This window comes from Rhinolophus ferrumequinum, chromosome 21 (genome assembly GCF_004115265.2).
Source record: "Rhinolophus ferrumequinum isolate MPI-CBG mRhiFer1 chromosome 21, mRhiFer1_v1.p, whole genome shotgun sequence".
Taxonomy (NCBI): Eukaryota; Metazoa; Chordata; class Mammalia; order Chiroptera; family Rhinolophidae; genus Rhinolophus; species Rhinolophus ferrumequinum.
In genome coordinates this window covers 22520684-22662728 of record NC_046304.1, presented here as the reverse complement: position 1 = coordinate 22662728, position 142045 = coordinate 22520684, and the positions used below count along the sequence as shown (strand labels likewise).

At 52.7% G+C, this 142045-nt stretch overlaps 1 protein-coding gene across 1 annotated transcript; it reads right to left on the bottom strand.

The window, feature by feature from the left end:
• Positions 1–38167: 38167 nt before the first annotated feature.
• On the bottom strand, positions 38168–91777 carry TMEM132E (transmembrane protein 132E). The gene is made up of 9 exons (XM_033091648.1): positions 90327–91777; positions 50125–51055; positions 48485–48631; positions 48030–48222; positions 47018–47161; positions 44351–44556; positions 42269–42557; positions 41196–41387; positions 38168–40288 (listed from the first exon to the last, which is right to left on the bottom strand). Exons 1-9 carry the CDS (start codon positions 90391–90393, stop codon positions 39239–39241), a joined length of 3219 nt encoding a protein of 1072 aa, XP_032947539.1. The 5' UTR covers positions 90394–91777; the 3' UTR covers positions 38168–39238.
• Positions 91778–142045: the final 50268 nt, after the last annotated feature.

Here is a 142045-nt window from a genome sequence, read left to right as displayed (position 1 = left end):
TAGGTTGTGGGCACAGTACCTAAAGAGTGGTCCCTTTGGGGAACAAGGCCAGAGGAATAAGGAGTGGTTGGGGCAGGAGGCAGAGTCAGAGCTGAGAAGGAGGCAGTAGAAGGTGACATTTGGGAGACCATTCTACTTCCTTCCCGCCCATCTTAAATTCTGTCCCTCACTCCTGTTCTTCCAATTAGGCTGAGAAGCCCAGAGCAGTAATGGACGAGCTTCCTAGCCCTCAAACTGAGCTGACTGCCATTGGGTGGATGGATCCCTGGATTTCCTGCCTTAGCTGGGACCTTGCTTTCTACCATAAGAGGCAGTGGTTTAGCCAATCAGTGCAGGTATGCAAATGAGAGGATCCTGAGTAGATTTTTCCCTGGCTAGTTGGCAGCAGAGGTTTAACCTTGGCTGTCTGATTGGTCCATCACAAAACTGAGCTTGGGAGTTCAGGCTCAGTGATGTTCTTTAATGGGTCAGTGGGCTGGGGAGGGAGCAAAAGAGTTGATAGTTAGAAGAACACACACATGGACTTTCAGCTCACTTTGGAATGTATTATATCAAAATTTTACATCATGTTTGACTTCAAATAATACAACAATTGACTTTTGCTAGTCAGCTGGCATAGGGCATGGGGGACTGGGACAGATATGAGAAGGGCAACCCAGGACAAACATGGGTTTCTCTACCCCGCCCCCCGGTTACACTTTCCCATGTTGTATCTTGTCTCCTTTTTGATTGGTGTCAGACCCCTCTCCGCTGTCCTCTCCCTCAGATCCGTTCACTGAGACCTCTCCAACATGTCGCGCCGAGGGCTCTGGGTGTGCCCGGAGCAAGGTTCTGTGTGCACAAACCAGACATAAAGATGGATTGTTCCCTGCAATAAATATCGACTGATTCATAAATCTGGTTGCCAGATTCGATCAGTCGCAGCCTGCATAATCCAGGAGCAGGAAGACGCCAGCTAATTCTGTGCTGGGCCGGCTGATTCCCAGCGGAAGATGTATAAATGTCAGTGTCTCTTAGCTTCATGCAACTTGGGCGCTGTGTGAGAGCATTGGGGAGAACAAGTCCTCCCTGCCGAGGGGCAGTTCTGTGAATGGTAGTGAAGACGAGGGTGAGCCAACGGACAGAGAGAAGTTGCACAGGGCGGGAATGCCGTCCCTTCTCCCTCACCATCCCCTGGCCTCTGCAGCGTGGAGCTGTCTCTACAGCAACCACTGAACCTGGGTAATGCTGAACATCTGGACGAAAAGCTGAATCTGCCAGCCCATCACCAGATGTTTCTGAATACCTAGACCTTTGTACAGAGAACATAAAACACTCTGACAATGGTGAGTTTTCTCTTTTCATCCAGATGTTGGATGTCAGGTAACTACAGCGTTGGAGTCTTTAATTGCTCTCTTCTAGAACCCCCTCTTCTTGACTTGTGTTTGCAACAGCCCCTATTAGGAATTGAACAGAAGGGAGAAGGCAGTTGTTCTTGCTGGCACGTTCCCTTTGGGTGCTTTGCCTTTCATCTTATATTGCAGCCGGCTGCATGGCTGGTGTAGTTGGCATTCGTTTGAGGAGGGAGAGAGAAGGGACCTGCCCCTCCCTGCTCATCACCTCCCGTCCTTAATCCCTCCACACTTGGACTCAATACCCCATTCACCTTTGCTTTCACTCAGTTGTCCTTTCATTTTCCTTACAAATACCTGCTGAGAATCCGCTCTGTGCAAGCCTTCTGCCTGGTTCTGTTCACGGGTTCAAGATCAACAATACAAATTTCCCTCTTCGCCCTGCTCAACCCTGGAAGGGGAGCAGGGTGCCCTGTGCTTCCTGACTAAGGAGAGATGGGGCAAGGAGGGCACAGAAGCTGGGATTGGTCAGGCCAGGAGCTTGGGGAGGGCCTGCAGTAGATGTGTCAGCTAAGGACGTGGGCTCTGTTGCCAGGAAAGGCCTAACCCCAGCTTTGCTACCAGCTGTGTGGCCTCAGGCAGGTCCCTGAGCCTCAGTATCCTTATCTGTAAAACGGGTCGTAATAGGACCTGCCTCGTGGGATCTTTGTGGGATGAAATCAGTTGATGCACATGAGAGCTAGACCAGGGTCTGGAGGGAGCATGCATTCCAAGGCTGGGTGCTTTGCATCCCGTTCTACCAGGTGTATAGAGCTCCTCGTGTGTGCAGGTCCCTGGCTGGTGTATGGAGGCTGCAAAGATCAGTCAGAGAGAGTCCCTGACGTGCCCCTGTATGATGCCCACAGACCAGGGGCAGTGGTGGGGCTGGATCAATCTTCCAGCGGTTTGGGGAGGCAGGGAAGGTCTAATGGAGAGAGGACGTGGGCTTTGACTGGGTCAGTGGGGGACGAGGAGAATTGTTACTGGGACAGCGAGGGCATTCTGAGAGGGAGAACTAGCATGAGCAAAGGCGTGGAGGTGGGAAAGCACAGAGTCTGCAGAACAGAGGCCAGAAAGAGAGCTGGAGCTGGAAGAAGGGAGGTTGGTGCCATGCTGTGGAGGGCGTTGAATGCTGGGTGGGAGACTGTGCCTAATTCTGTCGGCCCTGGGGAGCCATAGAGGGATCTGCAGGAGAGGTAACGAGAGCTGAGTGTTTATGAGGTTTCTCTGGCAGTGGTGTGACAGAAGAGCGATGAGACCGCAGAAGAGGCCTGGGGTAGTCCTGGGTCTGAGCAAAGCCATGCGGAATGAACAGTGACCTCATGTAAGGCCAAGGCTGGGTGCCAGAGAGCTGGTTACCAACCGGGACAAGACAGCCCAGGCAATGAGGCCAGGTACCATGTCTCTTCTGGCAGGTCCTCCGTTTCCCTCTGGGTAAAGGGAATAGCTGCCTCCACGCAAAAAGTAGATTGTGACATTTGGAATAAAATCCTCATCAATCCATAGAATGTTTGAGTTGCACACAGTCTGAGAGATCATCTAGTACAGCCCTTCATTTCATGAACGCCCAAATGAGGTCTGAGAAGGCAAGGAGTCTGGGCAAGCCCCCCAGTGATCCTGGGAGCCCTCAGACACACCCCTCTCCGAGCCCGGCCAATTCAGTTAAAACCAAGACAGTTTATCAAAGATGGACTGAGCGTGTACTGCACATGAGGCATCAGGTAGGCACCCAGGAAGTAAGGGTGCTATTTCTGCCTGCAGAAAGCAGGAGAGAAAGAGACAAATGCACCCACCCCACATGTGATGTGCTACGGGCATCAGAAATTCCAACAGCGTGAGGGGCATATTCACATGATTGCAAGATATCCTTTCTAGGCAGCTCTGGCTCTGCTTCTTACCCCCTCTCATTTTCCACGGGGCTGTGGCTGCCTGTTGACTCTGCATATCTTTTCCTAAAATCTCCCCTCTCTTCTCTCTCTCTCCCTCTCCCTGTCTCTGTCTCTCTCACACACACACTCATACACACACCCCTCAGTGTTAGTCTAGACCAGGGGTGTCCAAACTTTTTTCAACATTTTTCACCAAGGGCCATGTGCGGTAAAATATACAAACAGCCGGGCCACTCACTCGAGGGGAAGTACGTATTGCCTCACCTGGTTTATTTAAGTAAACTAAATATATTTTTGGAATTTGCTGCAGGCCAATTAACAATGGATCTTGGGCCGCAGTTGGCCCGTGGGCCGTAGTTTGGACACTCCTGGTCTAGACCCTCCTGATTAAATAGCAGCATATGCTGCGATGGAGAGAAATGCATGGCTGTCATTACCGTGATAATTGGGACCACCGCGTGGAAGTCACCTCCTTGGCCTGGCCTGGCTCCCACTACCTTCACTCACACACGCATTCACAGTTGGGTGGTTCTGCAGGTGCCTGGATGTGACATCTTCTTGTTCCTTCCAAACACCAACCAGACTGTGGCCCAGGTGGTGTGGGCTCCTGCCTCCAGGAAGCTAAAGACCTCAGTCAGGGGTGATCCATGTGAGTGCCACGCACTGTTAGAAACTCCGGGACACGGGGAAAAAGAATGGCTGCCCTCACAGGGCTTCTGTGGGACAAACAAACCCACGCATACATCAGGACAAAACACATTCCGCTAGATAGCCAGAGGTATGAAGGAGAAAAGGCAAGAAAGTGGGGGTTAGGCAGTGGTGGGCCGGATGTGCAATTCTAATTGTGGCTGGGGTGGCCTCTCTGAAGAGATGATATTGGAGTCAAGACCAAAGAAAGTGATGTCGGGCGGAGGTACAGACAGAAGGAACTGCAATTGCAAAGGCCCAGAGGCAGGACTGGGCCTGTGGCGTTTGAGGCATGGAGAAGTCCTACTTCTGTCCTCATGGCTTCCTCCTCCCCAGGTCGTACGGGGCCCTGACCGTCATCGCAAGACTGGGCCTTTACTCTGGGTGCACGTCAGTCCCACAGAGAATCCTCCTAAGACCCCAACTCTGAGGACAGAGCGGCTTCATTTCTCTACCTGCCAGAGACTCCTCCCCCTCCTGTCCTCCTCCATCCATTCAGGGCTTTGTGGAATGGGAACAGGTCCTTTCATGGTCCCGGCACAGGCTGCTTCCATCTCGTGCTACATTGAAGCCGTCCAGCCCCGTGGCCCAGGGCCACCCCCCTGTCCGGGGGTCATGCAGGTGTCTTGGCCTTAGAATGTCTGGCCTGTGCACATGGGTCAGGGCCAGCCTTGGGGAGAACAGGAGAAAGACCTGACTCCAGGTAAGCATCTGAGCTGCTTGCCCCACCAGCTGGGGTCCACTCTGGTTGGCAATGAGATCAGCTGCCTGCTGACTTGCACAGCCCCAGGCACCCCTGACAGACAGCATTGTGTTTTGGTGGATGATCTGATCCCACAATTCTGCTCTGAGGGCTCCCCATCTACCTGGCTCCTTCCCAGCCTGTGGAATTTTTTAAAAAATCTAATCTGAAGGTAGTATTGGAAGAGTGTGGGCTCAAGTCAGACAGCTTCCAATCCTAGATCTGCCATATACCCGCTGTGTGATCTTGAACAAGTTGCTGAGTTCCTCTGAGCCTCAGTTTCCTCATCTGTTGAGTGGGCCCAGTGGCATGGTGCGCACCTCATGGGGTTGTTGGGAAGGCTGGATGTGACAATGCCTGCAAAGGACCTGGCGCATAGCACACCCTCAGTGAACCGTGGCTTCTGGAATGGCAGCAGCCAGAACCACCGCTGGATCCTGGGAGCCCGGCCGTACCTGGAGCGCCAGGAGGAGATGTACCAGAGCCACATTTCTCAGTGTTCAAAGCCTGCTCCGGACCAGGGGGCTCTGCAGGTGGCTGTGGTTCTAGCACTGCTCCCCAGACCCCGCTGCCAGCTCTGCAGGTCACATGGAGACTGTTCTTCTAATTGTGTCGGTCTGTGTTGGAGCTGGTTTGCCTTCTGCTTCTCTCAGGTGATGCTTGTTGGTCCAGTTACCTCCTGTTTTTCTCTTTAAGTGCATAGTGTCTGCACTTTATTAAAAAAAAGAAAAGAAAAAGACCATCTGCAGCAGAGTAAGGAGAGAGAAGTCCAGATGAGGGGCTCGTCCCACCTGTGTGTGCCACCTGGGGCATGTCACCTTGAGCCATCATTTCTGTAAAAGCTCGAGCTCAGCCCAGAGGATCAGGGGGTCCCTCTGGCTGGGAAAAATCTATTTTGAGGATCAAAAATATAAATCAAAACCAAGTTCTAATGCCAAAGTTGAAAGCCTCTCATCTGTGAAAAGAGGGTTTAAATTAGCCTGTGTTTAAAAAAGAAGAGAGGGAAAAAAATAATGGGGCTTAGAAAGGAAAGTCCTAGTGAGATCGTGCTGGGCAGGCAGGCAGAGGGGCTGAAGGAAGGTGGGATTGTTATCTTCAGCATCTGAGCATTTGGGTCTGTTATCTCTGATTTGAAAGGTTTTGCAGGTGTGGGGCAGGGGTGAAGGAGGGGCAGGGGTGAAGGAGTACCCCCCCACACACATGGGAATTTTAGGTTAGGTGTTAGGCAGGGAAGGAGGTGGGCCCCAGAATGGGAAACTGGGGAAGATGGGTGAGGGGGGCGCCCTGGAAGAATCTGACAAAATATGTCTGTTCTGAGGCTGAGGGTTAGCTTGGAGGATGGGCTGGGGAGGAGAAATTTTCTGAATCTATAATAAGAAGGGAGTCAGCTTTGCTGCAGAAAAGCCTGGCGAATGGTTTTTCCCACTGAGGTAGCCTCACGGGCCTGACTGGGCCTTCAGAATTTCTATTTGCTTCTCCCTGTTCAGTTTGTTTGATCATCAGGGCTGGGGACTGCGTCGGGGGGTGAGGGGAAGACAGACTGGGGTGAAGGGTGTTGTGCCCAATGCGAACCGGGGCTGGGCAGGACCAAATCGGTGTGTGTGGGGGGAAGGGCCTGGGCAGGCTGGGAGTGAACCACTGGACGAGGCCACATGCCAGAAATGGGGTGTTGGGAGTGGGGGTCGTTACCCAAGTAAACGACTGGAGGAATCAAATAACTTGATCTGGACCACAAAGGACAGAGCTCTGCGGGCAGGGTGTTCCAGGTGGAGGGACCAGCATGAGTCAAGGCTCAGAGGTCGGCAAGTATCGATGTGTCTGAGGAACAGGAGGTGGCCCGATGTCAATCATTGTTTCTAGGCCCACTGCCCATTCTTAGAGACCCAGGGCCCTTAGGGCAGTCCTCTGTCCAAGGAATTCCGTTTCTTGTTGGCACAGCTGGGTGGGCCAGGGGGGGACCCTCGACCTGCGCTGAGCCCATCAGAGTCCCCGCGCCTGGGAATTTGGAATTTGAACCCTGAGAACTAGTTGGATGGTGGTGAGCAGGTGAGCTGACAGGAAGCTCATCACGGGAGTAGGAACTGGCATCAGACAGGGTGAAGCCACCTGCCGGCCCAGGTTATGGGGCTGTGAGTAAGCAGAGAAAGCTGGCTTGCAGTGAGGAGCAGGAGAAGGGAGGGGGGAACAGAGAGAAGCCACATAGCGACCCTATGTGCACAAGGAGGTGTCCTGTTGTGCTTCCATTAAACTACCTTGAGTTATTCGGAGTGGGTTTGTGTGTCTGGCCGCCAATGACCCCTGGGCTAAGACCCCTGGCTGGACGATGTGTGTTGGGGAGGTGCCAAGTGTCAGAAATGAGCCTGAGGAGTTTGGGGCCAGGTTGGGCAGGACTTTGCCTAACAGGCTGCAAGATCACATGTACATGTATAGGTAGTGTGTGGGGGGCGGGCGGGGAGGGGCAGCGAGAGGGGTGTCACTGGAGTGTTTGAGTAGTAAAAAGGAAGGGGGCTAAGCCTGAAATTTAGGCTCCAAGTGTACAGAGAGACAGAGCCTCGGGAGCCAGGGGCAGCTCAGAGAGTCTTGCCGGGTGCTCCTTGTAAGGTACGGGCCCAGATCCCCCTGCATGAAGGACGTACCTTCTGTCAGCTTCCCTAGCATACCCTCTCCCTACAGCATCATCAGTCTTGGGTAACCCGGCCTTAAAAGCCACATACCCTGTGATCACCAGCCACCCACAAGTTCATCCCTGCCCAGACCAGCCCACGAAAACAAGACCCCTCTACAGTTCCCAGCACGGTGGCAGCAAAAGTGCCCAGGATTTGTCTTATGACAGATCGGCATTCAAATTCTGACTCACATTTATAGCTGTGTGACTTTGAGCAACTCCCTTAACCTCTCTGGGCCCTAGCATCCTGATCTATATCAATCCTGTTTGATAATCATCTCCCCTAGAGTTGTCATGAGGAATAAATGATATGGTGAGTGTCAGAGGCCCAGCACATGCCTGGTACCTTGTCCATAACCAGAGAATTGACATCGGTCGCTCCGCCTTCCTCCCCACAAGGAGGCAGGGCTCGTCAAGCCTCTACTTCTCTAATTACTGTGCTGTAGGCTTCCAGAGTGCAGGGTCCAGGTCAGTCATGTTCACTCTCCCATTGCCAATGACAAGGGCACGCCTGGCCCTTGGCGAGTGTTTAATACATGCTCATGGAACAAATGAATTCGCGTAGAAATGGTTCCCGGAGACTCAGCTTGGGAACCCCGAGGCTGCTGCCTCTTCACCTAACTCTTCCCTCTCCCCACCGTGGGCGTCCAGTCTGCAGAGCTGGCTTGCTGCGTATGTCCCCGGAGTCCAGTTCCTTGTCCGCCCTACCCTGGCAGGGTCCCCTGGGGCTGGGTATAGCTTCCAGCTACTTCTCATTCCCCTGTCCAGTGGCCTCTTCCACTGGTGTCTGGATAACCCGTCCGCCTGTCCCCACCCCAGACCTCTGGCTGCAGCCTCCTGCCTTCCTGGTGCTAGGGTCCTCCAAGCCGGTGAGTGGCCCCAAGTTTGCCTCCTCCCCTATGACTTGACATTAGTTTCGCTGCCTCTGTTACCCCTTCCTTTCCTCTTCGGCCCCGCAACCCACTCTCCTCAGTGATAACCACTCCTCCGAGCATCACAGCTGTACTTTCAGACCTTTCTCTATATATAGCTTAAAATCCTTCCGTAGCATCCCAGTAACATAAAACCCAAACTCCATACCGCGGCCAACAAAGCTTTTACTGATCTGGCTCAAGCTTTCCTTTCTGACCTCATCCACCCCCGTCCCCACCACCTTCCCACGCACCAGGTTTTTTTGTCTGGTCGTCAAACTCAGCAAGCTCATTCCCACCTCAGGGCCTTGGCACAGGCCATTATTTTTGTCTGGAACAACCGCGCCCGACTGGTCACATGACTGGCTCCTCACCACTCAGGTTTCAATGAGACGCCGCCTCAGTGGAGAGCTCTTCCCCAGCCATGCCATGTAATATTGCTCCCGGTTTTTTTTCACAGCATGGGTTATTATTTGAAATTTCAAATTGCTGATTCACTCCTTTATGATCCGTTTCTTCCTCTGGAATGTACGTTCTGTGAGGGCAGGGCCTTAACTTTTCCACCACTCTGTAGTCCCTAGTAACGTGCGAAACAGGCACACAAAGCTCTCCTAAAATCTGTTGAAAGAGTGAATATATATAGTGTTTATATATAGTGTTTCCATATACAAAGGGTGCCCAAAAAACGTATACACATTTTAAGAAAGGAAAAACTATAGAAATTATGCTGATGGTAACCACTTTGAGCACCTCTTATAATTGCAGAAGTCAAACGTGACTGGTATTCATCTTTTGTTATCGGTATATATTGAGTATTACAATGTGAATAGTTTTTTCCTTTCTTAAAATGTGTATACATTTTTTTGGGCATCCTCTGTACATTTAGTGTTCATTTCACCAAAGTGGGACCATACTATCATTTTTTCTTTTTCAACTTGCTTTTTTCAAATGGCCCTGTGTGGCAGGGCCATTTTCTACCTTCGGTGTTCACAATTGGCTCATTTGTCTGTCATGGGTCTAGTGTGAGAGCTCCTAGAGGCAGGGCTCACCTTTGGAAAAGAGGGAAGGGGTCTGCCTTTGCAACAGACAGATCTGGTTTCCTGTCCTGACTCAAGGCGGCCTTGTGGCCCCAGGCAAGTTCCCTGGGAGCCTCTGCTGCCTCCGCTGGGATATTAATGACTGTACTTACCGGCTGCTGAGAGAGGGACAGTGTGCATGCAAGGGCCGGCCAGCCACTCAGGAGACATGCAGTACAGAAGAGGGATTTGACCGCATGGGTAGCTGCAGACCCTGGCTGTAAACACGGAGGGGGGCCCACCCCTCCCCTACAGCCCTGGCCGGCAGCTTAGAGCTGTGGCAAACTCCCACCTCTGGCCCTTATAGGGGGCCTTGAGGGCCCAGGCAGAAGTGGAAAGGCTGCCCCAGAGGAGACCAGACAGCCCTGAGCAGCCCGCCTGGCCCCTCTCCAGCATGTGCCCCTCTTCTGGGAAGGAAAAGAACAAAAATAAACCCTGCTGTCATCCAGCAATTAAGTGGAAATCAAATAATCCCAAGGACAGAAAAACTAATTAATAAAGGAGCAAGGAAAACTAACAGCAGAGCGGGGGCTGTGAGGAAGTGCTAAGCAAACACGAGCAGGGAGGCCGGCAGGAGAGGGTGGGGCTCTGCGCTGCAGCGTCTGAGCAGGGAGAAGGCCCCTGCAGGCCCAGGGCCCCCCAATCTGAAGAGGCTTTGCCCTGGGGGACCCCTAGTCTGATGGGGCAGACGCAGCCGAGCCTGGGGAAGCTCCCAGACTCGCTGAGGAGACTTGTCTCTGCCCAGGAGGTGGGGGATATAGGTTTATTAAGCCGATGTTATATGTCAGACCCTGCAAGTTTTTACACAACATTAATTCCTGAAAAGTTATTGCTCTCAACTTGGTCGTATTGTTTGGCATAACACCCAAAGTGCCCCCATGGCTCACCAGGCCCTACTTACTGTGGGCCTTATTGCTTCTCCAAAGTCTCTGCCAACAATTTGCTTCCTTCCACCACCCAGGTCTCTCCCCGGGCTTCGCCAGCACGCCCGCACAGTCCTGCCTCAGGGCCTTTGCATGCACCACTCCTGCCTGCCTGCAACATTCTTTCCCTAGATATTCACAGGCCTCAACCACTCACTTCGTTTTGCTCAAACATCATCTCTTCAGAGAGGCTTTTCTTCACCACTTTAACTAAAATATCATCCCACCCTACCCTTCAATCCTCAAACCCTTCCCCTGCTTATTTTCTTCCATAACAATTATCCCCACCACCTGACATTTGATCTGTTGATTTGGTTCTTTTCCATCTCTCTTCTAGTAGGAGGCAATGTCCTTGGGAGGAAGTGTCCTTGCTTTATTCCCTGCCCTTCGACCCAGCCTCTAGCAGGTACGTGATGCACAGTTTTCTTTTTGAATGAATGAGACAAGTGGAGCACAGGGAGGTTAAGTCACTTGCCTACGGTCACCTAACATTAAGTGGCAAAACAAGTGGTGAGCTCAGACCTTGGACCATGAGACATGGGCTGGAAAGAGAGGTCAAACAGGAAGGGAGGTGGGGAGCAGGAAGGGCGCACCCTGTGTACCTGCAAACAGATGTCGGTCCCGGTCTGGGACTTCATGCTTCGTTCATAGACATCAAGCCTTTCCCATGTGCCCCTCAGAGGTTAGCAGGATGGAAGGGGAGACCCGACATGAAAGCACTGGGTAGGAAGCCAGAGGCAGAATCATGTGCTGATGCCGCCAGAGGTGAGGTGGCTGAGGAAGCGCTCACTCGGGCTCTGGATGCACAGACCTCAGCCCACCTCTGGCCCTGCTCGCACTCGCGGGGCGTCCTGGGGCGCGTTGCCTGAGCACGCTCGGCTGCCGGACAGTAACTCAGGACCTCATTTCTTACCTGCAATTCAGGAAGCCATCAATCCCCAACCCCAAACTATTTTCAAAACTCATTTGGTGACATGACTTGAATTGGTTACGGCCTCATGGCCGTAAACATACAGTTTATTCACTTTGTTTTATGTAAATAGTCACATGTTTCACTGTGGATACATTAAATGTATTTGATTCCCAATAAACCCCAGGAGGCGTTACGAAATAAACACTGAATTACTTTTCAAAAATCTGGTTCCAAGGGTCTTTGAAAATGGATTTGGACCTAGACCATCTACTCTGTGGAGCTGACATGAAGCATTCCTCCCGTGGCTCTTTGGGCACTGTGAGCACTCAATAAATGCCCAGATGGCCCCTGTCAGGAGGAGGTAGTGTTTTCATTTTCAACATTAGAAAACAGAGGCTCAGAAAGATTAAGTAACTTACCCGCGGTCACCCACCAGCGAAGTGGTAGAGCTGCATTTAAACACAAAATTCACAATCCCTAATTTAGGCGCAACACAAGTCCCTAAATTAGGATGTCCATTGTCAGGTGGTTCGTTCTTTCCAGAGTCAATCCAGGATGAATTCTATCCAGTGCCCTGCACACCCCACCTTGGTCTTTGGACCTAGGACTCAGGGAAAGGCTGGCTGGCGTGCTGGGCTCCTCCTCCCTGGTTTGATGCAGGTGGAGTTCGGGACACCACAACTAGCACATCCCGGGACGGCCTGTGGCCCGGTGCAGAGAGCTGTTAAATAATAGCACCGTGAAATCCATCTGTCACTCACATCCCTTCCGTCCCTCAGCTGTTCTTACCAAGGCCCCCTGGCCTCTGGGCAGGTTCTTGCTTAATCACAGCTGTAGCTGAGGAGGAAGGATGCAGGCCCCCGTTTGCTAGTGGGAGCCTGTGTGGGTTCTAAGTTCATGTGGGCTGCTTGGGGGTCCAGGAGGGCTGGCTGGAAGTGCCTGGGCACCATGGGACCGCCTTGGGCCATGTGGGGGCACGTCCCATGAAGCCAGGGGCCCCATGGCTGGGTGACTACATGCAGCATGAATGAGGGTTGGATGGCAGTGGGCGGGCAGTTCAGGGAGCCAGAGCAGCCCGCACATGGATCAGCCCTGGAGAGCAAAAGGAGACATGGGTGCCCTGTGCCCAGCACCACCCCGAGTATCCCCAGTGCTCCAGAGCCCAGCCCCCAGAGGCTGAATAGAGGCCAGAGGGATTGGGAGTCGGCTGGGTGATAGAATCAGGATCCAAGGCCGATCTTAGTGGATCGGAGTGAAGACCGGCATCTGACAAGCTGAAGCTTAGTAGGGACGTAAGGGACATCATGCTTTGCGGGTACTAAGAGCCAAACCTGGGCCCAGCAGGAATGATGGTAACCTGAGGGCTTTAGCAAGGAGTCGGCTGATGTCCGGCAGCAGGGACGCTTTGTGGGGCAGGTGTGGGGACCCCGGCAGCCAAGGCTCTCCTGGGCTCTGTTAATACCAGAGCAGCCGCCAAAATAAGGGGCAAGTCCGATTCCCAGTGTCAGATTTACGAAGGCTACTGACAAAGTGGGATGGCAATACCCAGAGCTGGACCCAGAGAAGCCTTGAAAACTATTTGGGAGGAGGGCCTGTGGTGGATACGAAACACTGGGGTTTAGAGTCAGGGGTAAGAAGCTCCCTATGTGAGCCGACGCCCAATCTAAAGGCTGGAGGGCATGGAAAAGCAGGAGGGACTCAGGCGAGAGACGAAGAAGGACTTTCTGAACCTTTAGGCATACCAGTGCCAAGAAGGTTTCCCCTCCTTCGGGCTTCGGTTAAGAATACGACGCCCTCCGTGTGCGGGTGTGCTGACTCAGGGCTGGGCAATGGCTGAGGTGCCCACGCGGTGTCCCTCCCAGCCCCAGGGCTGGTCTGGGGAGGGGTGAAAAGCCAGGGGACCTGCACTCATCTGAGCTAGACTGGCAGCCTCAGCTGGCTCTAGGCCTTGGGAGGGAGGGAGGCGGGCAGGGGGCTGGCTGGCACACTGCCTTCTAAATTACGCCCTCGGCCTAATTGGTCTTCCAGCCTTCCCTCCCCGCTGTTAGGAAGAGGCCTTTGTTTGCTGCCTGCATGTTTACCAAGCAAATGGTTTTTAAAAGCTTTCATAGACACAGAGAAGCCATTTAGGAGGCTCAGTGGATAAAATTATTTATAGAGATTAATGGTTCTCGTTCTCATGCCTTTAGGAAATCAAGAGCCGTATGTGAAGGGTGGAGTTGGCAGGACTGGGGGTACCCACCTCTGCTGGCTCCCCACCTGCTGCGCCTTCTCCTGAGCCCCCACCTCTCCTCCCTCCCTTTCTTCCAGACAGTCCTCTGGCCTCAGTCTTTTCCCTTCTCTGCTGCCTCTTGTCTGTTTTCCTTCTGGAATTTCCCTTTTGCTTTCCCTGCCTCTCCCCTCCCCGTTCCGTTCCTCCTCTCTTCCTGTATCTGTTAGTTTCCCTGTTTTCTCACTGCCTGTCTTCCTCAAGGTCTATATTTGGATTTGTAAGTGCATGTCTCTGTGTTTTGTCTTGGCGAATCTCTCTGGCTCTCTCTCTCTTTTTCTCTGCTTCTGTCTTCGGTAGTCTCCCTCCATGTGGCTCTGTCTCTCTGTCATTTATCTCTCCCATCTCTAGGTCTCTGACCCCCTCTACCTTTGCTGTTCTCCCTCCCTCTCTCCTGCCTTGTCCTGCGTGCTTTGTATGCTTTGTCCGGACAACCTCATTAGGCTGCAGGCAGCCCCTCTCCATAAGGGCCTTTCACACACGTCTCCTACTCCAGTGGAGGCCGTACGAGTGGCCAGTGGGGTGGGTTCCTGAATGTCCTGGGCCTGGCTGTCTCCACCGGGGTGGGGTGGATACTCTAAGGTTCGAGATGTGTGGGGCCTTGAGGGCGGGACCCTCTGCTTCCCCTGGGGAAGGAGGGCCAGATTGGAAGAGCCCGCTGCCCAAGCTCACCCAGTGAGGAGGAGGGGAGAAGGAAAAGGCGAGACTGGGAGCCAGTGCCCCCCCCCACCAAATCTCTTGCTCACCTTCAAGCTGAGACATACAGGGACAGAGGGCAGGACCTATGGGGGCATGAGGGGCTCCCCAAGGTCAAGGAATCCAGGGGAAGCTCTTGGGAAGAGATCAGGTCCACCGAGGCCCTCCCCAACAGGCCCCCACCTACCCAATAAGCCCACCAAGTGCCGCCCCTCCCTTGCCTCTAGTCTCTGACTTCGACCTTCAGGGACTGGAAACTCCCCACAGGGAGCCCACCCAGTCTGGTTTAGACTTCAGTGCCTGAGGGAGCATCACCTCGACACTCAGCCACTCTCGGCTGGAGGGAGACTGTGAGGAAGGTCAGAGGTAGAAAGGTCAGAGGTAGAAAGGTCAGAGGTAGAAAGGTAGAAAGGTATCCCCTGATTCCGGGAGAGCCCCGTGTGGGGGAGAACTTAGCTTCCACAAGTGCAGGAGTGCGCAGTGTCCTGGAAAACAGTCTTTGGAGTGTGGAGACAGGTAGACTGGGCTCCAGTCCTGGTTAACATATTACTAGCCACGTGCCCTGGGCCAGTCACTTCACCCCTGGAGCCTGGTTTCTTCCTCTGGAAAATGAGATTGGTGATAATACACATACATCTCAGGGTTGATGGCAATATGACATGGTCATCAAGAGCCCAACATTGGGGTGGGGAGGGATGGCTAAAAAAAACCCTCTGGGTCCTAATTCATATTCCCCTACTTCTGTGCTGTTACTTAACCTCTCTGAGCCACAGTTTCTTTCTCTATAATACGGTGATTAAAATGGCCCCTTCACCACAGAGTTGTTGAGAGAACAATTCAATGAGATCTTGCATGCACCGTGCTTAGCTTGGACGTTACTTCACCTCTCTGTGCCTCAGTTTCCTCATCTATAAAATGGGGATAATAACAGCACTCACTTCCAATGGTGGTTGTGAGGACTAAATGAGATAACACATGTAAAGCATTTGGACCGCTGCCTGGTAAGGAGTAAGTAACACATGGCGGTCACCTATTGTTACCAGCACAATGCCTGGCCCATAACAGGATGTGAACCCATCTATGGCTCGTCCTCCATGGACGCTGACCCCCTCCTCCTACACCCCTCCTTTGGGAGTCCTTCACCGTGATCCCTGTCATGTCCACTATGACTGAAGGGAAAGGATGAGGGTAGGGTTGGGGGAGGTGGGCCTTGGTCTTTTGGGAAGATCTCCTCCCACTCTCTTGTCCATCCGTCCTTCCATCTATCCATCCATCTATCCATCCATCCATCCACCCACCCACCCACCCATCCGGCTGTGGGCTAGCGGTGGGAACCTTCAAAAGCTCTTTCATTAGTTTCCATGGAGGCTTTCAGATCACCTGTTTCCCAGGAGACCTGCTTGCTGTTCCCTGCAGGCTGGTGTACCCAGAGGGGGCTGGGGTGGGGATGGAGTGGATGGGGCCCCATGCTCCCTGGCAGGGGTGCCTGGAGCTCCAAACTGCAGTGCCAGGAGCCGTGTGCTACCCATGTGGCCCCTTAACTACACCCAGGTGGACATAGCAAACTGGGCGCAGGACTTCTGGGATTGTGGGCTGGGCCTTTGCAGCCACCCTCATCTTTCTGCTCCATTTGCTCATTCCGTGGTCCTGTCCTTTTTCCTTCCCAGGGAATTGAGGAGAGGAACTCAAATCAGGGGTGGGGAGCCCCCAGTGCTTGTTTTCTGGCTTTGTACTTGAGCTTACATTTAGAGACATTTTGAATCTCCTTATCATCTGGACCTCAATTTGCCGGTTTATAGGATGGCATTAACAACCCTGACCCCACTTAAAATTTCATGGGAGAGATTAATAATTAATAACCACAGCAATACCAGTCAGCATTTATTCAGGACTTACTGTGTGGAGTGTGGTGGTAAGACTTCTTAGCGTGGTCCTATTGAATGCTCACGAGCTCAGGAGGGACGGGCTGTCATGGTGCTCACCAGCCGAGTGGGAAAACGGACAGGTGAGGTCATGGCACAAGGACACACAGAAAGGAATTAGCAGAAGAGCCGGGATACCTTCGTTTTGCCTGACATGCTGTCTGCACTGAACCCCACTGGGGCTCTAGAGACGCAGCAGCTTGGGTCGGGAAAGGGCTGATTCCTCTGCAGGTAGGAGGCCCTACTGCGGGAAGTCTTTCCCAGGGGTGGGAGTGGCCATCAAGGCAGGTCAACTGCTGTGGGGTCTAGCGAGCCCTGCTTCCCATAGGGGGATTTTTCGCCGGGCTTGCTGGGTAGGGCAGGGGTAGGAACATAGGGCCTCCTTGGTTCCTTAAGAACCCACCTGAAGCCAGGGCCAGTTGGAACCTGAGTGACAGCAGGGAAGGTGAGAGAGACTAGAACGGGGAGCCCTGATTGGCTCTTCTCTCAGAGTACTTGGTAGTACATAGTAGGTGCTCAGTTAATGCCACTCGAATGACTGACTGAGGAGAAAGGCCAACAAAAGATCCAGAACTCCCTGTTTTCCAGAGCTGTCCTCTGTGAGACCCAGGGGCTGGAAAGAGGAAAACCCCTTTCTGCTCAGAATGTGGGACTGGGGAGTCCCTTCAGGAGGGAATGCTGAAGTCTTCCTGTGCTTCTGTCAGCAAACATGTAGTGGAACAGCTGTTGGGGGACATCACTAGAAGCCCCTAGCCCCTTGGCCATGCCCCGTGGCAAGGGAATAACTAGTCGGGAGCAGGGGCCAGTCAGACATTTGGGGTGCACACTCCTGATCCTGAGGGCACCTTGCCCTTAACTGCACCCCCATCCTAGTTTCCAGATGAGAAATTGGCAGCTACCTTGGGAGTATTCAAGGATAATTTATTTTGAAAAAGTACCATCATGACTCTCATCCAGAAATAAAATGAACATGTGTCAAAGATTGTATTTAACTCAGTAATGAGGGAGGGACCCCAGGAGATGTTACACCCTGTTCAAAGGAGAATTCACAGAACCTGAAATTCAAAGTATATGTCAAATAAGGTAGGCTGAAATGACTGTACCAAGAGATGCCCAAACTGGCAAATCTAGTCCGTACCCACAGAATGACAATGAATTTCATTTCTCTGGACAGTAATTTGTACTATTACCGGTTGGGATGTGAACGACAGCAGGGCCAGGGTCGATGGAAAGGATCAGGAGGCCCTGCATTTTCATGTCTGCTCTGGGCAGTCTCCATCCCGGCTTGGCTGGTCCACTCCACGGACAGGACAACCTGGAGGCAGCCTGAATCGAGCAGCCTATGTGGGACCTGCGTTTTACCTGTTGGGGAGTAGTTTGTGGCTTGCGCCTCTACATGGAATAGTAAAATGATCCCTGAGAACTCACCCCTGATGGAAGACAGTGCCAAAGCACACTAAGGGTGATGACGGAAATGGGGGTGTGTGAAGGTTTGCTGGGAGTGAGGGAGGAGAGAAAAGGAGGAAAGATGTGAAAAACAGAGGTAGCTTGATATGGGAGCAAAAGTCCCAGCCTGGAAACCTGGGCCTGGGGTGCCACACTCAGCTCTGGCTGCCTGGTCATAGAGGGTGGAGCCCTTCTGGGCCTCAGCCTCTTACTGGTTACGAGGAGGTGACACACGAGGACCTACATGTCCCCCTAATACTGTGGGTCTGGCCATGCTTCAGAGCTTGGTATTCCTGAATCTGTCATGCACTTTGTGCCTCTGGGCCTTTGTCCATGCTGTTCCCTTTGTCTGGAATGCCTTTTCTTCCTTGTCTGCCTGGCAAAGTCTTATTCATCTACCAAGGCCCGTCGTTGTCTGAGAGTCACCCCCTTCTGCCATACCTGGACCCTCCTAGGTATAATCGATGGCTCCTCGTCGCTCAGCTGTGGTTGTTACATGCAGTAGGTGAGGAGCAAGGGACTGAAAGTTGGACAGACCGGGTCTCCACTCTGGCTCTGAGGTTCGTAGCCATGCTGCCATGGGCAAGGATAGCCTCTCTGAGCCTCAGTGTTCCTATCTCTAAAATAGTAATGGGACCATTTCATTCTAGTCGTGGCACCCACCTCACAGTGCTCTGATGCTTCTAGGGAATAATGCTTGTCAGCCCCTCAGCCCTGCCTCTGGGATACACTCAAGAGTGGTATTATAGCTGTTATTATATGCCTGTAAGATAGCACCTGGTCCTCGGGTCACTGGGGCCAGTTTTGTCTATATGCCTCCTGAGCAGGGCTGTGTCTCACTTACTTGTGTGTTCCCTTGCCTGGTCGAGTGCTGGGACCTTAGCAGTCTCAGGGTGAATCCCTATTGGATGTGATGATTTTGGAAAAAGAGGACAGAAGTGGAGGGACACGGAAGGACTGATAGGAGAAGGAGACGCCCGCTATACAAGGTGTGGAGGTCTGAGCTGCCAAGAGGAGTTGCCAGGGACAGTGATAATTAGCTTGGAAGGGACAGAAGGGCCCAGCTAAGGCTGGCTGCTGCTAAGAGAGCTGGCATCTGGTTGGGGACTTATCTCTCAGGACAGGAGCCCTCTGGACTTCCTCCAAGATACAGGAATTCCCCCCTGGACATCTCTGAAGATGGATGGAGATGGGGACGGGGGTATGTGTGAGAATCAAGCCTTGGCTTTCTTGAAGGGAAAAAAAAGGGAAAACTGACATTCACCCCAGGCAGCTCCAGCTATAAGATGCTCTCTCCTTTCTCCCTGAGAGGGGGATGGGTGGGGAGGGGGCCAGCACTATTCTAGCTTCTGCTCTAGTGCTGCCTCATATAAACTGAGGCACAGAGAAGGGCAGCACCTTGGTTAAGATCACACCACGAGTGGGCCGACATGTAACATGTATTCTCTTTCATGGTCTCATTTTACAATCTCAGGGAGGTAGGGAGGACAGAGCTTATTCTTTTAATGTTATAGATGAGAAAATGGACACTTGGAGAAGGGAAGCCCAAGCACAGGTCAAAGAATGAGTCAGCAGTGGAGTTCAAGATCCACACTCTGGCCTTCTCGGTCTGTAGTGGGGTGCTGTCCCTGGGCCTGGGGTGGGGTTTTGTTCCAGGACAGCTGGTATGCACGTGCTGGAGCCCAGAGCTTAGTGATGGAGTCGATAAGGGCTTTACTCTCGGGGCTCAGGCAGGACACCTCAGCCTGAAAGTGGCTGGCTTGGCCAAGTCCCAGGCTGCTCTGGAAACGGAGGTGTCGGGTGGCCAGGCTTGTTGGCAGTGTGGCTGCCACATTCTGGGAATGGGGAGAAGATGAGATTTGGGAAGCGGCGTGGGGCAATGCTCCAGCATCCTCGGCCTGCTCCGGCAGTGCCCACCTGGATCCCAGCTGCTCTGGGCCTCCACGCTGGCAGCTGACTCCAAGCCTGCATGCTGCCTAGAGAAGCTATCTCTTCCCTCCCCGCAACCACATTACAGATGGGAGCCAGTCCCAGTTGTTCTGCGGGCCAGGGAACTCAGGATCCCTGAGCGTCCAGCCCGTCTCTGTCTGTGTCACTCCCTATTCTAGTTGCTTATCTGCTCTGCCAGGCCTGGATGGAGAGGCCAGATGTCAACTCCCCTTTCCGGGGGTCCTGGGCCTCCTGAACAAAGTTAGGGGGTGTGTGGGAAGACTAACACTTACTCAAGGTCTACTCATATGTGCCCTAAACATACCTAATCTTCACAAAGATTATATGAAGTAACTATCATTGTTCCCATTATGCAGATGAGGAAACTGAGGAGACTCGGAGACAATAATCCACCTGGGTAACGTCATAGCGCTTCTAGGTGGTGGAACCAGGACTCAAATGCAGGCCTCAAGCACATTACTTCTTCTACCCCCTGCCCCCAACCACAGAACTCTCAGTGATGGGAGGTACAGATGCAGTGACAAGTGAACCCCACCCAACACGATATATGCGATAACAGAAGTGAGAGGAAGGTGCCCTGGGAACTCAAGGGAAGGCACTGAAAATTCAGATGGGAGAAAGTTTTCTCAGAAAGGAATCCTTTGGAGCCAAATAATAAAATAAAAACATGTAAAAGAAGCCAGATGCAAAAGAATAGAGAATGCCTGATTCTGTTTATGTGAAGTTCAAGAACAGGCAAAATTAATCTATGGTGATAGAAGTCAGAAAATCAGTTCCCCTGGGAGGTGGGTTTAACTGAAAAGGAATGTAAAGGTCCTGTCTGGGGCGATGGAGTTGTCACGTATCTAGATTGGGGTGTTGGTAGAATGGGTGTATACACCCACCCAAACTTATCCAACTGTACACTTACAATGAGGACGTTTCACTCTATGAAGATTATACCTCAAATAAGACAACAAAACAAAATAACATCAGAGTCATGAGAAATTTAGAACAAAGCAGTGTTAAAGATCACACAAAATAGGTGCACATAATGCTTAAATTATCACAAATTTACTCCATAAAAATCACCAATTTTGTTATTATAGTCAGAATTTTCATATAATGTGTGTTCTACTGACAGTAATGAACTAAAACTGCCCTGTCCAAAGTACGTAAGCCACAAATATGAGTCATATATATGATTTTCCAGTAGCCACATTTTAGAAAGGAAAAATAAACAGATGAAGTTAATTTGGATCATATTTTATTAAATCCAAGATGTCCAAAATGTTATTTTAACAAGGAGCCAATATAAAAAAGTATTAACGACATAATTTAATTTCTTTTTCCATACTAGGGCTCCGGAATCCCGTGCGTATTTTACACTTAACAGGACATCTCAATTCAAACTGGTCACATTTCAAATTGTCATATGTAGCAGCTATTCTGTTGAACAGCTCAGCTAATGGATTAAAAATAAAATGCAATTTTACTTAAAGTGTACAAAATTTGAATATACTTTCATTAAACATTTAAGTTCAAGTGCTAGGGAAAAATTTAAAAATGAAACCGTTTCATGTTTTCAAAAAAGTGTCCAAAATGATCTATTAAAAATAAAATGTGTAATTCACATTATAATGAAGGAATATCAAAAATTTAAATAAAAATTATTTAAATAAAGCTGAGATTTTATTTTACTTTTTTGAAAAGCTATGTTAAGTATCATTAAATATTTTTATAAAAAAAATATAATGGTGACACAACTCCCGCATTAAATGTCCAATATTTTTGTTAATGTCATGAATCAGTGACCTGCTTTTTACATCTAGACCTACTTATATACCATATGATTAAAAAGAATAGTTTAATGTAGCAAAATGTCCCGTGGCTGCCTGCATCCACTGTAGCAAACGCTACAAATAATAACTTGGTGATTGTTGAATACTTCCAGAACCATTCATTGGAACAGTAAGACAGCTAGGAAATGGACACTTGGCCTTACTGAGAAATGACACTTTGTTTTTCAAGAATCTTTTGCATTTCTGCTATCTAAGAGCAAGGATTTGCAAAGCTAATTAGTTCATCTTCTTTCTTACCTAAATAAGGGCTCCTGCTGCTCCAACGCTCTCCATGTTCTCCATTCCATCAAGTGGAGCATGACAGCAGCAGATCCGAGAAACCTTCTAGGCATTCTGACTCTGTTGTCTTTTATTTTGCAAACCTAGAACAAAAGATGTGGAGACGTGTTTCCCTGGGGCTGGAGCAGTTAATTACGAAGCAGATGTTTAAGATTACGGGCTGTACCACGCCAGGGCTGAGCATAATAATCCTGCGTGACAAGAGGTGCCCATGTGTTCTTTAAGGTGTGTATGTATGTGTGTGGGCATGTGTGAGGATGCTATTTGAGTTCCAGCAGACAGCTGCCTGGGTTTGTAAATAAAGTTGTATTGTACCATAGCCACCCCCATTTGCTCAGGTATTGTCTATGGCTGCTTTTCAGCTACAAGAGCAGAGTAATTTTGTCAGAGACCTGACCACATGGTCTGTAAGCCTGAAATGTTTGCTATCTGGTGCTTTAAGAAAATTTGCTGACCGAGGGCAGAGCCCGCTCTTGCCTTGGTCTGAGTGGTTCTCCTCCATGGAGCTCCTTGAACCAAGATCTCACATGCAATGGAGATTCGGTCCAGACTTCTGCTCTAGTTGCAAGCCCCTTCAAGGAGGATATCTAGAAAGTCCCCAAGAGCAGTTCCCCCAAGTCCAATTCTGAGGGCTTCAATTGTTTTCTGCAGTGAGTTTGCCATCTCCCTGGCATTTGGGATAATATTCTCTCACCAGTGAAGCCAAAGTAAGCATGGTTGGGGCAGAAAAAGAAAATGGTCCTGTTTCCTTCCCTGTTTCTGCCAGTCCCTCCTTATTCTTTATGAGAACAGTCATCAGGAAATTTCCCACAATCCTCCACTCTTCTCTCAAGGAGCAGAGCTGGCACTAAGCTCTCCTGGCCCCAGTGGCCTAGTGATGGCCAAGGGATCTTGGTGAGCTGGGCATCTTTTCTGCCTGAAGGCGCCTGATTCTGCTCCAGAGGGTGTGCCCGTGTGGTGAGAGATGTGGGGTGAATAGATAAAGGGCATAGTTTTGGGGGGGGCCTGCTCACCCCTACTGCAACACTGGTCCCAGTAGCACTGTTTGATTCTGCACCTGTCTCCTTTACCAGCTGCATCATTCTTGGTCAGCCCGTTGGGGTCCATGCGGTGCTCCGCACGTGGTGGACCTACGATCGGTAGATATAGTCAGCCATCTTGGCATGTGCTCTCTGCCAGGCACAGGTAAGGGTCACAAGGATGAATCCAAACGGTCGTGCCCGCAGCTCATTGCCCCAGTGGGAGAGACCAAGAGGCTGGCAGCTTGAGCCCTTACCTGAGGACAGAAGCCTCCAGGAGGTGCTCACTCTGAGAACAGCACTCATAATTCAGCTTGAAGGGTAGGAAGGCTTCAGCAAAGAGGTAACAAATTAAACCACTTGTTGAATGAAAACACGAACAAATGAGCGATGAGGGTATAATGCTGGAAATTGTAAAAATGTGGAAATGGATTGCTTCTGGAGTTTTAAAGTGACTCTGGTTAAACTGTTCCTTGGCTGAAAGTGAAACAGGAGGAGAGGGCTGGAGGGGGGATCTGAGCAGGGAGGGGGCTGCTGAGAGCAGGGGAACCTGAGGCCAAGGAGATGGGCTCTCGGGCCTCCTGCCCAGGCTCGCCTGGCAATCAGGGCTGGAGCACAGCCACCAGCCCAGGACAATTGTTGCTGCTGGTGCAAGAGAGATGAGCTGTGGCAACTCGAGGACAAATCTCTTTTAATTTTGTTCTTCGGAAGAGGGGATGGGTTCAAGCCAGCGCTGGAGTGAGAGATTGGCTCAGTGAGTAATGGCTGTGCTGGTTCCACTAACACCCCAGGTGAGGGATGAGGGGAGAAATGTCCCCTCCCCTCACTTTTTCTGGAGCTGCCTGCCAGGGGACGGGGAGTGGCTGCTCTCCGCCTGGTCTTTGCCTGGACAGGCAGAAGAAGTGCGGCTCAGAGAGCTGATGCCGGAAACATCCTTAGGAGCCATCTCACAAGGAAGGGCTTCTGAAGTGGCTTCCATGGCGTTTTAAGGGGGAGTCCCTGGGTCCTCAGGGGTCCACACTCCTACTGAGTAGCATGTGAAATTGGGTATAAGTAAGACGTTTTTAGAAAGGTGGGGTGGGGGAGGGTTCGTGGTTTCCATCAGCTTCTCTAAAGGGTCCATGCTCCTCCACCCCAAGTTAGGGGTGTCAAATACTAGATTCTGCCCTCTTGCTTGACCTATGGGGAGGGGAAGGGGCGCGTCCAGTGGCATGGGACAGGCGTGTGGAGCTTGGGGCTGGGCTGGGTGGTGACTGTCCTCATCCCCCCACGGTCTCTGCAGCCTAACACCTGGCTGAATAGGGCACGGGATGAGAGAACCTGGTCTCCTGACCCTCCCCAAGTGCTCTTTCTCCTTGTGAGCCATAGGGCGGAAGGGCTGGGGCGAAACCAGGGTGTTCAACGTCTGGTGTGTGAAGCCATGTAGATAAGCTGCCCTCCTCTCTTCCCCAGAGGGTCCCAGGGGTGGGGAGGGGCTCTGGTGCTCAAAGCACCTGCAAGGACCCCTCCCCTGGGGCAGCATAAACCCTATCTGTGCACTCCCCCAAAGGACACCTGCACGGGACGGGGCGGGGAGTAGGGCAGTCTCCCTGAGGGGTGACACGGTCAAGTACAGCTTAGAAAGGTGATTGTGAGGCCAAAGGCTGCAGTGGGGGGAACTGGGCAGGGGGCCCGGTCGGAGGGTGTTGGGGTATCCTGGTGAGAACGAGGGGTGGGAGGACAGACAGTAAGAGCACTGGAGTGGGCCCTGTCCCTGCTGGTGACAGAGGAGCCAGAAGGGCCTTCACACTGGTGCTGGGAACTTAAAAAATGTGGAAAGGGATTGCTTCTGAAGGTTCAGAGTAAATCTAGCACTAGTCCCTGCTTGGACTTCGTGTCACTCTGGGCAAGACTTGTCTGCATTGGCCTCAGTTTCCCCATCTGTTAAATGGGAAATAATCATAGTAGCAACCCTTCTTAGCACATGAGGCCCGAAGACAGGAGGGTGGACATGAAAGCACTTGGATGCTTGTAGGGAACAGATGTACCGTGTGTCCCCGAAAATAAGGCCTAGCCGGACAGTCAGCTCTATCGCATCTTTTGGAGCAAAAATTAATATAAGACCCTGTATTATATTATGTTATGTTGTATTGTATAAGATCCGGTCTTATAGGAAAATAAGACCGGGTTTTATATTAATTTTTGCTCCGAAAGATGCATTAGAGCTGATTGTCCGGCTAGGTCTTGTTTTCGGGGAAACACGGTAGGGATTGTTCACAGGACTCAAGAAAGGTTGTATGGGAGGAAATGATGGGGGCACGGGGGGAGGAGGGATGACAGAGTGGAACCTCATTCAAAGTGCCTAGTTGTTTTCCTGGAAGCACAATGGACTTGATGAGCGCATTTGACAGGGGCCGCCAGGAAGTGGCCTCGGACCCGGGAGGGAAACGGACTTGGATTTTCTGCGTGTGTCCGAGCCCGGGCTTGATCGCCTTGGAACGTAGATAACTCAATCCAGGGGCAGCTGAGAGGAATGAGGTTCAAAACCGATGTGGCTTTGGGGGGCGGATGTGGGATAAACACTATCAACCACCTAAAGTCACATATGATCGTAAGAGACCTACTAAGAGCACTGGGAGATGAGGCTGGGAGGATCTGGGAAGGCTCCTTGGAGGCAACTTGTGTGCTGGCCGTGGGTAGGATCCCGAGAGGGACATGGAGAGAGAAACAGCCCAATTCGGGGACAGCATGAAAGGCAGGGCTTCGGGGGTACGGGGGAGCCCAGACATTTTACTCTTGGATCCATCCAGAGGTGAGAATGACGATGACGTGGAATCATGGTCCATCTGACTTCCTACCTTTTGGTTCTTGAAGGTGTGCGTGATTTCACTGAGGGTCCCACCCCCTGGGATCCCATCAAGGAGCCCTCCCAGCCGTGGGTACCCAAGGAAACAAATCCCAGCCTCCCAGCCCCTGCGGGAAGCCCGCTGAGCTGGGCTCCGCTCCAGGCTCTTCTCCGAGCAGCTCGCCTGTTTACCACTTCGCTGCAGAGCAGATGGATGACACAGCGGCCACATTTTTCTCCCTTAGCAGCGGGAAAATGAATCTCACCAAGTGTTGCCGACACCATCCTACCAGGTTCCACATCCATCGTGGACCGGGCCGCTGACAGAACACAGGCCCATCCCTCAGCCCTGCGCTGGGGCCCAGGGGAGAGAGTGGAGACAAGATGAACATTTTGCATCCTCGCATCCTCGCTGCGGCTCCTTCTCTTCCGCCCAGATCCACCCAGTCCCCTGGGAAGCCGGTGGGGTGCCTTCTTGCCCGGACTGTGACAGCACTTGGAAACAGATCTCCACGAGGGAGAGAGGCTGAGGCTGTGGTCAGGGGAGAGGTGAAGAGAATGCATCGATTCCGACCTGAGAACCTCACACAATCTTAGCACTGCGTGAAGGGCAGTCATTTCACTGAAACGCCCGAAGGCCAGGTCCTCCGGGGAGGGAGGCATCTGGGAAGGTGGGAGGTGGAACAGTGGTCCCGAAATCCAGATTTGAATCTCTGCGTCTTTAACAATGAAACTCTAGGACTTTGGGCAAATCATTCCACTTACTTCCAAAATTGGAATGGATACCTTCTGGGGCTGGTGATTGGCGATGTGCCAGGAATTTCAAGATGCCATACTTATGTTTCACCATTTGCTGAGCACTTACTATGTGACTTAGACCCTCTGGAAAAGATCACTGGTCTTCACAAGACCCTTGGAAAGAAGCCAACTTCAGACCCATTTCATAGATTGGGTCATTGAGACACTGATTTGAAGTGAATCACAAGAAGTCAATGGCAGAACCAAGATTTAAATCCAGCCCTGTTACCCAAAGTCCTCTCTTTACTAGATGATGTGACTCTCCCAGGGCACAGAGACTCATGGGGGCCTGGACCTTAGGGAAACTTACAGAGAAATACATAATTGAAAGGAGGGATTTGGGGACCTGTAAAGCGCCGTTTGGGAAAGCATTTCCATTCCTGAACCCAGTTAACACCTAGCATAGCTCTATCTCTCACCAGGTCTCAATCTTTCCTCATGCCTCAGCCTCATAGCCATCTTTCTAAAACCTATCTCAGGCCACTCTGCCACACTAGGTTTCCACTCATGCTCTCTGGCCTCAGGGGCCACTCTAAATTCCTAATGTGGCCTTGCTTGCCTTTCCAGCGTGCTCACTGAGCTCAGTGGGACAACCCCCACAAATTCCCAAAGTCCCTCGGTCCTCTCTTGCTTCTAGGTCTTTGCTGGAGTCTGGGTTTGCCAGCATGAGTTCTTATGCTATTTCCAGAAGAAAGTTCTGACCTCCCTAATGCCTTTTCTATCTATTTAACCATTGGAGGTCTTTCCCACACCCCCACCCCTGGAAAAGCTGTTCAGGTAAGAAAGCTGAGTCTTTTTTTAACAGGAGACAGAGGCACAGGCAGGGGTGAGCCTGAGGGATTGAAGATAGGTTCTTCCAACCTGGTCTCTGAGCACAGCTCCTGCCATGCCTGCCAAGAGACTACAAGTTGTAGGTGGACCCAGAAATGCGGAAGTTGTCCACTGTGTCTCTTGGGGACCAGCTGGGCTTCCTCCCAGCCTTCATGGGCTCCTAGTGGATGAGAAACAAAGTTGCTGCACATTTATCCCCTTCAAGCAAAGGGACCCGGATTATGGAGTACCCCAAATAACATCACTCTCCGACTCACATCCATTCAGCCCGGGAATGCACTGTAGGTTCATCGGGGCTGCAGATTTTGTCTTATTTCATTCTGCTTGTGATTTTATGCTCTGCTCAGGTGAGTGGCCTCACTGACGGCTGAAATGAGCCCCCTTCAGGTGTGACCTGGAGAGGGGGTTCCACGGGGGCCCTGGAGGGTGAGCATGACCTGGAGTGATGACTTAAATTCTCTCCCATACCCTAACTCAAGTTCTTAGTCTTTTTACAGTCAAGGCCACTTTGAGAATCTAGTGAAATCCAGAAAAACAGCTGTGCACGTGTGCACACACACATTCAATTTCTGCCCATTTCAGGAGGTCACGGACTCCCTAGAGCCCTTCCTCAAACCCCCAGCTGAGAAGCCCTGCTCTCGGGCTGGAATTCAGACCCCATACCTGGTCCACCTCCCCTCAGCCATGCCCTCCCTTCCCAGAGCTGCTTCTCCCCGTCAGTCTCCGTCCTGCATGCCCTACCCCTGCCACGGCTGAACCCACGAGGATCCCCGTGGTGGTGGTGGGCACATACCACATTCCTCCCATAGCCGGGGCTGCCCTTGGGTGAAGCTGCCCCCTGGGTAAGCCGGGATGCTGGACTGGATGCTGTGAGGACCCCCAGAACTCATTCTATGTTGGGTTCCCTTTCCACCCTGAGAGGGAGATACTTCCTGATGGTGGATACCCGCCCGAGACAGAGCCTCATCGAACGGTCTCCTTCACTCTGGCTCAGTGGGACACCACAGCCAGCTCAGTGTGGGCCTCGCTCCAAATGCTCATGAAGCCCCTCCCGTGGTCCAGGCCCTGCTCCAGCTGTGAGAGATTACAGTGCTGAGTACAATGTGCCTCGTGGAGACTTCAGTCTCGTGGGCGGACAGACGGGGCGCTACCTGTACACGGGGCAGGTGGGACAGACGGGGCACTACCTGTACACGGGCCAGGTGGGACAGACGGGGCGTTACCTGTACACGGGCCAGGTGGGACAGACGGAGCGCTACCTGTACACGGGCCAGGTGGGACAGACGGAGCGCTACCTGTACACGGGCCAGGTGGGACAGACGGGGCGCTACCTGTACACGGGCCAGGTGGGACAGACGGGACGCTACCTGTACACGGGCCAGGTGGGACAGACGGGGCGCTACCTGTACATGGGCCAGGTGGGACAGACGGGGCGCTACCTGTACACGGGCCAGGTGGGACAGACGGAGCGCTACCTGTACACGGGCCAGGTGCTGTGAAGAATGCTGAGGCCAGCCAGCAGGGCAGAGAGTGACTAAGGTTTGCTGTTCCGGGTGGGGGGGGGGTCTCAAAGGCCCCTCTGAGGAGGTGGTGACAGCTGAGCAGAGGTTGGATCGGTGCTTTTCCCACTGGGCCTAAGGTCATGGAATCATTTTTCAGGAGGTGTTTCCACAAAATTGGTTTCAGGGGCCAATGGTGTTATCTGGGCCTGGGAGGGGACAAGCAGAAGACAGTTTCTTAGACCTGCCTTGGGATCTGGTGGCCTGGCCCAAAGTCTGAGCATCTCCATGGACATATGGGTGAACACCCTCAAGACCAGGGCCACGACCCAGCCAGCAGGCTCATCGTGAGGAGAGAGCAATTGTGGGGGAGTCAGGGCCATGCTGAGCAGGACATGCTGGACCGTGTCCTGCCCTGGAAAGGGAGCTTCCGCCATCAGAGACACTGGAGGATGCTGGAGTGTCCTGGTTCTTACCATGGGCATGTCACCCCTCGCTTGCCTGGTCACCCCAACAGCAGAAGGGCGTCTGTCCTGAGTGGCCCAGGCTGCTGTGCCTGGAACGCCCTTATCCCAGAGCACAGCCCCATGAGGGGGACGGAGAAGCCTTGGGAGAGGAGAGGAATGGGAGGGTAGAGTGGGGCATGGTGGCAGCCAGCCAGCCAGGCCTGTCCTCACCAGCCTGTGAACAGAGCCCAGAGAAAGACCAGTCGGAGACCTGCTCCCTGTGCTAGGCTGGGCCTTGTCTCCCTGCTATACATACACTTCTCTGCCTGCTGCATGCTGGTGGCCCACAGGGGTCCTCTGAGCTCAGTGCCAGGTGGAGGACTGGGCACAGGGCTCTGTGTGGCCTGGCAAACTGCTCCCTGGCCTGCCTTAGCTGCAGGCCTGCTTCTGTGAGCTTAGTGTCCCTGGCCTCAGCTCTAGGGGCCTGCCCTCTCGCAGCTCTCCTACCCCCTGTGATGTCACCTGGACCAAGAAGATCGATTTACTGCCTCCCTCCCCATCCAACATGCACAAAAGCTTCTGTTTGGGCCTTCCAGTTTTAGGACAGTTCCAAGGACTCAGTAAAGGGTCTGTCTTGAAGAATGTCTTAAATGTAGGTATCATGACACCAACTTGGAGTCAGATCTCTATGGGGTTGTCAAACGAATTGCTTGAACCTCTCCTGCCCCAAATTAGCAAAACATCAATATCTTTATTTTGGGGACCTCCAATCTCTCCTCCAAATTGTTAAAGGAACCCAGAGAGATGACTCCCTCTAAGAGGGAAGTCCTAAACCCCAAGCTGAAAAAAAAAAGAGCAGTGCCACATGGAGAATCAGACCACATATCTATGTCACCATCACTTTAGAAAATTCATCTGTCCTTGGAAAGATGTTTGCTTTGGAAAACAGTAAAATAATAACTAGCATTTATTAGGGTGAGTTGTGGGCTGGACATTTTCAGTTATTCACATGCAGTAACTCATTTAATCCTCACACGCACCGTATGAAGTAGATGCTGTTGTACACCCATTTCAGGGAACAGAGCTCATGGAGAAATCAGTTCTGCTGCCTTCCCCAGGTAAGCCAGATTGAGCCTGTGTCACCCGGGGTGCCCTTTCCTTCCAGCCAAACTCAGCTGGGGCTCTCTCCATCCATAGGAGAGGTTTTATGCATCTCTCCAGGATCTCTGTCCCTTTCCTCCCAGAAGTCTTCTGGCTTCCAGGCAAAGAGTGTCAGCCCAAGAACCAGGGCACACGCCCAGAATGAGGGCATCTGGCCCCAGGTTCTACCTCACCAGGCACGGGTCCAAAATAAATCATTTCATTAGTGTTAATAACATAGTCCCTTTAACTGCAAAGTGTTTCCAAACAGAGGATCATCCAGTCTGTTTTAATGAACAGATAAGAATCTGTGTAATTAACTCAGTGATGGCTTGCATGCAAATGGGTATTTTCGGAGTGCAGTGAGGCTACTTATTTATTGTTTTAAGTATGGAGTAAATACGCTCCTGACCTCACTCTCCAGCAAGCTCCTGTCCAGTCACCCACCCCTGAAGGTGATTTGTGCAGCCGGGCAGCAGCCCCCTCGTTAGGGACCCATGAGTACACGAGAGCCAGAGAGCCGCCTGGCTCTCCTCCTGCCCCTCTCCGTTGGGCCCACCCATCCATCCTTCACTCGCAACTCTGGGCCTGGCCGCCAGCACTGCAACCTCCGTGTTCCCTCTGGGTGGGGTGGGCAGGCTGTGAGGGCTGTGCCTTATAATGTGATCAAGCGTTAGCTATTTCTGGTTATTGCCGTAATGGAGCTGTAGGGCTCCAACCGCGGGTGTGCATGCGTGCGTGTGTGTGCATATACGGAGAGTATATGTGCGTGCACGATGTGTGCATGCGTGTGCGTGTGCGTGTATGCGTGTGCGTGTGTGTGTATAGGAGGGACATGTGCCTGCAGGGGTGAAGGAGTGGGGCTGCTCGGAGACTGTGCCGTTGTGAGGTGTGCCCTGTGTGTGTCAGGAAGGTGTCACGCATGCTCTGCTTGCCCGGCCGCCCACCACAGTCCGGGTCCTCAGCATCTGATCAAGGCGGCACTTTAATCACTGGATGCATCTGGTGCTTTATTGTGTCTGCTCCTGGAGCAGGGTTTGCTGGGGTGGAGGGTTAGGTTATCCCGTGGCTCTGGCATCTCCGGAGCTGTCCTGGAGGAGCTGCAGCTGTTGTCGTGTTCTGTGCTCCCGCCGCCTCTCTTCCCTCCCTGAGGGCTGTGGTCCCTGCCCAGTGGGCTAACTCTGCCCCTCTCTCCGCTCCACCAGGGTTAGACAGCCATCCCGCAGGGCGTCTGGAATCTGAAGAGAGCCTGGAGGGGGAGGGGAACAGACTGGAAGGAGGACCCTGTGGGCAAGTGTGTGAGAGGGAGGAGGCCCCCATAGGGTCCCGGCTCCCATCAACACTGATGAATTGCCTCCCACCAGGGGAGGGGCGGGCTCCACTGTCTCTGCCTCTTGGAGGGCTGGAGTGTATGTGTCCAGATGGAAGTAAAGGGTACATGATAAGGACAGGCAGAGAGACTAGCGGCAAGAGGGTTCCTTCACTTACCACCTCTCACCATCTACAACCCTCTACCGGCCCTCCTCCCTGACAGGTCCAGGTGGGGTCTGCAAGTGGAGTCCACATTCAAGGCCAGGGCCGGGCTGCAGAGCTGCACTGCAGATGGGGCACAGAGGTCCACTGCAGGGCCCTGCTCGATTTCCCTTTGCTTCCTGTCAACTCTCCTAGTTGCAGGGCCCCTCCTTTTGGGAGAAGCTACAGGGAGCGGCCCCTGGGCCCCTGCCTCTGCATCACAGGAAGTCCTGTTGGGAACTTTCATACTGGAGGAGAAAGTCATTCTGGAATCACAGAAGGTTGGGGGAAAGGGTACTGACAATCTCCAAGGAGGGCTGGGGGGCTGTCTGAGCTCACACAGGAAGGAGGAAGGCAGCGGCAGAACTGGGGCTGAAACCCTGATGGCCTGGCTCCTCAGGGGGCCCTACAGCTGCCCGCTCAGGGGGCTGGGGGCTACATCCGGCGTTGAGACCTACTCTGCTCCAGCTCCGCTCAGCACCCAGGAAGGGTTATCAGGAACCATGACTCCTATGCTCGGATCCACCCGGAGGAAGGGGCATGGCTAGGCTCCCACCTGGGACTGAGAGTCAGCCTGGGGAGGGCCCTCATGTAATATCTCGTCCAGATCCCTTGTCTCACAGAGGAGGACCACAGACTCATGCCAGGTCACACTGCAAGGCGGGGGGATGCCCAGGGGACGGGAAGCCAAGCCCTTGGCCCTCATTTGGATGTCTTCCCTGTGTGCCAGGCTCCTGTCCCTTCCCAAGAAGTGACAAGGCTTGTGACTCTCTCCTGGGCTTCTCCAGGAGAGCCCTCTCTCCAGCAGCCCGGGGCTTCTCCAGGGTCACCTGAGGGAGTGTCACTTCCTCCTCCCTGTACCCACTCCTCTCCTCTAGGCCTCTGCAGCTTCCATCCCTCCAGCCAGGATAAATCCATCCCACCTCTTATCCTTAAGTAGTTTTTTCTGACTTCCCAGCCATCTGGTAGACTCTTCCGAATCCCTCCCCGCAACGTAACCTACAACCCGGCTGCAGGCTGCCTTTCATTTGCCTGGCTTCCACATTTACTTTATTTCCTCTGCTCTGTGAGCTAAGTGCATGCATAGATTACTGTGCACATATGTGCCCCTGTGTGAATGTTTCTCTGAATGCATGATGTCGTTTCTTCAGGGGGTGGTCAGGCTCCCCCATCAGACTAGTACTTGTCACGGGCAGGTAAATTGTTTCCCCCCTCAAACTGAGAGCTGTTGTGGGTGAGGGCCTGTTCCTCTTCCATCAGACTGGGAGCTCCCCTGGAACAGAATGTGGGTCTCCTCCATCAGACTGGGAGCTCCCAGTGGGCAGGGGATCGACGGCTTGGGCTTTCAAGCTCTGTCTTAGCCCCGAGACTCACTGCTGCTCTGGTACAACAAGGGTAGTCATCATTCTCAGCCTTGCTTTGCTCCTTCACTAAGCGCCCCCCCACGCCACAACATGGGGAATCCTAAACCGCTGGGAGCAGCTGCCAATGGCAGCATCAAGAAAAGGATGGTAGGGCGGCCCGGTGGCTCAGGCGGTTAGAGCGTGAGCTCTGGACAGCAGGGTTACTGGTTTGAGTCCCACATGGGCCAGTGAGCTGCACCCTCCACAACTAGATTGAAGACAATGAGCTGCCACTGAGTTTCCGGAAGGGCACCCGGATGGCTCAGTTGGTTAGAGCACGAGCTCTCAACAACAAGGTTGCTGGTTCAATTCCCCACATGGGATGGTGGGCTGCGCCCCCTGCAACTGAAGATTGAAAACGGCGACTGGACTTGGAGCTGCGCTGCGCCCTCCACAACTGGATTGAAGGACAACGACTTGGAGCTGATGGGCCCTGGAAAAACACACTGTTCCCCAATATTCCCCCAATAAAATAAAATAAAAAACGGATGGCTGAGATGGCGAAGCTTGGACAGCCGAGGGCCACGGACGCTGTGATCCCTGCCTCGTACCCCACAGCAGACCCATAAGGGTGGGGAGTGAGGGGGTGTGAACTGGCAGGGCGGGGTCGTGCCCAGGCCTGCACACCTCAACACCCAGGAACCATCAGGACTGAAGGCGCTAGAGGGACTATCTGGCCCCTGGAATCTAGCTGGGAGTCCTGGCTTGTTGCAGAAATGGGCAGTGCCAGGCTCATGGCCACATGACTAGTCAATAGCAGAGTGAGAACTCCCACCAAGCCCCTGGACTCCCAGCCTGGTGCTCTTGCCACTGCATCAGAAGGATTCTCTGAACTCCAGATCCCCGCTGAGGAGAGCTGTAGGAACCTAGTGTTTGAATCCTGGCTCTGCTTTCCCCGAAAATAAGACCGGGTCTTATATTAATTTTTGCTCCAAAAGATGCATTAGGGCTTATGCTCAGGGGGTGTCATCCTGAAAAATCATGCTAGGGCTTATTTTCCTGTTAGGTCTTATTTTTGGGGAATCACGGTATTTGCTGTGTGGCATGAAACAAGTCATATAACTTCTCTGAGGCCCAGTTTTGTCATCTGTAAAATGGGTATAATAGCACCTACGCTACTTGGTTATTGTGAAGAGTCAGTGAAATGATGGCTCTAAAGTGGTCAGCATGTAGTGAGCTCTCAGTAAATGTTAGTGATTTAATTATCTTCCTTCCCCTGTGCTTGCCACTGTCAGATCTGTGGCAAGGATTTAATCAGCACTCACTGTGCTACCATGGCAGGGGTCAGGGTAGAGGGGATGGCCTTAGCTTCTCAGTTTCTCTTCCTTAGGCCCCAGAGGCTAAAAGGACAGCCAGTATCCCAAGGGAAAGGGCAGGTATGCCGACGCACACCCACTTCCCTATGCTGGGTATCTCTGCGTGTGCTGCCAGCTCTCCTTACTAGCCCAGCTCAGCACCTTGCTCAGGAAAAGGCCCTGCTGGTTCTCTGCTCAAAGGGTGACGAAGAGAGGATCGGATGGTTGTCTGTTGTGACAGTCAGCTGGGGATGGAATTCCCGGTAGGGGAGGGAGTACGGTCCCTCTAACAATGGCAGGGAGGCTAGAATGCTCCCTGTTCCATCTGCCTCAAACACTATGATCTAAGCCTGAAATGGGGACCCCACAGCTCACCTCCATCATTGAACACATCTCATCTTTGGAGGCCCCTCCCGATCCCCTTTACACCTCCGAAAGTCTCCAACCTCATTCCCCTTCCTTTGCCACTGTTGCTTCAGGATGTAACAGAAAGGGAGTAGGTTTATAGCTGCCCGCCAGGTCACGTCAAAGCTGGAGACCGTGGGCAAGTTATTTGCCCTCTCTGTCTTCCTGTCTTCTTATCTATAAAACGGGAGTGGTGATTTCTCTGTCTCTAGATGTTTGTTAGCAATACAGGCATTGAAACAGTGAGGCCTCTACGGGGAGGTCAGCGGATACTACCTAGTAGTGGTGAATTCTGTTTGTACAAATGGGGAAGCAAGGGTCCAGAGCTCGTGCTGCACTGGCTGAAGATCACACAGCAAATGATCTTCCTGGGGTACAGTCAGACCCCAGGAAGCCCTGCTCACCTGTCTCGGGAAGTTTCATCCCTTCAAATGCGAGTTTCCTTTTCCGGCCCATTTATTGTATTTTTCCATTTTTTTCTCAGTTTGGCTCCCAGACGTCTCCCCCTCTCCCCAAAGCCTCCTCGTAGGGGGTGAGGCACAGTGACTGTCATATTGGAGGTGCCTGTCAGTATTTGTCCAAGATAGGCATGGAGGCGTGTCCAGGGCTGGTGCGGAGAGGGGAGCTGGCAGTGTGGACGTGGGGCAGGGAAGCGAGCACCTGTGTGCGGACAGGCTCCAGGCGGTTTCTGGTTTCTCCACATCTCTGCCTCTGCCTTCACTGGCCCTGGCTGTCTGAGAAATCTCATTTTGCTCGCAAGCTGATTCATGGGCCTGGTTCCCCGTGCTCCCAGAGCAACTCTCTGTCAATAACTATTCTTTACAAGGTCCCTCGATTCATTTTTTCGGGGTTGAAGACACATTTTTAAAGAGGAGTTCAGGGCCAGGGCCATTCCAGAGTGGCTGTTAACTTAATGTCCCGCCTCATTCCTCCAAGCCTGCTCCCTCTTGAACTCCACGGGGGTCAGGACTTGCCATTTCTAGCAATTGCCTCTGAAGTCTCATATTTGGACAGGGGGGTGAGGAATGAAGAGAAAGGGACACAAATGACAGGACGGGGAGGCAAGGCAGGGTGCTGTCTCTGTCATTAGTTGGCTGTGTGACTTTGGGCCAATGGCTCCCCTCTCTGGGTCCTCATTGCCCTGTTTGTGAAAGTCTGGATGCTGACACACACTGTTAGCATAGCATCTACTGTTTCCCCCGGAGTGGCCTGGTCTCTGAGGTTTGTTTGAAAGGAGGTCTTGGCGTCAAGCAGCAGCTCGTGTCCTCTCCACCCCCTCCCATGTGGGGTAATGCAGTTGGCAAAGTCTGCAGCTGAAAACTGCAGCTCTCTTGTTCCCACCGTGCTGGCCCTCATCCTTGCTGCTGCAGCCTCTTCCTAATGGGTCTCCTTGCCCCTCCAATTCTTCTTTCTTTCACCCAGGGAGAGGGAAACGAGCTGGACCTCTGAGAAGTCTGAGCCTGACTCCCAAATGCATGCTGAGCCCCTCCCCCACTCCCTCTGGCCTCCATATCTTTGCATATATGTGTTTGTGTTTCCCTATCACCAGGGACTCCTACTCCAGGCATGGGGAAAGCAAGTGCAGAGACATGGCGTGAAGAGGAAGCATGGCAGGCGAGCAGCCTCCAGGCCGTCACACCCACCATCCTCCCTCCCTGGAATGTCTCTGACCCCACCCTCAGGACATTCAGTTTGAGACTGTCTCCGCACTTCCTTTGTGCCCCACCAACCCAGGGCAAAACTATCATGGATAGCATCCATCATCGCAGATGACCGTGGCCAGCTGACTGGTCCATCTTCTCTGTGGGACTGGTGCTCCTTGGGGACAGGCCCAGGGTTTTGCCTCCATACTCCCCGTCAGGGCTTAGCACATAATAGGAGCTTTGTGTGTTGAATAAACTAATGGATCCATGTTTCAACAGGCCCTCCCAGGCACCCCTTCCCACACACACACATCCAAGTTGGAATATTCGTTCTGCCTTGACTCACACCTATGTCCTCTGCATCTGTCTGGAACTTGTGATTTGCCACACTGATCAAGTGGTGAGGCGGCAGAGAATAGAAAATCCCCAAATGTGGAATCGTGCGAAAGCCATTTTTAGTTTGTTTGGACGTTAGTCAGCAAACATTTGTTGAGCACTTGCCGATTCTAGTCACGTGCATCAAGAAAGAGAACTGAGACCTCCCTCTGGGAGGTCACTGGCAGGGCTTATTTGAATACGTGTCCTGGAGAGCTGGCAGGCAGAACCCCCACTGGTTCTGCCCTGGGCACTGCTTCCCTGTAGCTCCCTCCTTGCTGCTGAGCCATACCCATTCGTTGTTGCTAGCACATCTTGGGCAGAGCTGGCCAATCTCTAGTCTTCCTTTCAGGCCCACACTTTACCTGAAAATGAAGGCTGGATGTGGGAAACTCCATAGTGGAGAACCGCTATGTGCCAGGGTCTGTCTTAGGAGTTGTGTCTGCAGTTGGACACCGTGCAGAGAGCTTTACACACCTGATATCATTGAATCCTTACACGCCCCCAGCTAGATGAGTTGAGCAGCTAGGACTATGGAAGGCAGGTGTCCTTGCGTGATGGCAAGAGCATGTTGGGCCAGGTGCCAGTGCAGCTGGTCCTGCCCCTGGTCCATTCTGCAATAGATGCCGGTTGCTGTGCCTTCTCCTCTCCCCTTTCCCGGGTGGTTGCTGTAGCCACCTGTGCAGGGCACTGGAGGCCGGTCAGGCAGCCTTGGCTGGGTTTCCCCTTGGGCCAGGCGCTTCTGTGCTCCCAGGGGCTGCCTATACCTGGGAGTGTCTCCCAGGGCCAGGAGAGGCCATGTGCATACACAGGCCAGGTGTGCCTGTGAAGGGCTATGGCCCAGCCCACGGCCCTCTGGGGGGGAGGGGCACACCCCACAGCCTTCGATCTCTACTGCCTGGCTCCTGCCATGGAGACCACCAGCCTTTCCCCATCAATCCATGGAGAAAGGAGGCCTTCCTGAGAGGAAGCTCCTCTGAGAGGAGGGCTGAAGGCAGTGAAGGAAACAAGTGAGCTCAGGCGTGCTCAGCATCCTCTCTCACCTCTCTTCTTATTTTTCTGTTCCCTCTCCCCGCGCACCCCTCCCTCCTCGCATTTCTCTGGAGGCCCTGAGGCTGGCCCCTCCTTCCTGAGCCAATCACGGCAGACTCCCAGAGGAGGCACCTCTTTGTAAGGGCACATTTCTGGGTCAGCAAAGCCTTCATGCTTTGATGTGGGCATCTCCACAGCACCAGCCGTCTAAGGGGCCTGGATGTTGGAGGAGGAAGAGAAGGGCTGCAGTTGGGCTCAGTGATGTTTCCATCTCATGTCATTTAGTGCACGTGTGTGTACACGTGTGTGTGTGTGTGTGCTCATGCACGCCAGGAAGAGACAGAGTAGCCACCGTGTTGTCTGTTCTCCGGGAGCCCCCACCTCCAGTCTGGTCGCCTCCATTTATTTAAGAAAAATCCAACACAGTGGTGGGTAAAACCCGAGAGAAAAGTGGCTGTGGGATGGGGGAGGGAGACGCTCCGCTCCCTTCTTCCTTGCCCATCCCAAGGTTCTTCACAGCATTCCCTGGTGCCCTCTCTCCCCTTCCCATTGGATCCGTTTCCTGGGGGGGTCAGGGGGGAATGGGTGGCTGTCCCTGAAGAGAGGGAAGGAGTGGTCAGCAGAGCAGGAGCGGCTAAGGCGAAGTGTGGACTTTGCTATGTGGTGGGTGGGAAGCACGCAGGCCTCCCGGGACCCACGCTGACCATGGCGCTGTGGGCGTGGCCTGGCTGGGGGTGTACGGAGGACTCCGCCCCCTTTAGGTTCCTGCCCGCAGTCCTTGAGGGCAGAAGAGGAAGTCCTGAACTCTCAGGAAGGTGCCCGGCTTGGCCCCAGACCCCTCTGGGGTCGGCTCCCAGGTCGTGAGAAGGGACTGGGGAGGACCCCCAAAACCAGAAGATGCTACAAGTGTCCCCCCACATCCCAAATATTTTGTCCACAGCAAGATCCTTAGCAGGGCAGGCAGCCACCACCTCCCCACCCTACAGGATGGAAATCCCTGAATAGTGGTTTAAGAAAAGTCTTTGTGCAGCTAGTGACACAAAACCCCCCAGAACCCCCCCACATAGTGGGACCACAGAGGACATGGGAGACAGGGGCGGGGCACAGTGTGAGCCCACCTGGCCCCAAGCTTGGCCTCCGTGCCTCACTCTTGGGGCAGGCAGTTCGTCTAAGAGGGGACGTTTGGAAAAGGTGGAATCAGGGCTGGAATTGCTTCCTCCTAGCAAGCTCCGGAGGCAGGAGCCCTCGACCTGCTGCGGCAGAAGAGGGTAAGAGTGTGAGGCCGTGAGAAAGACCAGATGAGGGAGGCGGCCACCCGCACAGAGCAAAGCTGCAGGGGGCCGGGCATATAAAATCCAAGCCAGCCGCCCTGGGTCAGTGTGAGCCGGAGTCCTGGCTGTGCCCCACACAGAGCCTTCCCCGTGGGGGGATGACGCCTTACGCAACCTCTTTAATTCTGCGCATGTAATTGTGCAGATCTTGGGGTGCAGCGGGCCGCGTGGTGCCAGCCACATCCCGGCAGCCCCAACCCAGGTCCTCTTCGTCCTCCTCGTCCTCTTCACCGGCGGGCACCGAGTCATAGGCCAGCTCCTCTGTGGGCAGCGTGGTGAAGGTGGTAAACTTGACCCGTTTGCGCTTGGAGGTGGGTGAGCTGGCAGGGTCCTCCGCCTGGTCCCGGGCGGAGCCACCGGAGGAACCGTCGCCCCGCCCATGCACCTGGCTCTGGACACTGGTCTGCGAACTGCCGCTGCTGTGGTGGTCGCCGTGGCAGCAGGCGGGCACGGTCTCCAGCGGGTTGCCAGTGGGCGGCGACAGCTCCCCCTGCACCCGCAGAGGCTGCCCGTTGCCCAGGAACACCCAGTGGTGAGAGTGGTCCATGCTGGTCTGGCCCTCGGGCGGGATGCGCTTGTGCCGGTAGCGCAGCACGAAGACGAAGCAGTTGATGAGGAAGACGAGGATGGCGAGGCAGAAGACGCCCAGCAGGGCGTACATGCCGATCTCCAGGTCCGTCAGCCCGCGTGGCATCTGCTGGAAGCCCGTGGGCAGTGGCAGGAAGTCTTCTGTGGGCAGCACGGCTGGACTGGCAGTGCCCGGGGCCTTGGGTGGGGGCACCGCCGTGCCTGGTGGGCCAGCTCCTCGGGCCTCGTCCTCGCCCCCACCCGGCCCTGGCTGGCTAGGTCCCGGGTAGTCGTACGTGGGGTCCTCTTCCTCCCGCCCGAAGTGCACCCGCAGGCCCACGGGAGTCGTAGCCAGAACACTCTTGCGCTTGGTTTTCTGGCAACTCTCTGAGATGGTGAGCTCGGCGCGGAGCAGTTCCCCTGCTCCCTCGGCTTCTGCCACCACCAGCGGGAAGGCCCGATCCTGGGTCACAGTAGCCACCCGCTCGTCCAGACTGCTCACCAGCAGCCCATAGTCCCGGGGGCTGTAGAGGGAGAGTGGGGCCATGGTGCCATCACTGTAGGACAGCCAGAGGCTCAGGAAGGCTTCCTGGAGGAGGAGGAGAAGGGGACAGGAGTCAGAGAGCTAGTCCTGGCTGGCTTCCTTGCTGGAGAGTGAGGTCTGTGAGGGCAGAGACCAAGGCGTCCTGGCGCCCTACAGCATTCCCAGTGCTGAAACCGTGCCTGGCAGGTGGCAGGTACTCAGGGAAAATTGTTTGAGCGGGAGTCCTCCTCTGGAGATTGTGAGGAGCGTACAAGGCACGTGAGAGCCTCCTACTGCTTCAAGAATTTCCTTGCCCACTTCCCCCTTCTCCCCTGGATGAGCTAAAGGTAAGTTCTGCCTTGGGTCTAACTCAGGTCCCTTTTGCTGCAAGCGTAACCCACATCTCTATGCCTGACCTCGGTATCCTCCCCATCAGGCACTTGGAGACTGAGAACACGTGCCTAACCCTAGTCTTCTGTGTCTGTTAATACCTTCTGAGAATCGCCCTCCCTGCAGATGAGGAAGTAGGGCCCAGAGACAAGCCTGGGTCACAGCACAAGTCCCGACTCCTGCTTTGGTGCTCAACGCCCACCTTCTCACTCCGCGTGCTCCCACTTGTCACCTTTCCACCATTGCCTGTAGCTAGTGCCCTGGTATGTCTGTGGGGGGCTGAGATGGGTGAGGGTAATTCCTGGGGGTGGAGGCAGAGGTGATGGGCCCTCTGAGAATCGGGGAGGGGGAACCCTCAGTCAGAATGTCTCAGGGCGGCAGGTGCAGAAGCGAGACCTTGGCCAGACGCCCTGTGCAGATGGCAGGGGGATGGGGTGGGGCAGGTATGCAGGGCATGGGGGTAGCTAGATCTTCCGTTACCTAAAGCTCTAATTTGGGGGACTCATGGCACAAGGGCAGGCCAGAGCCTGAAAGTCCTTCCACACCCCAAGCCCCAGGGCTGGCAGACTGGGCATCCAGTTACCTGCTTGAGGAAGCTGAGGGTCTGCTGGGCGGCCGTGGTGGCGAGGATGGTATGGCTGCTCCCTGGGCTGGGCCGTAAGGAGAGGGCAAGGCTGGCCACCACCTGGGCCTGCAGCTGTGTAATGCTGACCTTCTCCTCTGTCACCGTCAGCAGTGTTTCCCCGAGCACAGACTCCGTCAGTGGGGACACCACCTGAGGCAGAGCAGGGCAGGGGTGGGTGAGGGCCAGGAAAGCAGCACCCCAGGATCACCAACAAGGGAGGAATCCCAGTGCTGCTGGAAGACAGGCCCAGGGAATGGGGCAGGCTGGGAGGCTCTGCCTTAGGTCTGCAACTGGGAACCAGGGGCCAGGGGACAAGCAAGGGTCAGGGGCTCATAGGAGCACGGATGAGAAGGATGGGCCGAGTTTTAAGGAAAACAATAGCCCTGCACAGTGATAAATAGCAATCGATATTCCAACCTCAATGTCAGCGAGACAAAAGGGAGTGGTGGCGACTGTGGAAATGCACTAGTATTGACTCTCGCAGCTTCTTGCCAGGTGGGAAAGCAGGCCCAGTGTTGTCAGATTCATAGTTTGTAAAACCAGAAATCTGTATTTCTAAAAAATGAAAACCTTCCCAATTTTTAAATGTTGGATCAATTGTTTTGCAAACAAATAGGTCTGCAGGCAGCTTCCAGCCCATGGAGTCACTATTTACCATCTATTAGGTAAAGGATTTCTAGCCAGGCACCCAGTTGTCAAGGAGGAAGGTCAGAGTTGCGTTCCTAGACGCGGAACTCCCTCTCCTGGCCCCTTGGCTGCCGGCGCCCTCTCACCTGCTCCCCCTCATCTGCTCTCAGGGACCACACTGAGCAATGCAAGGTTCAGACGGCCGGTAATGCTTAGAGGGAGAGCCAAGGGGGAAGCCGAAGGACCTGGAACTCTGAAGGTGGAAGTTCAGGCAGAGGGGCAGGTAGGAAAGAGCCTGGCTGGCATTGCTCCCAGAGGCTGAAGCCCTGGAAATCCTGTCCTGGGAACGTCTGTGTCCTCCACCCACAGGTAAACAAGGCTCCCGGCATTGCCCTTGTGCCTACCTTGAAGGGGGTGGTGCCTGGCTCCAGGCCTGCCAGCGTGCTGCTGTCTACCATGCGTGCCACTCGGGGGTCACCCACCCGCATGAAGTTGCTGACCAGTTTGGTGACCTCCACGAGCCAGTCCGGGCCCAGCATGGTGACCACCTGGTCGGTGCCCTCGGATGACATCGTGTGGAACTGAGTGAAGACCTGCAGAGTGGCATGCTGGTACTGCAGGGTGCAGCCACGGCTGGCGCTCTGACGCCGCTCCTCTTCCTCCTCGTCCTCGTCCTCGCTATCCCGGGCTGACCTGGGTGGGGGCAGGGGTCAGGGCACCTCACCTTGCACAAGCCCCTCCCTCCCGTCCTCTCACTCTGCTGGCTGCTCCCCAGCTCCTGTGGGTGGAAGCTGTGCAAATGGCAAGCCTTCTCCCTGGCTCACTCTTTCTGTCCCTGACAAATGTAGAGGCAGGAGTCCCAGACTTTTCTCTCCTAGAAAGCACCTTTGTCTCCTAGAAACCCCCCACCCCCACCCCGGTCCCTCACGGCCTCTGTTTGGCTTCACCCATGCCTGCAAAAAGCTGGCGTCAAATCCTGACGAGTGCTGCCACACTTTTAGCGCTAAGCGTGCCCCAGGCCCTTTTCTCAGCTCTAAGCTGGAGCAAAGGGGATCCCTGTTACACAGTGCCAGAAAGCTGGGCTGAATTGTGTCCTACACTGTGTGGCAAGCAGAACTGTAAGTGACCAACCTGGGTATTTATTTAGCTGAGATTTCCAAGCAGAATGTCAGCCTGGGTCTCTCTTACTTTTTACATTATAGTAAAATGCAAGAGGAGAGAGATAAATTGAGGGAAGAACCGGTGAGCAAAAGGGAACCAGGATGGGATGATTTGGGGAATTCTCAGCCTATCCAGATTGCCAAAAATGAGAAAACCAGGTTAACTGTCAGGAAAGACTGCTCTGGAGAGAGAGAGTAAAGGGTGTAACAACTGCTTTTCTAGTGCTTAGGAGAATCAAGCCATCAGAATATTCATTCACACAGAGGGTTCTTTTAATCCTCATAACAATTTATGAGGGAACTAATTTAATCCTCATAACAATCCCTTGAAGAAGTGTTACTGTGCCCATTTTACAGATGAGGAAACTGGGGGCACAGAGAGGTTATGTAAGTAGCCCAAGGTTACCCAGCTAGTAAATAGCAGAATCAGGATTTAAACCCAGGCTGACGGGCTTCAGAGTTTACTACGTCCTCACTACTCAAAGTAGCATCAGCATCACACAGAATCTGTATTTTGACAGGCTAGGCAGGTAAATTGTGTGCCCAGTAAAGTTTGAGAGGCTCTGGTCTACACTGCCTTGTTTTTCCGAATCTCTGCAGAGTTAAACCAAGCCCAACTCTCATTTGGCTACTTGCTTCTCTCCCTAGCCCCACCCCTCCCACTCTTCCCTGCTGGCTTTTCTCTCCAGCAGTGATGAGTGGGTGAGTGGGGTGCACTGAGTTCACATGTACAGGCCTCAAAGATGGGCACTCAGGTGTGTGAAGCTGCCCCCCCACCCCAGAGAGGGGGCCCACTGGCTGATTAGTTCACAAATGTGCCCCTGGTGTGCGCAGGCTGGGGCATGTGTATACAGGCGTTGCTGCGTTGCTGTGTCTGCTCCATTTTGTCTGCTGCTTGACTGGTCTCACCCTGCTCCCCAGTCAACTCCTTTCCACTCGTCCTCTAAGACTTAGCTCAAGGGTCACCTCTTCCAGGAAGTATGCCTTGTCTTCTCCTGCAGGAAGAGGTGGTTCTCTCCTTTTTGCCAATCAATTCCCTGTACATAGGGCTTCCTGTGTCCACTATGCTCTGTGGCATATATATGATGGCTTCCTTGATAGACCCAGAGCTTGGATGAGTCAGGCACTGGCCACACTCCCCCATATCTCAAGCACCTGTCAATGCCTGGCATACAGTAGTTGCTCAATAAAAGTTTGATGATTGCACAACTGACCTGCAGACTGTGTACATCTAGCGCCTTATATACACATGCAGATCAGACTCTGTACTAGGGCTGTGTCACCCACGAGTGTTTCAAGTATCTGCCATGTGTGGAAGGGCTGTACCTCCGGCCGGGGAGGATAGGTACCCTCCAGCCCTTCACTTGGCTGAGGCGGGCGTCCGAGAGCTCGATGTGCAGGGGCAGCTTGGGGACCCAGACTGTCATTTCCAGGGGGGCACTGAGGACGTCGTAGCGGAAGGTGACCCTGGCGTTCATGGACCCGCGAGACTCCTTTCCGCTAACAAACACGTAGTCACAGCTGCTGGATACCTGGAGGAGGAGGGAGGTTGATTGGCATGTCTTGCCCTACAGGTCTTCCTGTGGGGCAGTGCAGGGGACTGCAGTCTGACAAGCAGGGCCAGAAGGCTGTTGGAGAGAGAGAGTGCCAGTCACATGAGGCTGAAGGGGAGGGGCGAGGTGGGAGAAGGCATCTAATTTAATTCCTCTGAGAGGTGTGGGCTTAGGGTGTCCCCGCCTCCATTCTCGTTTTCCAGAGATCCTCTCTTAGGGGCCACTGTGGGAGGTGTTTGCTCCCTGACAAGGAGTCAACATGCACATGTTTTTGTAAAGGGGCTGCTTCCGACGTGGCAGACCACACCTAAAGGAGCCTTCAGGCTGCAGGTCCTCAGGACTGGCTCCCCCCACCCCATGACTGCCTGGGCTCTCGAGCAGGTGTCTAGTGGGTAAAATCGTCCACAGTAGAGAAGAGCAGCCTGTGTTGAGTAGGACACGGGTGCTCGACTGTGCAGGGAGGACATCAGGTGGAGGGGCGGGGGGCTGAGTGGCAGGTCCACGGCTCCTCCCGGGGCCCCTCTGGCCCCGTGGCCCCAGGAAAATGGGCAGTAGTTAATTTCTGTCAAGGGGGCTGCTTTAGCCAGGGGTAGAAGGAGGGGAAGGGGAGAGGAAAAATCAGGACCGGAGAACCCCAAGCACACTGGATGGTTGCCACCAATGGCTGCAGCTTTTGCAAATGCAGCCTGGATACCAACTTGCGCCTTAACGGTTTCCGGGCTGAGCATATGCCCACTAAACACATCTGGGTGGATACCTGTGCCCACTCACAGAAGTGTCGCTGCCAGTACTTCAGAGCAGATGCAGATGGGTGTGCGTGTCAAATGTGCCCACGTGCATACCTGGCACACCCTGGAGGGAACACTGTGTGCAATGCATTTAGGTGCTCTTGCTGGTACATGCCCGTGGGGGATGCCCTCATGTTTGGATGCAGCCTGTGCACTGCAGATACCCTGCAGACTGTGGGGGTGGGGTGGGGAGGGTCCGGGGGCTACGGTTCATCTATGGAGACGAGCCCCTGGACTGGCCCAAACTCCTGCTAGCTCTCTTAATCATCTCAGAGGGGTGGGTGAAATGGGACGGCAGCCCTGCCAGAAATGCTCGTTTCCCACGTCAGGAGGCAAAGCATTCCATCAGAAGCCTGGCAAGTTCCATTTAGAATATTGGCAAACTCCATAAAGAACCTGAGTGTATTTCATTGAGAACAAAAACAAATTCCATGTAGAATCTTTGCTAATTCCCTTTGGTATCGAGGCCATCCCGACTTTGCTCTGGTCCCTCTGGGGCTAGGGTGGGAGGGGGCAGCATGCGCAGCGCAGGAAGGTGTTGGGTTCTTGGGAGCAGGCCCATTTCTTCCCGTGCCAGTGGAGGGCCCCGGGGGCCTGGAGAAGGTTTCCACTCCCAGGAGGTGATGAGGGTGTGGCACCAAGGCATTTGCTCCGGCTCATTTGGAAGGTGCCCTTCCTAGACGGGGGGAAGGATGAGGGGAGCCGCAGGCTCCCCAGACCTGGAGAGATCCAGGGCAGAGCATGGGGAGAGAGAGAGCATGCACCCCAGGGAACTGGAGGGGGAGGACACCCACACCCCCTCCTCCCGTTCTCCTTCAAGCTGAAGAATTCACAGGAACCGGGAACAGATTCCAGTGTCAAATCATTTGATTTGCCACCTGCTGGAGGCTGGCACAGCAAACAACCCAGCCACCCCCAGGTACCAGGCCTGGACACCTTCCCGCGTTTCTGCCTGCTCCCACTACCTCTGACCACTGTCCAAAGCCAGGGGAAGGGGCAAATCTGGAGGCCCCCCTGGGGAGGTGGCAAACTGGGCCATTTGAGTCAGATCAATGCCCTGTTTGCTGGGCTGTGGAGGACCCGGAGCCCAGAGTCCTCTGGGGAAGAGCTCAGGGAGGACTTTCGGGAGTTGGAGGAGGTGGGCTGTGTGTGCCCAGAGTGGATCCTTCCTTACACAGCTTTACTCCTGGCCTAACTCACATGCTTCTGGCAGCTTCCTCCCTGTGCTGGATTTCCTCCACTTGGGAACCAGTACTTTGGCTCAGGGAATGTGTCTGAGGGGTCCACCCCCTGGCCCCCATTGTCCTGCCTAGTGTCCGTTGCACAGCAAGGACTCAATAACGACATGCCAGATTGGACTGAGTTCAAGCTGTCAACGCCGCCTTCTCCCCTCGGCCTACCAACCGGTCTCTTTTCCATTCCTGCAGGCAGTCCTCCAGGACTGGTGGAGCAGCACCCAGGGCTTTTCCTCACCCCACACAGCATAGACGTGGGATACCTGCAGCTCGTCCCCACTCCCGTCCCCGCCTTCCTGTCTTCTTGCCTACCCAGAAGCACCTGCCTGGGATGTGAATTCCTCTCTGGCTTGGGGCTCTGCTCCCCTCAAAGGTCTGAGGGCTTCGTGCCAGGGGCCCCACCTCCAGAAAGCTCACCTTGATGATGTCCTCACTGTCAGACTCGCATTCCACCAGGGCGGAGACGTCGAGGACGAGGCCAGTCACTTCGATGGCGATGACCTTGACAGGGATGGCCACCGTCCGGCCAGTCAGGATGGCTGTGTTGATGATCTCCGTGTCCTGTAGGGAGCAGAGGAAAGCGGGGCTGCTCGCCGACCACTGCTCTCCCAGGACCACCAGTCAAGGCCCCAACACTCCTCAGCTGTGCATCCTCCCCATGGGGCCACCTGGACACACGTGCAGAGTGGTGCATCCACCCAGCTACACACCTTCTCAGCTGCTCTGCTCGCTTGGACTCCTGCAGCAGCTTTCCCGGTTTAATTCACTCTGCTGCCAGAAAACAACCCTTCCCCCGTTCCCTCCCACCTTTTCTCAACCACTTCCATGATCCTCAGGACTCACAGAGTCAAGTCCAACACATTTGCCTGGCCATTCCAGATGTCCCTGCGCTTGCCCCATGTCCCCCTGGCTATCCTGGGCTGGCCCCAGACGAGTATTCCAGCCTTATCACCCCAAGGCACTCTTCCCAAATCCACTGCTCCTTTAAACAAACTACTCACATTCCCATTGCCACACGTGTGTCCTCATGATCTCCTGTCTAGAACACCCTCTCATCTTCTCTGATTGTATGAGCCCTTCCTCCCATGTGAACTTCAAGGTTTAACTGCATGGCCACCTCCTCCAGGAAGCCTCTCCTGAGTGGCCCCTCCATGGGTGTCTTCTCCTGCCTCTGTCCCCCTCAGCATCTGCTGTCTTACTCCAGCAGCAGGCACAGAGGCCCGCCTGCCTCCTGCGAGTGCACACGCACACACATACTCACTCACCTTTATATGGGCATACCTGGGTTCAGGAGGCAGTCACACACTCAGGCACTGGCTCACACACACGCGTGCTTCCATCTATGTGCACCCTCAGCCATGCACACTCCTGTCACACATGCACCCATGACAGACTGTGCATCGCTGGCCCGGTCACCTGGCCTGCTCACCATGGCCAGGGGCAGGATGGCTTGCACATCCCGCTGGATGACTGTCAGCTCGGTGACCGCCCGCTCCAGGTCAGGCAGGGCGCCGTGGCCGCGGTAGTCAATGTGCCACATGATTCTCCGCTTAACCGACTGGCTGGTGAAGTTCTCCATCTCAAAGTCCAGCTGCAGGATCTCCAGGGGCCCCTGGCCCTCCCTGCCAGGGGGAGGAAGGAAGCAGAGCTGGGGAGGAAGGGCTGGGAGCAGCCAGTGAGCTCTGAATCCCCTGTGGAGACCCGAGTCCTCATTGGTAGCCTGACTGCTGGGGTCCGCTGAGCCTTTTCCAGCTACCCAAGGTGTCCCGCCTGGACTCAGAGTCCCCATAAACTAAGCTCCAGCCTGGCCTCATTCACCAAGAATTCCCCCATCCCAGGTGCCTGTCCAGCGAAAAGGTGGGCAGAGGCGCCACCTTGGCTCACCACGGGGGCAGGGGCGTGCCCTGGGCCCAGGCCACATCCACGGTGGCTGTTGAGTGCTTTGCCCCAGTCAGCAGCTCTGAGGTCACGTGCCACTGGCCACTCCGTGACTTGGTGCCTAGAAGAGTCACTCCCTTCTTGGCCTTCACCCTGGGACAGAGGGGGAGAAGGAAGAGGGAGAGGGTCAGCCTACGGCCCAATGGTTGTCCCCCTGGCCACCATCTAGGCTGGGCCTGGCAGTAGGAGAAGCAGGGGAGTAAGTTAGCCTGGGCACTAGACTCAAAACTCGAGACTACTCTGGGGAGTCTGCTGTCACATAGCTACAACGTCTGGCCCTCGGTGGAAGCTGTAATCACTTCCACCATATCTCTGCCGAGTCTTTCCCGAACCTTGACTTGCATACCTTAGGGATAAGGGACTCACTGCTTCTGCACACATCCCATTCCATTTTCCGAAAGCCCCTAAGGACTAGAACCTCTTCCCTCGATTGAGTTGAAATATAATAGCCGTGGGCTCTGCTGGGGCAAGAGAGAACAAGTCTCCTCAATCTTAATTGGAGCAGTTCTTCAGAAAGCTGGGAAGGGGAGCAGGTTTCTCTGAGTCTTCTTTTCTCCAGGCCTACAATCTCCAGTTCCTCCAATGGTTGCTTTTTGCCATCGTTTCAAGTCACTCATACCCTAGTCACCCTCCTCTGGACCCTCTGAGCACATGAGGTGTAGTGTCCTATACTAAAGACAACAACACTTCAGCTGGGCTCTAATTAACATGGACTAAAGCAGTATGATTCTCACCTCCCTAATTCTACATGCCCTATTTCTATTAATGCAGCCCAAGAGCTCTGACGACTGATTAAACTCCTATTCGCATTCAGGTGTCAATCACTGAATCAGGCCTGACCCTTTGCAGGAGGACTTGAGCTGTAAGGTAGTACACTCAGGAGAGAAGGCACTACTTAAAGAAGATGGAGGCGAATGGTGATGTTTCAGGTCCTCTTACATAGTGCTTGGGGTCGGAGGGGGCATTTTAGTGGGGCCTTTCCTATGACTCACCCAACATGACTCGAACCACAGATTCCTACCGTGAGACATCATTATCTTTTATGGGGATGTGATACAATTTAAGGCATTTCTGAATTTGTGAAGTGTATCTTTCTCAGGGTATAGAAAGAGCTGGGACTCCCGCAAGCTTTTCTCCCAACTCCAGGATTGGGCAAATGTCCCAACACATGCACACACTCCTGTTCATCTTTTGGCTCTCAGGAAGGAGCGGCTCTCTGATCTCCATTCCTCCTCTTTGGCCTTAGTCTCTTCATCTATAAAATGGGACGGTTGCACCAGCTAATGTCTAAGGCCCTTCCAGCTCCAATTTTATCCTTCTGGACACCCATGCTTGTGAAAACTGATACTGCTCCTTTACCAAGATGTCATTTCTGTGGGATATGAAGGTAGAGATTTCTGTTGCCATTAGATAGATGAGAACCCTGAAGCTCAATAAGTGAGGTGTCTCCTTGAGATATGGTCAAGTGATAAATGGAAGAGCTAGGATTAGGATTCTGGACAGGCAGACGGGGTGAGCCCCTCCAAAGGGTCAGCTATGCCTTTGACCTTGGAAGGGAAGGCAGACCCCGACCCCTAACCCCCTACCTGAGTGTGAAATGCTCCACACTGGGGCTGGAGGGAGAGGAGGAGTTGGGGGCCAGGTAGAGAAGGATGCTGAGCACTTCCCCTGGCTTGAGGGGCCGATCGGGGAGGCGGATCATCAGGTTGCTGTCCAGCCTGTGCTCCTGCAGGGTCCTCCTGGGGGGTGGGCGGAACAGGCTGATGCTCCCGATGCGCAGAAGGGGGTGCTGGGTGGGGCTCTCTGCCCGGGCCCCCACTCCAACCCCAGGCCCCCTGCGGGCGCCCCCACAGCCTCCAGACGCATCTGGGGCATGGAGAGTGTAGTACAGCTCGGCCTGCTGGCTCTCCCCTGCTGCCTCGGGCTCCAGCCCATCTGGAGACTTGCGCCGGGCGGTGGGCGGTGCTGCGGGGTCAGGGGGCCCGAACCAGGCCAGGGGCAGCTCCGCCCGCACGAGACAGGTGGCCAGGCCCCCGCTGAGGCGGCAGGAGCTCTTGACCTCCCGGGCATCTCGGAAGGCATGCAGGCGGACACAGGGCAGCCGCTCGGTGACGCCAAAGTCATCCCAATCCCGGCCGGCCACGTAGAACAGCACCTGGGCCACGGGCTGCGAGGCGGGCACACGGGCACGGACAATGAAGGCCCGCACCTTCCAGTTGACCGTCAGGCGCTCGGGGATGTCCAGGGTGCTGGACGGCTGCAGCAGCTCCCGGGCCACCACCTGGCTGGTGCTGAAGGGCCCCAGGGAGATGTTGAGGACAGGCAACTCCTTCGTCTGGAACACCACGAAAGGCTTGGAGCGCTGCAGGGAGCTGTTGGCGGCTGCAGCTGGTGGGGGCCGTGCCTCCCTCAGGAAGAAGGACAGCCCCTTGTGTGACAGGTGGTAGCTGATCGGCAGCACCGGGCTGGCCTGGGGCCCCGGTGGGCTGGGGCTGGCCGGGTGGGAACGGCTGGCGGCTGAGGACAGACAGAAGCAAGACCCCAGAGTGGTCAGGAGAGGCTGCACTCAGACCCCAGGGTGTCCCAGCCTCCCACCCTCACACCAGGCCATCCACTCCAAACGGAGCAGCGCTCAGCCTGGCTCTGTGTCTTGCGGTGGCCCAGGGCCAGGCTGCCTGGGCTCTAAGCCTGGCCCCACCTTTGCAGATGTGTTCATTCCCTCTCGCCACTGTTTCATCTCTTTGTCTGGAACGTAGGGGTAAAGTTAAGTTGCAGAGGTGTTTTATCTCCCCCACATGATCCTCGGTGAAATGAGTATGAAAATTCTTTCTGCCTTAAGGTGCCATGGTGAGGACTTACCAAAGTCTTGTGCGTGAGGGCTGAGAGCGGGTGGTGCTGAGGAATGCTTACCATTATCACTGCGCTCGGCGCTCGACAAGCATTAGCTTATTTGATCCTCAGGTCAACCCTTTAAGCCAAATATGATTAGGATCTGCATTGATTCAACCAGTTTTCTATCAATAACTTCTCTTTTTTGAGAGCCTGTTCTTACATCTTACAGATAAAGGTGAAAGGCGCTTAAGTAACTTACCCAAGTGGCGGGCAAAAGGGCCAGCAGGATTCGAACCTGGGGCCACCTGACTCTCAAACCCAAGCCCTTTACTGTTCCAGCTGCCTCAGATGATGCAGAGTCCCCAGGGACCCCAAATCTTCCCCCTACTACCTCTATATACCTCACACACTACATATACAGGGAATTTGCTCCTCAGTTACCCAAACCCAAATGTGGTCTTTGGGTTTGACTTCTTCCTCCTCTCTGTCCCCTTCCCCCATCCTTACAGGAGGATCCTACCACGTCCTAGCAATTCCACCTCTTGACTCACTGGTATGTCCCAGGGTGACTCCTGTCCTCCATCCCCAGGCCCCTGCCCCAGTTCTGGCCTTACTCCTGTTGCTATGACAACGTAACTGCCTGAGTCTCCCCAGCTCACCCCCCTCCCTGGCATCCCCCTCCCACACATAGCAGCCAGAGTGATTTGTTTCTCCCAGACGCAAATCAGGCCTTGTTTGGCCCCTCGTTTCCAGCTCAACACCTGTTGGATACTGTCACAGAACAGGAAGCACCAAGATGTGGAGGTTTGAGGTTTGAGAACCAGTTCTGGATCTTCCTATGGACTCCTGAGTTGTAGTTCTCTCCTTTGAAATCAGGGAAATAATAATAATGCATGTCTTCCAGGATGTCGTATTGTCATTTGTTTTGTTTTTGAGAATCAAATAAGAAAGCAATCGGGTAGCACTATGCAGATGTGTGTAACTTGTTAAAGAATCTCTCCCTTCTGCTTATAAAATAATACCAAACTTACCTTGTGCCTGAGCATGGCATTCAGGGCCCTTTCGAATGGAGCTCCAAGCTCCTCTTTCTCCAGGAATCCTCTTGCCAAGACCCCTCTGCCAGCATAACTGGACAACTTCTGGCTTTAGTGCTCTCTGATGCCACCTTATCTCCCCTCCTTGGCTCATGCCGTGCCCTCTGTGTCAAATTCTCTCCTTTCCTATCTGCACACATCCACATCTGAATCTTCCTCCAAGATCCAGCTTGAATGTCACCTCCTCCATGAAGCTCTCCAAGATGTGACCTCAACTTTTGGAACCTTCCTCAGAGCTTTGCCCTTTCTGAGGGACTCTCATCCTGCCGTGCAGGAGAGTTAGTTATCTACAAGGCCTTGCATGGAACAAGCCTTCAACAAATCATGGTTGGTCTACACTGAGTGAGATCTGTGTTCCAAGGAGGAGTCTCCGAATCAGTGCTGTGGTGGGTACTTGCAGTTTCTGTACATTTTTCGTTTTACCACTGTCAACTAAACCTTGACAATTCCACAAACATTCACACCCAATTCCTCATAAAGGCCACGAGCTAAAAATTCCCTGCCTTTGAGGCTCTGGTGTCTACATCCTATTTTATAAATCTGTAGTTTAATTTTCTCATTTAAAAATAAGGTGATTGGTTTGGGGCAGGGCAAAGGGCCTGGGGTCAGTTGTTCTAAGAAGAGTGGCCCCTGTTCTCAGCATGCCTCCTTGGGGCTCCTCCTGAGCAGCCCTTGGGACCAGCTGGGGAAACCATTGGTCCCTGGACCTCTGGGCAGCCCTGCTTTTACCACTAGATTGCTCCCAGGCCATCTTTCCCCACTAGACGCTCTGCCGTCCTGCAAGGTATGCTGCTGCTGATGGTGGGATGCAGGTGGGCAGCTGAGTCCCAGATGAGGACAGGAAGATGTCTGGAGGGACAGGAGAGCTTCCTGGCTGGTGCTTGGAAGCTTGGAATCCCTGCTCCCTCGTTATCCGCTAGAGTCTCTGAAAAGGTCCTTCTGACCCCTGGGGCGAGGCTGGCCCCAAGGTGTGCTGCTTTGAAAGCAGCAAGAGGCAGACAAACAGGGGCTTTGGGAGTCAAGTTCAAGGCTTCTCCCAGCCATACTCATTGGGCAAGTTGCTTCCGTTTTGAGCCTCAGTTTCCACCTCTAAAATTGAGATGGTGACATCAGGCCCCTCACAGTGATGTTTAGAGTTGCTAAAAGACCAAAGCAGAGAGGGGGCACTGCTGGATGTAGCGGGAGGTCCAGGGCCGAGATGGAGAGGGGCCACCATGCTTGTCCCCCTGGGGCTGGAGAAGGGCAGCTGTGGTCAAGGACCTGTAAGTGCTCACTTTCCAGGCTGAGGTGGACAAGGTGGGGACGCAGAAGTCAGAACCACTGTTCTGCCTCATTTACCATCCCCAGGAGACCCCGGAGGCTGCAAAGTGCCACTTGGTCTTTGACCCTCTCCCCATCCCACCCTCACGGCTGGCCATCTGGATCGCTTGCAGGCACAGTGGGGGCAGGGGCCTCCAGATGGGCAGTGGACTCAGAGGGGCGGAGAGGAAGGGGCTGCAGAAATGTGTCTGCGTGCACCCCTCACCCTCAATAGATTTTGGTTGAATAAGTGGGATTCTCTGAATGAGCTGCCCAGCGCTGACGGGGAGGTTGTGGACTGACGAACGCCTCCTCACTGCGGCACCAGAGAGGAGTCGGGATGGCCGCTGAGGGGAGAGGCTCCTGGCACAGGGCTCTTGACCCCTTGCAGATAAGGAGACTGAAGGGGAAGTCCTCCTGGAAGGGGAAACAACTTGTATTGAGAAAACAACTAGTTTTCAGAAACGGGGGCCAGACAAGATGATATCGGGGTCCTACCATTTTAGTAATTATGTCGTCGTGACGCATAGAACTCTGTGCTGTCACCACCGTGAATCATTCTGTCCTCTGGGCCTGGAGGCCTCCTCTGTAGTGGAGTGGGGGGGGCGGTCCCTGAGACCCCAGCACTAATTTCTGCTCTCCCCCTCACTTACTGTGGTGCCTAAAGGAAGTTGTTTGACCTCTCTGGGACTCAGTTTCCCCAGGGAGATGGGGGGGCCTAGAAGCATTCTGGTGTGGTGAGGCTGGGAGGAGGAAGGTGTGAGTGGTGGAGTTGTCAGCAGATCATTAGGTCATGTGTTCAGAGACATCATGTGTGAACGTGCGTGCATACGCTTGTGTGTGCCCACACGCACGCTGGCCTACCTCTCACAGGCAGCTCGAACCTCCACACATCATGGAGCATGGCATGGGCTTGGGAAGGAAAAGCTGCCAGAAGGTTCCCCGAAGGACCACAAGTGGGGGAGAGGAGGACCAACACAGCTGAGGTCAGGCCAGGCCCAGGGGTTGGGGAGAGGTGCTTCAGGGGTGTGACTCGGGTGGACGTGACAGGCTGGACCTGCCTCCACAGAACAGGGGGCGTCACACCATCCAGACTGACCGGGACGCACAGGCGCACCTCATGATTACACACAGGTGGGCACGTGCCCGTCCCTCAGGCCCCACAGCCCTTCCTTGGGCTTGGTTCTGAACAAACCTCAGCCTCTCCCCAGACTCCACTGTGTTCTCCTACCGACTGCACCTGTGCTCTGGCCCAGCTCGCCCTGCGGACCAGACTTAACACTGTCTTCCTATCAGCGGCCTCGGCTCTCCCAGGAGCAGCAGTTGGATTTCTCTCTGTCTACACAGCCTGGGGCCTCAGGAATCACCTAGGTCCAGCTCGCCCTGGGATTCTCTCCCTTGCTGCCATCTCCCTGTAGAAGGGGCTTCTCCATGTCTTCTGAGGTTCATGATGCATGTTCTGACTGAGTTGTGACCCCGCCTCCCAAATTCATATGTGGCAGTCCTAACCCCCAGTATCTCAAAATGGGACTGTTGTTTGGAGATAGGGTCTTTAGGGGGTGACGAAGTTAAAAGGAGGTCACTGGGGTGGGCCCTAATCCAATCTGATGGTGTCCTTATAAGAAGAGGAGACTGGGACACACACACATAGACGGAAGACCACGTGAAGACACAGACAGGTGCCATCTATCTAAAGGCCAAGCGGAGAGGCCTCAGGAGAAACCAGCCCTGCTGACATCTTGATTTGGGACTTGTAGCCACCAGAACTGTGAGAACGTACATTTCTCTTGGTTTAGACAACCAGTTTCTGGTGCTTTGTTATGGCAGCCCTCACAGCCTCAGTTTCCACAGTAAGATATATAGACACAATAGGGGGCAGGGGAGGAAGACAGCTTCATGCCCAGGGATAATGATGGCAGCTGAGCCATTATTCCCAGCCCCCGCCCTTGACTGTGCCTGGCATGTGACACTTCCCAGCTGAGCTGAGCCAGCTCCTTCCTCCCACAACCCTGGGAGGGCATATCCAGCTCTTCATAGCTGGGAACTAAGGACGGGGTGTCTGTGGATGCAATAGGCCTGAACTCCCATCCCCCCAAGTCCCCTCTCCCACCAGCTCCCGGGGCCACTTCAGGGCCATGCTCAGTTGAGTGGCGGAGCTTTCATCCTTCCCTTCTTATTTCAGAAAGACACTAAGGTGTGAATAGAGGCTTCACAGAAGGGTAGCAGACTCACTAGCACCCAAGAGAAGACATGCACAGGGGGTAGGGTATGGGGGTCCCTTCATCCTTCCATGCCCAGTCCAGGCATTGCCTCCTCCCTGGAGCCTTCTCTGGTACCTCTCACTGCTACCACTTGGGTACTGCATTGCTGCTGCTTTGCACTGTCCAGCTCTGGCTCTGACTGACCAGGAGCTTGGCTCTGGTATGAGTGTGAGATACAAATTATCAATGAGCTAGCTGTCTCATTAACCACTGAATGTTCCCTGGGGACAGGATGCTGGCCCATGTGCCTTCGCCTGTGCAGAGGTCTCTCCAGCCACATCCACCTCCAGACGGCACATACACTTTTGCCTTTCCAACTTAGGGAAGACACTGGGTCTGGACCAGCATTGCATAGTGCAAGGTGTGGCACACAGTAGGTGCTTAACAAACATCAATTCTTCTCATAAGGGGGAGAGTGGCTGGGCAGACGCTCTCCCTTTTCATCTCAGGCTGGCCCTAGGAGTCTGGGAGCACAGCAGAGGCCTCTGGCCACCCCCAGGTTCACAGCTTCTCCCCAGGCACTAAGGCCAGCATTTCCCCCTCCCCTGTTGAATATATAAATTAATCTGTGTGGAGGCTAGGACCAGGCAGACTGGGGGTGGGGGGCGCCTCTGGCCATCTCCCTGCTTCTAATCAAGATCAGATGCCTCCTGCTTCTACTTCTAATTGTCCCCAAATTAAAACTAATCGCTTGCAAATAAGAAAAAAAACGATTGTCATTAGCTTTGGTGAATTTGAGACTGAGGGGCACAGCAGGGCATGCCAGCAGGGCCTGGGGGTGCTGAGCTGTGTGTGTGTGTGTGTGTGTGTGTTTGTAAGCACCACACCAGATGTCAGTGCTTGGGGATCCTTCAGCACTTGCTCCTGAACTTGCCTGAACGTAAGAATCAGCTGGAACAAACAAAACAACAGCAGCAAACGAATTCTAGGGCCAGACCCCAGGCTGACACAGTCGGAATTTCCAGGAGACAGACCTGGTCATCTGTATGTTCCTCAAGCACCCCAGGCCCTGTGATCATCACAGAAGTTTGGACAACACAGGGTTGAGCAGGGAGGATTGGGAGATACTAAAGGGATTGTGACTCGCATAGCATAGTTTGGGGATGCTAACAGTGAGTGAGAGCCTAGAACAGTGCCTGGCACACACAGGTGCCAAGACGACAAATGGATGAATGAATGAACGAGAGGGAGCAAGAGCCATGGTTGGTGCAGGTGGTGAGGATTCTAGGGGCCATACGTTCCATGTTCAAGAGGCCAGGGACGGACTCTGCCCAGTAACCCTTCCCAACAGACCTCCAGGCCCATGGGATGAGTATGACTTAGAGGGGACCCTTGCTAGCCCAGGAGAGCTGCAATGGAGGCAGCTCTCCACTGAGGGTGCGTGGCAGAATCTCTGGCTAAGAGGAGGGCTGCCTGGGTTCTAGTCCTGCTCTTCCCTGGCTAGTGGTTAGATGTGACCTGGGACAAGCAAGTCATTTCTGCACTTTGGAGCCCTATTTCCCCACTGGCGAAATGGGAAATTATCAACCAATATTCTAATTACTGCAGAGCAGGGTGTTGAAGTGGGAAAAACGCATGGCTTGAGAAAGGTTCTTGTTTTTGTGTTTTTAATTAGCAATACCTGGTGTTAGAAACAGTTTCAAGAAATGAGGCATTCACATGCCCCACTGTCAGAGGGTAAACTGGGTAAGCTTTCTAGAATGCAATTTCAAAATATGTGTTAAGAGCCTTGAAAATCTTCTTGCTTCGTGCCCCAGTAACTCCCCCTCGGGGAATCATTAATAAGCAGAAATCGGCTCAGATTTATGTAAAAAGATATTCACCACAATGTTATGTTTGTTTGTAAAAAATTAGAAACAACCTAAGTGTTCAAAAGCAGGGTACGGTCAAATAAAAGCAAAAGCCTGAGAATGGATATACGCAGCGATGATAGGTCAAGGTTTTGTTTTTTTTTTAAATATTTACTGGGAACGGCAAATACTCACAAAATAGTTCGAACTGAATAAAGCAGGGTGAAAAACTGGCAGTACTGCTTGCTACCAATTTTATATAAAAAATATGTAGACTCTGGGAGGAAATACATCAAAATGCTAATGATGGTTACCTCTGGGGGGGCGTTGAGGATTATGGATGATTGTTATTTTTTACTTTATGCTTTTATGTATTTTCCAGTTGTCTGCAGTGAACATGTATTGCTTATAAAATTAGAAAGAAAACAATAAATGTCATTAAAAATAAAGGAAAGTGTTTAAAGCCGTTCCAAGAATTTAAAAAAAACCTACAAGAATATATATATTAAAAAAGAAAAGAAAAGAAAAGAAAGGAAGAACCTGTGTGGTTTGGGAGCCACACAAACTCGCATTCAAATGCCAGCTCTGACACTTCCTAGCTGTGTAACTTTGGGCAACTTGCTTAACCTCTCTGAGCCCCGATGGCCACACCTGTCAAATGAGGATAATGGAACCTATCTCATAGAGTTGTCATGACTAAATAAGCAAATTGCTTGGTGTAGTTCCTGAAACAGCAGTCCTCGTGTTCATTCATTAATTCAGTCAACACTTATTGGGTATTTCGTCCTGAGAGGAGGGAAGTGCTGGCCTGTTTTTCTCAGGCATTTGATGTGCTGTTTCGCTCGTGGCAGGTCCTCTGTCCATGTCTGTTAAGTGAAATGGGACAAATACAGAGATGACAGGCACACGAAGCAGAGTGTCCCGAGCACCTTGAATGTGGCACTGAGGCTGGAAGGAGTACTAGTTGTTGGGGGCCCTGGAATCTAGCCCAGGAAGCCCTGCCACTGACCTGCTATGTGACCTTGGGCAGTTTCCTCCCATCTCTGGGCCTCAGTTCCCTCATCTGGGAGAGAAGCGGATAGTCCTTGCCCTACCTGCCGTATGGGCGACCTAGAGGTGAGAAGGGGACCTGTGTGCAGAGAGTCCTGTTGGGTTCTGGACCACACCGGGGTCAGCTGGATAAAGGGGAGGTGACAGCTGGGTGTGGTGGGCCTGGACATTGCCTCCCCACACTCATCAGGACAGGGCCTCCCAAACATCCCAGGTGCCATTATCATCACAGAACCATTCAGCAGTATGGGTCTTGCACAAAGAGGTCGGGCCAGGGAGCGAGCGGGGGCCATAACCCAGCCTCAGCTCTGCTCACCAAACCTGGTGCCTAGCGTGGGGCTGCTTCTGTCTTTTTCTAAGTTGACAAATTTGCCATATACATTGGTGCATATAGACATGTCCCCACCCGAGGCTGGAGCTACGGTAAGCCACCTCTCGGAGCAGGAGCCCAGCACAGGAATGGGGGCCTCCCTGATGCCCACCCCCACCAGAGCCCCTCCATAGTTCCTTCCTCCACCTTGCTACCCCTTTCCAAAGCAGCTCCCCTGGGGCATGCTGTGTCTCCCCCATCCACCTGGAGGCTCCGCTTTCCTCTGGCCCTGTGTCCTCAACACGGAGGGACCCCCTGTGCCTGCAGCCTGGGCTGGGCTGGGGGCAGCAGAAGCTCCAGGGCTAGGACTTACAGCCAGTGCATATGTAATAAGTAACCATTCCGGTGGTGGATGCACGTAGGGTATAGAGGGGCAGCTGAAGCCCCCAGAGGCTGTGAATCCTGGAGAGGCAGCTTTCCAGTACCATCACCCCCCTCCCCCAGAACACCAAGTTGGAAAAGTAAATGGGGGGAGGGGCTTTGCGGGGGGGAGGGGCTTGCAGGAGGGGGAGGGGCTTGCAGGAGGGGGAGACCCCTCCCCCACTTTGCCCTACATCCCCTCCCAGGAAACCTCCTGCCCCTTATTCCCAGCAGCAGTCGTTATTGGCCTGGCTGGGTCATTTCCTGCCATCTGCCTGGGAACTCCCTCTCTTTTAGCTGAAGGGATGTCAGGGTTCCTTCCCCACATTTTACAGATGAAGAAACTGAGGGTCAAAAGGCTCCCATCAGACGGGCTCTGCCATTTACTAGCTGTGTGATCTTGGGCAAGTGGTTTAGCATGCCACTTGCAGCCATGCCTGGCACACAGTTACCCCTCTTTAAATGTGAGCTGCTGTTTGGGCGTTACTATCGTCATCATCATTAAATAAATTAAATTATCATCATCATCGGGGCCCAGAGAGCCTCTGAGACCCAGTGACTGGCTCCCACCCCCACCACGGATGAACCCCAACCCTAATTCTCTGGAGGGTGATTTGCCTGCCACTAAGGGCAGGAGCCCTGTGGCTTTCTTTTCTCCTGGCATCCAGCATAGAGTCCTGTAAACAAATGAAAGGATGACTGGGATGGCCCTGGGAGGTTGTGCCTGTACACACACACACACACATGCGTGCATGCATGTACGCACACACACATACACGCACATGCAATCTGTACCAGTCTTTCTCTACAGACACCCTGCTATCCTGGGACAGCTATCCTAACCGTGGCCACTCCTTTTGCTCTAAAATCCTTCTCTCCACCAGAATGGATGCTGCTGCTGAGCTCTGACCTCTCACCTTTGAGAATAAGGAAGGAAATCAGAGAGACACGGAGGAGTCACACAGGAGGGGAGGGAAGGAGGGGAGGGAAGGAGGGGAGGGCTAGGAAGGCTTCCCCGGAGCCCCAAGGAGGTCCAACGACCACAGGACCCTAACAAGCCGCTGCTAGAACAGCCCCTGGGAGCTGGACCTGGCCATCTAGTCCTGCTGCTGAGGCTCAGGAAGGGAAACCCTACTCAGTACACAGCAAGGTGGACCGGGGACCCATGGGTACCAGGCCTCTTGTTTCCTGGCTCCCTGCTACCCACAGGGACACTTTCTTGCCAGCTGTGTAGCCTTGCCACCAGAGTGAAGCGATCCCAAGGGAAGACCGAGGAAAGGTTTCCTGGTCCTGAGAGACTGGCTGGGCCAGGGGTCACCCCTTCCCCTCCAGCCTCTGCTCTTGTGAGATACAGAAAGCTACACAGGGCACTGGGGTGCAGAGCCTTGGGGCCCATGACAGAGGGGGAGGGCGAGAAGGGGAAGCTGAGGGGGTGGTGTAGACCCCCTGGGGGCAAAGACCTCAAGATGTAAAACTCAGGATGGTGGCCCTGGACTGGAGGCGGCCCTGGGCTGGTGGAGCCTGGGGCACGGAGGCAGGGTTTGTCTGGGGAGGCGTCCAGGAGAAAGCCCCTTCCCCTCCGAGTGCACATGACCCTGGTCCCCTCCTGGTGCTGCTCTGGGAGCCTTCCCTTGTGAGTTGTGAGCGTGTGTCTGTCTGTTGGTCTGTCTGCATCTGTGATCTCAGGAGCGGGACCAGAGGCTCAAACAGGCTTGTGAAGACAAAGAGGCCTTGTATTTTCAGGCGAGCATCCCTCACCCCTGGGAACGGCTCTTTGATTTATTTCTGAAAGTCGGAAGAGGGCCCCATCCTCACCCCTGCCTCCAGCAACAACCCTTTGGCCCTAGACCGCAGTCCGCCCAGCTGTAATAGGCCTGATGTGAGCTCGCTTTTGTGATGGAAAGGGTAGGGTGGGGGCTCAGGGATGGAGGAAGAGGGGTCAGGAGGTTCATTTGCCCACAGGTCTGGAGTCTGCCAGTGGCTATGGGATGGGGGACAAAAGGATACTGTTGGAGGTGCCCCTTGTTCCTGGTGGACTAATAATGCTACTCCGCCCTGCTGCCCCCTGCCCAACTCAGGCCATGGGAGGCAGGACTTCCTGCTTCAGCCAGCCCTGTGGGAGCCCCCACCTTCATCCCCAAAGCACACTCGCTTCCTGCGGGGCCCAGTGTCTTGGATTTCAGGAAGACCATGAGCAAACCGGGCAGTGAGGCCACACGGATGGCCTCGTGAGAAAGGCCACTGGAGACAAATGCCCGCCTTTGCCCGTCCAGTCCTCTGCAAACACACGCTAGGGCCCTTGGGGCAGGGAAGAGGGAAGCAGCCAGGAAGCCACCCTCCAAGGGAGCAGGCCTGGGGGAGGCCCCTACCCCCAGGGCCTAGAAACCAGGCTCGACCTACTCTGCTGACCTACCTAACCAGACTTCCCGTTCACGCTACCAGGGAGGCCTTGGGGGAGAGGGAGAGGAAATAAGGCAAGGAGGCAGAAGCTGGGGGTGGGGGTGCTGAGAAAAGGAGAGAGAGAAAGCTAGTCAAGAAAGGAGAAGGGAAGGGAGAGGTAGAGAAAGACGAGACAAAGAAAAGGAAAACAGGAGGTGAGAATGGAGGGTGAGAGAGAGAGAGAGAAGAGGAGGTAGAAAAACCCCAGCTGGTCGGGTGGCCAGTGGGATACAAGACGGAAGTGATGGGGCAGGGGGTGGGGGTGAGGGTAGGAGGGAGGCTGGAGGGGTGGCCCAGGCCCCCTGGGGCCCTGTGCAAACCCGTGCAGCCTGGTCTGGGAGCCCAGGGAGCGGCAGCCGGAGCCGAGGGGGAGGGGGCGGGGGACGGGGCTGCTCTCAGAGTTACCCTAAATGACTAATGTGCATTATCCTAATTATAGCGGAACAAGCGGAGCCTTCCCACTGGTGCAGCCGCCTGCCTGCATCTCCTAATAAACAATTAGCTGCAAACAACGAAAAAAGAGAGAGAGAGAGAGAAACGTGCATGCTAGAGTGAGTGCCTGTGCTGGGTGGGGGTGGGTTTGGAGCTGGGCCTTGAGAGGGCCGGGCCTGGGGAGAGCTGCGGAAGCACACTACCCTCCAGCCCATTCTGCCCCATCCAGGGTCTCGGCTGTAACAAACAGCAGGGCCCTACAGGTGTAGGGTAGGCCAACAGGGACCCAGTTCATATTTAGAGGCTGCTCATGGAGTGCTGGCACTGGGCGAAATGTGTCCCACATCCTCACAATAATCCTAGGAAATAACATTCCTGTTTTTGCCAATGAAGGAACCAAAGCTCAGAGAGGCTAAGAGGCTTGCCCAAGGACACACAGCTGGGGTTAAGCCCCATCGGCCCTCCTGATTTCCCTTGCTCAAGGTTCATTTCCTAGGAGCACTGGAGCCTGGAAGTTGGGGACCAGGTGTATCAATCCATCAAACTATCTTCTTAGACCTGCCCTGGAGGTGAGCAAGATCATGTGGTCCTTCTCGCTGGACCACAGTGCATTTATGCAAACCATCGCCGATGTTTTGACGACAGTACTGAGAGGTGAGCCTTCTTCGATCCTCATTTTCGTGGAGGTCCACAGGAAGATATTTGTCGGAGGTCCTGGAGGTTTAGTGGCAGAGCAGGGTTTAGAACTCAGACTGCTAATCCCCGGGGTGAGGCTGGGGGTTCTGCTCCGGCTGCATAGTTGGGTCATGGGAGCCAAGGCGCAGTTCAGGGAGTTTCTGGCTGGGGAGGAGAGAGTGAAACAACCCACAAAGAAAGGAGCAGGGCACATTCCAAGAAGTCAGGGCATCCCCGTGTGGAGGAGGGGCCCACAACTGGCCTCTTGCTGTGCTTTGAGGCTTAGTGCCTTTCCGGGCCTCAGTTACAAGCTCTCTAGTATCTTCACCAGAGTCTTCCGTGGCCCCCGCTCAGGCCAGAGAAAAGGAAGTCTTGAGAACTGGATGGTTGGGTAGTGAAGCCCGCTTCCTGAGCTGGACCCTAGGCTGGGATGTGTGTGCACTGGGGGTGGGGCAAACTCAGGGACCACGGCACTGCCACCTGCAAGGAATGACTTGGGCCTCAACTCATCACCTGTAGAATAAGAAGGGTGACCAACTTGTCTTGGCTTGCTCGGGCCTGTCACAAATTTAATACTGAAAGTCCCTCAGTCCTGGGCAAACTGGCACAGTTAGTCACGCTAAGAAGGAGTCTAACCCTCCCTCTCTCTCGGCCCCACAGGGTGGGCACAGGGCCTAAAAGAGAGAGCTGCAAGGTGTGCAGGGGTGACCATGAGGCCTGGGCCAGTTTCCCATATAGGGGGTGGGGGATGGGAGTCCTGGAAGATGAGCTCTGCCTGCCAGCTGGGGAGAGACTCAGAGGATCAAAACCACAGCCTTGGATTGTCACTTCATCTTTAAGCCTCAACTTCCTCATCTACAAAATAGGGCTAACGAAACCTACCTACCTGCGCACAGCGGTTATGAAGAGAAAGTACGGGGCCCCATTCAGAGTACTCACCGAGCCTGGCTCACGGGTTTCTCCCGCTCTCCCTGCACCTCCCCCACAGGGGGCCCTCCCTGATCAGCTCTGCCCTACCTTCGCTGCCACTCAGAGCCTAGCCCCATTGTACCTGGCTTTTCTTGGCATCACATTGATTGATTGGCAGTCATCTAGCTGATGCTCCTTTGGCATTTCTAACTCAGTGCTGGGCAGGGGTCTTCAATACTCTGGTTCAAACCACTCACTTTACAGATGAGAAGACTGAAGTTCAGCGAGGAGAAAAACCCTGCCCAAGGTCTCACAGCTGCCTCCTGCCCCAGGTACTACTCTGCCTCATTGCAGTTCAGAAGGGCTGTGGGATGCTTCTCTTCCTGCTCCCCAGTCCTATATTTCCATGAGTGTTTCCTTCTTCCCACAATGCTCTGCATTATCTGCCCCTACCTGCTTCCGAGTCATCTTCCACTTCCTAATCAACAGGCCTGGGTCTGGGCAGCTCCAGCCATGCTCTCTCTGCTTTCTGTGCCTTTGCACATGCTGTTCCCTCTGCCTGCTATGCTGTTCCCCACACGCTCATCCTTTGACTTCTCGCAGGTGTCGCCTCCTCTATGAAACCTTCCTTGACCACTGCTTGGCTGGGTTAGGCTGATTTCTGAGCTGCCTACTTCCGTCATTCTACACTTTTCTCTCTACTACAGTTGTGGGTTTGCAGGTTTGCTTTCTCTTAGGTGGAGCCTTGCTGAGGGCAGGGACCATGCCTTTCACCAGGCAGCCTGACAGCCTAGGGCTTGTAACCAACACTCAATAAAGATATTCAACAAATAAATATTTATTCAGCCCCTTTTCTGCTCAAGAACCTGCTGGGCACTGCCAGGGAGACAGAGATAAAGAAGATAGTTTCTGCCCTTAAGGAATTTGCCAGCTAACCGGGAGACCAGATGAGTACACAAATAACCACACTAAAAGGTGGGAAGTGCTGCAAGGCTTTGGAGAAGTACAGAACTCCGGGGTGTTCTAAGAAGAGCCAGATGCCAACACAAGAAATGCTGGAAGGAGGAGGAGTGATTAGAGTCGTCGGGTCTTGAAAAGTGGGTGGAAATTCAACAACTGACTAGGTGTGATGAGACTTAGGCAGGTGTCAGGGACGTTTCAGGTGGAGAGAACAGTGTGGTACATGGGCCAGGGATTAAAGGAAGTGTTGGACTGACGGGGTGGGGAGGGTGGCACCAGGGGGCAAAGGGCTTCGAATGCCAGGTGAAGGAGTGTGTGGATTTTGTCACAGGGGTTTCCAAACTGTATTCCTTGGAGCTCTGGGGTTCTGTGGAGCTGTCCCAGGCCCCCCACGGGATCCTGAGCAGCTTTCGTAGTCATAGATTTTCACATAGGCTTCTACATGAATAACAGCTCCTCTGCCTTTAAAAGTTTACCCATGATGCCACAGGCAAGGGAGCCACCAGGGTTCTGGAGCAGGGGGGTCACACCATGAGGTGCTGCCTGGCCTGTCTCCCTGTCTCCGTCACACACACACACACACACACACACACACACACACACACACACTCAGAGAGTTGGGGACTGTCTGAGGGCAAGAGCAGGGGAGATGGATGAAGCTGCCATTCTGAGTGGCTGATATGTAGCACTAGAAACAAGTGCTATAATTAATTCCTGAGCTGATGTGATCTCAACAACCTGGCAGGTCATTGGCCCAGCTGGGAAGGAAAGGGCTCCCTGTGCCACCAGGCTCAGCTCCCAGCATCCTGAGGTGAAGGGGCACCTCGTCCCAACGTCCACCTCCCCTGGTGACCCTTCTGCTTGTAGTGACCGTCTTCCTCACCTCCCATCTCCATTCCGCTCCACTCCAGTCCGTCTCATTTTCTTTCTCACATTCCTTCCTCCTTCTGGCTTTCCCCAGGCTCCGGCTAAGAGGGGGCCGAGAGCAGAGCAGATGGGGTGGCTTCTCCTGCAGCCCCTGTGCAGAACTGAGCAGAGGCCTCTCCCGACACCCCACACTCCACATGTGGACCATGCCTTCCCCACGGCTGCTCACTACAGTCCACCCACCATTTAACAAGATCCTGAAATTCTGCCTCCTCCAGGAAGCCTGTCAGGGCTGCTCTAAAGGAAAGCTGGTCAAGAGATTCTTATTTCTCATGCTAAGGCGTGTGAGATGAGAATGATTCTGAGTGAGTCCACACTCGGGGAAGAAGAGAGCCGTAACTGATGAATGACGTCTGCTGTGAGTGTGGACGGGGAACCGGTAGCTTCTGTGTCACGTCCTTGCCGTCCTTACCCTCCTGACTCCAAGCGTCAGATGGGGTAATCAACTAGATATCAGATTCTGATAGAGGCTGCACAAGAGCAGATGATACCCTCTTCAACGCTAAGGCGGCCCACTTCCCCGTCTCTGCTCAAGAGATCAGCTCTAACTCGCCCGTGGTCTGAACGCCCACCACTGGGTCTCATTGCCGGGCACCTCCGGTCCTCCTTTCTGAGAGGAAGTGACAAGAAGACAGATAACAGAGTCCCATTCCCAACCGTTCTTTGCTCACTCCAACAGGGGAGCGGGGCGGGGGGGGGGTGGGGGGGGGCAAGTGTAAAGTCCCTTTCTGAAGGTCAGAGTTTCAACTTCCTGCGTGCAGATGTGCTAAATGCTAATTCCGTCTTGGGGCACACAGTTAACAATAATGATGACAGTACCATCCCTTGAGCTCTTCCAGGTGCCAAGTGCTTTATGTGCTCTAGCCTGCCTTCTCCCACGAGAGCATATATCCATTATCCCAATCTTATACAGAAGGACGCTGCAGCCTAGTCATGTCCAAGGTCACAGCTAATAGATGACAGATCTGGAATTCAAATCCAGATCTGACTAGCACCAAAGCTTTTGCAAGAAGAGATCTGTCTGTTGTCCCAGGAAAGTTATGTGTCCCCCCCAGGTCCCCTACCGGGTCCTCCTACCGGGGCGTCTGCTACCTCACACACTTCTCCATCTCCCTGTGGTCTGCGGCCCCTTGAGCCTGTGGACAGTGATTCTCATATCTGTGTCCCCAGTCGCCAGCTGACATAGAGTAAGTTGTCTTTAAATATCGGTTGAACTAAGATCAGTGAATGGAATTTTGGGGGCGGCAGACTTAGAAGTAAAAATGAGTTGGTGATTTCTTGGGGTCAGGGCAGCCCAGCAATGGAAGGGCTGCCTCGTGGGGGTAGTGAGCTCCCCATCCCTGGAAGCATCCCAGCCACTTGAGACTGATGATCTCCATTAGCAACGCTGCACAGAGGCTTCTAAACAGGCAGAGAGTTGGCCTGGATGACCTTCCAACTGTGAGACTCTGTGAGGCAGCCTCACCCTTGCCATGGCCTTGTGGCGAGTGGGATATACTTCTCCACCTCCTCATTTGAGGCTTGGCCATGGGACTGGCTTTAGCTAGTGACTGGGACACACAGAGAGGCTTGAAATGTGCTTGCACGATTGGGCCTTTTCACCACAAGAAGCCTCAAGCGGCACCTGGTCCAAAGAGGATGCAAGAGTTATGGACAGACCAAGACCCAGCCAGCAGCTTGGAGCCCAGCCAGCCAAGCCCAGTCTAGAACAGCCACGTCTCAGACACCCGTGGGCTCACAAGAAAGCAATGCACATTGTTTTATACCACGGACTTTTGGGAGCGGTTTGTTATACGGCATTACCATGGCAATAGCTGGCTAATAAATCTTTCTTGGATGCATGGAATCCTGGTGCTGCTGAGGGCTTGGAAGGAGTGTCTCAGCCTCTCTTCTGCCTGTAGACAAGCCCACAGCTTCTTGGAGGCTCAGGACAGTCCCCTGTCTGTCTATGGCCCAAATGGGACAGCAGGACGCGGTAAGGCTACTCCATTGCCAGGGGTGTATTTGGGGGAGGCTGGCTCACTGAGGCCTGTTCTGGATGGTGAGGGAAGGACCCCCATAAGAGCTGGCCTAGAAAGGGCTGCCCTTCCTCCTGCCTGAGCCCACCAACTGAGAAGAGGGTGCTGAGTACCCCTGACCCCCTTATTCCAAAAGGAGACACTTGCTGCGCCCAGCTTTGAAGGGCCACGTGGTTCTGGAGCTGGCTGAGTCTCACTCATCATTTGGTTCATGCTCTGAGGGCCCCAATTGCCCGTGTGACAGTCGGGGATGAGGGACCTGAGTCTGCTCACTTAGGGCTTCAGGGACGATTGCATAAGGAAATGCAAGTAGCTCTTCAGGCAGTGGAAGGCAGACACATCCCTCTCAGTGCTGCCTACACGTCCGCGGGCCCCTGTAGGCTCACCCCGTTATCCTGGGCAGCTCTGGGCAGCTGGATTGCAGGCAGCAGAGGTCTGCTGCTTCGGTTCTGGACTCAGAGGAACCGGGCTTGGAATCCCCGTGCTGCTGCTTCTTTCCAGGTGTGTGACCTTGAAGAAGCTGCTCATCTGGCTGAGCCTCAGCCACCTCTCCTTTACAATGCGGGCCACAGTGACAGACACTTCACGGGGTTGCCGTGAGGATCAAATGCAAGTGCTACTCACGGTGCTTGGCACAAAAGAAGGGCTCCGTAATAAACATTAGCAACTGCTATTAATAATAAATCGTTCTCGTTACTTAGGACTGCATCTTCCGCAAACCGTATGCCTCTATTCAGTCCTTCAACGACTTCCCACGAGCCCAGTGTGGCACAGAGAGGTCACGGTTGGGCTCTGAGAGGGACAGACCCACAGGCAGCTAACTCGGATGCTGAGGAGAGATGGAGACCCCTCAGCTGGGAAAGTGAGTGGTTTGCCACGAAGAGCAAGGGGTTGGGGGGTCAGTGTGACAACCTGGGGACTTTGGGGGCGTGGCGAGTTCAGATGTGACGGACATCTGGGTGGGGGAGCACACTGAGTGTGTGTGTATTTTGGGGGGTGAGGGCAGAGAGGCAGATGATGACCCAGGAGAATGGGCAAGGCCAGATCATGGGACCCTGATGTCACTCGGCCGAACTTGGAGGATTCCATCCTATACACAGGAATGAGAGACGGAAGCCACTGAAGGTGGAGGGGTGGTGGTGAGGGGGTCAGATTGTCATTCTGGAAAGAGCTCTTCTGGAGGTGGCCTGCAGGGGAGAGCCTGGGGCCAGGGAGAGCACTCAGGATGCCATTGCGGGGGCTCTAGGGAAGAGACTGGGGGCTCTGTGGGACCCCTCTGGGCCTCAGTCTCCCCACCAGGAATAATAGCAGGTGGCTGAGCCGGCTTGTCCCTGGGTTCCTTCTAGTCCTGACAGCCTCTGCCCCAGGGCTCTGGGGTCTGAGTCTGTCACCCTCCAGCCTCCTGACTTGGGGGCCCTGGCAGCCCCAGGCTGGGAAATTTGAAGTTGTACACACTGCAATGCAATATAGCTTATCCTCAAAGGGGGTGACACAGAAGCTGACTGTGAGGTAAAGCTCTCCTCCATTCGTCACTGGCCCAAACCCTGGCCCTCACCCATCCCACCTTCTGTCAGCCTAGATGCAGCCACCAAGATGACAGTGCAAGAACTTAACACTGGGAAACTACCGCTGGGCCCTGCACAGGCCATCTGGTTCAACCTGGTCCTTTGTAAACCAGGCCTCAACTAGGGGACATCGCCTCCGGGAAGACCTCCTCGTGCAGCTGGCTCTGGTGTTTTGCATCAGCCCTTCCAGGAAGATCTCCTGAGAGGTGACTCACATCTCTCTGCAAATAGGCCACGACTTCCTTCCCACTTGGCCCTGCTTCCCCATCTTCTGCCCTTGGATTTACACCAAGGTTACAACAAAGTTTACACCAAAGAAAGCGTCTGGTTACAGGATGGGTGAAGGAAGCTATTTGGGATCTTGAGGAGAAGCTCGACTCACTCCATGGCGACGCTGCCTCTGCTAGGGCACTGCTCCCCGATTCTCCTCTCCCACCGACCTCCCCTCAGAAACCACCGCCATGGGCCATGCCCTCACTCTGCTCTCACTGTAGACTGGCTCCATGGGGATGAAATCTGAGCTGCAGCCTCCTGCAGGGATGCTGTGAAGCTTTGGAGCTTCCTTATCCCTGACGGTTTGTGAATGTGGTAAGTGTCCCACCGGCTCTCACTGCTCAGAATAGAGACAGAGAGGGGGCACTCCATTTCCCAGACGTGGAAGAGACAAACCCCTTCCCTCTTCACCCCCCACCCCCACCTCCTCAGTACATCCATCAGACGGGAGAGCTGTAGGGTCGTGGGCCAACTTCCTCTGCAGGCCTTGCGATGTTCAAGATGGGGAAACGGGCCCAGAGGAGTGAAGGCGCCTGTCTAAACTCACCCAGCTCAGGGTCAGTCTGGGGATCTGGCCTCTGACCCTGTGTTTGCCTGAAATGCTGCTGCTTCCACCCCTTTGTGGATGAGGCCAGGCCCCGCCTAGCTATGCCTGTTGTAGAGACAGGCTCCTGACTCACACAACCTTGGAGCCATTCTGTCCTGGAGGACCCCTAATTGCTCATCTGTGGAACAGGAATGAACCCTGCCTGACCTACCTTCCAGGGTAGCTGCAAGGATGACAGCAGCAGCGGCCCAGGGCAGTGCAATGGGAGGGGTCTCAACGCTCAGAATGTCCCTGAGCCGGGGGCTATGGAATGGGGTTGGGGGAGAGGTAGCTCTGGAGCCAGGAAACTGCCTTCCTCCAGGCCCCACAGGGGCCAGAACCATTACAGAGAAGGGACTTCAAGTCGACAAAGACAAATTGGCTTAATTGACCCAAATTAGCAGCAGGGAGGGCCCCATGGCCCAGCTGCTGGTCCATTTAATCACTGTCACCCTGTGTGGTCAGGGCCAGCCTCCCTCCCCCAAGACCCTCAGGGTCGTCTCCCCTGTGAATGGCTGCCTCTCTGGAGCTCTCCATCAGCAGGAAGTAGGGATGGGACTTTGGGGACAAAGACAGCCTCCGGCCAGAGGTCAAAGAAAGCTCCCTGTACAGCTGAGCCTGGCTCCGGGAGAGACAGCCTGGACTGGAACAGGGCAGCCCTGGGAGCCGTGGGTTTCTCCCAAGCCCCTCACTCTGAGTTCACTGGCCGCCCCTTGGACAGGGAGGGATTCACTGGGACTGACTGATTTTCTCCCCTGGCTGGCAGGCTGTCCGTCAAACTTCCTAGGAGGTGCTACCTCACTCCTGCAGTTTACTCATGGAACGGAAAGGGCTGCCTGGGCCTCAGGACCACTTCTGCTTCTCTTTCAGCTTTCCACAGCATTCCTTAACAATGCTGGGGTGATGGTCAAATTGGGGTCTCCCGGAAACCCTTAGAAGGTATTAGCCAGAGCCCTCCTTGGTCTCTGGTGATACTTCCCAGGATTCCTGTTGGCTGCTACTGCCTAAATCCCCCACTGTGAGAAAGCAGGAAAGACACTCTTCCCCACTCCAAATCCCTCATGGTTACTGCCTGCTCCCTGGTGGGGACCATCCCTTCCCCCTTCCCACAGCAAACACCGATAGAGCACCCGCTGTGAGTTGGGCCTGGGCAGGTGAACTCCGGGTCAGGTGGTCCGTCCCATGATGCATGGGACCCAGCACAGCTCCCCGTCTCCAGCTGCATCTGTGTTTTTCCTGCTTAGAATCTTTGGTCTGCCAGAGCCAGCCTGGCATGTGTGGCCAAGGCCCTGTGAAAAGGACTGTCACACTCCGTGTGTATCACAGCTCCAGCCGGGGTCCCCAACGATGCCCGGCCACACTCCAACGGCTGCCCCTTGGACACAGGGCTCCCTGGTCATAGACGCTAGATGCATCAGGCTTTCTGTGCTGCTTCTCCCCTCAACCACCATGCAGGCCCTCCTCCTTCTGACCACGTTTCTGTCTCCTATCTCCATAAATGTTCCCATTGGGTTCAATGCAAGTGCCAATGTTACATCTCAGTGAAGACCTGCGAAGCTGGCGTCCATGCTAGGTTCATTGAGAGCAGAACATTCTCTCTCCCTCTCTCTTTCACACACACACATACACACACACACACACACACACACACACACACTCCAACTTACAAATGAGATGTTTATCAAAAGTTCCTTGGAAATTGGCTATTAGAGCTAGGAAACACACGGCAACACATTTCTCTATAGAGACAATATTATCAGTAGTAGTTACATTCCCAGGCTAGCCCCCACCAGTTTATCTATAATTCATTCAGTAAATGTTTATGGAGCACTGGTATCTGTATGAGACTAAACAGTGGTTCTGAGAGTGTTACCTTGAGTTCTGGGTTCTGGAACAGAAGACTAAGTAAGAGAGAGAAAGAGGAGATAGAAAATGGAAAAAAAAAAAAAGTTTCGCTTCAAATCAAATCAAATAGAACAGGTCCTGGTCAACAGATTGTCTACACTCTGCCTCCTTCCCAGGGCCCCTTTCCTCTGGCCCCCAGGGCCGCCAAGTCTCCCCTCACCGCCAGGGCCCCCAGCATGAGGGATCACCTCTCGGCCTGCTGTCCCAACTCTAGGAAGCTTTATAAGATGGAGGTTCCCAGGTCCTTCCCCAGCCACCCTAATTCAGAAGCTCTGGGTTGCTCCCAAGGAGGTGATTCTTGCCCTGCTCCCACCATGCTTCCATCTTGCTCTCGTGGTGTCTTAATCCCTTTGGAATCACCTGGGAACCTAGGCCAGACCCCAGACGAGTGATTTCAGAATTTCTAGGGCTGGGACCTGAAGCACCAGCATTTAAAAAAGACTCCTGAATGTGGAGCCAAGATTGAGAACCACTGCTTGAGTGGTTCTAGTTCTCACAAAAGTTTTCCCTTTTGTGAGAAAGGGAATGCACAGATTCCCCAAACTCGGGGACCTGCTGTCTCCCCTTCCGCTCCTCCCTGCTGCACTGCAGGTGGAAGCAGCAGCCTCAGGCATTCACACGGCAGGTGTCGTCAATGAGGTTTTGACACCCCAAAGCCCCAGTGCAGAGGCCACCATCACACAAACCCACTCTGAAGGGGAGCACAGGACACACTCAGTGCTCGCACAGCTAAACACTGACCCCTGGACTGTGCGTGGTTGAGCGACATGAGTGGGTGCCCTGGGGTGGAGTGTACCTTATAATGGCTTCCAGAATGCTCCTTATGGTGAGTAATTCATCATTTCTGCTCTGCTTCTCTCCACACCCTCTTGTTGTGGCGAAACCCTCATCTCTGTTTCTTCTAAAGAGACCCACTCTAGGCAGCCCCAGAAACCCCACTCCGCTACTCCTTAAAAGTTTTGCCTAAGGCTTGCAAGGTTCCATTTGGCTCCCTCCCTCTCTGTTTTTACTTGGGACCCACGTCCATGCCTCAGCTGGGACACTGCTATCTGCCTGGACTCGGACAGAGCAAGTGTCTGCGGGATCTGGAATGGCAAGTCCTCAGCTTGGGTCAGTACAGTTTGGCTGAGTGTGACAGTTGAGGGTGGAGGCTGTGCTCCGGCAGCAGGGGCTGGACTGGGTCACCTCCATCTGTTCCAGCTGGAGGGTCAGTTGTTCCGTAGGTCACCACTTCCCTACCCCATGGAAGCCCTACACGGCTGGGCCAGGGCTGAGGCCCAGCCGGGATCCCCCAGACTCAGGCTGATTCGCACAGACTTACATCTCCAAGTAGGTGGAAGGTGATTTCACATTTGTAACAATTATTCACTTAATTGGGTTCCAATTAAATTGGAGAGGAAGTGGATGGCTGTGTCTGTGTTTGTTCTCCTCTTTCCTCCTCCTGCACATCAAAGGGAGTGCAGGGAGGATGACGAATGGGCTGCATCTCATCTGGAACGATCCCGCCCTCCATCAGGGGCAGGGAGGGCTGTCCTGGGGGGGCCCTCCTGGGGGGGCCCACCTGCGGCTTTCTGAGCATCTCTCATGCTTGCATTTCTAATCAGGGGCTGGACTCATTCCACGGTCCTCGGGCCCAGGCAAGAGCCAATTCTTCTCATGGGCTTCACCTCCACTGGGAAACTGAGTGGGGACCCCGGGAACTGGGGCAGAGAGGTAAAGGGACGGCCCCCCATCAAGCAGTATCACCTAGATCCTCCCCCTCCAGAGTAGAAGGGTCCTGAAGGATGGATTAAGTGGACCAAGGGCCAGCTGGGCTCACTGGGGTGTCTCCAGGGCTGTCATGGGGTGACGAGGGAAGGTGGGACAGATGGGACCTCAGGGAGATACTTCTCCATTCGACCAACAGCTGTGCTTTGATCTGTGTGACATACACGTATAATCTGTATTATACATAATGTGATATATAACTACATATATATCTACATATAGTATTTCCCTGCCTCCCCCCAACATAGAAAATCACAGACTCAATCCAATCCTGTCACATTGCAGAAAGGGAAACTGAGGCCCAGAAAGGGGAAGGGACTTGCTCACTTTACCGGCTAGGTTGCTAGGATCAAGGTTTCCTGGCCCTGAGCTCAGCCCCCAGTGGTCAGGGTATGGAGCTCCATGGGCAGGGAGTGAGGAGGGCGTTATAGGTGCAGATTATGGATGGAAGGGTGGGCCAGGCCAGGGTCTCATAGGGGCCCTCCCGCCTCTGGCCTCTGCTCCCTCACAGGGGCTCCTCTCTGGCCCCGACTGAAAAGAGGCTAGGAGGTCATGATGGTAGTCAGGGCTTAGGCTGGGTGCATGTCCATGGGGGATGCTGCCCCAGCTGGCCCTTTGGCTGGATGCCGTACCCCAAAGAGAATCACGTCCATGTCTGGGGTCCTGGTCACAGGAGCACCTCAGAGAGGCCACATCTGCAGAGGACACATGTCCAATCAGTGTTTGGCACACAGTAGGTATTCAGAAAGCTTTAGTAGAAAGAATGAATGAATGAATGAATGAATGAATGCTTGACTGACTCGATGAAACAGAGGCCAGTCTAAGAATCAGGACCCAGCTTTCTAACCTTGGATGAAGGAAATGGGGCTCTGTAGGGGAACTGGTTGCAGAACAAGGACAGTTAGAATCAGAGGGTCTTCTGAGTGCCCCCTGCAGTCCTGCCCAGAAAGAATCCCATCTGATGGGGCAGGCACAGTCTCTCCTGGGGAAGCCCCTGGTCTGATGAGAGAGGCACCGTCTTCTCTGGAGGAGCCCCAGAGTGAAGAGGGAGGCACAGCTCTTCCTTGGAAGAGTCCCCGGCATGGGGGAGGAGAGGAGAAAGAAAAGGAAAGCTGTTGCTGCCATGAGAAGCTCCCTGTCTGATGGGGGATGCACCCGACTTGGGCAGCCTCCTACCTGATGGAGGAGGCCAGGCTGGGCCTCAGACGCAGCGCTCCCCCTTCCCGGGTTGGCAGCACATGGGCCATGTGTCTGAGCGCCGGATGGAAAGGAGCTCGGAGCTGCGGCCAAGCAGCAGGAGAGCCATTGACATTCTGGTCAGGCAGCCAGTCACTGAGTTATTATTATTTCTTTTTTTTGAGCTACTTAGAGCAATTTACAGAAATCATTTAGGGGCCATTTAGGGAGAAGAGAAAAGATGAAGACTTTTAAAGGCTGGGCCTAGGGATGGTTTTATGCAGATCAGCTTCGCAGAGATACAAAGAAGGAGAACCTGGTTTCTAGTCTAAGGGATGTGGGATGGGCAGGAAGGCCGACAGGGTTCTGACCTGACCAATCTGGCTGGGAGACCTGGAGGCGGCAGCCAGGGACTGAGGAAAGGGGATGAGTGGACGATGTATGTTGGGCAGAGGGTTGAGAAACAGAGGACGGAAGCCAGCACCGGGGGGTGAGGCAGCCATTCTGTGCCTCAGTTTCTCCTTTTGTGGTTTGTGGCACTGGGATCAAGCCGAATGGGTGTGAGGCTTCCTGTATCACACTGGGGGCTGGAGGATGGGCCTTGGGACCTAGACCCACAAAGTCAGGAGGTGAGGGCCCAGGGGGAGTGGAGGACACGGTCATGGGAGCCAGAGTCTCACCCTGCCTCTTCCTGTCTGTGACCTGGGCCAGCTACTTCCTCTCTCTAAGCCTCAGTTTCCTCATCCATACAATGGGGATCACGATTACCAATGTCACATCTTACCTCCGAGTATGATGACATGGTGTGAGAAGGTACGTGGTAGCCGTTTTTGAACTGCCAAAGGCTCCACCCTCCTTGGTCACCATAGGGAATGGTGGGGAACTTCAGGGATGAGAACCTGACCTTCCAGTACGCACTCCTCCTGCCCACCCCGCAGACAGGAGAAAGCATTCTTCTAAGGCTGACGACACGACTGGCCTTCACTGGCTGGGATCAGAGGCCCGAACCGGAAGCTTGGGGAATGCAGGTCACGTGTGTGTGTGTGTGTGTGTGTTCGTATGCACGTGTGCATGATGTGTGAGGGAGAGGAGTGGGGGTCCTAGGGAGAAGAACTGAGGCGAACTAAAACCAGTCACACATTGCGCAAAGCCTTCCCCACAGGTCCATTTCATGCTGTTTGTGAGGCGATTACTGGAGACGGAAGCTGGTTACTCCGTGTAAACATGCCTGCTAAGGCAGGCCCCCAGGTATGGCCCCTGGGGAAACAGAGGGTGGAGGGCACCTCATCTGTGACTGACCAGCTTTCTCCAGGGATTGTTGGCCATGCTGCCCCTCCCCACACCACCTGCATGTAACATCTCTGAAGACAGTATCAAACCCATTGGGCTGGGCACCAGGGACCTGCTTTGCCCGGCCTGACTGCTGTGTGAGCTGGGCTAAGACTTTCTCCTCTCTGGACCTTAGTTTTCCCATCTTTCAAGTAGGGATGGTTTAAGGATCAGAGGGGCCTGAAGCTCCCATCCGGCTCCCCCAACCCAAGGTTCTTTGACTTGACGTATCGCATCTCACTGTGCTGCAATCCAGAGAGGATTTCAGGGTGCAAACCAGCTTTCAGTGCATTCAACAAGCACTGATGGAGTGCCAGCCGCACGCAGGGCACCGTGCCAAGACGTTCACACTGTGTCTCTTCCCTTTAGCCAGTGTCTCAGTGGTGAGGGTAATAATAGTATCTCCTGTCCATTAAACATCAGGCTGTGTTGGGGACTTTTACATACATTAGCTCATTGAATTGCTCTGATGTAGGTGCTGTTTGTTATTAGCCCACCTTACAGAGAAGAGGCTGAGGCTCAGGGAACAGAAGTGACTCCTCTGCAGGTTGGTGGCAGGGCCGAGGTTCCCTAACTGCGAGGCTGTACTATTTCCAGAACACTGCAGTAGCCGGGTGGGCAAGGGTCTGGACAAGTGGTCACCCCATGCGGCTGCTGGACCTCAACTCACCAGTTCGTAGAAATTTTGGCAGTGGATGCTGCAGAATGACAGGATCCACACCTGCCCCTCTCCAAAGTCCGGGTGAGGCCAGTCACTCGCATCTCTGTCACCCTGGCATCAATTACATTGCACTGCTACATGCTCAGTGTTTGTCACCATGCTTGGCGTGGAGTAGGGAGGCATTCAAACACATGTCCTGAATAAAACTATAGCTGCCTTTTATTAAGCACTTACTACAAGCCAGGCAGGGCTGCAAGCATGTTATGTGCATTGATTTGTTTATTCATGACAACAAACCCTATGAGGAAGGTACTTTTACTCTCCCATTTTATAGATGTGGAAACTGAGCCACAGAGCCATGAAGTAATTTTCCCAAGACTGCAGAGCTGGGATATGGCAGATGAGCATGTGAATGAATGAATGAATGAATGAATGAATGAATGAATGAATGAATGAATTAGTATTTCCCCTCTGGTCCCTCTCACCCATTTAGTTCCCAGATCTCTCCCAGTGGTCCCCGGGATGGAAGGGTGGAAGGAGGGGAAGGAGCAACCTTTTGATGCATTCATTCTGGTCCAGGTGTGGGGAATAGAGCAGTGAATGACACAGATGTGACCTCTGTTCTCAGGGGCTTCCATCTCAGTGGGACAGGAGCTGTCAGTCCCTGAAGAAGCAGACACATAACTATACAACGTCAGGCGCAGGAAAACAGGTCCGAGTGAGGGGACAGTGTGAGGCTGGGCAGGGCTATTTTGGATCAGGGCTGGCCAGGGAGGGCCAGTCTAATAAGATGCATTTGGGTGGAGGAGACCTGAAGGAAGTAGGGGGGATGAGTCATGCTTATTTGTGGGAAAAGGCCAGGCTGAGGGGTAGCAAGGGCCAAGTCTCTGAGGCTCGGTGGTTGGCATGTGTGAGGACAGCAGAGGACAGTGTGGCTGGAGCAGAGTGGGTGAGAGGGAAGATAGGGTCAGAGAGGTATTGTCGGGAAAAGGGACAGATTTTGCTGCTTGTCAACTTCTGTAAGGACTCGACTTTCACTCTTGGTGAGGTGCAGTGTTCTGAGCAGGAAGGCGACTTGGTCTGACCTGTGGTTTACAGAGAAGAAAAGTGGCACGAATGGGAGTCACCACGGCCAGCATGAATCAAGCCAGGGCTGGGGAGGAGGTGAGCAGGCTCCCTGCTGGGCAGGGACTCTCCAAGAAGGTGTGCAGACAGGACGGAGGCCCAGCTCACCAGTCCCCAGAGAAATGATTCCAGGACCTCAGAAGCACCTGGCCCTGCGCTGTCCAGAATGGCAGCTGCTCACCACGTGTGGCTACTGAGCCACCGACATGGGACTAGCTGGAATTGTGATGTGCTGTGATGTAAGTGTAAAAATGCACAAAAAGGTTTGAAACTTTAATGTAAAATTTTAAAAAATCCTGTAAAACATCTCTCATTCATCATTTTTATATGGATTACATGTCGAAATAATCTTTTAGGTATATCGGTCAAAATAGATTATTAAAATTCATTTCACCTATTTCTTTTTACTTTTTCTCATGAGATAACTAGAAACATTTTAATTACCTATGTGGCACACAGCACATTTCCATTGGACAGCACTGATCCAGCTCAGTAAACCCAGCTTTCAAAGACAAGGAAAGTAAACTCCAGTGAGAGGAAAGGATTTGTCCAAGGGCACACAGCTGGCTGAGAGAAGGAACGAACAGCAGTGGAGCAGAGAACACCCGCCTGAGGCAGAGGAAGAACGTGGTGGGAGGCCGGGGAGCTGAGGGGCGTCTGGGTGGATTGGGTTATTAGAGATGACTTTTATTCACCTAAGAGGTCACACTGAATAATCAATGGTTACGGTGACCACGCACTAGCTCTGGTGGTGCCAGCAGGTACACAATCTGTCACCTGGTCTCTGACACCCCTAGCAGGATAGGTGGGCTTTCTCTCTATTATTTGCAGATGAGGAATCTGAGACTGAAGAGGAGAGGTCAGCTCTGGGACCAGGGTCGCCATGTGCTTTCAGGCCATTGGATGGAGCAGAGCAAGTGTTTCAGGGACGCCTGGGCTCTGTTTCAGAAACTCCCTATAACCCCACTCCTGATTTCTGGCACTGGTGTGGGCTGCCTTGTTGGTGTGCAGGAAGCCTTTATTTCCACCGTGGGGGCTGCTGTGGAGGAGATGCATGTTTTCAGAAGCGGTGGCCTCACCATCCAGTATGACCCAGGCATGGCAGCGGGGCCAGCTGCCCAAGCCAGGAATGCCTCCTCCACCCCAGGGAATGGGGGCCATGCCTGTGGCTGTTTTCCTGGGAAGGCAAGGAGGGAAGAAGAGAGGGAGGGAGAACAGCCGGCAGCTGGCCACTGCTGTTCTTAAAACAAGCAACATGTTATTAGGAGGCATCAAGGGTAGGAAAAATCGGACCCTAAATGAAGCAAAACAACCCAACCCCCAGAAACAAGCTCTCCGGGAAGTCTTTGGCACTGTCCTAAACAAGCTTCCCAGCAGCGCTGGGCAGAAAGGAAGGAAACAAACCAAACCCACCGCATGTGCTAAGACCCTCCAGCAGGGACACAGCTTCTAATCTGGGCACTTCCACACACACTGTGGCATCTCATCCGTGCAGCAGCCCAGCCCAGAAGAGATGATACTAGCACTCCCATTCAGCAGATGGGGAAGCTGAGGCTCAGGCAGGCCAGGCAGACAAGGGCTCCTGGGTTACCAGCTACCGCGCCACAGGCCTGGAATTCCAACCTATGTTTTTGTTCGACTTGAAACCCCACCACACTCTCTGACAGGATGGCTTTTTCCGAGGCTCTCCGGGAGCCCAAATGCTGCAGGTGACACCTGGGCAGATCTGACCCCTCAGCCTCCAGCCATCAGTGGGGGTGAGGACTGAGGTCGATCTTACCTCTCTCTGATCTCCCCCTCAGCCATTTTCCCCAGGACTTCTGACTGGACAATAGAGGACCCCAAGGGGGTCAGAACTGGCTGTGAGCCATAGACAAGTCCCCTCCACTCTCTGGGCCTGAGCTGCTAAAGGCCCCTCCAAATACTGAGCTTTATGCTGCAGACTCTGCATCTTACATTTGCCATTCGATCTTCCAGAGGTGGAAACCAAGGAGCAGAAAAGCGACATCAGGCCTCTGGTAAGTAGCAGAGCAAGCACTCACACCCGTCTCTTGGGTTCTAAGTGCGGGCTCTTTCTATGCGATGGAAACTCTGATGACTTAAAGTGGTCGTTTCCCAGCTCAAGAGCCCTCACTCCCAGATCAGCGGCTGCCATGGCTTCCTTCAGCATTGCTCCAGTCCGCAATTTGCCCGCAACCAAGTTGTTGTTGAGAACGCTACTTTGATCATGTCAACCCCTCCCTCCATAACTGCTCAACAGCTCCCCAGGGCTTCCATGAAACAAAGGGTCAAAGTCCTGAGAGGCCTTAAGAGATGATCCAGGTAAAGAATTACCAACCACACGCCCTGCCTTGAGCCCTCTGTGGCTCCTTCACAGGCAGCCTGGGCTCTCTCCCTGCTGGACTCAGAGCTGGTAGGCCACTGATCATTGTTGCCTGGCATTTCTGTCTTCCCCAGGGGATCACACACACAGGAGATGCTGACTTATTAGTCTTCAGAGGGAGAATGCTATAACCTGGTTAAGGCCTCCTGAAGTGGCACCTCGAGGTCTCCACGAAGCCTCCCCAGATCCCTCAATGATGAGACTTTTCTCCCTCCACAATACTCGGGATCCCCTCCAGCATGTCTATGACTGCATTTGATCGCAATCTGTGTAGAAATGGCTCATCTCCCCAGGACACCACCTTAGAAGCTCCTCATGAGACAGACACTGTGTTTTCTTCATTTTTATACTTAACACAGTCCCTGGCCTGTACTTGTAATATGAATACCAATAATATTGACAACTATCATTTTTGGACGCTTCACATGGGCCAGGCACTATTCTAAATATTTGACATGGAATAATGCCTCATTTAATCCTCACAACAACCCTGTAAGTTGAGGACATTTATGATCATTTGCAGATAAGGAAACTGAGGCACAGAGTGATTAAGTAACTTGCCCCAAATCACACATGAAGTGATGAAGTCAGGCAGTTTGGTTTTAGAGCCAAGTGTAGGGAAAGAGTGAGGAGAGCTACGAGCATCAGGACCAAGGTGCACCAGAAGAGTCTACGGCTGGCTCCCAGGGAATGATTCCTGGTGCCCAGCACAGAGCGTGGCATATAGTAGATGCTCAGTTAATAGAAGTGACTATTAAAATAACTAGAAGTTCAATAGCTGCTCCAAAATAGGTGTGTCTTCAGTGGGAGCTGGGGTGAGGGAGGGCTTCCCAGGCAGGAGGGGTACAGTGCCCAAGTGGGGAGCCCAGCTCTCTGTACCATGCCAATCCCCTCTGCTCCTCTACCGACCACCTCCCCAGCTCCAACCTCCTTTCCCTAGCATTTCAGACCTCTCATGCACAGGACTGGTGGATGGCAGTTTTTCTCCTGCTGAAAACAGCCACAGAAAATTGAGATCATTTCTCTGTTGTGTTGGCAGCTGAGAAAATGGCAATTTTTCCCATTTCCTTCCTATTGGACAGAGGCCCCATACGCCTGCCTTTCCCCACAGGGCAGGGGAGAGTATGGGTTGCCCTCAGGCATGTCACCTCCTTGGCTAAGAGGCATGGGCTGCAGTGGTCATACGGTGGCAGGGACTGGTGGTAGGAAGAGGAGCCACCGACAGAGCACTTGCAGACATAAAACAGGGACAGGCAGAGAGGTCAAAACAACAGGTAATCCAGAGTTGCTGCCAGGCGCCCAGGGATCCAGGGAAATTGGGTTTTGCTTTCCCTGAGCATGAGAGCCTGCAGATGTCCTGGCGGGCATACTCCGCAAATCAGAGTGGTGTAAGATCACTGTCCAAACAAGGGCGTGCAAACCCGCCTCATCTCTGCAGAGAATTTTTGTAAAGGTAGATAATTAATTAAAAAGTCAGAATCTTCGAAGGAAACTGAGGATTGCTCGGCATCCTGAATGCCCCAGCAGAGATGAGGACACTGGCATTTGGCCTCCATCACAGAAACGACGGTTTGAGCAAGAAGAGGCTGTGGAAGCACCTGGTGCTGCAGCCCCATTTTACAGACAGTGGGCCCCACCCACCAAAGAGACCTGGACGGCCACAAGGCTAGTTTGGCCCAGCAGGTCTGGAAACCAGCTTGCCAATCCTTGGGTGCAGTCTGCCCCATGAATGCCCTGGGCCCGCCCCCGATGGGTGGCTATAGAGTGGCAGGAAAGGCAGCCAAAGCCAGGATTGTGAGCAGGCGAGGGGCTGCAGAGAGCAGACAGGGGTCCCTCCCTGCCAGTCCCCACCCCCGCAGGCCCTGGAGCTGTGCAAGCCTGCAGCTGCAGGTCAGCTCAGGTCACTCCTGCTCCAAACCTTGCTATGGCTCCCATTTCACTCAGCCCACAAGTCAGTCTTACAAGGGCCTCCCTTCCCTACCCGGCCTCCTCCCCCGTTTCCTCATCTGCTCTGGGCTCCAGCCTCCTGGCTGCACCTTGAATGGTCAAGCCCATGCCTGGCCCAGGGCCGGATGCTCTGTAATATTCGGATACTCACTGAGTTTGCTCCCTTCCCTCCTTCCAGTTGGCTTAATGACACTTGATCAGCTGAGCACTCATTTTAATACTGCACAGCACCCCCCGCACACACACTCTGGAATTCCCAATTCCTCCTACCCTACTATTTTTCTTTTTTCCCTTAGCACTTCTTGCCTTCTAACGTATTATGTACTTTGCTTATTTAATATATTCCTTATTTACTGTCTGCCTTCTGCCCGCCCCCACAAGAACATAGGCTCACGAGGGCAGGGATTTTGCTGTATTCGTGGATTACAACAAGTGCCTGGCCCGTGGTAAGCACTTCCTGAATACTTGCGGAGTGTCGGGGAAAGTGTCTACGTGTACAAGTCGTGCACATTCACTGACTCATCTGACAAAGCATGAAATGCCTACTTTACTCCAGACATTCCAGTAGACCCCGGGGAGTACAGAGACAGGGGAAGGGTCACAGACCTTCCAGGTCCACTCCAGCGTACAGCCAGCAGAGAGGCCAGGCAGTGCAGTTACACACAGGACAAATCAGCAGGGAGTTGCAGGAGGTAATGGGTCTGTGTTCATCTGACAATCGGGGCAAGCTTCCAAGAGGCAGTGTGGATACACTCTGGCCTGAAGGCTGAGTAAGAGACAGGAGTGGACGAGTGGTCTGGTCAGAAGGAACAGAACGTACGGAGGCTCTGACATGGAAAAGAGCGTGACTCATTCATGCGACTAGAAGAAGCCTACGGAGCAAGGGGAGAGGGGCTCAAGGCGAGACTGGCGAGATCCCTGAGGCCAGACAGGGAGGAGCTCACTCAGGGTATGGGTCCCTATGTCTGTCCATATCAGTGCTTATTCCCTGCATGTGCAAGGCAGAGAAAGATGGCAAGAAGACCACCACGTTCAGGGTCAGAAAACCTGACCTCAAGAGCTGGTGTGTCCTGTCCAGGACTTCACTGAGCCTCAGCTTTGCCTTCTGTAAAATGGGGATCCCAATCACTGCCTTCACTTAGTGGCTGCTGTGAGAATCACATGAGACCATGGATCTGAACTCCAAAGAACCGTTAGAACTCTCAAGCATAGCGTATGCGTGCGTGCCTGTGATGTGTGGGTGCTCTTGTCAGCGTGTGCCTGCATGGCTCGCCCCCACCAACACCATCTCCTGCTGTGACAAGTCTGTAGCATTATTTGTACCAAGCCACCAAAAATACACTCATTCTGGCCCACAGCCAGGCTCCCCAACAGCCCTGGGGAGTGGGGGAAGGCATGCAAGGGGGGGGTCCTACAACCTCTGGAAAAAGGTGGTCATCTTGTCCTTCACCATCAGACCATGTGAAGGGACAAAGGCCACCTCTGAAGGTTGGGGCTGTGCCTCCTTTGTCAGATTGGGGCCTCTCTGAAGACAAGACTCTGCATCCCTTATCACACTGGGCACTCCCCAGGGGCAGAAACCATCTCCCCTCCTCCCTCGTTTCCCTCAGAAAAGCAGAGAAGAGGTCACTAAGTATGACTATGGATGACTTTGTTTAAGGGTTGGACACCTCTGGGGCTGGCCATGTCCCTGGGGACAGGCTTAGGGTTAAGGGTGTCCTGTCCACCTGTTCTCTCTCAGCACCAGCAGCTTGCCCTGTGGGTTCTGATGCTGTGCAGACCTGAAGTTTTGGATGGAGACATGTCAGAGAACCTGGGCCATTTTGAATGTCATCCCAGTTACCCGGGTGACCCGGGGCATGTCCCTCTCCCAGCTCTGAGGATCCTGAGAGACGGGCCCAGGAAATGAGATAAGCTGAGAAATTCTGCCAGCAAGCACACAGCCTGCCCATGGCCTCCAGTTTGAACTGAACAGGAGAACCCATTCAAGAGAAGACAGTGACCAGTTGCCCATCCTCACAGGCCAAAAAGGTGTGGGTGGGAATGCAGCAGGAAGGATTTAAGTTTGATAAGAAGCAGAACTTTCCGAAGACAGATGATTATCTAGATAATTTAGGCAAAAATGGATTGTCTTCAATTACATCTTCCACTCTTTTTTGCACTGAATTAGTCATTCTTGCATTCATTCATTCGTGCAACAAGCATTGAATAATCCAGGTAATTGCTTCCATTTTCCACTTCATCCTGCTGGGTTGTCTGCCAGCCAGCAGACCTGGGGTGGAGGTGTGTGTGTGCGTGTGTGTGTTGTGAAGGTGCAGGGGGGAGGAGAGGAGCTGAAAGAGGCAAACAGCAGAGGAAAGGGGATAATGACGTCTGGACTCTCAGCCTGTGTCTGGAGGGGGATTTGTCCCCTCTCTGTTACCTTACCTGTCTCAGTGCCTCCCTCCCCCTGGCCATCTATGTGTCCTCTAGTGACTAGGGCAGTAGCTAGCAGAGTGTTGGTGCTCCCTGATACACTGCTCCATCCTTGGGGACTGCGGGAGTATGGCACAGCCCGACGAATTGATGATAAGGAAGCCCACTTTTCATTTAAAAACACAGAGAAGGAAAATAGAAAAAGAAATTTATTTTCCTTAAAAACACACACAACTGATTCATTCATCTCTTATTAAAATTCTGTACTGAGCGCTGGCAAAAAAGAAGTAAGGGCGACTCTGGGGAGGGAATGGGGAAGAAGAATCGTATCTACTTGTTAGCATCTGCTGTGGGCATCGGTAGAGGGAGGCACGGGCCTGGGGTAGAGAAATATAAGGGAGATAACCAGAGGCTTCTCCATCACGGAACAAGAGAGTCGGAAGGGGGCTTGGCAGGCACGTCCGTCGCCTCTCACTTGGCAGAGGAGGAAAAGACTCAGAGAGGGAGGTCACTTTCCTGTGGCAGCACAGTAAGTTGGTGACAAAGTTAGGATTTGAAGCCGTTTCCTGTGTCCTGGGGACTCTGATTTCAAATTGCCTTGAATTTCAAAACTGGACCCCTTTCTCTTCACCTCAACTGGACTTCGAGCTCATAAAAGGAAGCAGAAGATCAGGTCCCAAACCCCTCTGCATTCCCTCCTTGGCAAGGTTTATTAAAGCTACTGGAGATTATCTTGCCTGCCTGAGACCCGAGGCTAGCTGGAGGCCTGAAGCAGATATTGGGACAAAGCCCCAGAGAGAGGGGATGACAGAGGTGGTAGAATCTCTGTTGAGGGGTCTGGAGCCAATCCCGGAACCCTCTTTGGGGTCTGGTGCTAGTCCTGGTTCCAGACTTAACTGGCAGGATGACTTCGGCCAATCCCTTTCCCTCGAGGGGTGCCCGTTTCCTCATCCACACAAGGGCTGCATCTGATGGTCGTGATCTCATTCAGTTTCAGCCTTGTGAATGGACAACATTATGAGTAGAGCCACAAAGCAAGACCCTCCACCCGACACACACTTCCTGCCCCTGGTTCAGTGGACAGACCCTGGTGGTTAGACTTGGTGCCTCTCGGGGTCTCAATTTCTGCAGCATCACGAGCACTCACTATAAAATCAGGCCTGGGGTCCATCAGTTTCAAACATGCCCCCAGTGAGGAGATGCCGAGGTCCCACCTTCCTGTTCCAAAGCGGCCTTATCTCCTACAGCCAAGCACTGAGCTATCCTCAGAATGGATTCCAGGAAAGCTCCTTTTCTGCCACCAAGTTTATAACACATCCCCACCTACTGGTCTTAAATATTACAAGGGTGTGTTGTGGCAAAGGGCTCTGTGTGGCCGGGGAGAAGATGGGTATGTGTGGGGTTAGGTTAGGGGGGCGAGCCTTCCTCACTCCAGCAGTGAGGGAGCTGTCCACTGCCTGGCACTGACCCTGTTCTCCTGCTGTGTCCCTCCTGCATCTCCAAGGAGCCCAGAGCTTGGGATGGACAAAGCGTGAACATAACCTGGAGGAGAAACGCAGGGTGCCAGGCTGGTGACCACAAAGGTGAGGACACATGCATTTGAGATCATGTGTCAGAGTGTCAGGGGACACTACTTTCATACCCTACGGAGCTATGCTATGACATGTCACCCCAGACACATGTATCCTATATGTGCCACTCGTGGGGTGTGACATGGCCTTGCCCCATCCCCTTCCTCTCTTCCTGGTGTCTCTGCCTGTCTCCTGCCCCTCCCCTCCTCTGTCCCACACCCCAGAACTCCCTTTTCAATTGACACTGGGAGGGCCCCCCAACATAGAGTTGTCTTCCCACCCCATTAATTTCTTCTCAGCACCCACTATATGTCAAACACTGGAGAGTGGGTCAAAACCAAGAAGACATGGCTCCTGCCCGAAATGCAAGTATGTGGGGATCACATATAAATGTGCCCACATATACCCTTCACACACATGCACTGCAGCCTGTGAGGAGTACCGCAAAGGCAGCATGACGGGCCACGGCAACACGGGCCACAGATCAATTACTTCTTTTCGGGGAATCGGGGCTATTGGTGAGAAGCTAAGGGGTACTCTAGGCAGACTCCTTGGAGGAGGTGGTGTTTGAGTTGGGCTTTGAAAGCTAGGTAAGGATTTCTGAAGGAAGGGTATGCCAGATGATGGAGGGGCTGGTAGGTGCAAAAGCAGAAAGGCAGGAAGGTGAGAAAAGCAATCCCTCGTAAGATGCAGGGAGGATGGAGAGAGGTCAGTGCTACAGAAGTGAAGATGTGGCTTGAGACAAGATCATAAACGACCTTGGATGCTGGGGGCAGGGTGGAGAGTATATCTTTGATCCTATAGGTAGTGGGGAGCCAGTGAAGGTTACTGAGTAGGGGGCTGACATAATCAGCTCTCCAACAGATTTAACCACCACCCTGCTTCCCTAAACTATTCAAACTGAAAATAGATCAGAAAGCCTCCCCAAAGACCAGATTCAGGAAAGTGGCCTTCTCAGATGTTCTCTGGTGGAAGCCCTGAGACTGGGAGCAGCGTACAGGCTGCCAGCCTATACTGGCTGAGCTGGGGCCTGAAAGATAGTGGGGCTCCTTAACTACCCAGCAGTGCTGGCAGAGAGTGAGCAGGGGAGGGAAGGGCCAGAGGCCACACTGCTTCTGGAAGATGGAAAACATGAGGGAGGCAGCCCAAGGTCACCCTGCCTGATGGCGCCGGACTCAGACAGAAACCCAGGCTCTTTGGCTCCCAGTCTGGCTCTGTGGTCAGAAGCCTGCAGCCTCAGTTGCCTGCCAGACACAAAAAAACTGCAACCGCTCCCACACTCCAACATCTCTGAAGAGCCCAGAACTCCCAACCAAGAGTTAGCTGGATGTGAGGGTAAATCCATGAACTCTTTCCCTGACTAGAGGGACAGTTTCGGTGGGTGGGTGGCTGTTAGGTAGCCCTGAAAGAGGAAGTCCCAGGGCAGATGGAATTTTCTGGGGGAAGGGGCTCTAGTGATTCTGGTCATATCCATCTGAGGAGGGTCCCCAAGTTTTAAGCATCTGCTGACACACTTCCTTGAGGAAGGGGAGACAGAGGCATGGGATGGGGACTCAGGGAAGGAGCTTGGAAAGGGAATCAGATAGGTAATTAGGAGGGGGAAATGCCTACTCAGTGGGGGACCCCCCCACCGCCCCACCTCCTCAAATAGCTGCTTACTGCTCAACAGCCAACCCTGAGCCCTGAGTGTCCTGGGCACTGGCTGTGTGGAGGAACAGAGAAGAATCAGCCCATGGTTCTGTCCCCACCACTCCAGGACTAACGGGGCACAAAGACACAGGCATCTAAGGAGGAAATGAGGCAGATTGCTAACCACTCCAGGAGAAGCAGAGCCAAGACAGCAAGGCACCTGGAGCTGGGTCTTAGAAAGCACGCAGGGTTCTGGTAGGTGAGGGAGAGGAATGGATCTTCAATACCAGGCTGAGGGCTCAGGAAGGTGGGCAGTGAGAACCTAAATAAGCTGCCCGGAGGTGGGGCCATGGCCTGGCTTTGGGAAGGGAACTCGGGCAGCAAGAGGCAGGAGGTGGGAGAACCATGTCTAGCCCCAGGCCTGAGTTCAGTTTCCTCTTGCCAACCGCCCAAGCTCCCTGTTCACCAGGACAGTCACAGTGCGGCCCGCGCAGCTCCAGGGCGCACACTCTCAGAACCCACCTCCCCAACCCCTCCCCACCTTCCGTCTTGCATATGGAACTGAGATTTCAGGTTCCCAGCTGCACACCCCTTGCCCTTCCCCCAACGCTGCCCTACCCATTTTTCTGATAATGAACTGAGGTTGGCTGGGGCTGGTGAACTGACCGCAAAACAGCTCCCAGCATGGAAGAAGCAATCCATCCGGAGAGGGAGGTCAGCCTGCCCCGCCCCCACTCCCTCGGAGCCTCAGGACCCTGTATTCCCAGAGCCATTCCTTTCCTTACGCTTTCAACCTTGAGAAAGCGTCTTGGTCAGGGTGCGAGGCCGCTGCTCAGAGCCCTGAGGCGCGCTCACAGCGAGCTTCGGCAGGCTCCTAGGGCAGGGCTGGACAGTTGTGGACAACAGCGGAGCAAGACACATGGAAGGTCCTCCGCCAACGCGGAGAGCCCACTCTCCCTGCCATCCAAGCCCCTCTCCAGCCGGTCTAGGCTCACCTCTCAGCGTGGGGCAACGAAGGCTCCCTCCCCACACCCACTCCCCGTTGGTTAGGGAAATGTGTCCCAGGCCTGTTGGTTTCATGTTGGGAGGGAGAAGAGGACCCCTCTCTCTTCTCCATTCTTCTCCCTCCCCCTTCAGTCTTCGCCCGTCGCCTCCTGGAGCGCCTCCAGCTTGCGGAAGGCCCACTGCAGGCTCCTTCCGTCGGATCTGAGTTCCCACTCTGGGGGGCCGTTCAGAGACCCTCCGTCCCCCACCTGTATCCCTGCTGTCCCACTGCCAAAGCGCATCAACCCGGCCCCTCCCTCTGCCACCTCCTTTACCGCTGAGCCCCGGGCGAGCCTGGGGAGCAGACGCAACAGATTGCAGAACGCGAGAGCGCGGATCCCGCTCGCTCAGCGCGCCGCCCGCCGCCCCAGCCTGCGCTGGCTACCCGGACCCCCGCCCTCCGGGCTCCGCTAAGCCGGCCATTTAGATGCAGCTCACAGGACGGCTGGCCGGCGAGCCGCCGCGGCTTCCCGGGCCCCTGGCAGTCCACTTTCCTTCTCCAAGACTGCCTCAGGAAGCGAGGCAGCGGGCGGCGCGGCCCCGCACTAGCCTGTGCGCCAGGCATGAGGGAAGACACGATCCCCGCGGACCCCAATAGCCCCCAGCCCCGCTGGCTGCGAGGGAGGGAGTGGCAGGAGAGGCGGCCCGGACAGGATCTAGTGGATCCCTCGGATCCCTATAGATTTCTGTGGGAGGACACGCCCCCGGACACTCGGGTTTGGACCCTTCTTTCTAACCCCGAGACGTGGAGTGATTCCCCACCCCCACCCCCGCCCTTTTCCTGGGCCGGGCTGGGTCCCCAGGGCGGGGCTCGCATCCTCCGCTCCCGCCAAAGGGCTTGGGGGATGGAGGTAACTCGAGCTGCAGCCTGAGATGCCAAGCTAGGAGCGGCGGCTGCGAGTCCTGCGTGGGGGTTCGCCTTTCTCCAGTATCCTCTGTGCCCCTCCAGCGGCGACCGCCGCATCTTTACTCCGGAGTCCGCGCCGCAACACTTACCGTGGGCGAGCAGCGCCGAGAGGCACAGCAGGGCGGCGCCGCGGCGGCCCGACATCCCTGGGGCCATGGCCGAGGCGGGAGCGGCTGATGGCCGAGGGGGCAACAGTCCACGACGACTTGGCCCCAGGCTGGGCTTGGTCACATCCAACTCAGGATGGCCTTGGCGCCCCGCTGTCTCTGCTGAGGCTCTAGGGGCCAGTGAGTGCAATTCGGGGACACTTTGAGGGGAGGGTCGTCCCAGGCGCCGCCGGCTACACCCTCGGAGCTGGCGGGGGTGCAGCTCGCGGCGGGAGGAGCCTCCACCTCCCTGGCTGGTGCCCCCTGCAGGATCTGTGCAGCGAGGGGGGAGCCGCACGTGCGGTCCCGCGGCCAGGTGGCCACCGGCGTCTCGAAGGCTGCCTAGAGCCAAGTGCTGGATCCCCCAACCCCGCGGCCCAGCTCGAATCCAAACTCGCTCTAGGGTGCAGGTTTCCAACACAAGCTCCAATTTCTTCGATTTCGGTAGTAACCCCAAATGGGTAGCGCGGCTTCCTTCCTCCAAGCGCCCTGCAGCAGCTCCAGCATAAAAATCCCAGGTTAGGTGCAAATGAATGGTTTCTTTCACAAAGAAAGAGAAAATCCAGGCAACTTTAATCCATCTGGAGAAGGAAAAGTTTCCGTGCAGTGCTGAGACCGGCGATGCGGGTCGCCACCACCCTACGCGACGCCTGGAAGGAATGCCCGAGGCGGGCGGCCAGTGGCTTGTTCCTTCACAGAGCTCGCGGCTGGACTCCAGCGCGTTCTCTCCAGTCTCGACCAGGGCCCCGGCTGCACACAGGCCGGCTCAGCGCCGCCTGGCCGGGCATCGGCTCGGCGGCTGGGGCAAGGGTGGCGCGGCCGGAACCGGCTGCCCCATGGAGATGGGGCTTGGAGAACTGAGGGAGCGGGAAAGCCGACCAGGGGCCTGACCGAGCCCTTCCTGCCCTGGCCACCGACTCCAGCCTCTTGGACGTAGACGTAGTAGGATGGAGAGGGGCTCAGCCTGCCCACGGCAGCTCTGGGCCGCCACCCCTCTCCTCCCAGGTCTTGCTGTCTCAGCAGAGGGACACGCTGCTCCGCCTCGCACCTCGCCTTCCCCGGGGGGACCTGCACAAACCTTGAACTTTTCCAGGGTTCAGAATCTCCGACGTCTCCTCCCGGCCGCCCCCTCCCTGACCCGGGACGCCCGATCGCCCGCTGTCTCGGTGCAGCCAAGCATCGGCGCTCAGTCTCGGAGTCAGTTGGGGCGAGCGGAGCGCCGCGCCAGCAGGGGCTGCGGGCGGCGAGACCTGGGCACCACGCCAGGGGCCGGGACACCCGGCGCCCGCGCAGCCCGCGGCCAGGGAGGCGGCAGCTGGTGCCTACGGGGCCGAGCGGAGAGGAGGTGCCGGCAGGGGGGCCGGCTCCCCATGGACGTGTGTGGGGGGAGAAGAAGAATCGAGGAGCAAAAGGAAGAGGAGGTGGGGGGAGCCACAGTTGCACCAAGCAGTCGCCGCCGCCTCGGCGCTCGCGCCGGCTGCTCCGCCGTAAATGACGAGAGAGACACACACTCGCGCTCGCCCGCCCTCCTCCCCCGTCCGGGATTCAGCGCCCACCCCGGCAGTAGCGGGCACGGAGCCTGGCGCGCTCGCTCTCCCCTCCCAGATTCCCCGTGGTCACGTGGCCCCGGAGCGCGCGGCCCACGACTCGCGCGCCACGGAGACCCGCCACCTCCGAGTTCCCCTCCCTTGTCCACGTGTCCATTCCGCATTCCCAGCCTGGGGGCGCGCGCGACTCCTTAATGAGACTCCGGCGAGGGCCGACATCGCGATTCCCCTGGCCCCTGTTTTGTTTTATTTTTCCTCCCCAGTGCCGGCTCGCGCGGGGCCCGAGTGGGGCTGGCCGACTGCGGCGGCTGCATTTCCCCGGGTAGACGCCACTGCAGCCACCAATGTCCCTTTTTAAAGGATGCACGCTCCCAGGCGGGAGCCGGAGGTGTTTTACAGCAGCTCTCTGCCAGAGGCGCTGGTAGGGGATACCCTACGCACACCCCCAGAGTCTGCGTTGGGCTTTCGGGGGGCACTGGGTGGATATCAGCGGAGATGGCGCTCCCAGTTCCTCTCGGGCCGCGCCGGAGCTCGCCGGTTTGGCTTCTTTTGGGGACGGGTCAGGGCGCAGCTAGGGAAAACCCGTCCGCTGATGGGGAAGGGGGTGGGCGGAGAGGAGGGGACGTGCCTTCCCACAGGTTGTTTTGCAAACCCTTACAGGGTCATGGGATGGAGGTGGGGAACGGTCCCTCTTGCACACTCACCCAGGCACCTGCTGACCAGGGAAAGGGGTGGCTTTCTTTCCAACCATCAGGCCCGTTCCACTAGAGTGCACCCCAGATCAGACCTGACAAGTCAACTGTCAACCGCCAGCCAGGCAGGCTTCCGATAAACGGCAAGGATTTTATAGCATCCTTGGGTATCACGCTCCAATCCCCAGGGGCCGGGTCGCAATCCGGCCCTACTCTGGAGGGACAGGGCTTTCAATCCTATGGACATAGCTCTTATGGGGGTGCGAGGCTGTGGATCTGGAGGGCCACCTCCCCCCTCCCCATACCTCTGCACTCGACCAGACTGGGGGGCGCAATGGGCCAGAGCAAGGACAGCTGGCGGTGCTGTTTCAGTTCCCCACCAGCCCGACTGGGTCCTACTCCTAGACCTCTTGACCTTGTGAGTTTCCTGTTCATCTTGGATAGTGATATTTTCTTTTTGGAAAATGGGCTTGGGCTGTTCCTGGAAACCTTCCTCCTCCCTGGCTTGGGGCTGTTGCTGTCTCCACTCCATACTGGGGCCCCTGGAGAGCAGCTTTTGCCCCTCCCGCATGTCATATCTGTCTGGAGCTCAGAGGTGCAGCTTGGGGAGGGCTGGCAGGCTCTTGGAGGCCCTGGGGATGGCAGGTGCTGGAGTCGTCCAGGAAAATGATTCTCATTAGGCCCCCTAATGCCTGATGGCAATTAATGTCACCCTTGAGCTTACTAACCATCCCAGTGAGAGACAAGGAGGTGGGTGGGAAAAGCCATCTCCTGAGACAGGAGGGCTCCTGGAAGAGGAGGAAGGAAGCAGTGAGGTCTCCCATCCCTACCCTCCCCCGCCCCAAATGGAAGGGGCACAGGGCCTGTCAGGTGTGAGTCCAGAAGAGAGATAAGTTTGGTTTTCTGAGCTAAGGACCTACTGCACCAAGTGAGGGGGACCAAGCTCCCCTTCTCCACAGACGTTGGCAGCTGGCATGGGTCAGCAACTTCAGCCCACTCTGGAGGCCCCTTCTGGATGCTGAGCACAGTGTTGGTTCTTCTCTCTACCTGCCCCCATCTCTACCTCCCAGCTTTTAGGTGATAGGAACATGAGCCTCCCTTTGCCCACTCAGTGTTCCTCCCTCCCTCCTTCCCTCTCTCCCTCCCTCTCTTCCTCCTTCCCTTCCTTCCCTGTCCCTCTCTTTCACAATATGGTGCATATCTCCAACATCATAGGCGCTGTTCACAACAGTGAACAAGACGGACCTAGCCTGTCCTCGTGGAATTTACATTCCACAGGGGAAGGTACCCTAAGCTTGCAATCGATTACAGTGGTGATAAGTTATGTGGCATCGTGCATTTTTGCTCATCTTAGGGAGGAGATTGAGGCCCAAGGTCAGGAAGGTTTGGGGGTGGGGGCAGCCTGTTATCTTTAGAGAAATGACCTTAGAGAAGGTCATTTCAGCTCCTGGGTTCTTCTGGTATCTCCTATGTTGACCTTTCATGGACCCAGAGGCTTTGGCCTGTTCAGCATGTCTGCTCATCTTCTGATTTTCCAAATGGCAGACCTGTCTCCTTGCCCCAGGGAAACGAAGGGCTGCTGATGCCCTTCTTCCAAGTCAAGTGCCCAAATTACTCCAACTCCAGGGCCCCATTCCTGTTACTCTTGGCAGTGCCAGTTCTAGGGCTCAGGGAGAAAGCAGTTGGAAGACACAGCCAGCTGCCCCAACTATTCCACCCTCACGTGTCATTGCCTGCAAAGGGCCTCATACCTTCCCCTAGGCCTTTTCTACCACACCCACAGACTGCCCTGCCCTGACCACACCTGTGAGACCGAGTCATGGATCCCACCTGATAATGCCAGCTAGAACCTGGGTAGGAAGTCAGAGGAGCAGCCGCAGGGGAAGCCCAGGCTGGAGAGAGGACTTGGCATATGTGTGCTCTTAGGCCTCAAAGGAACACCTTATTCAGTAAGGTGGTGGCATCTCCTTTCTGCCATTTCCATTTTGTTCAGGGCTGAGAGGCTTTCTAGCGAGAGGACTGGTAATGGTTGGGGGTTTCTTCAATCCCCAGCTCCTGGGTGATGCCTGGAAAGCCCCAGGTGCCAGCCAGGCAGCCGAACAGCAAGTTTGGGCTCTGTGTCAGACCCCTGTGCCCTGCATGGATATCTACCAAAGACCCATGCAGAAACTGACACCCTCTTCCTCTTCTGCCGAACCTGCCACCATGGTAGGCCGGGTGGCATCTGCCCTGTCAGCATGCCCCTGTTTTTCAGGATTCCTGCCAATAGAAGATAGGACAGGCCAATGTGGGGCTTTACTAAAGGGAACTCACCTTTTGGGGGGCGGGGCATGCCTAGGAGCCCCCCGGAAGCCTAGTCTGGCTCAGCTAGAGAGAGGCTCAGAGATTTCTTTCCTAAGCCAGTCCTCTCATTTTACAGCTGCAAAAACTGAGGCCTCTTAATTCAGTCATTTTATTAAATACTTTGACTCTTTTATCCAACTCAACGTGTGAAGCATTGTGCTAGGTACTGGAATATAGGGATCCCCCACTTTTCAAAAGTTCATTTTATGCCACTTCGCTTTTAGGAAAGAATTACGTTAGTACCTGTTCCCGCTAACTAAACAGTATCCAAAGAGGATTTTTGCTTTTACGAAAAAAGGCGGAAAAACAATAATAGCATTCAGTGTTTGTTTTGCAGCCAGCCAGTTATAGAGGCAGCATGTACCCAGAGTAGCGAGATTGGCACTGCCAAGCTCCTTCCCTGGGAATAACTCTCAGCATTTCCGCATCAAGCAAACATACCTTTGAACTGTGTCTGTGAGCATCTGTGCTTTATCTCGATTTATTTTGTGCATCCGTTAGCAAGATGTGTCCTACGGTAATTGCTTCACGCCATTTTGCTTACAAAAGGTTTCGTAGGAACATTCTACTTTCAACCTGTACATAGGTTGAATAAAACAAGACCCAGACGGGGAAGTTCAAGAACTTAGCTCCATAAACCCATATTGGGCGCCTAGTTATAGTAGCAGCTAACTAAGTGCTTTCTATCCTGGGCATTTCTGTCCTGGGCATTTTGTATTGTATTACTTGGGTCCTCACTACAACCCCGTTAAGTAGATACTATTATCATTGCTATTTTCCAGGTGAGAAACTGATGTTCAGAGAAGGTAAGTTTCTTGCCTAGGGTCACACAGCCAGAAAGTAGTGCAGCCATAAGTCAGGTGTGTAACCCACGTAACTACTTTTACTATGAAGTGTTACGTTTCCAGGATTGTGTAGATGACAAAGCTACCATGACCATGGCTGGAGAAGCTCGTAGTCCGTGGGGGCACCAGGCATAAACAGGCCACTCAATGTAGGGAAGGCAGTGGTGTGGCGGCCAGCACAGGCGCTCTGGGGGCACAGGAGCCTTTGACGAGAGGGTAGTATTCTCTCCACAGCGCCAGACGGAGTGTCTCAGCCTCTCACCTCCTCTTCAGCCCCCAAACTTATACCTACGTGCCATGAGATACACCGCCAGTCTAATCCACACAGCTATGTGTACATGTGGGTATTACAATAACAACCCTGCAGCTGGCTCACTTTGCCTCCCCCTGCAGGCTCATCTCCCAGCTCGGATTCCGGGACCAATACCAAACCTCAAGTGAGAAGAAGGTCAGTAGCTGAGGGCAGGTGCTTAGGACTTCACCTCTCCAAGCCTCAGTTTCTTCATCTGTTAAATGTAGATAATCACACCAACCCCCGCCCCTTCCCCCTTTCCCCGTTACTTTTAAAATCCCACTTAATGTATACTGATTGCTCAATAATACTGGGCACAGATGGAATGCTCTGGAATGTCGACTTGTTACCTTTCTTGAAACCAAACTGCTCACTATAGTCTACTAGGTCCTAGATGGTTTGACCTCTAGCTGCTTTTCCAAACTCATTTTTTTTTTTACCACTCTCCTTCTATTTTACTACCCTGCTGCCACAAGCCCTCCCTGCAGGAATATGTCAAGGACATTCTTGCCTCAGGGCCTTTGTACTTGCTGTTCCCTCCATCTGGAACGCTTTCCCCCTAGACCTTGCATCTTGCTCCTGTAGTTTATTCAGGTCACTACTCAACTACCAGCTCCTCTGAGACACCTCCCCTGACCACCGGATTTTAAATAACACACCTATCGTTCTGCCCCATTGCTCTATCCTCTTACCCTACAGAACAACCTAATGATTAGACAGACATTTCATTTTATAATTTGTCTGTTGAATTTGTCTCCCTTGATAGAATATAAACTCCCCAAGGCCAAGATTCTTTTATAGGAACTGTTCAGCAATGTATTCCTAGTGCCCAGAACGGTGCCTGGCATGTGTGCTCAACAAAATAGACTGATGAGATTATTGCTTCATAATCATTTATTTTGGTAATTGGGCCGTTGATTTTACCCTGTCCTTATAATCAGGTCTTGGGTCTGAGTTCATATGAGGGACCTACTTGGCACCTCACCTCACCTCACTCTTTTTAAAAAACTTTTATTGGGGAGTATTGGGGAACAGTGTGGTTCTCCAGGGCCCATCAGCTCCAAGTCAAGTCATTGTCCTTCAATCTAGTTGTGGAGGGTACAGCTCACAGGCCCATGTGGGAATCGAACCGGCAACGCTGTTGCTCAGAGCTGCGCTCTAACCAACTGAGCCATCTGGCTGTGCCAGGCACCTCACTCTTCTGAACTTTCAGAGCCTGGGAGGCCACTGCCCAGGTCACCGTCATCTCTGATGCTCATCAGCTTGTCCCAACTCTAATTGTGCGCTATTCCCAGTTCTTCCAGCTGCTGTGCCAGCTGCACCCTGACTGGTGGGGCTTGGGCTGAGACCCGAGAGCCTGCAGGATGGAGCCATCGGCATCTCCTACTGTTCCCCAATGTGAATCCCCTGCCCTCGCCAGGCCAGGCTGCCCCCCACCGTCACCAGGGATATCCCTCTTCATGCCAGGCTCATGCCTCTCTCTACACCTTTGATCGTGCTGTACCCTCTGTTTCAGTAGTGCTCTCCTCTACTGATTAAAATCCTGCTCATCTTAACATTTCAGCTCAGGGGTCTTCTCTGCGACGTCTTCCCAGACTTCGTGTGATATGAAGTGTCATAAACCAAGAGGTTTATGGCCTCTTGGAAAAAAGGAATAAACAGAGGTTATAGAATCAGTCAGGATTTAAGTTCTGATTCAGTAACTCTCTGCTCAGTGTTTCTCTGCGTCTCCAGCACTCAGGCATCACCACACAGTAAATCCTCCCCCTGGGATAGGATCATGTTCTCAATTAGGACTGTAGATAAGAATCACCCCTTTCCTATTTTATAGCTAAGAAATCCAAGGCCCAGAGAGAGTGACTGGCCCAAGGTCACCCAGCCAGGTACCGATACAGAGGACTAAAACCTGTGATAGCATGGGCCTACCTCCCTGCCCCACAGTTTGCCCATCCCAAAAGTTTCACTCCTTGATGAGGCTCCCCGGGTCATTATTTCAGGGGTTGAGCCCTGATTCCGTGTGGCTGCTGGTTCAGCTCAGCCCTTGGGCTCCAGTTTTAGTAATTGTATTTATATACTCATTCATTCATTCATTCCGTCTCACTTTGGACATTTCTTCCTCTTGGAAGCCTTCTCGGACACTGCCCACACCCCATCCCTACTCTTTGCACCTCTAAGGCCCTGTTTCCAGAATGTAAGCATGCACAGGATTGAGTTGATTTGTCTGTCTCCTTCTATAGAGGGGAGACCCAGAAAGGCAGGTGCTGTGTGTTGTCCTGGTTGTATGCCCCTTACCTGACATCTTTGGGCTGCTCAGTTAATGGTTATTGAATAAATGAATTATTAATCACCTACTACGTGTCTGGAGCTATGCCAACTGACCCTCACGGAGCTCACCATTATGAGGAAGAGGTAAGTGGGCAGACACGAGATTAGACCTGCGATTAGGATAGAGGGTGGCTGTGAGTGCTGCCCCACAGAAGGAAGCCCAGCGCGTGGGGCTGGAGTGAGGGGCATCTAGTTCCATCTAGGGCATGGGTATTTGTGGGGACAGAGCCAGGAGTGCAGTTTCCAGGCTCTCGGCCTCACGTGGAAAGGTGCTCACTTGGGTAGTAAATGGCCATCAACTATGATTGGATGGCCATCAGCTGTGGCTAGTTAGCCGTCAGCTGTATCCAGTGAGCCATTGGCCACTAATATAACTGCCGCGGCTACGTTAGCAGCAAATGGGGGCTAGCAAGAGAATGGTGCCTGGCAAGTGTGGAGTGCAGAGTGTGGATTGCGGATTGTAGAGAAGCAGATGGCAGGTTGTGGATCGTGTGGCTCCTGCTTCCTGTGTCTCCAACCCAGCCGCCAGCGAGAATATAGTGGTATGACTCCCCTATCTATGGCTCCGCGGGAGCTGAGATCCCGCATGACACCCTGCATGACAGTATTGCAGGAAACGGGAGGACTTCTGGAGGAGGTGAGCTTTGAGGAAAGACAATTGGTGTTGGCTGGGGAAGTTGGGAGAAGACAGGAGAGGAGGCTGTTGCAGGAAGAAGGAGTGGTGTTTCTAAGGGCCTGGAGCTGAGGGGTGGGGTGGGGGGTACAAAGTGATCAGGGAACAAGATGGCTGGAGCATTGAGAGCTGGGGTGGGCTGGGAAGGGAGGCTGGAGAGGCAAGCAGGCACACCCCCTACCCACAAAGGTATATGTGGTGTGGGGACAGAGTCCCAGAGAGCCGTTTCCAGGCTCTCGGCCTCACGGGGGAAGGTGCTGGCTCGGGTGGTAGTTGGCCGTCAGCTGTGACCAGTAAGCCATTAGCCACTAATATAACTGCTGTGGCTAGGCCAGCAAGCGCAGATTGCAGCTAGCAAGTGGGGTGGGTTGGTTGGCAGAGAAGTGGATGGTGGATCCTGTGGCTCCTGCCTCCCGTGTCTCCAGCCCAGCCGCCAGCGAGAATATAGTGGTGTGACTCCCCTACCTATGGCTCCGTGGGGGTTCCTTTTTGGCCTCACCATGTCCTGCGTTCTTATGCGGGGAGTGGGAGCTGAGACCCCGCCTGACAGCCGGTGTGGCGTGCACTCAGGGTTATTACATTCAGTTACACACAACTTCACACCTACATGGTCAAAGACAGTAGGACGTTTATAAAGCATCTTATCAGCACGTGCGTGTGCACAGCACCCCACACACCAACTCCCTGCAGAATGAGTTGCCCCCTGAACTGTCAGTTTACAGTCTTTCTCTACTCTCATTTCCCTGGAGCACTCCACTTTTAGCTCCTCATCAGACTACACTCCCTCCAACCCCCACCCTCTGCCAAACCCTGACGCTACCTGTCCCCCTTCTGTTCCTCCCTCTGGCACATGTGGACAGAAAGCTAGGACCACTCCTGGGCACCTGGCCAAGGGAGGATTTGGACTCAGGCCATGAGGCTCGCGTCTTTTCCTCCCCACCCCTCTTCAGCTTCACTTAATTCCAGGACAAAGCTCTGATCAAACGTGCAGCAGAGAATAGAGAGGCAGAGCCAGAGAGAGGTAAATAGAGAGTGAGCAAGCTCTTTCTCCTTGCTACAGCCCAACAGCTAATGGCAGTAAACTCTCGGTGTTCCTACAACTTACTCAGCTTCTTTCATTACCCAACTTGGCTGCCAGGTGCAGGAGGAAGAGGAAGAGCCAGGGGCTTGACTTCTTCTTAGAGCCTCCCAAACTGCTGCCTGCGACCTCAAGAGCTATTGAGCCAGCTCTGCCTGGTTCCTAGGGGGTGGCAGGGCCCAGATTCCTGCTTTGGGTGGAGAATGCCAGGCTGGGCTTCTGGGGAAGATGAGAGGGGAGACAGGCCTGCTGAAGATTGGGGAGGAAGCCCTTACACCACAGACTTGTATGGCCACCAGAGGCCTTCAGGGAAATCCAGTGTTTCAAGTGGGAACCTGAGACCCAGAGCAGTGGGCAGTTTACCTGACTCCACACAGGGAGCTCACGTCTCAGAGTTGGGGTTAAAACCCAGGTCTTTCCTGCTCCCTTAAGATGGAAATCATTGCTTTCGTTTTCCACCCCACCTCCCAAATCGGATTCCCAGCTTCCTGGCGTCTCACTCTTGCTATAAAAGGATGAATGGCTCCTCACCGCCTATGCGATTGATTCCACGTTCCTCAGATTTGCATTTCACCCTTGACACATACCTTCCCCCTGCCCTTTCGCCACTCTCCCCCCAACAAGCTGTGCCTTGTCTGCCTTGTGGCCTTTTGCCTGCTGTTCCCTTTGCTTGGAAAACTTGTTCCTCCTTCCCCATCTCCTGGTGGAGCCTTTTTTTGTGAAGGCTTAGTCATCACTCCAGATGAAATCAATCACTGTCTCCCTCATAGTTAGAATTCACCCGATCTCTTAGCTTCCCCTATTCACTTATAAACTCCTTAAGGACAATGATGATATCTTATTCATCCTTAAATCTCCCACCACATTGAACACAGTTCCATACCTGCATTAAGTGTTCAGTAAATGTTTACTCATCAAATGAAGGAATGATGGAACGGCACATGAAACAATGGTTTCGAGACCGACGCCCCACAATTCTCAGGTACTCCTTATCCATTACCCTTTGAATCTTCACTATAATCCTGAGTGGTGCATAAATAGTATCTCCATTTAGTGATGAGGAAGCTGAGACTCACAAAGGCACAGTAACTTGCTCCAAGTTACACAGCTAGAAAGTTGCTGAGCTATGATTCGATTCCAAGTCTGTCTGCCCCTAAAGTCTGTGTTCATTTCACCTGCCCAGAGCACCTCTGACTATAAATGGCCTCTGAGGCTGATCTCATCAGACTTCTCATGCCCACCGCAAAATCCATCATCATTCAAAGAGAGTCTGGGGAGACTGTAGTGTTTTCCGCACTTGGGGATTCCCTTCCCCCATCGGCTAAGTGAAAACGTCTTTGTTGCCACCTCACCACCTGTCTCAGAGCCTCACAGGCGGTTGCCAGGGGCTATCTAGTGGGTGGTTCAGAACCTAATTCCTGGAGCCAGACTAGTGGGTTCAAACCCCAGCTCTGCTACCTAGTAGCTGTGTGACCTTGGATAACTTACTTAACCTCTCTGTGCCCAGGTCCTCATCTGTAAAATGAGGATATCAATAGAACCTATCTCAAAGGGTTGCAAAGCTCTTTGAAGCAGTGATTGGCTCACGGTAAATACTCTGTGTGTTTGCTCTCATTATTATCCAGATTATTATTGTTCCTCTTCTGAGATATAAGTCCCAAAGGGTTTGCTTTCTCCCTTCCCTTTCTGAAAAGAGTGGTCTCCCATTTTTCCTGTGTGTTCTTGACATCCCCTCCCCCATACTCTTAGGCCTCCTGTGTAAGATAAGGAAGCAATATTGGGCATGGAGAACAGCTCCAAGGAAAGCCAAATCAAAGTGACTTTTGTGGTGACAAATGCTTAATAATAACTTTACAAATCCAGTCCAATTACTATGAATAACAGCCTTCTTCTTTTTTGTATGGATACTGCTCCCGTCTCCCAGAGAGCACACAGTTACAACTCTGAAATCCACCCAAAAGAATCATTGCTGGGAAAACAAGCTAAAAATAACCCCAAAGGAAGCAGCACCAGCTCAAAAGCAGTTTTTTCAAGATGGGGGCGTCTACGGAACGTCTTCTGTTGCTTCTGGGGTAACAGATTCTAATTTTTAAATTCAGAATTGCTGTTGGAGGTGTGTTGTCCTGTCCCCCTGGCCCCCCAGAATGGCACCCCAGGTCATCAGTGTGTACCCTGGCGTCTGGCCTGGTGCCATCTTCTGGTAGCCCAAGGAGGGCTGTGGCAGGTTGGGACCCCACGCCAGGTCCCACTGCTGGCGTGGTTCCTACCCTGTGGGACCTGGGCTCCCTTTCCCCTGTTGAGAGCCAGGATCCCTGAGCCGGCTGGGCTGCCTCTTTGCCCTGTTCTGTGAGTTGGTCTGACCTGGGGCCGCCGCCCTCCGCTGAGGGTCTCTGTGCTGGACGCTCTGCTAGGAGCTTCAGCTACACGGCCTCATCACCTTCTCCTTAAGGCAGGTCCCATTTTTCAGGCAAAGAAAGGAGGCTCTGAGAGGCTGAGTCACTGGTCCAAGGACACGTAGGAAGGGAAGCATGGCGTTTGAATTCAAATCAGGTCTGCCTGATGCCCCAAATCACCAAAGTTCCTTTAGGAAGCCCTGAATTGAGGGGCTCTCCTTCCCCAAGGCCCCGCCAGTGGGGGAGCAGAAGCACACTCAACATGTCACAGAGACCATGTCTGCCCTTCAGATGGAGTTTCCCGAGTCAGGTGCTTAGTCTCTGCCACCAGGGAGGGCTGTGTCTCCCCTTTAAGCCTAGGGGATCCCCTAGGCAGGGACTGTGTCTAAGACTGGGCTTTCCACCATCAGAAATGGGGTTCCGAAGGGCAAGACTCCCTGCTCGTCTGGGATTTCCCTCAAATAAGACTGTCTCCCTTCAGGCTGGAAGAGGCCCCAGGTCAGGGGCCCTCTCTCCCCTCTGACTGAGGGCCGCCTCGTGGAGGGGCTGAAGCTGCCGCATCGGGCAAGGGGCTCCCCTACCAGGGACCTCACCCTCCTCAAACCAGATCCCATTAAGACCCTGTCTTGGTCTCCCTTGCCCCCTGCTTGCCATTTTCCTGGGATTCCAGAGTTCTGGCTGGCCAGCGACAGCCCGACTAATGGGAAGGGCAGAGGCATAAACATGGGGCTCCCCTCGGTGGCACCAAGGCTGTTTTTCTCCTCCCGAGGAGATGAATGCTTGTCCCTGGGAAGTCTGACGGCTTTTCTTCCTGAGAGTGCCGCAGTTCCTCTTGATTGAAATGTGTCCCTGTAGGGATGAGGCCGGCTCCGGGGAGGGGGGCTTCTGTACCCTCGCCTGACCTGTAGGCTCCAACCATCTGGGGAAGATAGATGACGTTATTCCAAGCCAGATGATGCAAGCAAGGTCAGAGTGAAGTGTTTAATTGGAATGTCAGGGGCTGGGGCCTGGCTCTGCTGGGATGATTGATTTCTGTGTGGTGCTTGTCAAAGGCGCAGCCACGCCAGGGGGAGGAGGCGCAGGGGGGAGTCTGCGAGTGACCCTGGGGAGGCTGGGGTGGTGGGAGGCTGCCAGCCCCTGTCCATTCTGCAGTGAGGGCTTCTGTATGTGTTAGTGGCTATGCCTCCTGCAAAGGAGAAACTGAGGCACAAGGAGAGAGGGTGATGTGACGGGAAGCATTATTGGGATGGGACACCCGAGCTCCAAACCTCAGCCTTCAATTCTGGCTGACAGCTCTGTTTCCCTTTTGCTCTCAATCCCTTCTGGTCCCCTGACCAGTCTGACCCCTCCCTGTGCTGAAAGGAGGGTTGGGAAAGAGGGCGTGATTGTCCCCTGACACAGACAGAACCCGGCCCATCCTACAGCCTCCCCTCACCTCTCTGGCTCCAGCCTGCTGAGGACCAGCTGGATGGCAACACAGTTTGGAGGCCACTGCCCCTCCTCTGTGCTGGACAGGAACTCTTCTCATTGTCCCCAGAGACTAACAAGTCATTCCCAAGTGGCAGAAAGCTGGGCGTGGGGTCACCCCACGAGCAACCCTCTTACATGCACCATGGTTCTGTTGCAGGAGTTGAGGGAGAGCTGGGGGTGGGCAGCCAGCAGAGCCCTGTCCGTCTTGCCTCCTGTCTTAGAAAACTGCCTGCAGGGCGGTGCTGGCTGGAATGAGGCCAAAGCAGGGAAAGTGAGGTGTTCCCGGGTGTAAATAGCAATGGTGAGTGTGCTCACTCTCCTGGCCTGGGTGTAGGAGTGAGTGGAGGGCAAGAACAAGCTGGGCAGGTGGCCGGGGAAGGGGAGTTGAGGCTGCAGAGAGAGGGGTGACACTCAGGGCTCAGGGTAGAGGAGCATCTGGAGGTGCGGGGCTGGAGGAGATGGGATGGTGAAGATCTGGAGCCTGGACCTGTGGTTTGGTGTGGAGTAACCTGAAGGGGAAGGTGGGTTGGGAGGCCTGGGCCGGCAGGGGGTAAAGAGAAGGCCTTGGACGTGAGGTGGAGGGCGGCTGTTGTCTCCAAAGCATACCCACTGTTTTACATCTTAGCCTCGGATGGTTGGATGCAGGGCATTCTATTTTGTTACTGTGAACACAATCACCACCATCACCACCGTCACCACCGTCACCACCGTCACCACCATCATCACCGCTCATCAATCATTATACTTGTTCTGCCCCCCATGCCTGCTTGATGCTTTATGATTTCTTCCAAAATGCTTCCACATTCTTTTTCCTTAAATAAGAAATTAGAGGTTTGTGACGCAGGCAGGATTTCTCTGATTATTTCCATTTTACAGCATGGGAAACTGAGGCTCAGCGATGGTAAGTGACATGCCCAATGTGAAATAGCGTACTCATGGTGAAACTATTACTCTGAGTTCTTGTCCATGGACCCAAAGCTCTGCCTGCTTCATCTTACTGCTGTGGAATCACCACTGCCCTTTCTCTCCTGCTCCTCCTCCTCCTACTACTTGGCATTAGCATGAACTGGGGAGGAAGAGTCCAGCTTTGATAAAACAGGAGAAGCTTTAGCTGTAGTAGTACAAGCCCAGGTGTATACCCAAGGGCACATCCCTTCCCCTTGCTGGGCTCCAATTTCCTCATTTCCATAAGTACATTTCAGGGCCTGATGAAGTATAAGTGTTCTGTCTACCCTGCTCGTCTGTGATGGTGCCACAGAAAAAATCATAGAAGCAGAGAAAGCTAGAAAAAGACAGTGAGATGAAGATATAGACACATGTAGACGAAGACAGAGACCCAGAGAGACCTAGGAAGACCTAGCTGCAAGAATCATTAAGATGCAGGAAGATAGAGAAATAGAGACAGAAAGCAGGAGAGGGCCTGCAAGCATGTCAGAGGAGATTTAAGAGACCAAAGCCTGGGAGGAAAGGCAGGAAGAAGCAGCGACTGCTCTGTGGTGGTCTCTACACAGGGCCCCTGCCCAGTTCCAGAGTGAGACCTGCCTAAAGGAGGGGTGGCCAGTGCAGCCTCCGGGTGCTTCTGGAGGGCCTGGCTGTTTGTGTTTGAGTGCGTGTGTGTGTGTGCCTCTGTGTGTGGAGTTGTGGGCTTCGGAATGCTTTTGCTTGGACACCAGGGAGGATGTTGGGACTCCGCTCACGGCCTTCTACCTCCTTACAGCCTGGCCCTTGTGGCAGTGAGGCTGCTGATTTGGCTGCCTCTGGCCTTGTCACGGGAAGTCCAGAAAAATGGGATGTGGTGGAAGTGGGGTTACAGGTTTAGGCTGCTTTCGTAAGGGAGCTGGGGTGAAGCCTGTGGGGGCTCCCCACTCCCTCGCAGAGAGTTGGGGTGGTTTCTGCCTCCTGCAAGCACCCTGGTCAGCTCTCAGCCACAGAGGCTTTGCAACACGGGACTGGATAGGACTCAAGCTCAGCTCAGATGCCATCTCACAAAGTGACTTTGAGCAAGATTCTGGCTCCTGTGTCCATGAAGAGGAAGGGATGGGTGAGCTCTGCTTCCTGCGAGTCTGGGAACTGGACTTCTTTAGTGACTAGCTCCCATTAGTGCACTCCGGGCCCCAAAGCCCCCGCTTTTTGGGGCAGAGGGGCCACGGCTGCCTCCTTGTTGAGTGACCCAGCAAGCCCTATTCAGCCAAGTACTTAGTGGGACCATCACTCCCACCTTTGCATAATCTGTTATATATATGAATATTGGGGAACCGTGTGTTTTCCAGGGTCCATCAGCTCCAAGTCATCGTCCTTCAATCCAGTTGTGGAGGGCACAGCTCAGCTCCAAGTCCAGTTGCCATTTTCAAACTTAGTTGCAGGGGGCACAGCCCACCATCCCATGCGGGAATTGAACCAGCAACCTTGCTGAGAGCTTGCGCTCTAACCAACTGAGCCATCCGGCCACCCCTCCGGAAGCTCAGCGGCAGCTCGTTGTCTTCAATCTAGTTGTGGAGGGCACAGCTCACTGGCCCATGTGGGAATTGAACTGGCAACCCTGTTATTCAGAGTTCCTGCTCTAACCAACTGAGCCATCTGGCAGCTCTTGCAGAATCTGTTTAATTTACAAAGCCAGCATTAGCGCTTCCCTTTTTATTTTTATTTATTTATTTATTTTAAACTTTTATTTATTTAAGTGTGTTTTTCCAGGACCCATCAGCTCCAAGTCAAGTAGTTGTTTCAATCTAGTTGTGGAGGGTGCAGCTCACAGTGGCCCATGTGGGGATCGAACCAACAACCTTGTTGTTAAGAGCACCGTGTTCTAACCAACTGAGCTAACCGGCTGCCCCTCACTTCCCTTTTTAGAATTGCTCCCTGGCTTCCCATCGCCCCCAGAATAGAGTCCAAGTGTTTCCACCAAGGCCCCTGGAACTGCTGGCTGAGCTGATCACTCGCCTGGAGCCCCACCGACACCACGCTCATCTCCGCAAAGCCCCCATTGAAGGGGCATCTGCAGCTCTCCTCCCGCACCGCCCCCCCCGGCTGGACCTGGGGTGGACCTGACTCAAGGGCAGGCAACCCAAACCTGCAGGGGCCTAGAGTGTATGAAAGAGGCCAGGGAAATGAGTCAGGGTTTTAAGGGACCATGGGCAACACAAGCTGAGAGGAGGCGTTAGCTAGGAGAAAGCAGAAGCTACAGGTAGGAGGCTTGGCGGGCCTGGGCTCTGAGATCCCCAGACATCTCTCGCTCCCAGGTGAGACAACCTGTCTCACATGTTTTCTCCCATCGGTGGAGGGAGGGACCCAGCAAAGCAACATGAAACACGTGTCCCCTGCTCGTGTTGCACCCATTTTCCCCACTCACTACTTTGCTCTAGTTTTATGCCTTATGCTCTAGCCACAGAGGCCTGTGTTCTCTGAATGCATTGCGTTATCAGCTGCTTTGCATGTGCTGTGCCCTTTGCCTGGAATGCCCCCTCCCAGCTGGTCCCAGGGCACTCATCCCTCAGGTTGCTTCCTCTGGGAAATTTTCCTGACCACCCCCTGCCTCACTTGCAAAGTCAATCACGCCTTCCTCTGGCCCATATGCCCCTGCAATTGCCCCACAGTGTTTGGTTCCTGTCTATCTTCCCCTTTAGAGTGAGAACTTGCCAAGGGCCGAGACCTTGTCTTTCGCCTCAGCATCCCCAGGTCCTGGCACAGGGTCTGGCATGCAGGTAGCATTAAAGTTGTGTTGAACAAGTGAATGACTTCAAAAGTTCCTGCATTGACATCGGGAATGTGGCAGGAAGACCAGGTTAGGATGGGCTGGGGAGAGAAGGTGAGTGAGGTTTGGCAGAATTTGGGCTGTCCGTGAATTTGGACACAGAGGCGCCCAGGACAAAAGGGGCATATGGACCTGGAGCTCAGGAGCAGGTCTGGACCAGGGAGAGATTTGGGAGCTGCACACTTGTGGGTGATTGCTGGAGCTATGGCGTAATGAATGTGCTCGGGGAGAAAGAATAGAGAGAGAAGATAAGGAACTTAGCAAGGATGGGCTTGAGGAGGACAGACTCGCCCCTTCTCCAGCCACGTGAGCTGGGTGCTTCCCACCAGTCCTTCCGGGGCCAGAAGCAGCCATATTTTGAGGAGGAGGGAGATACTCAGGATGAGGGTATCTATGCTGAGAACATCTCTGTGTATCCCTGCAGTCCCTAGGTTTCAGTGGATCACTGTTTTCCTCATTAATGAGCATGCAGACCAGCCACTGAGATTTTCTTTGGCTCACCCTCTGCCAGGTAGCCAGCCTCCCCTTCTCTCCTTCCCCAGGGCAGGCACCACCAGCAAGGGTTGGGTCAGCCTCACTACAAGGCATGATGGGACTGTGGAAACCTGATAACAGCTGGAGAAAGGCAGGATGGGATAGAATGAGGAGGGGGCAAGGCCAGGCTCAGAGGCTGGGGCAAGGGCGGAGGGTGGCTCTTTTCAGTGCTTTAGCTCTTGGGAGAAATATCCACCATGAATGTGGTGCCCTCTATGTGCCAGGTGTGGTGGCAGGCAGGATATAGGTGTTATCCAGTATCTTTTCTGGCAGGGAGCTTCCCCTGGTTTAGAAATGAGGAAACTGAGGCTCAGAGAGGCTATGATTGTCCCAAAGTCACACAGCATTAAGTTGCAGAGCCAGTGTTCAAATCCAGGCCTCTGGGACTCCATAGTCCATCTCCTTCTGGAAAGCTACACTGGGAGGGAATGTTTCACAGGACTGGGCATGCTTGCCACAGAGGCTGGATCCACCCAGGAGTTGTGGCAGCAGGGAGCAGGGTGCCCTCGTCATGTCATGGCTGCCGTGTCTTCCGTTCTTTTGGCTGTCAATAGTACTGCTGTCCAGTCATGTCCAGCTGCCCACCCATCCTCTCCTAGAGGGTAGGATTGCACGGCCCGCTCCCCTCAAGTAGGAGTCTGTTCTTTCTGACTCCTGACCTGTGAGCAGAATTGACACCTGTCACATCCAGGCCAAGCACTTAATCGCCAAAGTGCGATCAAGCAGGGTGGAGACAGTGGCACCAGGAAAGGTGTCAGCTGCTCAGCCATGGGTCTGGGCCCCGGTGGTGACTGGGAGCAGAGCCCCCTGCTGGCCTGTTATGATGGATATCAGTGCCAGTGAGAAAGAAACTGGTTTTCAGCTGCTGAGATTTGGGGGTTACTTGTTACCGCAGTGTAATGTAGCTGATCCTGACGGAGACATATCTCATTGCTGGAAAAAGGTAGGAAGGTCTGTTTGCTTCTAAGGCTCTGGACTTGTTGGCCCTGAGCACTTCTTCAGTAGGACCCCAGGGTACTCGGATATTCCCACCAATGCTGAATTGAGATCCCAATGCTGCTATGAGTACAGAATCTGACAAACAAGGTTTCTGGGAGCTTCCCAGCTCCATGACTCTGCCCTCACTGTCTGTAGGTAGTTCCATAGTTTACAATGCTCATGAACAGGCCTGATGTCTCTGAGTGAGACACAATCATTCCCACTTCACAGATGGGCAGAATGGGAGCCAGAGGGGTGAAGGATCTTGACCAAGCCATGGGTTATTTGAGTCACAAACCTGGGAGTGGAATCCCAGTTCTTGGCTCTAGGCCCCTTGCATTCCCACACCTTGGACCCAGAGTAAGGCCTAGATTCCTAGGAGAGAATTCAGACCAGAGAAGAGGTCTTGTGAGAAAAGGTGGGGAGAGCAAGAGTCACAGGGAGAAACCCCAACATCACTCAAGGGTTCTGTAGTTCATGTAGAGGGTGGCTGGGGAGGATGCAGGCCACGAAGGCAGGCAGGGCTTGCTTAATTTGGCAGTGACTCTGGAACCACCTCCTGCTTTACCCTTACTGTGGAAATTTGTGTGCCTCAGTTTCCTCAACCATAAAGTGGAGATAGTAACAGGGCCTCTCTTAACATGGTCGTGATGAGGATTAAATGAGATAGTATGTCATGAAAGCACTTAGAACAGTACCTGGCTAGCAGAAGTGCAAAGGAAGTTATCTGCTCTCTGTCCTCACCATTCTCATCGTCATCATCGTCCCCATCCCCACGACCACCGTCTCTATCGTATTCTATGACTTCCACTCTCCGGGCCTCAACTTCCTAACTCATGAAATGGGGGCGGCAAGTATATGTAAACTTTGTGATAATTATAGGTAGAGTTTACTGAGTGTTTACCATGTGCTTGGTACCATTCTAACTTCACGATCTCTTTTAATCCCCCCTAGATAAGCTGATCAGTGGCAGAACCAGGATTCTAACGTAGGCATCGGGCTCCAGAGTGAGTCTTTTAACCACTACCCATAAATTTTATAGTTACATTGTAAAGCCTCCCAGGTGGTGGTGCGGGCAGCATGTGATGCTGCAGGGTGTAGCGAGGCTTTTGATAAACTGTATTTGTGCTGATGTGCAAGCTTTGTAAGTTCATGACAGTTAAATGTTTGTGTATGCATATGTGCTTGAGTGGGTCTGTGCCATGCTATCTAGAGTATGACTTGGTCCCTGTGAGACGTCATGTATACGCCTTGTGTATGCATTGTTTAATCTACGATTATTGGTCTCTGTGTGTTTACGTATAAGTCATTCGTACATTTGTGGGTGTGATGCCTTGTGAACTGACTGTGTGTGTGAGTGAGCTATTGGGTTACTGTGATGTATTTGTAATGATACATGAGCTATGTGGTCTGGTTGTGTATGTGGTACAGTGTGGCGTGTGTGTGTGTGTGAGAGAGAGAGAGAGAGAGAACTGGCACCCGAGGTACTCTCTGCGTTTGTCTGGCTGTGGGTGTATAGTGGGTACCATGGGTGTGTGCTCACGTGTGCGTCCATCTATGTGAGAACCAGGAAGCTGTTTGTGTGCATGTAATTATGTCTCCCTATGCAGGGTGCTGGTATGTGTGAGCGTATATGTGCCAGTGGGCTGAGTGCCCTGTGTGTGTCGCTGACAGCCAGAAGGACGGTGCAGTGGGGGTTGGGGGAGCTGTGAGTTAGAGGGTTTAAACAGGCTTCCTGGCTGGCCTAGGTCCAGCTCCCTGCTCCCAGCCTCTGCAAACACCGCCTAGCAGACGGGCTGAGTTTTTACACACGTGGAAACAACCCTCTAAATATTTACCCACCAGACTGGTGGAATGGCCTGCTTCCCTTCCTTGCCTTCCCTCTGCAAGCAGAGCCCCAATGTGAGCTCAGATTTCTGACACTCTGACCCGCCCTGGGGCTTAGCCCAGCACCCCTGCTGCCTCCCAAGAGGCAGTGAAGAGGGAAACGGGAAGCATGAAAGCAACCAAGCTCTAATCCTGGGTTGCACCCATTTGCACGGCCTTCCTATCTGCCTTCACCTCCACTCAAATGAAGAGACGTACTCATTCACACGTGTGCTCACCTGACTCTTATGCTCAGGTGCACTTGAACTCATAGCCTTACCTCTTTCCATGCACCCCGACCTCCTTTCTGACCTCTGCCCTTCTTCCTCACTCTGCTCTCAGCCCCACCCGTTGCCATCGATCCAGCCTCCTCTTCTTCCACCCTCTCCAGTTCCAGAAGCTTCTTCTCATACTGCTCAGCCTCCTCCCACCATGCTCACCCTGCTCTAGGACTGTGGGCAGCTCACTCTTCTTCAGGGCCAGGAGGTTCTAGCACAGCCAACAAGAAACTCTGTCCATGGTCCTGACCATGATACCTCCAAGGCACTTTCCCCGTCTCCGTCTTGGGACACAGGTGGGAACTCTTATCCAAAAGTTTTCAGGGATTCTGAACTGGCTGAAAGAGTAAGTAGTAGGAGAAATACGATTGCATATGCATGCATGTTCACATACAGACTATGTCTGAGAGAGAAACGAGAGACAGAGATAAAGAGGGACAGAGAGACAGACGGAAAAGGGAAGAGGGGATGGAGAGAGAGAGAAAGAGAGAGAGAGAGAGAGAGAGGAGAAAGAGAAGCCTCTGGAAAGTCAGAAATGCTGAGAGATTTCCAGAGAGGAAAAAAAATGGCTTTTGTTTTGATACCTCTTGCACATAATCCTATTTAATAAGGAGGCATATTATTTTCCTCTGGGAAGTTGGAAAAATACATGCCCCGTGATTCTATCTTCTGGAATAACAGCTAATTAAGAGTAACCCTTAGATGTTGCAACTCCTTACCGGGACCAATATTCATTTAAAAGGAGAGGCTGGCATAATCTTGTGCCCACATTGAGGATCTGTGTGTGGCCCTAGTGCCCTTCTTAATCCAGGGCTGGCATCCTGACAGGTCCCTGTCTTCGCATGTCATCCAGGTCTGCTAATCCCTCACCTCCCACACCTGCCCTGGGTGAACAGGATTTTTAAGGTCAGACATCATCTGAAGAAGGCTGGAAACAGGCAGACGCTGTGCTGGCTGCCTGACCATGTTTGACATCAAGATACGTCACTTGGCTCATGTTCCTCCCTGCTACCCATTGTGCGGGCTTCTCCACACTCACAGGTGGTTCACATGGATCACTTTTCTGCTGCCTCAGTTCTCAGGCATCTCAGGCATGTGCTGTGCACTCCGCTAGACACAGTGATCCCATTTAAACCTCACAATCACCTTGGGAGGTGGTGGTTATTCCCATTTTACAGATCAGGCAGTTGAGGCACAGAGAGGTTTAGGAACTTGCCTACAGTCCTGCAGCTAGTAAATGTCTGAGTCAGGAGTCTGGCAGCCTCTTTGAATAATAGCATCTCCTTGAGGGTTGGGTGTGGCACATCTGCTGGCCGCTCTCCAGGTAGCACTGTGTGGTTGTGAGATAGCATGCGTTTCAAAGTTAGGAGTCCTGGATGTGACCCTGGGGGTTTCCACATGTTCTGGCAGATCCAGTTGGGGCTTCCTCAGGCTGGCTACCCCTTCTTGGGTCCTGGGCAGGGATACCCAGGGAAGTCAGGGGAGGGAGGAGGCAGCAGCAGCCCAGTCTGGGCAGGCCAAGTGGGTTCAGCCAACCTCGAAATGCCATGGCCTCTGGCTGCAGGCACGGGTGCCCCAGCCCATAGCAGCAGAGCCCAACTGGCAGGGCAGGAGCCCGGCTAATGGCCATGTTTATAGCTCAAAGCATTATTAGCTCTTAGGAGCACTCAGCCCTTGCTTGTTGTCAACAGCTGAGCTTATTGATTGAGTGACTTGATGTTTTGGTTATTAAGTGCCTGGAGTGTCGGCAGATTTGGGCCAGCCTTGGCTAGGGGGAGGAATATGTGAGTAGCAGGGAGGCTGTCTGTGGATGCATTCCAGCCTTGCTCATTTGTTCAGGCACATGTGTTGGGGGGAGGGGTACACGTGTGTGTTCCTGCATGGTTGTGTCCCAGAGTGCAGTTTTGGGACAAGGAACCTTGGTTTCTAAACCCATAATCACAGAGCAGCCCTGAGGGGTACTGGGATTTGGATTTGGGAGTCCTGGCTTTGAACCCTGGCCTTAGGTTTCCAAACTGTGAGCTTGGGCAATTCCCTTACCATCTCTGAGCCTTGGTTTCCTTATCCGGAAAATGGGGATTAACATAATACCAGCTCTGCCTACCTTTGAGATGGAGAGTTAACAAGGTACAGTGATTTGCAAACTGTAAAGCACTGCATACATGCCAGGGAGTGTGACTGTTACAACTATTGCGAGCTCAACTGTGATGCCATTATTAGGTTCGTGTTTAGGAGACAAGTTGGTGGAGTGGAAAATGAATAAGAAAGGGGACCCTAGGGGACTGCTGGGAACCCCAGCTCTGAGGGACCTGGACCAGCCCTTGCAGCTCTTAGTTTAGGAGACCACTGAAACCGGGTAATGGGAGACCTGGGTTTCAGGTCTGGCTCTGGCATTAAGGTGCTGTGCAGCCTCAGGTAAGTTGCTTTCCTTCTCTGGGCTTCCCCTTTACTTATCAAAAGAGGAGTTCTAAGCTTAATGGTCTCTAAGGCCCTTTTCACCTCTGCTTTTTTTATACACATAGGAATCCCTGAGTCTTTTCCATTCATGTGTGGACAATGGTGGGATTCTCGACTCTGTTTTCAAAATATCCTGTGTCGGTTTCACTGCCCATGCCCACAGAGTTCAAATGCCCCTGAATTAGTGTGAGTTGGAAAGTTAGAGCCCCCCACCCCACCCCACCCCCGCCACCTGCTCCCCTCAATGCCTGAACACATATGTGCCAGCCCATTCTCTCCTTGTTAAGACAGAGGGGCTGGGAATCCAGCTGCTTCCCTGGACTCCAGCTGCTAATGGGAAAAGCCCATTTTAATAGCTGATAACAAGATGAGTCCTTCCAAAGAAAAAAAAAACTGCAAACCCAAAGATTACTTCTATTCTGCTGGTGAAGGGCTGTGAAATGCCAACTTCATTTGTTAAACGAGCGCTTCAGCCCCCTGCTTCCCCAAGTGTGGCTGCTGTCAGGACCAGTCTGTCCACTGTCCCCAACCCCCTTTCTTCTCCTATGAAAGTGCTCCATGCCCTCCCCCCTGTCCCCCCCTTCAAAGCCCTGAGCACCGTTTTCTACGTCCTCAGTGAAAGCCTCCCTCCTTGCTCAAAGCACCCCAGTGCCTGGCTGAATGGAGGTGGCGGCTGGCATTCCCTGACTCACATGCCAGCTCTGCCTGCTTCCTCCTTTTGATTCTGCCCTCCGTCAGGGCAGCACCTGTTTGGTGATCCCTTGGCTGTTCACCCATTCATTCACACAGTCCACTGATGTGTTTTGAAGACCTACATTGTGCCTGAGGGTGTGCGAGGCCCAGTTCTGCTCTAGAAGAAGGGACAGCTGAGAGGTCAACCCCTTATGCTGTGCTGAGGGCCCTGCAGAGTGGGAGGGAAGCAGAAGGGAGTGGCAGGTCCTGCTTGGGGACATCACAGAAGAAGCGGCCTCTGAGCAGCATCTTGAAGCATCTGTGGAGTTTTTCAGGTGGTGAAGGACTCTATGCAGAGGGACCAGCATGAGCACGACATGTGTAGAGCTTACTGAGGAATAGGACCGGGCGGGGGAGCCTTGTACAGAGTACATGCTCAATTAATGTTTATGGGAAAATGAAATGCTTATTAATTGTCCGTGATGGGCCAGGCATTTGCAGGTGCTGGAAGGGTAGCCTCAGTTTCCTCATCTGGGAAATGGGAATAATAATGTTACTCAGATCACAAGGAGAGAAGATAATGGATGTGATATGCTTGGTACAGCGCTGGATACATGGAATTATTAGGAGAGAGCCCGAACTTAAACCTTCTCCCACCTGGGGAAGGCTAGCCTTTTCTTCTCAGAGCAGAAGGGAAAGCAATCCGGGAGGCTGGAAGGCCATCCTGGGTGAGCAGAGGACCAGCTTTTTCTGCCACAGCCCGGGCTTCTTTGGGGATGCGGGAGGGAATGCCATGCCCGGGGGCCTCAGCCTTTGAAGGCAAATGGAAGCAGGGCCTAACTTACAAATAACCTGGATAATTGAGAGAAAGGAGGAAAAAAAAATCCATTTTGGGTCCTGATACTGGGATTTAGGACTCCTCCTGTCTTGCTCAATTCGTAAGAATGCTTTTCAATGTGGTTTGATGTGGAGTGAACGTGGGGCAGGCCAGGAAGGGACACAAACTCCTCCACGGCTGTCATCTGCCTCCAGAACAAGTCCATATCCCTTCAGGGAGCAACTGAGGCCCTTTCTAAATGGCCTGCCAGTGTCATCTTTCGTCACTGACCCCAATATCTTCCATCCCAGGCACACCTGACTGTGGGTCTCTTCTTGCAATGGACGGACACTGTCCCAGACCTCCGTGCCTTTGCACTTGCTGTTCCTCCTGCCTGGCATGCCCTTTCCGCAATATCATTGCAGAAAACGCTCACTCATTCCTCACAGCTCTGCTAACTATGCTCTGCCTGGGGAAGTTTCCACCACGTCTCCTTGGGGAGGATGAATCTCTGCCTCTCTGGGTTCTTGTGCATTTCCTCAGTTTTAAGATGCCATCGATTGTGAGATACACCATCGATTTAATAATAGCTTCTGGGGGAAAAGAAGCCCTGCTTTAAATGTACATACCCACATTTTAGAAATGCGCAAATGTTTTTGAGAAGTACCTTTTAGAAACAGGGAAATGCAGTCGGTGCTTCCCTCACGGCACACGGGTCACAAGGATTGACTTCATTCATTCACTCATTCATTCATCCATCCATCCATCATCCATCCATACATCCATCATTATCTATGGAGCTCTGTTGTAGGCACTGAAGTGGAGCAGTGAGCAAAGGCAAGTCTCTAACCTTATGTAGCTTGTATTCTATTAGCAGAAACAAGTAGTAAACAAATAAATAAAAATCGAATCTAAATAATGTAGAAGGAAAGTCGTGGTGAGAGCTCTGAAGAAGGCAGGGTGGGAGGATGGAGAGTGACCAGGGATTGTGCTTTTAGCTAGGGTCATCAGGGAGGCCCTCTCTAAGGAGGGGACATTTGTGCACAGATGTGAATGAAGGGAGGGAGTGAACTATGTGGGTATTTGGGGAGGAGCATTCCAGACAGAGGGTATGGCAAGTACCCAGGTCTTGAGATGGGGTCATTTTTGGTATTTTTGAAGAAAAGAGAAGGGGCGCATGTAGCTGGAGTGACACAAGTGAAGGGCAGTGCTGGCACATGAGGTCAGTGGGGTGGACAGGGCCCCACGACAAGTGAAGGCCTGGGCTTTTTATCCGAAGTTTGACTGAAAACGAAACATGATCTGTTGGCAGCCGGGACCCCTGTGCACCTCGGGCCTATCAGATTGTTTAAGTTCTCTGAGGGCAGAGAGCCCAGCGCTTAGCACAGTGCCTGGCATATGAGAAAGGTTTGTTGCATGAATACTGGATGGCAGGGGAGCGGTCTCCTCCCTGGGAAGATAGGTCTGGGTGAGATCTGAGTCCCGGAGGGTGTGGCACACGGAGGCCTGGCAGGGAGGACCCCCCAGCCTCCAGCACCCCATTCTCTCTGTATAGAGCCCAGAGCCAATGAAGAGGGGAACAATCCCCACGTCATCTGTGCCTCCCCCGTGGTGTACAGAGGCACATCTGGAATGGAGCAGGCACAGGCCAAATATTTGTTTAAGGAATACCAATGAAAATACGAAGCTGTTACTCTATCTGTGGTGTTTTACAGTGCAAAAAGCCTTTTTCATGCATGTTCTTACTTACTCCATACCTCCAACCCATTTGACTTTTACAGATGAGGAAACTGAGGCAGAGAAGGTCAGGAAGTTGCATAGCACGTGCAAGACGAAGAGCCAGGACTCAGATCAGATCTCCCAAAGTCCTGTTCTCTCTCCTTTTTACTCCAGGGTTCACTCTAGACTTTAGAATCTAATGGACAATGAGCCCCTTGGGCTCTGCACTTTGGTGCAGCTAAAGGGTCAGTGCGTTCTGATCCCATGGGGAGCATAGGTCTGCAAGCCCAGCTGTACTCATGGGTGTGGCTGGGCGTGAAGGTGACCCAGGAAACCTGGAACCTGGAACAATCACTGTGAAACGTCTCTGCTCTGAGTCAGGACACCTGAGTTCTGTTCTCAGTCCTGCCACCAACACACTAGGTGACCTGGGCAAGTCACTGCAGAAAGCGGACTTAAGGCAAATATGCGGAAGTGTGTCCTTCAGAAGTTGCAGGCACTATGGCAAGTGGCCCCCCCCCCCAGGTTCTACTTCAGTCACAAAGGCTTGTGTCAACCTTCCCCAGGCCGATGGCCTTGTGCTGCGGGCTCGGCTGTGCCCGGCCTTCTTCCCTTTAGAAGTTGCAGGCACAGGGGCAAGTGGCCACTTCCTCCCCAGAGGCTTTTGCAGCAGACCCAGTGTCTCTTCCAGGCGGCTGCTGCTTCTGTTCTCAGTGATACTGCCATCTGTCCACCCACCCAAGACCTCTGGGGGTCACCCCTCTGCCTCTCTCCCACATTCAGTCGCCATGGCCCTTTGGCCGCCCTGATTGACCCTTCCCAGGGGATGTGTCCGCGTCCCTCCACCTCCCTGCTCCTGCTTGGTCCGGGCCATCACTCTTCCCGTCCAGGATCACTGCAGCAGCTTCCTAATCGCTCAGCCTGGCCCCAGGCTCCCTCACCTCTAATCCATTCTCCACACTGCAGCCAACGTGCTCTTTCCAAACTGTAATTCTGGTCTGTCATCCCCTGGTTTAAAACCCTTCAATAACTTCCCTTTGCCCTCAGGATAAAGTCCAAAGTCTTTAGCATGCTCCCACGGCTCTTCACGATCTGGCCGACATCCACCCTCATTTCCCCCCCCCCACACCCCCCACCTTCCTCCTCTCTCGGCCCTAATTCTGTTCTCCAGGCTCACCGTATTTTCCTCAGTTCTCCGAACAGGCCACAGCCTCTCCTTCCCTGCCTCTGCACGTGCTGTTCCTTTGGTCTGGAATACTATTCTCAGGTTAGCACCTCCTAACCCTGACCTTCTCCCCGTGCCCCGCCCCCCAACACTTAATTGCCCTTCAGAACTCAGCTTCCAGAAACTTCCTGGAAGCCTTTGTTCATCCTGCCTTCACCTGTGGCCTGGCCTAACCCACTCTGGGCCCTCTCTCAGCAGGCATCACACAGACTAGAATCATCCATCTGTTTCTCTTTCCCCTTGGCAATGAGCTCCTACATAGCAGGGATTTTGTTCGTTTCTGTATCCCCGGTACTGTAGATGCTCAATAGATATTTGAACGGGAACAAAGCCTGAGTGAATGAATACATGGAGGTGGAAGCATTCATTCCCATCCATCCATCTGTTTATTCAACAGGTATTTGCCGATTCGGTGCCCTGGGCTGGGGGTGCAGAACGGAGTAAGCAAGGTCCCTGCCTTATGGAGCGTGTGTGTTTGCAGGCAGCGGGGTGATACGCTCTCTTTTCAGCTCTGAGGCTTGGTAACTTACATATTTTCTCTGCTGGGGCCATTGAAGAAACCCTTTTGAGTTAGGAAGGCAGGACGTGCACTAGGGCTGGGGTTGATGCTGGGTCCAGGCCTGCCTGTGGCTTTGCGGCCGCTTCTGCCCCTCCTGAGGACCCCCAAGTCTTGAAGATGATGTTCTCCTTCTCCTGGCCCCGCCCTCCCTCTTCCTCCCCCTCCTCTCCCTCAGCACTTTTGTTTCCAACCAGGCAGCTTAACTCCGGCCTCCCGGTTGGGCTTTTAATTTGGATTTATTGCTGGCCATGATTGTATGTTAAACAAACTCCAGGCGATTATTAAAAACGTGATTATCATGGTTTATTATCTCGCTAGGTACTTGGTGGGTGTTTTGGTGCTGAGAGCTGGCCAAGCCTCTCTGATGCAGAGGGGTGAAGATCCCCCAGAGGGTCCAACCTCTGTTCTGGCCTTGTCACACCTCCTAGGGGAGGAGGTGGCAGTGGGGACCGAAGGATACTTTGAAGGAGGGCCAAGGCTCTGGGGAGGTGCACTGATGTGGTCGAAACAGCACTAACCCAGCACCTGGGAGGCTTGTGCCAATTAGGTCCAAGACTTCTTTGGGCTTCAGTTTTCTCTTCTGAAAACTGGAAAGTTGGACCACATGACCAAGGGCTCTGAGAGCTGAAACCCAAGTATCCGCTGGGGATGGAGGGACTTCACTTTGTTTCACAGAAAGACTCAAGACAGGCGCACTTACAAGGCACACAGAGTCCAGAACATTCCATCATAAACATCGGATGAAGAGTTGCCCAACCTAATTCTGCTGACCTGGGGAATGTCCTCTTGTGGCCTGGCAAGCTGCCTGCTCACTGCAAGTTCACTTCTGGTGTGGGAGACCAGGACCCACCCAGACAAAGGTACTGGCAAGGTAGGGCCAGTGGAGAACAGGGAGGCCCTGGCCAGGCAGCCAGGACCCTGGGCTCTAGTCCCAGCTCTGCCATTGACTGGCTGGATGGTCTTGGGCAAGTCACTTGAAGTCACTCAGGGCCTCAGTTTCCTCTTCTGTAAAATGAAGGGGTAGACTGGTCAGTGATTTGCCAACTTTAAAAAATTAAAGGTGCCCTTTTTTTTCTAAACAGAATTTCCTGTAGAAGCCAAAGATACAAGAGGGAAGGAGCCGCTTGGAAGCCAGAAGCAGAGAGCCTGGCCCACCGACCTCTCCCTTGCCCCTGCCTCTGCCCACCTGGAACACTGGACTATCCCAACAGCCCTCAAATGCCTTAAAATACAAAGTGGGGACCCACCCATTGCCTCATGGATCCTCTCCACATCCTGTGAAATGGGAGGGCAGACAGGCTACATTTCCACTTTGGGGAAGGTGAGGCCCAGATTGCTGAAGGGAGGTCTCCCAGAGCTGGGGTCGAGCTCCCTCGGGCAGGGTGCCTCCTTTGTCTCTGGCTCCTCATCACCGAACGAGGGGAGCAGAGGCTGCCAGCCTCCCCGAGCAGCTCTGCATCCTCACATGCCTGCCCAGCCTGCTGGCCTCCTGGCTCCCTCCCTCATTCCACCACCACTTGGCTTCTCAGGCAAAAGCTTGGGCCCGTCCCAAGCCTGATGAATCTTTGATGAATTCTGAGTGAAGGCACTTTTAAAAATTCAGAAAGGTAGGGAGGCGTTGGGACCAAGCAAAGCGAGCTGACTCTGTTCCCCTGCCGTCCTTCTCCCCATGTCAGGTGGCTAATGAGGCCTGAGTGTGGGGCTGGGGGAGAAGGACAGGACGCAGCTGAGCCACCAGGACCAAGAGAGGGCACCGCCTGGAGGAGACATCCCGCTAGCTTTTCTGATTGAAGCAGAAGCAAACTCCGGAAGCAAAAGATATTAGAGATGGAAAAACTTAGAAATACTGTCTAAGTCAACCTCCCCTGCTGTATGGAGGTACGGAAACTGAGTCTCAGAGAGGGAAGATTCAGGCCCAAAGTGGCCAAGGCAGGACTGAACTCGGACCCCTGTCTTACAGAGCTGAGCTCATAGGCTACCTCTGGATCCAAGTGCTCGAGACATGCTTCCTGATCCATTGTCACAGCTTGGCATTTCAGTCCCCCCAGTCCTCAAGGCTTAGAGAAACTGGGTCTTCTCCCACTCTGTTTATCCCCAAACCCTGCGGGTTGCCTTTCTGTGACTTAATTTCCTCTTTACATCTCCCCCCAATGGCTGTTTCAATCCACTTTTGCCTAGATAAATCCATGTCCAGACTGGCTCAGTCTTCTCAGCTGGTGGCTGGATACAGAGGGGCTGACATCACTGTTTTGGGTTCCAATTCTGCCTCTACCACTCACCAGCTGTGTGACCGTGGGCAAGTTACTGAACCTCTCTGAGCCTTTTTCCTTATCATTGAAATAGGAGGTGCTGAGGATTAAATGAGACAAAATGGGTGAAAGCCTAGCAACGTGGAGGCACACAGTGGGTTCTGTCCATGTTGATAGGATATTTCCCAGGTCTTTCTTCACCATCCTCCATGAATCTCCACTGTGTTTCATATCCTTAGAAATCCTCCTGACTTGGAGGCAAAGAGGGCTGCCCCACTGCACACCATCAGGAGGCGCCATTTGTATTACTGAACATGTCCACTGCACCCCCTGGAGTTGTGCACAAACTTTGTATGTGGTGGGGTCCTTGGCAGCCAGGCAGACACCGGCAATCTGAAGTCTTTAGTTCTCCCACCGGCGGTTCTGTGGGGTTTGTTTTTCTCTTGCTGAAATTCCATTCCCTTCTGTTAGCAGTGATACCTGTTATCTTGTCTGGCTCTCTGTGTGTTTTGAACTTTGCACCCAGAACTGAGATTTCAACTTGATTCCCATAATTTAGACTTCAGGTTTTAGAACAACTTCTCCCTTCACCGTTGTGTCCTGCTTTGATTTCCAAGCACGTAAGATTCTAGAGACACATTTTTTGGTCTATATCAATTGCACATTCATAGGCCTTGTAAATATAAAAGAGGCCCATAAACTGAGAGATGCTGGGTAATGGCCTCACAAACAACACATTTTATATCAGAACCTGAAGAGTAAGCCCTAAATCGAGATTTGGGTTTGCACCATCCAAGTCTTCAAACCCAAGGGGGAGATTCTGCAGGTGTTCCCAGGGGTATCTGGAGGACCACAGTGCATGGAACACAGAGCCCAGTTTTATACATTTATGTTCATATTTATATTTATATTATTTATATTTATTATTTATATTTGAAGCCCGACCACTTCTACCCCAGCTGTGTGACTTTGGACACATCACACAAGCTCTCTGAGTCTCAACTTTTTTTACAGCAAAATGTGGCTACTAATACCCACCCACCTCACAACGCTGTGGGACTGTGATTTAAGAAGATGTCTGTGAAATGACTGCCATTGTAAACACCCCAAGACGTTAGTTCTTGTCTCCCCCCACCCACCTCATATATCACAGAAGAAAAAGTGAAAGCTCAGAGAGGTCAAGTCACATTTGCCAAACGTCACTCAGACAGCTGGGATTCACATGCAGGCCCGCCTGACTCTGAAGTTCATGGTTCTTCTCCGAGACCAGCTTTATTGCTAAGCATGTGTTTTTATTGTGCTAAAATATACATCACATAAAACTTACCATTTTAACTATTTTAAGCGTACAGTTCAAGGACATTGAGTACATTCACGCTGTTGTGCAACCATCCCCACCATCCATCCCCACAACAGTTTCATCTTCCCAAACCGAAACTCTATACCCGTTAAATGCTAACATTCTCCCCTCCCCGCAGCCCCTGGCAACCACCATGTTACTTTCTGTCTCTATGAACTTGACTACTCTAGGAACCTCAAATTAGTGGACTCCCACAGTATTTGTCCTTTTGTGTCTGGCTTATTTCACTTAGAATAATGTCTTCAAGGTTCATTCTTGTAGCCTGTGTCAGCATGCTGAATACTACTAAGGCTGAGTACTATTCCACTGTATGTATATAGCACATTTTGTTTATAGGAGGATGTGTTTTAGTGCATGTAATGAACCTGGTACCTGGCAGGTACAAGTCCTGCGATATCATCATTGTTGGTATTTATTATCACTCAATTACTTGGCTGTTACAAACACTTGCTGTAAAATCCGATTCTTCAATCATTAAACAATTTGATAATAGTAACGACCATAATAAATACCCACCAAATAGAGAAGTACTTTCTTGTCGCTCATCTCAGGACTTCTCTAGTCCAGGGGACTCAAACTCTCGTGTGCCTCCGAGCCACCTGTTAACCACCTCTGTGTCTCTATTGTCCACAAGCCCCCTGAGTTCAGATATGCAGGAAAGTCTGAGCACTATTACCCTGGTCTTTGAATCATCCCCTGGCGGTATCTGGGGAGATGCCACAAAACCAAGGTCAGGAGGATGGAACGGCAGAGCAGCAGAAGTGCTGATGTTTCTGAGCAGCTTCTCTGAGACCACAGGCTCCGGCGTGGTGACTGGCCCCACTCTGACTTTCCTGGGTTCGATAAGCATTCCAGTCCTTTCTGGGGAACTGACCTATTCGGCACAAGCAATGACTTATTTGGACCTGTGATTAGAACTCAGGCCGACGGCTGTGTCCCTCTCACCTCCATCCTCTCAGTGGGTTAGGATGGGATTTTTGGCTTGAGGGTGGCATAATTAAGAGCTTTGGTGAACAGGTTGGCTGGGGCTCTGTTTATAACTCAATGCTATGCCTGAATGTTTGTATCCCTCCCTGCTGCCAAAGTCATATGTTGAAGACCTAATCCCCAGAGCTGGTTTTAAGAGGTGGGGCCTGCTGTAGATGCCTGATCACTGTGTTGTACACCTGAAGCTGAAGCTGAATCATAATGAATGTCAACTATAATTATATATAAATATATATGTATATATATAGTCCCAAGAAGTGGAGTACAGCATTAGGAATAGAGACAGTGGAAATGTAATGGCTGTGTGTGATGTCAGAGGGGTAGTAGATGGGGGAGAGAAGTTATCACTTTGTGAGGGGTATAAATGATAAATGTCTAACTATTACAAGTGCTTTGTACACATGAAACTAATAAAAAAAAATTTTTAAATGTACACACACACACACACACACACACACGAGGTAGGGCCTTTGAGAGGTAATGAGGCCCTGAGGGCAGGGCCTGTATGATAGAGTTAATGCCCTTAAAAAAAGAGCTGTGGAGACAGATGACCTCTCGTGGCGTGTGAGGATACCACGTGCAGTTCAGGCGGGAAGCCAGTCCTGGCTGAGACGAGGAATGCACTAGCACCTTCAGCATGCCCTCCCCACACCCTTGGCCCCGCTCAGTACAGCTAGACGATCCAGAGCAAGGTGGGGGCAAATGGAAGTTATCTGGTGCCCCGGCTTCTGCCTTTCCATCTGCCTGGAAGTCCTTCTGCTCACTTGCCCTTGTCAGCCTGGCCACGCCTGCCGATTCTCAAGGACTCAGCCCAAAGCCATCTCTTTTGGAAAGGCGTCCTTGGTCTGTGCAGACAGACCTGCCTCCTCCCGCCCTGGGAAACTTACTGTTGTATTGTTGTATCAGGTGCACAGTTGTGATTGAGACCTTTGCTCATTCATCCCATTGTCCAGGGACTTTTTTTTTTTTTTTTTTTTTTGGAGGTGGAAGGCTGGAAATCTCAGGTAGATGTATTCATATTATAAAGATATAGCTAAATGGTACACTGTAGCATGTTCAAAACATGATTACATTTTCATTCCTAAGAATCATGCTCTGATGAAGAATCCTGTCGTTTATTGTGACAGGTTTAGGCTGTTGTTTGTTGAATTGGTCTAGAAATTAACTAGAGATTTTGAATGCAATAATCAACTTTGAGCGACTAAAATAAGGCAATCAGGATGTTACAAAATTCAGAGTTTGGCATAATGCGTTTCCCAGCCTTTCCATAATTACCTTCCCATTGTCTTATTTTCCTTGTAGCCTTAAGGTCAGATGTCCTGTCAAATGTTCTGCCATGGCCAGCAATATTCTTACTGAAAAATAATTATTGTGTAACTTTACAGTTAATAGTTTTGAAAAAGAAAAAGAAAAGTCAGTGAGAGTCCACATGCTTATTCAAAATGGTGGTTCTCCCAAATCTTGTCATGTTCTGCAAGTTCCACTCTAAATTCTGTTCTTTGATTTTGTCACTGTCCAGGGACATGACATTGACAGGAACCAATAAACATAGACTAAAATGTCAAATGATTGATACCGATTGACATAGCTTAAAATGCCCCAACTCACATCAGATTATCAGGTGCCAGCATCAGGAAGGCTGGGGCATCTCCAGAATTATTCCTGTGCTTTATTTTAAGATACACTTTGAATTGTACATCTTCAACAGTTTCTCCTTTTGCATGGAGTGCTAGGAAGCTCAGAAGCAAACCTGTGGCTCGTTTCTAGCATGATTGTGGAATTCTTGGCAAATATTTTGAGTACTAACTTTACCCTTGCTTTAACCTTGTTCTTCCTACATGATTTTTCTTTCCTCATTTACTTAATTTCACTTGATTATTCCATATTGAGCTTTGCTGGCCTCTTCCAATCATTTTGGAACAAGATGGAGGCATATATACACATAGACTATTTGCTCTGTGTTCCCAAGGTGCCTGATGCAGGTTTCTATTCTAGCACTTATCACATTTCGTTATCATCGTTTGTTTATGTGTTTGACTGCCCTGCCGCAGTTTATGTGTGACTGCCACCTGGTTTCCATGTAGCTGGACTCCTCTGCATGACTGAGTACCCAAGACGAGCTGTTGCCAGAATCCCATTTTTCAGACTCTGAGCCATCCCATCCCTGCTCTCCACGGACTGGCCCCACCCCTACACATGCACGCAGGCTCAGAGGCAGCCTGAGCATTTCTCAGCATCTCTCATGTCCTAGTGGATATCCTCTGTGTGTCACTTTGAGGCATTGGGCAAACAGAGCTGGTCAATACCCAGAGGGGAAAAAGATCAAGAAAAAGCGTGCACCCATAGTCAGAAGATGGTGACCTGAGAAAGTGGAGAGGGAAAGTAGGGGTGCAAACTGTTTCCTCCTGCTGCTCAGGCCCTGGGTGGCACCTCTCCCTTCTTCTCCCCATTGGCTATGCTGGTGATGGGTTAGCGAGGCCATATACGACCAACAGAATCACAGGATCACAAGGTTGTAGGCTCAAGATTATTCACGTCTCACCTAGGAATTCAACTTGACCATTCTCTTACCCAATTTCCCACCCAACTATCCCCTTATTGGGTAGAAGGGGCAATTGAAGTCCAGAAACGGAGAGTGATTTCTTCAAGGTCACACAGTGAATGCAAGGCTGGTCTGTTCTCTACTTGGGGAGTGAGCTTGGTGTTCTCTGAGTATCAGGCACAAACAGAGCCCGTGGAGGAATATTTCAGGGAACAGGGGAGCTTTCCTAGTGCCCTAGAGGCAGCCACCCAAGGGGCTAGATGGCTGGGCAATCAGTCTGGGTAAACCCGTCCTCTAGGTCTCACCCTGGCTACATAATTCCTCCTAGAATTGAGTACACTCTGAAGGTTTGCTGTGAAGAAGGAAAAAGAATGATAAGGACCAGTGTGGGGGTGCTAAGTGTGAAGGCAAAGGTGGGCCAGGGAATAGCTCAAGTGACTTCCTGTGTGAGGTGGGAGACAGACTAGAAACTCTAGAGCAGGCATCTCGAACTAAAGCCTGCAGGGATCTTGCTGTAGGGTGACAACATGGAAGTGCAGGGGGGACATTCTGGGGGAATGCAGATCCTTAACCCTAGTGGGCACCTCCTTTTCAGCATTACTGCTGCCACGGGGATGAGGCTGCCAAGTTGCCAATCTTTCCATCTTTTTTTCCGGGAGAAGTTGAGAATCTGATGTTTGTGTGAAATCCAAACTTTCGCATGTTGACAACCAATTGAGAATTTAAAATCTCTGTGTGAATACAATGCATAGACCTTATTTGAATGCTGGTTCAAGCCAACCACCTGTAAAAAGACATTTTTGAGACAATTAGGGAAATTTAAACACGCACGAGGTACTAGATGCTAATAAGGAATTAATCTTCATTTAGTTAGGGAGATGATGCTTGTGTGGTTATGTTCTTAAGAAGTTCTTACCTGCTAGAGAGAGGTATTGGAGACTGTATGGGTGAAATAATGTGACGTCTGGATTTGCTTTAAAATAGTTCAGGGAAAAAAATGCGTGTGAGTCTCCCCGTGGGATCTGCAAAGCGGCGATAGTTGCTAAAGCTGGGTTCGTGGAGGCCCATTGTACTAGTCTCTGCTTCTGGGTATGTTTAAAATGTCCGTAAAAAACAAACTCAGTTTGGGCTGAACAAAGCCTGCAGATGGGCTGGAGGTGGCTTACACCACCATTTTTCAATTTCTAGTCTGGGATTTTCTCTCACACACAAGCCACAGAATAAATATCAGAGCGTGAAGAAACCCTAGAAATCACATAGGTCAGGGGTTGGCAAAACAACAACAACAACAACAACAACAAAAACAGCCTGGGGACCAAATCTGGCTTACCTTCCTTGTTTGTTATTCTCAATAAAGTTTTATTGGAACAAAGTTCTGTGCATTTGTTTTGGTATTGTCTCTGACTGCTCTGGCTCTGTGACAGCAGAGTCGAGTAAATGTGATGGAAACTATCTATTTTGGAGAGCCCCAAATATTTATTCTTCTCCTTTACAGAAGAACTCTCCTGACCCCTGATCCAGGTCAACAAGGGCCACTTGAGCAGTGCGGCCCTTGTGCCACATCTTCCGAGCCCAGGGCCAACGTGGGGTTGGAGGGAAAGTGGGCTCTGCTGATGGAGGAGAGGAAGAGCGTTGGGAAAACAGATCTCAGGCTTGGAAGGAGGGCAGCTGGGCAAAACGAGAACTTTGAGCACCTGCCCTAGAGGCAGCTGACATTTCAGGGCAAACCAAGGGCCATTCTGATTAAAAGGCAGCATGGGACAGGCAGAGAACTGGGGCTTTGGGACCAGGCAGGTCTCATGTCCAATCCTAGCCCGTCACTTAGCGTGTGGCCAAGTCTATGTCTGAGTTTCTCCTTCTGAAAAATGGGACGAAGGACTAAGCTGGTGTGGCAGATTAGTGGTACTGATCTAAAGCACATTTAAAACAGTGGGTGTTTAATAAATGGGAGATATTATCGTGATTCTATCCCCATGATGCAATCATTGAGCTTTTGGACCATAAAGACTCAATGTCACTAAATTATATTGTTAACCTTAGATATATCCTCTTAATAAAAAGAAATAATTGCGGATTGTAGAGCATTCACACATTTGTTGAAGGTAAAACAAGATGTTTATTGATCTTTTAAGAGACAACAAAGAAGAAAATTGCATCTTTGCACATATGAAAATGATGTGCCTTTACTTGAGTGAGAAAGAAGTTAACATCAGATGCCAACTATAAATAAAGTTTTACATGCCGGCACATGTATGAAACTACAGTCTTTATATAATCCAGTTTAGACAGTAGTAGAAAGATTCTAGAAAGGTTCAAGACATATGAGAGGGAGGTCTTGGTTTGGCCTGGTCCCTCCATACTTCGCCTACGTGGGCAGCAGTCACCTACCACCTAGGGCTGTTTGGGAGATTAATGAGATAACCTGTGTAAAGAATCTAGCGTGGTACCTGGCATAAGTTAGATGTTCAGTAAATCTTAATTCCACTACTCCATCCATCTTTCTGCTATCCCCCATTATTAGTCTGTCTTCTGTTTTCTGCAACCCAAATGCCCTGCATTAGGCCTATATGGTTAATACTTTGGTTTGCTGGCTATGTAGTCTCTATGCATTTTTTAAGGCCATGTTTTTTAAATTTTAATACACATATAGATTCTTAGTCAGTAGGCCTGAAAAACAAGCTCCCAGGTCATGCTGGCTCTTAATCACACGTTCAATACCGAGGATGTAGATATTGAGCAGAGTCTCAGCCTGGGCACTACTGACCTTATGAGCCAGATAACTCTTTGGTCTGGTGCTGTCTTGTTCATTGTAGGATGTTAAATACCTCCCTGGCCTTTACTCACTACTTGTGACAATCTTCCAGGTTGTGACAACCAGAAGTGTCGCTAGACATTGTCAAATTTTCCTTGAGGGCGGGGGAGTTACCCCCAGCTGAGGACCATTGGTATAGAGAATAATTTATCCACAGGTAAGTGCAGGGTTCACGAATAGTCCTATCCATTGTGGTCAGGCATTTAGCACAATGTTCCATGATAATGGTAATGATGATGTGGTGGTGATGATGGTGACGATGACGTGAATGATGATGATGGTAGCTCCCAAAAACCCTATGCCAGAGCCTGGTCTTAGCTTTCCCAACTCCTCAGGGCCCCAAAGGTCCTGCTTACCTTCATCCTGATTCTATTCTCCTGGCATTCCTACCGGTGCGTCTCTGTGAATGCTAACCATCTTTTAGAGTACACATGATGCTGCTTTTGCTATAGAAGGGTAGGTGTTATTATTACCTTTGCTCTGCAGATAAGAAAACTGAAGTTATTCGGGGTGAAGTGAACTGTCCATGGTCACAGGACTTCTTAGAGCCAGAGCTGGGGTGCTAGCTAAGATGTCACAGCTGCCCCTGGGAGGAGCTAGATCGAGTCATTCTCCCCTGGAGAATAAGAGGTTGTCACCCCTCCTCTTTCCTCCCTGTCCCTTCGGTCAGGGTCACTGGAATAGTAATGGCTGGTATTTACGGAGCACCGTATTATTCTACTATTCCCTCGGGACCACACCTTGATGGTAATATTATAGATGAGAAAACAGGCACAGAGAGAGTTAAGTAACTTCCCCAAGGTCACAGAGCTCATCCATGGGAGAGTTGGGATTCAAACCCAGGCAGCCTGGCTCAGCCTTTTGATTCTTGGAAATAGAAACTGCAGTCCCTGCCTCCCAGACTGTCATTTCGTCAGCCTGGAGTCCGAGGAGATGATTACCAATTGCCACAGACACCCAGGATGAGACCCCTCTGCCAGAGAGCAGCTGCTGCTGCACCCAGACACCACTTACGCGTGTTGGAGCCCCTCCTGCCACTCCTGCTCGGCGGAAGACAGCCCCTCTGTGCCAGTCTTCAAAGCTTACTCAGGCGCTGTGACTGAGTGACAGATGCACAAGCTTGTTAGACTTGTAATGAATGTCCCAGCCTCCTCTGGTGGGAACCAGCCTGCCCGAGGATGATGGGGAACGGAGAGAGGCAGAGGAGCCTTCTTCAGAAGCTTTCAGTCATTGTCAGAAAGCAAACGGAAGACACCTGTGCAGGCAGATAGAGCACGGATGCCAGCTGGCTGCGGGGTTTCCACCAAGGAGAAGGAACAAGGCATAAGAGCATACAATTCTGAGGTAGAGCTTGAATCTCATTTTAGCCGCTTTCTAGCTGTGTGGCTTTGGGCAAATGACTTGACCTCTTTGAGGCTCCGGTTCTTTGTAACGTGGGGGTGCTAACTCTGATCTTGGAGCATGGTTTTGAAGACTAGAGAAAACCCATGAGAGGTGCTGGATAGGTCCTGGGCATCCGATACGAGCAAAGTATCATTATCAGGAGACTGAGACTGTAAATATCACATGAGCCAGGCACTGAGAGGTCTGTGGTGCTTACTGAGAATGCTGAAAAACTGTGTAAAGGAGTCCTATTGTGTTTGTCTATTCAAAATCCCCTTCTTGGGGAGACAGCGCTCCCTCTTCCCTCTCCCACTCCATGTAGTGTTGGTGGGGCTGCCAATCCCAGGATTGGGACCCTATTTGAGCCTCAGGGTGGGCATATGCCTATCTCCAGAGAATGGCCAAGAGGTAGGCATATGGCCAAACTGGGCCTATCAGACCTCCCCCCTGGAATTTCATATATAAACAATTGGGGAGAAGACCCTTTCCCTGTCCTCTGAGATTACTAAATGAGATTTATTCAAGCCTAGAAATATCTGAGGCATGGCACCTATCCCCACTTCTCTGTCCCACCTACCCAGCCCCACGGAGAAGCCTGTCCCCAGTAGGATAAGGCAGCAGACAGAGGCACACATATTAATATAAGAGAGAGAATGCTGATGTGCTGATCTCATTTAAGATGAATCTCTCCCCGCTCCAGCCTCCTCCATGAAATGAGTCAATAATGTCCCCTTTTAGCTTCAGCTCTCTTAAGTTGGGTCTTTATAACTTTCGACCATAAAAACCCTGCTACACAGGAGGTGTTCTAAGAGACCTGGGCTGTGCAGGTATAGGTCCTGGGCCTCCAGGTACAGGTGCATGGATTCAAATTCAGGAAAGGTTGTCTTGCAATGAATTTCCCATTCCATTGTTCTCTTGCTCGCATTGACTTCTTGCATCTCGTCCTTTTGTCTTTGAGCATTTTACAGCTTCCTATTTTGTTCAAGGGAGGTTTGGTAGATAGTCAGGGCTAGAATCTGGAAGGGCCTTGTTCAACGGGCCTTACCTATATATACTGGATATTAGGCAGGACACATGTGGTCTGAGTTGTAACCCCAGTGCCAAGAAATCAGCAGATTCTTGATTTGGACGTGGGTTTCCAAGTGCTCATGGGCAGTGCAGCTGCACACAATGATAGGAGTATCAACAATAGTCACAAAGTGTGTGTGGGGACAGAGCCAGGAGTGCAGTTTCCAGGCTCTCAGCCTCAAGTGGGGAGGTGCTGGCTCAGGTAGTGAATGACCATCAACTGTGATTGGTTGGCCATCAGCTGTAACCAGTTAGCTAATTGGCTACTGATGTAACTGTGGGGCTGCGTTGATTGGTTGGTTGGTTGGCAGGCAGAGAAGTGAATGGTGGACTGCCGATCTCGTGTGGCTACTACTGCGTGTGTCTTGCCTGGCTGCCAGAGAGAATATAGTGGTGTGACTCCCCTACCTATGGCTCCTTGGGTGTTCCTTTTTGGCCTAGCCATATCCTGCAGTCTCATGTGGGGAGCGGGACCAGAAGCCCCGCAGGCCGCCCCACACGACAGTGTGGCTAAGCCAAAAACTGGCCCTCCCAACTGTGTTCGGGGGACGAACAAGTGAGGTGCTGGGTGCTGAGGTGCTGTGCTCCTAGAAGGTCCCCAAGGTGCATGGAGTGAATTGTGTTGGAGAAACCATCTCTACACAAATGTGGTATAAACTGGAGAGAGGAAATCTGACTTGGATTCAGAATAAGATCAGAGGATGGATTTAGGTTAAGCATTGGTTAGGAAAAAGTGTAGGTGTTCAGGACACTTACGTGTATTACTAAGGAAAGGGGAAAGGAGAATTACCTTTTCCCTGCACTTGCCAGATACCATCCTAAAAACTTTATAAATATCATCTCTGGTCAACCTTCTAAGAACAACGCTGGGCCTCAGACATGCTGGTGGGATTGGAAAAACAGTGTGGCCACTGTGGAAAAACAGTGTGGTAGCTCCTCAAATGGTTAAACAGAGAATTACCTACCATATGACCCAGAAATTCCACTCCTAGGTATATACCCAAGAAAAATGAAAACATATGCCCACACAAAGACTTATATACATGTCCATACTGCATTACTCTTATAGCCCAAAAGTGGAAACAACCCAAATGTCCATCAACTGATAAAAGGATAAATAAAATGTAGTATATCCATATAGTAGACTATCATTAGGCAGAAACAAAAATGAAGTACTGATACACGTTACAACACTGGCAAACCTTGAAAACATTGTTACGTGAAAGAATCCAGTCACAAAAGACCATATAGTGTATGATTCCATTTACAGTATATAAAATGTCCAGAATAGGAAACTCTACAGAGACAGAAGAGTAGATTAGTGGTTGCCTAGGACTGGGGACAGGGAGACGGAGTTGGTGGCTAAGTGATGAAGATTTTTTTTTTTTGAGGGGGAGGTAATGAAAATGTCCTAAAATTAATGGTTGTGATGGATGCACAATTCTGTGAATATACTGAAAGCTAGTGGATTATACACTTCAAATGGGTAAATTGTACGGTATACGGTATATCTCAATAAAGCTGTTGAAAATGTTTTCTTTAGGGAAGTAGGAAATGGGAGGTAGAAATGGGCCAGGGGCTGCTGTTTTTCCATAAAAGTCTTGTATAATGATTTGATGCTTAAATCATGAGCATGTATAACAGAATAAAACAAAAGTTAAATTTAAAATCACACACTAGTGCTAACAAAAAGAGGAACAACCCTGTAATATATTATCATTTTTATTTTACAGAGAAAGAAACCGAGATTCAGAGAGGGATACTTTACTCATGGTCCAATTGCTAATAAGCGATTGACCCTAGAGGATGGAAAGCAGGGGTAAAGCAGCGGTAGGCTCAGCTGCTTGAACTTGAGCAAGTCACTGTTCTGAGCCTCAGTTTTCTCACCTGTACAAGAGGAATAAAGCACTCAGATTACAGGCTCATGAAGACTTAATGAAGAGCTCAGATAAAGGGTCTGTATGGTTGTAGGCACCTGATGTCCTTATGTCCTTATGAGATGGAAGTCAGGGCATTTCCACATGTTGGTCCCTAAGCTCGTCTTTTCCACATGTCTCATCACCTTCAGAAGAGTAGCTCCTGGGTAGCATTTCCCAGAAACGGTGTAGATGCCATCTTGCCTGGGTTGAGTGATGGCCCTCGGGAGCTGTCTCCTGCCTCTAAGTACTTATCAGCTGCTGCTTTAAGGTGGAGCATGGCTGCATCATCCCAACCCTGAGGTCCTCGGGTGCAGGGCAGGCTTGCTCTCCCGCCCATCCCTACCGGGCAGCATTGTGCCTACCTTGCAGTAGGCACTCAAGAAATAGATTCAAGGACAGGAAGTAGAATGTCAAAGCTGAAAAAAACCTCAGGGGACATCCAATCCAGTAATTCTCAGTTTATTTTTAACCTCAAAACCCTTTTTTCAAAGGGAAAGTTTATACCGCGTTCCAGTCTATAGATAGATAAAAGCTGAGCTGTTCTGACTATAGTGGGGTGGGGCCTGGCCTCTCCCTGCTTGAGTCTCTCCAGCCATCTCTGCGGAACTCTTATAACTGTAGGGAGCAGAGTTTGAAACCCACTGATCACATCTCCACTGCCCATTTCACAGATGGGAAAACTAAGGCTCAGACAGGAGAAGTGGGTAGCGACTTGCTTAGAGTCACGGAGGGCACGGTGCTGGGTTTGCAACCGGGATCTTAGCTCTTGCCTGTCCCCCTGCGCCCCTTGCTATACAAATCTCCCAGCATCCCAGGCTCTGAGTGTGGTTTGCGAGCTGCAGGTGTCTCTAAATGCCTTTTTCTCTCCAGCAGTGCTGGCTGTCCAGGACTCACAGAGAACAGCGTTGTTACCCTGATCACTTTAATTACTAACAGGGGGAGGTACTGGGCTGGAGGAGAAAGGCAGAGATTTGTGAATTTGCCAGAATAAGTCCAGCTCTATCATCATCACAAATGGACACAACTCCCATCTCTTCAAAGAAGTACTTCCCCCCAGGTGGAAGGATCTATTCCTCTTCTATTGTCTTCAATCTCTTCGTCCTTCCCTGCCTGCCTTCTTACCTTTCTCCCTTTATTTGGTCACTCACCAATGCCAAATGCAATAGGCCTTGACTACTGCATTTAGTTGTGATTTAATTGTTTCTTGATTTAAAAAGCAGCCTGTGTCCAGTCGCTAGGCACAGAGCCTCCACTGTTAAAAGACCCAGGCCAATCCTTCCAGGAGCATCCAGCCTAGACCCAGGGAGAGACTGGTAATCGGTTATGCTACACTGTGCAGGTTGCTGCAAACCAAGACAGCTGGGGGTATGGACTATCCATGATAGTTATGATAACTACATTTCTCCAGCCCCAAGTCAGGACACCTGGGCTGGCAAGAGCTCATGTACCTAAAGAGACAACAGAATATGGAGTATTTGAAGTTGGGATGGTCACCAAATATCTGGGCTTTTGGTGGGGGTGGGGCTTAATTATTGCATTGATCTCAATGCACCCGACACCAGAGTTATTATGTGGTGAGTATATTTCTGAAGGCATGCTTAGATATCTTGGATGCCTTGGCCTTTTAATCAGAGACCACTCAGAATCTCTGTTTTTGCATTCTTCCTTAATACAAATTTGGGAAATTTTCTAATTTCCAAAGGTTCCTAATTTGGGAACCTTTTCTTAAAGCAAATAGAATTAGTGTTAGTGTTTACAATACCCACAGCCGATTGCGTGCACCGTGACCTTTGTTTTGAGTTTCTGACTGGCTACTGTTGCCCCTCCAGGAAACAGGGATCTGTGTATCGAGCTTCCTTCTGCCAAAACAGGAAGTTCCTTGAGAGCAGGAATGGAGTCTTATTTATCTTTATTTTTCTATCCTTTCTAATGTGCAGTACAGCCCTTAGAATGAGGTTAGGCTTAGCCAGGGCTTGTTGAATTGAATTATTGAGCAGACAGGCTTGTGATGAGAAATAAACAAAAGAACCAACCCCCTATGATTCAAAGCTGTTCAACCTGTCACTTGCCGACTAAATCCCCAGCTCCCTCGATGGATGGGGAAGGGAATGCACAGACATGAAGAGAGAAGGACGTGCCAGGCACTGCACTGGGCACACATGATCTGCCTCACCCTCCCTGCATTTTTGTGAGGAAAGTGCTCTTACTGTCTTATCACAGATGAGGAAGAGGGCTCAGGAAGATCCAGGTCCACCAGTGAGACAGTGGAGAGCTGGGATGGGGCCCGGGGCCTGTCTGTCCCCAGTGAGTGCTTTTCCTACAAGACAGCACTCTCTGGGTCAATGTGACTACGACTCCTCTCCTCCCTTGGTCCCTCACCGTCCCTGGAAACAGGCTGCAAACCCCTGACCTCCTGATCGGGTGAAAACAGTGGCTATGGAAACAACAACTGCTATGACCTATGTTGTGGCTTTATCTCCTTACTGGTCCCAAGTTTCTGAAAGATGATAATTTAAATATCTGACCCAGAGCCTTTCAGCCATCAAGACCTCTTTCACTGGAAAAATACTTTGGATTACAGGAGGGGATTTGGCTTCTTTGGCCTTCTCTGTGTGTGCAGCATCTGGCACGTAGTGTGTCTTCAATTCCTGTTTGTTGAAAGATGAAGGAAAGAGGCTTGGATGGGATGACTGAATTGTCCTGGCTTAGACTTGTTCTCAGCTCTCCGTTGTTTGGACAATGGAGGCCCAGCCTGTGAAGGCCTGATCTCAAAGCAACCCTAAAGGCAAGCAAGGAAGGAAAGAAGGGACGGAGAGAGGGAGAGAAGAAGGGAGGAAGGAAGGAGAGAAAAAAGACCAGCACCTCTTCTTTCCTCCATCCTCCTCTCCACCATGTACATTTTCTAGAAATAACTGGTTACTCTGTGGGCTACTCTTTGCTGCTCAAAGTGTGGTCCATGGACCAGTAGCATCAGCACCTCCTGGGAGCCCAATAGATGGGCAGAATCTCAGGCCCCACCCCACACCTACTGAAATTCAGAATTTGCACTTAGTAAGATCTTCAGGAGATTTGTGTGCACATGGAATGGTGAGCAGCCCTGGGCTAGATGACAAGGCTGTCAGAATATTGTTCTTTTAAGAGGGCAGTCAGGTTTCTTCCACATCATAGGAAAGGCATTGGAGAGGGTCTTAATGCGAGACTTCCAGGCATGGAGAGAGAAAACATCTTGGGAGGAAACAGATGGTGCTTGTCATTATCGTCACTCAAGTTTTTTGAGCCTTTACCACGCCAGATACTTAACATTCGTGATCTCATTTTATCCTCACACAACACTCCCAAGGCGCTGTCACCATTATTCCCATTTCAGAGATGAGAAAACTCAGGCTGGGCAGTGATGAAGTGATGAAGTAACTTGGAGTGAGGAAGCAACTTGCCAAAATCACACAGGAAGATTTGAGTTCTGAAACTAACTCTGGTTTTCCTTTATCCTGTGACCTTGGCCAAACTACTTTGATCTCCAGGCCAGGCTGCTCCCTGCTTCAAACCAGAGAGAACAATGCCGAGAGCCTCCTAAGAAGCAGGCCAAAGAGAGAAGTTGCAAATACACAAGCTTGCAAGGTCCTTCAGAGCTGAGATGTCCTATTTCCAATGCATAGAATCATTTCACTGATAAACACGGAAGCACTGTCAAGATGGCAATAAATTGCTTTGCTATCAAGTTAGGTCTTTGTGTAGTGTTCAAAAGAAACTAATTAAAGGAATTTTTCTTTAAAGTATATTTGACCCAGACATTTCCACATCAGCCGAGGAAGTCAATCCAGTCTGAAAAGTGGGTGTGAAGCTTGAATTATTAATGCACACATGAAAAATGATGTTGCATATTTTCCTTAGAACATTTTGGGGAAGGGGGAGGATTAAATGCATCTCTTGAGGATTTGACCAGGGAAGGGGGTGAGGGGTGGGTAAAGCCAGGGAAGCCTGTGAGTATGTGTGAGTGTGTTTGCATGCTTGTAAAACATACCTCATAAAACTTGGTACTTTATCGGAACTCCAACGTTCAGATGACCGAGACAAATTTTAAAGAGAATTTTTCACAGCTAATGCATAAAACATGATCTCTACAGTCTCCCTCTTTAAAGAGCTTTGTTAAATAGTCAGTTGAATGGCATCTCCTTTGCTCCTTGAATCCATTAGGGAATCATATTTATATAGGGAATTTCACCTGATCATCTCAAACAGCTTGGAAAACATCAGTCTGTTCAGCCTGATGGGACCCTTGCGGAAGCTGTATCAACACCCCTGGCTTCTTTCTACTCCCTCGGTGCTGTGACAGTGGCTCCATGAAAAGTGGTTTTGGCAGAACAAGTGTCCCAGCGAGTACTTTCCAGGTTAGCTGGCAGAGGGCCGCCCTGACTTCTGCTGGCCAGGTTGCTGGGAACCAAGGGGGTGGGTGTGGGAAAGGAGCTGCCGCAGCTCCTGCCATCACGCCTGCTCACCACTCAAGAGCACAGCGAGCTGACATGGAAACTCCCACAAGGAGAGCAGCTGGTGTCTAAATAATGACGGAAATAATACAAGTAGCTGATGGGTATCGCTTCATGTGCGACAGGCACCGTGTGAAACACGTGGCATCGGGCAGGCCGGCAAAGCCTTGTGAGCTTCTGAGGAGCTTCTAGTGTTACCCCTATAGTGTGGATGAGGACACTAGGGAGGTTAAATGATTGGCTCAAGTTCCACTGTTAGGAAGACAGGCTCCAACCCATATTTGTCTGGATCAGTCCACGCTTGTCTGTCCTTAAAGAGGGAGTTTTCTAGAAAAAGATAGAGCATGAAATGTTTTTTTTTCCATGTAGAAACACATATGTATTCAACATATGGATTCAATAAATACATCCAGTCTTGCTCCCTTTCATTCAATCCTCACCATTGAAATAGAAGTAATGTTCTTTTTCCCTTAAAATAGTCTGTATCTGGTTATGGAAAGCAGCTAGCGTGGTGGTCGGCATGCAGTGGGTGATCAGTGATGTTACTTCCCTTTTCCATTTACAGTCCATGCACACGTGCCAACACCTCCTGATTTCATGAATCGATATATTTCTTGAAATCATGCTTGAAGGAGAACCCTTCATAGATGGGGCAGAACTACTGCGGTCACCACTTTAAACATAGTAGGCCATATCAGCAGAAACCATTGAAAGCTGAGGTAAGGTCGTAGAGGGAGGAAGGAAGTGGAGAGGCCTATGGGGTCGTGTGGAATGAACAGAGTGGAGGGTGGGCAGCAGAGTGGCAAAAGTGAGAACTAATCTGATATTCTGCTGTGGGAATGCTGGTGGGGCTGAGGCTGAGAAATCACTCCTGGCCCCGGGACTGTGGCGAACTGTTGTACGGGCTGTGCACTGCAGAACTCTAGAGGGCGCTGTTCTCACCTACCATCCTAGAAATGGCTGTCCTGAGCCAGCAGTGCACCGTACTATTTCCTGAGCTCTAATAAGAATAGAAGCATGTATTGTGGTGAAGTGGAGAAACCACGGCAAGTGGGACTGGTTTGGGTTAAGGGGAATCAAAGAAATTTTTAAAGCTGGGCCTTGTTGGTTAAGTAGAATTTCAACAAATGGAAAATAGGGAAGGGGAGAAAGTCCAGGTGATTCGTCCTCACTCTGATTCGTCCTTTAAGACTGAACTCACACCTCCCTCCCTGCGCTGGGATGCCTTCTGATGCCCCTTTTATCCTAGAGCAGTGTGTTACCATATCCTAACTTTCACCACACCTTTCTGAAACGGTTCCTTCACACGTCTGTTGGCTCCCGTGGTGCCCCTGCTACACTGGGAGCAACTCGAAGGCAGGAACTACATGTTCCACTTTGGTATGCAGGGCCTAGTATGGGTGCTGGCACATAGTAGGTCCTGGCACGGAGTAGGTATTGAGTAAACCAAATAACAGATGTATACATGCATGAAGCTGGTGCAGTAGGGACGATAACGGAGGCGGAGTGGCCAGTTTGCAGCTAAAAGGTGGCTGCATCCCCAGAAAGGGCAGTGGTGCAGAGTGAGAATGGGCAGAGCTCAGGGACTGCTCGGCTGTGGGGCAGTGAGGAGAGCGGAGAGGAAACTGAGTGATGGACCGCGGCTTCCTGCTCGTGAACCTGACACGCAGCCTGGGGCTCGGAACCAGGTGACAAGCTCCTGCCCTGTGCCTCAAGCCTCTTTGAAGGTTGATGATTTTCTTTAACAGCATTTGTTCCTCTGAGGTCCGTATTCAGGATGTGCCTCTCTCTAGCAGGGCAGAGAGGCAGGCGGCTGGGAGACAGACGGCTTTTATCAGATTGAAAAATTAATATGTGAAGCAAAGCCAATGTTGCCAGGCATTCCTGGACAGAGAGAGGCTGGAGACCCGGTGAGGCTTGATGATTGGCTGGCAGACAAAGCAGGCAGCCCTCCAGGGCCAAAGGCAGGGCCTTCCCCCCTCTCCGGCTCATTCGGAGGGGCCTTTCCCAGGTGCAGGATGGATTTGTTTCTGGAGGCCAGAGTGACCTCGTTACCTGCTCTCCTCGCCGCACTGTGGGAAATCAGACCTTCTGGGCAAGGCTCCTCCTGTGGTCTCCACCTGCCCTGTAGCTAAATGCCACCACCCTGTATCTGGGCAGGATCTTAAGTGGGTGCTTGGAGAGGCAGTGTAGACGGTGGGAAAAGCAGGTGCTGGGCAGTAGAGACACCCTGTGCAAATCTGGGCTCTCCGAGATTCCTACCTGTATGAGCAGAGGCAAGTCACTTAACCTTCCGAGTGCCTGTCACAAAGGGATAATGAGTCCTTTCCACAGAGCTGTTGTGTGGGTTCACCTTTCATCAGTCAAATGCCCGGCACGTAGTAGGTTCCCAATAAATTACCGCCGTGACGAATAGTTAATAGCCACTTATCGACTCTCAGCCTAGCTTAGCCACACTGTCTGCTGCCTGCAAGACCCTCTGCACATTCCTCCCCCCACCGGCTGGCTCCCTCCCCAGGTCCCTCATCCTTCTGGGCCCAGCCAGAGAGCTGCCTCCTCCAGGAGACCTGACGGGCCTTCTCTCCTTCGGTCTGAACACTCAGTTTCTGTCTTCTGGTCCTAATCATCTACTCTGGATCCTAGAGTAACCGTGGCTGAGGACGTGAGCTCTGGAGTGTGGGGACCAAGCCAGGAGTGCAGTTCCCAGGCTCTCGGCCTCACGTGGAAAGGTGCTGGCTCAGGTAGTAAATGGCCGTCAACTGTGATCAAATGGCCATCAGCTGTGGCTAGTTGGCCGTCAGCTGTACCCAGTCAGCCATTGGCCACTAATATAACTGCCGTGGCTACGCTAGCAGCAGATGGGGGCTAGCAAGTGCGGATTGCAGTTAGCAAGGGGTTGGTTGTTTGGCTGGTTGGTTAGCTGGCTGGCTGGCAGAGAAGTGGATGGCAGGTTGCACATCGTGTAGATCCTGCTTTCTGTGTCTCCAACCCAGCCGCCAGTGAGAATATAGTGGTCTGACTCCCCTACCTATGGCTCCGTGGGTGTTCCTTTTTGGCCTCACCATATCCTGCGTTCTTACGTGGGGAGCGGGAGCTGAGACACTGCATAACAGACACATGGAGCAGTAAGCAGGGTAGGCTGTCGGCCGAAACTCTCCGAAAGGTAATGGAGCAGTTTATACGTATGAACACTCAGTCTCAGGAAGACCAGGAGGAGCAGCTGCCAGAGAGCTGGACCCTCGTGGAGGGGTGGGAAGACATGGACGTTCTCCAACCAGCACAGGCCAGAGAAAGCGCAGGTCGTTGTGGTTGTGGCCGTGTGGGCTGGGAAGTGCTTGCTGAGCCAGTCCGGATGCGGGACTTGTCGTCCCAGGAGGAAATGCTTGCTGAGTCCTCGGTGGAGGATGCAGGTGAGGTCAAGGTCGTCCCTCACCCCCAGTTTGGGGAGGACGTGGAGCCCTTGCCTTGAGAAGAGGGCACACGTTGTGGGGCCGGTGCACAACCCTGGCAAATGACTGTGGACTATGGGGAACTGCCTTCCATCCCTGATTTGGTGGGCCGCTTGACTGTTTGCTTGGGAACGTATCACCATGCAATGGAACTGGCGGATGTTTGCTTCCTGTGTCTCGACTGGCCGCCATTGAGAATATGTAAGCACCTTGGCTGTGAGCCATTATTGGTCCAGCACGGTACCATGAGAACCATGGCTGTGCCCAGGAAGTCTGGCTGTGCCTTGAGAACCCTGGCTGCCCAGGAAGACTGGCTGTGCCCAGAAAGACTGGCGGTACCCTGAGAACCCTGGCTGCCCAGGAAGTCTGGCTGTGCCCAAAAAGACTGGCGGTACCCTGAGAAAGACTGGCTGTGCCCAGAAAGACTGGTGGTACCCTGAGAGCCCTGGCTGTGTCCAGGAAGTCTGGCTGTGCCCAGAGAGAGTGGCAGTGCCATGAGAGGCCCTGGCTGTGCCCGGGGAGACTGGTGGTACCCTAAGAAGCCCAGGAAGTCTGGCTGTGCCCAGAAGGACTGGTGGTGCCCTGAGAAATCCTAGCAATGCCCAGGATATTGCATTCACCTCCAGGGTCCTCGCACAGGGCCCCTCGCGGAAGATGCTTGTCGCGTAGATTGTGAGGCGAGACCCTGGAAGGATGGAGTGTGGGGACAGAGCCAGGAGTGCAGTTTCCAGGCTCTCGCCCTCACGTGGAAAGGTGCTGGCTTGGGTGTAGTAAATAACCATCAACTCTGTGATGGGATGGCCATCAGCTGTGGCTAGTTGGCCGTCAGCTGTACCCAGTGAGCCATTGGCCACTAATATAACTGCTGTGGCTACGCTAGCAGCAAATGGGGGCTAGC

Excerpts from the sequence above, each read along its gene's own strand:
- TMEM132E (XM_033091648.1), bottom strand. The coding sequence starts at position 90,393 with ATGGCCCCAGGGATGTCGGGCCGCCGCGGCGCCGCCCTGCTGTGCCTC. Across the intron at positions 51,056-90,326 it reads CTCGGCGCTGCTCGCCCACG|CCGCCAGCCGTTCCCACCCG; the intron begins GTAAGTGTTGCG and ends GTCTGTCCTCAG. Across the intron at positions 44,557-47,017 it reads ACAGTGAGGACATCATCAAG|GTATCCAGCAGCTGTGACTA; the intron begins GTGAGCTTTCTG and ends CTCCTCCTCCAG.